This window comes from Rhinolophus sinicus, linkage group LG07 (genome assembly GCF_036562045.2).
Source record: "Rhinolophus sinicus isolate RSC01 linkage group LG07, ASM3656204v1, whole genome shotgun sequence".
NCBI lineage: Eukaryota > Metazoa > Chordata > Mammalia > Chiroptera > Rhinolophidae > Rhinolophus > Rhinolophus sinicus.
Genome location: NC_133757.1, coordinates 66,812,753 through 66,956,931, shown reverse-complemented (window position 1 = coordinate 66,956,931; position 144,179 = coordinate 66,812,753). Strand labels below are relative to the sequence as shown.

The window sequence follows — 144,179 nt, the reverse complement described above, 5'->3', positions numbered from 1 at the left end:
GTCCATCCTGCAAAGCAACTTTGGAACTCTTTTTCTGGAATGGCCATAAGAACTGTCGCCATATTACCTTTGATGTCCTAAATGTTATCAAAATGTATTCCTTTCAATATTTCCTTTATCTTTGGGTAAAGAAAGAAGTCATTGGGGGCCAGATAAGGTGAGTAGGGAGGGTGTTCCAATACAGTTATCTGTTTACTGGCTAAAAACTCCCTCACAGACAGTGCCATGTGAGCTGGTGCATTGTAGTGATGCAGGAGCCATGAATTGTTGGCGAAAAGTCAGGTTGTCTAACTTTTTCATGCAGCCTTTTCAGCACTTCCAAATAGTAAACTTGGTTAACTGTTTGTCCAGTTGGCGCAAATTCATAATGAATAATCCCTCTGATATCAAAAAAGGTTGGCAACATCGGTGCAACAAGTTCACGAACTTAATTGTCAGATCTTCATATATGAGATCCACTCCTGTGCCTGAGGCAGGCCAGCCTCTGGGAAGCGCCTTTTTTTTTGCATGAATTGCCTGACCAACATCTCCTTTCCTTTGTTCTGCCTCTGCTTGCGTGCCTATAAAACCTTTTGGCGGTATTAAGAGCAGGAAGGCAGTCTTTGTGACAAGGAGTCCACTGTCTTCCCTTAATGCTGGCATTTTGGAATAAACCTGCTTTTCTTTCCACCAACCTCAGCTCTTGAGTTTTGGCTTTTGTGCAGCGAGCAGCCAGACCTTTTGCATGGTAACACTATGACTATTTCTAATGTGTTATTTGACCTTGAGCATACTAACATGTATTTGTCAGGTTACTTCTTAACGACTTTGTTTACAGACACCAGGCGTGTAGATGCGATGCTGTCTGAGGTCAGAATTTGTTTCTTGCAAGGGCAGTGAGCCACGCAGACCGCCCAGGGAAGGGGACCATGGGGCAGGGCCCTCTCACTCAGGGGCAAGCATAGTGGAAAGAATGACCTGCAAGAGCAGAGCCGTGAATGTAGGAATAAGCATGGTTGTCCAAGAAATGTTCGAAGGGGGCACAGCAGGAAGCAATACCAGACAGATGGATGAAGCCAGCCCCAGAAGGGCCTGGACCACTGCAGGGGCTCCCAGTCCAGCACTGTACTGGGGTCACAAGCCATGAATATGATACCCCAGTGAAAGCTGTCTGAGCACAGTTTCGAGGTGGTGATTACATTACTGTCCTTTCAGGCTCTTCCCAGCAGGCACAGCAGCTCTGAGCCTTCCTCCCTGGGGTCCACTGTGAGCAGACGCCATGGAAAGCTTCTTGGGGTGGGGTAGGGATGGGGAATGCAGGCCCCAGAAAGGCAGCCCCAGTTCCAATCACCACTGCTGCTCTGACATGCAAACATGGAAGCGCTCTATCAGGATAAAGCAGATCTGACCATTAACTTCTTTGAATCCAGAAAGTATCATGGGTTGTGGAGAGTGTGTCGTGATGCTGGGTCCCTGGAACTTACTGAGTGCTCATTAGAAGCCAAGAGCACAGCTCTTTACAACTCTTGTGGTGACACACCCCTAGCCCTCGCCCCTGAGACTGGAGTGGGCCAGCCAGGGACTAGCATCAGGCAGAAACTCCAGGTGTCTGTGCCATGTGGCTGTGAAAAAAGACGAGCTGGCAGGCAAGGAGACCAGGAGGTGACATCCCGGAATACTTGCAGTGCCCACATTGCTCATGCAGGAGCACTCTTGACGTCATTGGCCTGGACCCTGCGTCTCCTGACCCCAGGACCCTTCCTCCCAAGGCAGACGGGAGGAAGAAGGAGGCACCCAACCCTGGAAAGGGGGCCAGTGCTGGGGACCCAACCGATGGCTCTCACTCATTCTTCTAATCACTCAAATATGAGGTCATCCTGCCTTCATGGACAAAGGAAAAAAGTCGAAATAATGGTACTCCCAGTCTTTTCCCCTCTCCCTGCCTGTCCTGGGTTCTTTCTTTGCTTCTGGGTCTTTGGTAGGCTGAAAGGTACATGGATTTCCCTGGTGAGTTGTCCTGGTCTCCTGGTGTTCACTCCCGTAGCATGTGGTTGTGAGGGATAAACCAGGTGATGATAGAAAGCAGCCAGTCCCTGCCTGGTGAATTCTAAGCACTTGACAAGTGTGTGCTGTCAGTTTTATAGCTCTGGGATAAACCTAACTTCTCAACCAGCCCAGAACAGGAGGGGCATGTGGAGAGCTACATGGAGCTTTGAGCTGGCCTGGGTTGGGTTCTGGAGTCAGATGATGGTGGGAGTAGATAGGTCTGTCCTCTGGCTGGGCCAGAGCCACCAGGTCCCCAGGAAGCTTCCTGGATGAGAGTGAGCTGGACACCAGAGAAACTACCCAGAGGCCAGAGCTGGGCCCAAAGTGAGGGCCTGCACAGCCTGAATGAGCAGTGACAGGACTCTAACCCAGAGCTCCCGTGGGTGCTGTCCTCCAGGGGCCTCTGTGGGCTCAGACCCTGTCGTGGGTAAGTTCATGGTGTGAGTGTCTGAGGTCTGGGCTGGCTGGGGGCCTACACTATTCTTGGAGTATCGGTAACCCCCTTGGTTTTCGCTTGTGTTTTTTTTTTCTTTTTCCTGCTTAAAGTTTTAAAACTATAGAAAAGTACAAAAAATAACAGACACCAGTGTAGGATTTTATAAATGTTGAGACCTGGTCATGTTTACTTCAGAAATTTAAATTCATGTAAAAGCAATAAAACATTGCAGGTGACCTTCCCTCCTGACTCAAGGTATGTGCCCTCCCCACTGGGAGCAGAGGCGGCTCAGCAGCAGGGGCCTCTTTGCAGTCCACATTCCCATATTCTCAAGATGTACTGACACACATGTGCACGTGCTCATGGGCACCTGGGTCCACGGGCACATGTGGGTGCTGAAGGCCCACATGTGCCTCAAACTACAGAACTCACCACACTGATGCACATATATGTGACACATTTATTTTGCTTCTCCTTGAGGGTTCTAGCTCATAAATGTCTCATTTGTTTATCTACTTCCCTGATGACTTAAGTTATTGCCAATTTTGTGCTGTAACCAACTATACCATCCTTATTCAGCCTCTCAGTTGTACCCAAGTATATTAACCCAGAGTGGACTTTCGGCACATTCAGGAATGCACTTTTTCAAATTCACGTTTTCCACTCTCTGCTCCTCTGAGTGGTTGGACTAAGTTACACCCCTTGCATGTAGGTGAAACTTCCTAGTGCTCATTTTACCCACTCGGGATTATCAGACTCAATTTTTTCTAACACTTTATGAAATGATATTTTTTAAGTTTGTATTTTCTTGATAATTAGTGATGTTGAACGTTTGATTTCATATTTCAATTGGCCATTCATGTTTGCTCTTCAGTGAATTATTCTTTTTGACCCTTTCGCCACTTTTCTTATAGGTTGTTGGTAGTTTTTCTTATTGATTTTTAAGTTGTTATTCCTCAGTTTACTATACGCAGCAAACATCTTCTCTCCTCTGGCTGCTTTTCTCCTTAAATGGTTTTTGAAGTGTAACGCCACACAGTGAGTGCCCGTCCCCTGCATGTGCAGCCCCATGAATTTTCCACAGTGCAGATGTCCATGTGGCCCCCTGGCCAAAGTACTGCCACCCAGAGCCCCTCACGCCTCTCGAGTCACTGCCCACCATCTGACCCATTAGTTAGGGGACCCTACTAACATCTTTCCTAACACCGCACACCCTTACTCACCAGAGGGCCACCCTCCTGGTTGTGGGCTATTATTCTCTTAATGTTTGGCTATTGGTTAATAAAAGATTTTTGCATCTGTCTTCATAGAGGAGAATGGTTGGTGGTCTGGAGTTCTCCATGTTTTGCTATTTATCAAGTCCTGGTATTCATGATGGGCTGGCTCTACAATAACTGTTGTTCAAATATGAATTTATTATCATCCTGGAAGGTGTTAGGGGTAACAGAAAGCAGCAAAGAAATGAGGTTCAGTGAGGGTTTACTGGTGGCCCTGAGCCTGAGGCTGGGAACAAGGAGGGGCTATGAAGGGTCTCGCTGGTCTCCCAGGACAGGTGGGTGTGCTCCCCAGGCAGGGCATGGGCTCCCCTAGACTCATAACACCCTAACACCCTCTGCCCAGTGCTGCCCAAAGGGATCTCCAGGAGGGCTTTGGGTGTATTAATAGGTGTGGTATCGCTCTCTGGCTGTATATTAGTTAGGGTTCTCTAAGGAAACAAAACTAATAGGATATGTACACAGGAAGATAGTTATTATAAGGAATTGACTCACGCAAGTATGGAGGCTGAGCAGTGCCACAGTCTGCCATCTGAGAGCTGGAGACCCAGGAGGGCGAGTGGTGTACTTCGGTCAACCCCAAAGGCCCGAAAGCCAGGGGAGCTAAGAGCAGGAAAAGAGCTAAAGTCCCAGCTCAAGCAGTCAGGCAGGAAGGAAAAGGGCTATTCCTTCTTCCTCCACCTTTTCTTCTATTCAGGCCCTCAGCAGACTGGATATGCGCCCCCCCCCTTCCCCACCCCCCACACACAGACACTCTGGAGGGTAATCTGCTGAGTCTACAACTCAAACGCCAGTATCACCGGGAAACATCCTCAGGGACACACTGAGATAATGTTTATTCTAGGCACCTCTTGGCCCAGTCAAGTTGACACATAAAATTAACCATCACACTCACCAGGTCTTAGGGATCCTCGGTGTTTGCGACATTCTGGGTTCTTTAAAGCTGCACAAGCTTTTGCTCCTATGTGTGGTTTTCATCTCATGGCTTCTCAGAACTTCTTATATGAATCTCCAAGAGTGGCCCAGGCAATGACACTCCCAGGTGTCTTGAGGCACAGGCCTCTGCTTTCCATGGGACACACAGGACCGTGGCCTGGAGTCAGCTGGATACCTTCTCTACAACTATTGCTCTCCTGTCTCGAAGCTCCACCTTCCCCATTGGAGCCACTCACTGCCCTCCCCCAGTTCCTCAGAAAAGATTGTCCTGGCCCACCTAACACTGGGCACAGAGTGAAGGGTCTGTCCCATCAACCACAACCTGCCATCAGCTGAGCTCCAGAGCAAGCTGGGATGGGAGCTCAGGGACCTGGGACTATCCACATGGTGCCCACCAATGGGTTCCTGAGCTGATTGTCCAGGATGCCCAAGGCGGGGACCAGGAGCTTGGCCTAGTGGTGGAATCTATGATGCTGACCTTATCATCATGTCTGTGGCCCACCAGCCCAGACTGGCAGGACTTTGGAGAGGACAGAAACCTGATACCAAGCACTCAGTCAGTCAACCTGCCAGCATGGGCCTGGGACGGGGCAGGTTGGGGAAGAACAGTTGGGAGACACAGAGAAGCAGGCAGCTGGCCCGGTCCCTGCACAGCATTCACAGGAGGTTTCACAGAGGAGGAATACCTGGGGGCACAGGCAGGATATGCAACCTCAGCAGAGGGCACAGCACAGACAAGGCATAAACCCCGGATAAAAGCTGAGAAACTGAGGTGCCTCAGGATTGCAGTGGGAGGGGCCTAGGCCATGGCTGGCCAGGGCGGGGGCTTCGTGTGGGTGAGGGGATGCTGATCCTCCACCTCTGAAGGGGCTGGGGTGACTTCTCCAGCATCTGCCTCCTGCCTGTGGGGACAGCCCTCTGTGCAGAAGCTCTGGGGCTCAGAGCTATGGTAGGGGGCACAGGGCACCAAAACAGTGGTGTTGGATAGGAGATTAGAGGAGGTGCCCCATCTTCTGTCTTACCCTCTGGGAGTCCCACACAGTAGAGGGCATGGCCAGGTAACACAGATTGTCAGCTGAGCTGTCTCCTGCTCTGGGATGTGCCCAGTTCACAAGAAATATGGGGCCAGAGGTGCCATATTCTCCATCTCCTGTGTTCTAATAGGGTGCAGGCATTTAGAGAGCTGGAACAATCCATGTCATGCCTCAAGGCAAGCCAGCTTGGAAGGACCCTGGGAACTCAGGAAAAACATTGCCCAATTCGGAACAGAAGAGAGAGAGCCAAGGCTATTCGATGCCAGGGCCTTACCTCACAGAGGTAGAAACCAAGGGAGAGAGGGAAGGGCTCACCCACAGTCCACATGCATAAGGTGGGGGCTGCCTGCCAGGCACAGACTGTGGAGCCCCAGGCTGAGGGTCTGGTCAGCCATACACAGGGGAGTAAATTGTTCCAACATCTTACCATGCAGGAGGCATTCGGCTAAGCCCAGAGCCAGAACACGGGCACAGGGGGCACAACGATAACCTGAGCTGACTCGTTTTTGTTACTTCTGTTCTTTTACACAACACCGCCACGTGGACCTCAGGCAGCCCTGGGTGCAGGTAGGGCGGGCAGGCAGTACTTCCATGAGACAGCTGAGGCCTGGGAGGCATAGGCAGATGCCCCTATTGTTTTCAATCCTTCCCACATGCCCAGCCTGGCTGCTGGGGGAGGTGAGGGAGCATCTGGGGAGCGCCATGGGCCCCGAATTCCCTTGGCAGATGCACTAAGCAGGCGTCCCTGGAGGAGGCGGCAGCAGGTGAACTGGTGTCCTGCATGGCGAGGACTGAGGGGTTGGTGTGTGACACCAGCTCCCACCCCCAGGGAGCCCCAGAAAACCCCTCAGCACGGCTGCAGGGGCTCAGTCACTCTCTTCCTGCAGCATGGCAGGTTCTGAAGCCTCTGGCTTCTCTCCATCTTCCAGAGAACCCTTCAGGACTCCTGAGGATTGGTGTTCCCCATCTTCCCCCCTCAGGACCCCTGAGGGCTGGTGCCCCCCACCTTCCCAACCTGGAAAATCTAAGGAGGCTTCAGAAGAAAGGGCAGGCCCCTCAGCGTCTGGCCCCAGGCTGGGCTTCTCAGGCACATGTCGAATCACAGGACCTTCACAACTGCCTCCCAGGGTAGCCGGGAAAGAGGAGGTCACTTCTGAGGTTACCAGCCTGCCTGTGTTCTTTCATTCAGTGGGTCCCCCTCCTGCTTCCACCCCAGTCCGCTCAGCACAAGCCATTCACTGCTCAGCAATAGCACTTTCCAGCACCTTCTCTGGGCAGGTGTAGCCCGCAGCACTTGTCATGCCTTTTAATCCTCACAGAGAGCCTGATGGTAAGGTAGAATTGTTACCCCATTTTATGGATGAACAAACTGAGACATGAGAGAGGTAGTGTCACTGGTTAGGTTCTTGCACCAGGAAATGGGCCTCTGAGTTTCCAAACTGCTTCAGCAGCCCCTGACACTGTCTCTTTAAAGAGCAGATCAGACTCTGCTGTCTCTGTTCCAGACCCCTCAGTCCCAGAGGAGCAGCCCCACATGCGTGCACGTGCACACCTGCAGGGGAACCCACCCTCTGCCCACCACCCACAGGGCCATTCTCCAGGCTCCAGGGAGCTAATTACATCACAGGACATCTCGATCCCCCACCATCAGGATGTCCCCAGCGGAGGTCCAAGGCAGAGTGCCTCAGGCCCAGCTGCAGCAGATGTCCTCCACAGCAGGAGGGCAGCCAGGCACTGGGCCATTTGCAGCGAGCCCAGGGCAGGACCTCACCAGGGCACACAGGGCACTCAGCACAGGCCTCCAGCCAGCACTGGCTCCACGACTTCCCCGCTTCAAGCCCCCACTAGCACACAGGCTTCCCTGTCTGAGGCAGTGTTCCTTGTCTGTACAAGGGGATAATATCCACATTATGACCCTCAGTGAGCTGAGCCACATGTGTGAAGTCATCACAGAGACACAAGGGAATGGCATCCGTGACAAGAGGACACGCAGTCTCCGGCCTCACCCAGCTGACAACCTGCAGACAAGGGAAAGCTAATGCCAAAGTAATGACCACAGTGCATGTGCCAGACAAGTGTGTCCCTACCTCTTTTAGGACAAAGGCAGCCAACAAGTCAACAAAGAAGATGCCAGCCGACTGTGATGAGCTGGCACAGTGAAGGGGACCAAAGGCAAAGTTCCTTAGGGAGGTGGTATTCCCACAGGATGGCAGGGAGTGCTCAGGGAAGGCCTCTGGAAATTGGATAGCTCAGCTGAGGCTTAAGGGAGAGAACAAGCCAGACAGGTGAGAAAAAAGGGGACCTAGGTAGCAGAAAGAAAAGTTCAGGGTCCCCAGGTGGCAAAGGGCAGGGAAGATGGGTGGGCAGTTCATCCCAATGAAGTAAGAAGCTAAAGAAGGAACAGGGGCAGCAGAATGAATGTGGGACTTATTTACTAGCAGCAGGAAGCAACTGGGAATTTGCATGAAGGAGTGTTAGGGTCTGACTGTCATTTTGGAAAGCTCACTCTGTCCCGTGTGTGTGAATTAAGTAAGGGAAGGGGGTGTTGTGGGGCCAGGAGGGAGCAAGGAGGCCAGGGACAGACTTTTGCTCTGGCCAGGATTGAGATGGTAGTGAGCAGGAGGGATAGAGGTGGTGATGGTGGAGAGAAGTGAGGGGTCCGAGGGAGAGGTTGCGGGAAGCCAGCAGGGCCTTCTGGGCTGACTGGGGAGGAGAAAAGCTGACAGAACAGTGGTGGGGAGGTGCCATCCACGCAAGAGTGAGGAGTCGGCAAGCTTAGGAACGGGAGTTGAGAAGGGAGAGGAAAGGAAGAGGAGTTCAGGGGTAGGATCGGAATCAGAGGATCTCAAGAAGTTCAGTGGAGAAGGGCCCTGTGGTTTTCAATCTCCTAAAGTGAGATTAGAACCCAGAACGGCCCCCAACCTCCCATAAACTACATTCCATCCCTCTGTAAGCTCTGAAGCACCTCCTGAGAACCCTTGGGAAACATGGAACATATTTTGAGAACCTTGGAGTAGGCCAGCTCTGTTGGTTTGGAGTTCATCCAGTTGGTGTCCAGAGAGGGCATGCAGGTAGCCCAGAACACACAGTGAGTTAGAGGTAGGGCAAGGGCAATTCAAGGACACCAGAGACCAGCCCAGGGCTTACTTACCTACTAGGATTTACTCCCACCCGAGGCCTCCCTCACCTGGTACCCAGCCTGAAGTCTCTCCCTCCCTAAAGTCTCTGGCTTTGTCACCAGCTACAGTGGCTCCTCCCCCATCCTCCTGAGGATACTAGGTCAGGGAGGTGGAGGACTGGTGGGGAGGCGGCCTCTGGATTTTCCCAGGTAGGAAGCAGCCATAGAAGAGTGTGTTAGGGGTGGGGGAGCAGGCCTACCATTTGAGAGGCTACAACCAAATGACTTCTCACCCTGGATCAGCCCAGCTTGTCCCGCCACCTCCCAGCTTCTGAAGCTCCTCTCAGCATCTCAGCCACAAGATCCCAAGAGCTGGTGCAACCTCCCCAAGCTCAAAGCAGGCAGGGGCAAGGCCAGGATTTGCTGCCACCTGATGACCACAGGAGGCAGACAGCTGGCTTCTGCCCCGCTGCTGGCTGCTGCATCTGAAAAGCTCATTCCAAACTGGATTCCCAACAGAATTCCCCATATGAGTATTCTTGAGCCCAATGTCAGCCTGGCCTGGAGATCACACCACCCGAAACTCTCTAAGGTTACACCAAGGGCTCTACCTTCTTTCCCTGGTCCTGCACCCATTTCTGTTGGGGAACCCCAAGATTTGCTCTTAGTAATCTGAGCAACCCTGGTCTGTGCATGCATCTGGAGGGGATCTGGGCCTCACTGGAGATGGAGTAGGGGCACAAACAGGGCAACTCTTGTGGGTTCCCTGGTACCGGCCCCAGACCTGAAGCATGGAGACCCATTTCAGGACTGAGACCACACTGTGGGAGTCAGCAGTGTCAGGGCAGCAGCTTCCAGGTATCTGATCCTGCCTCCTCCCTTCAGTTGCTCCATGTCCATGGTGCCCTGACGGGCTAGCCTGGGTGCTGTGAGGGCCTCAGCACTGTCCCAGGAGACACCTCAGGCACCCTGCGGGCCACCCTTGATAACAATTGCACCCCCAATGGGGACATCGGTATTTAGAAATGAAATCTCTGTCCCACCAGCACTCACCTTCCAGATTCTAAGATCCTTGCCAAGACCTCAGTTTCCATTCACTGGCCAGAAGCGAAATGTGTCTTAGTCCCTGGCCCATGGAGTGGGGTGGGAGGTGCTCAGTGCCTCCAGGAAGCCCTGTCTACACAAAGCCCTCCAACCCCCAGCTAGATGTGTCTTTGTTCCCCCTGCTCTGGGTCCTGGTTCTGCTCCAGGATATGCCCAGAACCATCCACGTCTCTCTCCTCACAGGCCCAGGACCTGCCATGTCAGGTGGGATACCTCCATTTGGTAAATGCCTTCCCATTGTCCTCCCTCCTGGACCTTGGCCATTCTACAATAGCGAGGTCCCAGATCTTACCCAGGAGGCTGAGAGCCATAAGCAAGAGGCCGTTGACTACCTGGGCTGTGTGGGGATGTCCAAACAGATTCCACATGGGAACTCTAGCATCTGGAGAGGCACATATGACCCCCTCCAGACCCCTACGGGCCTCTTCCCTGTCCCAGGGACTCTGATGGTTCTTTAGCTCCCATGTGGAAAGAGAGCCCTGGGAGGGAAAAGCCGGGTGAACGTGGGCCTGTGAGACTTCATTGTCTTTGTGTGCTAAGAAACACTCCATGCACTATCCAGGCAGATGCTGTGCCCTTCTGCTTTTTCTCCCATTGCCCCTCCTTTCCCCTGTCCCTGCTCCCTCCTCTCCTGTGAGGATGCCACAAGTTCTGTCCTGACCCCTCAGACAGCACTCAGCTGCAGGTGGAATCTGAACTGACTGTGGTTCACCAGGCGTCCTCACCCCACCCCACTGCTTAACCCAGGAGCATCCCCACCCCACTGCTCAGCCCAAGCCATCCCCACCCCATCCCACTGCTCAGCCTGGCCCAGGGCAGCCCCAATCCTGGCTCACTCTCAATAGGAGGCAGCTGTGCTCTCCTATTGGCAAACGCACAGCTCTCTCATATAGACTGAGGATGGCAATGACTAAATTCATCAGCAGTTGGTCTCAACTAGAGCCTTGGGTCAATTAAAATGGAAATGCCTCCCATGATTTGCAGGCGGGGCTGGAGTGAGGGTGTGGGGATGTTTACACAGACATGTAAAGATACTGCCTGAGAAAGTTCCCGGGAGTGAAAGTGAATCATCTCAGCAAGTCTAGGCCTTCGTGTGATTTAATTAATGCCAAATCAGTCACAGTCTCTGGTTGTGCTAACTGGGCATCACTGGATGGTGCTGCTGAATGGCCCTTCTTCCCTCTATTCCAGGACCATGAAGGTTGGAATGTCCCCTTGGAATGTGCCACGTTCCCTCTGTCTGCAGGCAGGACTCTAATACCTCACAGCTGGACTGCACTGCAGGCACAGTCGAGGAGATGGAGATCTCGCTGAGCTCCCTGGAGAGAGTGCAGCATGTGCAGCCAGTGCCCAGGGCTCTCCACACAGTGCCCATGCACACCCTGCAGCAGCCCAAGCCAGCAGCAAGCAGAGGGCTTGAGAGGCCACAGGCTGATAAATGGCAGAGCTGGGACCCTCACTCAGTTAGTGACTGTGACACTGTTGCCTACTGCTGAGGAGGAGACAGACCCAAGACTGGGAGAGGGCTGAGGGAGAATATTTCTCAGGCCTCAGGTGGGCCTGGCTGGGGGTTCCTCGGGGAGGATGTAGACTTTGAGATAGACGCTAAAGAATAATTGTGCTTTTTCAGCTGTTAGAAACAATCAACGAATACAGTAAAGTTGCTGGCTACAAAATCAACATACAAAAGTCCACAGCATTCCTCTATACTAACAATGAAATCTCAGAAAAAGAAATTTAAAAAATAATTCCTTTTGCAATTGCAGCAAAAAGAATAAAATACCTAGGAATAAACTTAACCGAGGATGTGAAAGACCTATATGCTGAAAACTATAAGATATTTTTAAAAGCAATTGAAGAAGACACAAAGAAATGGAAAGACATTCCGTGCTCATGGATTGGAAGAATCATCATAGTTAAAATGGCCATATTATCCAAAGCAATATACAGATTCAATGCAATCCCCATCAAAATCCCAATGGCATTTTTTAGAGAAATAGAACAAAAAATCATCAGATTTGTTTGGAACCACAAAAGACCCCGAATAGCCAAAGCAATCTTAAGAATAAAGAACAATACTGGAGGTATCACACTTCCTGACTTTGGCTTGTACTACAGGGCTACAATAATCAAAACAGCATGGTATTGGCAGAAAAACAGACACATAGACCAATGGAATAGAATTGAGAACCCAGAAATAAAACCACATAAATATGGACAGATAATTTTTGACAAAAAAGCAAAAACATACAATGGAGAAAAGACAGCCTCTTCAATAAATGGTGCTGGGATAATTGGATAGCCATGTGCAAAAGAATGAAATTGGACTGCTATCTGTCACCATGTACCAAATTAATTCAAAATGGATCAAAGACTTAAGCATAAAACCTGACACAATAAACTGCATAGAAGAAAACATAGGTACTAAACTTATGGACCTTGGGTTCAAAAAACATTTCATGAATTTGACTCCAAAGGCAAGGGAAGTAAAAGCTGAAATAAACGAATGGGACTACATGAAACTTAAAAGCTTCTGCACAGCAAAAGAAACCATCGACAAAATAAAGAGGCAACCAAGTGAATGGGAGAAGATTTTTGCAAACAGTGCCTCCGATAAGGGGCTAATATCCAAAATATACAAGGAACTCATGCAACTCAACAACAAAAAAACAAACAACCCAATTGAAAAATGGGCAGAGGACCTAAAGAGACATTTCTCCAAAGAGGACATACAAATGGCAAATAGACATATGAAAAAATGCTCAACATCACTAATCATCAGAGAAATGCAAATAAAAACCACAATGAGATATCACCTCACCCCAGTCAGAATGGCTATCATCAACAAGACAGATAGTAACAAGTGTTGGAGAGGCTGTGGAGAAAAAGGAACCCTCATACACTGTTGGTGGGAATGCAGACTGGTGCAGCCGTTATGGAAGGCAGTGTGGAGGTTCCTCAAAAAATTATGAATGGAATTGCCATATGACCCAGCAATCCCTCTCCTGGGTATCTACCCAAAAAATCTGAAAACATTTATACATAAAGACATGTGTGCTCCAATGTTCATTGCAGCTTTGTTTATGGTTCCAAGACATGGAAACAACCAAAATGTCCTTCGATAGATGAATGGATAAAGAAGTTGTGGTATATATACACAATGGAATACTATTCAGCAGTAAGAAAAGGTAAAATAGGATCATTTGTGACAGAATGAATGGATCTTGAGAGTATAATGCTAAGCGAAATAAGTCAGACAGAAAAAGCAGAGAACCATGTGATTTCACTGACATGTGGTATATAAACCAAAAACAACAAAAGAACAAGACAAACAAATGAGAAACAAAGACTCATAGACACACACAATAGTTTAATGGTTACCAGAGGGTAAGGGGGGTGGAAGGTAGGAGATGAGGGTAAGGGGGATCAAATATATGGTGATGGAAAGAGAACTGACTCTGGGTGGTGAACACAATGGGATTTATAGATGATGTAATACAGAATTGTACACCTGAAATCTACGTAATTTTACTAACAATTGTCACCCCAATAAATAAATAAAAAGAAAAATGATACCAAAAAAAAAGAAGAAGAAGAAGAAGAATCATGCTTTTTCGTTCAAAATGGTGCCCACCAGCAGCCACTCCACCCCTGGCAGATGGAGAGAAAAGGGCACAGTGCGCCAAAGCACAGACAGACTCTAACATAGGGCACGGCCAGTGGAGCTGCATGGAGACCTGTGTGGGCTCAGGAACTGCAGTCCCACTGAGGAGAAAAGCTGTGATCTCTCCTGGCCCTCCATCTATCCTGCCTCTCAGAACCCAGCTCAGGGCCAAGCAGAGACTGGAGGGATGGCAAGTCCCTGTGCCCGCCAAGGGGGCTACCTGCCACCCCTCCTTCTCAGGGAAGAAGGACAGGGAAGAGGTGGGCACCCCAGCCACCTCACCCGCCCACCTGCCCTCCAGTGGTATGCAGGCACATGTGCTGTGGGGCGCTGGGGCCAGAGGCAGAAGGCATAAGCTCTGTGCAAACATCCTGTCATCTCCCCAGGATATTTTCTTTAATAAAAGACCATGGAAATGTCAGCTAGTCTAAACAAATAGCCAAGGTTTACAGAGGAGAAGCACAAGTGCTTCCAGGGCCCGCTTTTTGAGGCTTTGGAAAATTGTGTGCCCGAAACGAAGCTTGGAATTCTTCCTGGTAGGGCAAGCATTAGGGTCATGATGACTGAGCCCAGAGGGGTAGGGCTTGCAGAGTCCCTTAGAGGAAGGCTCAGGTGGAGCCCGGGCTTGGTGCAGGGTGACTGACCTAGGTAGCCCTGAGTAGCCAGGCTCCCAACAGACAAGGGCTTCCTCCTGAAGACACAGAGGGGAGAGGTTGGGGTTGGGTAACAGCAGATTCCTCTCAGGACTGGAGTCCCTCCCTCCCCTCCCCTTGCAGGGGTCTACTTCCTGGAGCCCATCTTCCTTCTTGTCCATCATGCAGATTTCTGTGTTAAGGGAAGCATTCATGGGGCCTGCCAAGGTGAGGTGGGAAGTCCTCCAATTCTGGCTACACCCACTAGGTGGGGGGAAGGAGGGCCAGAGAGAGAGGGAACTTATAGTCAGTGCCTGACCAACATTGGCGGGGTCTGGGGAGCCACTGATGGCTCAGCCCCCAATAGCATCCAGGGAGCAGAATCCATTCAGAGTTCCGTGTCCCTGAGATCCTGCCTCTCAGAGCAGGCCATGGGCATCCACACTCCTTAAAGGGCAGGTCCAGCTGCAGCTACATGCAAGGCAAGGATGGGCAGGGCCCAGGCTGCTGCCACAATTCAGAAGGGTTTCCAGGGTGCTGGGCCCTGTGTGGGTTCAGACGGCCTCTGTGGGTTATGTCTAGGCAAGAGCCACGTGTGGGGAAACCAACATGTCAGTGCCACCTCAGGAGAGTAAGGCCTGGGCTCTGCAGGAAGGCTGGAGCTACTCAGAGAGCCAGTGGCCGCTTTTAGGATAGCAGGAAGGTAGCCCGCCTGGCCCTCACTGTGAGCACCCACACTTCCCTGTCACCGAAAAAGGAGGTTGGGCCCACCATAGGCAGGGCTACCAAAGCCAGTGGTCAGCTTCCCAGCAAAGGCAGGCCTCAGGGGCTATGGTATGGGGGGAGGGGTGTAGGCTCTGGAGTCCCAGGCGCCAGGCTTGAATCTCAGCTCTGCCTCTGATGCGCCACAGAAGGACACAGAGCCTCTGAGAGCCTCCATGCCCTCATCGTGAATCAGGAAATGACTTCCACCTCGCAAGCTGTTAGGAAGAGAAAACAGGATGATGTGCTTGTTTGCCAGGCATGTGGCAGGGCACTCAGTGGAGGTTCCCCCCCCACCCCCCCCACAGTCCTGCAGAAGCGGGTGCCAAGGCAGGCCCTTCTCACTGCTGAAGACACAATCCTTGGGCCTCTGAGAGACGGGGTCCAGTATGGCAGATGGTAATGTCCAAAAATGGCCACAAAAGCATTTCAAGTCCCACATACTCTCTCAGAACCTTGACATTCCCCCACCAAAAGGGAGTCTGTCTCCTCTTCCCTTGAGGAGGGATGGCAGGCGGCAGGTGCCTTAATGGTTGGTTAGATAAATAGAATTTGGCGTAAGTGACATCAAGTGAAATCAGAGACTAGGTCAGACAAGGTGATCTGTTTTCTACCTGGTTCTCTCTCGGGAGGTTCAACCTGGTAAGCTGGCTGCCATGTTGTGAGGAGTTCCAGGGTTCCCAAGGGACCATGTGGAGGTGTCCTGCCTGACAGCCCCAGCAGATGCCAGCAACAGCAACCGTGGCCAGACTGGGAGCAACGACTCTTCAAATGACTCCAGCCATCTCAGCTACTCCGAATGGGGCAAAGACAAACTGTCCCCACCACACCCTGGTCAACTTGAAGTTTTGTGAACTAAATCAACATTGTCCTTGAAGCCACTAAGGTGTGGGTTGGTTTGGCATGTATCAGGAAAAGAACAGCTCAGCAGCAGCATCCCGGAGCTGGGCCTCTCTTCCTGGACTCCTGAGTTGGGTGCTGAGAATGGTAGGCTGAGTGCCAACATCACTGGCCCCATTTCTCCTCAGACGAAGCTGGGAGACCCCTGTCTCAGGAAAGAGGCCCCCAGTAACCATTCTCCCAGCCTGAGACCCTGGGACATGGCTAGACTTGGAATCCAGAATTTCTTGGCCCACAAGAATATGGCCCCACCTGTCACGATCCAGAGCCTGAGACCCTCACTGTTCAAACTCTGTCTCATTTAATCCATAAGAGAGCCCTGTACAGTCAGGACTGTTATTTTTCACATGAGAAAACAGGCTTGAGGGCCAGCCATGTCCCTTGTCTAATGTGTCCTGGAATGACCTTGCAAGAGGCACACTAGGGAGTGATTTAAAAGCCCCTCCCCTAGGTCACCATGCCAGCCACTGCCCCACATTGCTCAGCTCTCAGCCACAGGCAACCCGTGAACCAATATTTTTAATTACTTACATGATTGACTAATAAAATTCTCCACCAACTAATTGATTCTTTGATCAAGACAGAGCCTCTGTTTTTATTAAAAACCTACTTAGATGAATTTTTTTTTTTCACTGAAATCAGAGGTTGTATTTCTTTTGGTCATTTTAGAAGAATAAAAATGGAAAGGGGCAAAAATGGGGGAGAATGGGAGACGATTACAGGAGCAAACCAAGAGGCCCTGCAGTAAATGAATAGGCAACCCCTTTCACCACCTGCCCTGCCAACACCCAGAAGCTCCAGCAGTGGGTCAGGCTGTAGCCAGAGGGACCCCTGGGACTAGGCAGGTAGCCCTGGGAACATATTCTAAACCACCCAGGCTGAGCCAGAGCTGCTTCCATTGTCTTTAAAAGTAAACTGTAATGTTTTTGGTTTTTGCTTTACCATATTGGTATCTAGCTGGTTTGGCAAGCTCCTGCGATTTGCATTGACCTTTAAAGCTGTGTTTGTCGGTGGCTCCTGGACACATGTCCTGTGGAGGAGGCACTGCTTGTGACCTGTCCATGTGGCATACATCAAGGTCATCTTCCCCCAGCAATGCCAGTTGTCCATAGGGACAAGGGCTTGTCATGGATAATTAGGGTGAGGGAACATGGGTCACTAGGTAAGGGGGGGAGGGAACAGAGAGAGGGCCTGAGCCTGGCAGAAAGGTACCCACAGTGGCATGGGCCACGCCTTCCCTCTCCGGCCTCAGACTCCTCCCCCAGACCTCGATGTTTCTGCAAGGGGTTTCCAGGACCACTCCCAATTCTCAGCCATGGGGAAGCACAGTGGATGTCGGATGCAACACAAGCTCAGCTCCGGGGCCCAGGCCCACCTTTGCCCTTCACATCCACAGTCACAGCCATCCCACTGGTCCTGCTTCCACTCTGACCTCATCTTCAGTTAACTGCTACCTACCCAGCATCCAGAACAAAGGGTGGTACCTGCTGGGTACTCAGTGACTACGTGACAGGTGAATACTGCATAAATCCATGTTGACCGTGAACACTTATAATGGCTGCCAACCAGTCTTTCTGAGCTAGTCCTGGAGGTGAGACAATGAGCTGGATGCCTTCCCCGGTCACAAAGGCCACTGCAGGTGCACAAAATGATGGTGGTGGCACCCTTTCCACCTCACACCAGCCTGTGCACAGAGACTGCTATGACGTCCTTGTGGACAGAGGTCAGAACGGCTACAGAGGGGCCAAGAGAGTCCCTGAGGCCACACGGCCCACCTGAAACAGGTGTTTGCTTCTCTGCAGGGGATGCTTCTCAGGATCACCGGGAGGCCCAGCCCCACAAACCAGTGCACAGGTGACCTGCCCTCAGCGGGGTGTGGAGCCCCCGGATCTGCTCGGGGCCAGGAGGCCATCATAAGCCCATCACCGAGCTTTGGGGATCCACATCTCTCATAACTAACTCTGCTATTAAATAAAATAAACTTCAGTGGGTTCTTTTTTCTGCTACAAAAATAACATCTGTTCAAAGCAGAAAACCAAGAAATAGAAAACCATAAAGAAAAAGAGTCTCTTGTCCTCCCCTGAGTGCTAATGACATGGGAAGGAAAAGTGGGGACATTCAGAGATGGGAAGGCCCAGAGGGCAGGTCCCACTCCTCTCTGCCTCTCAGTGCATCTGGGGGAGTGTCTGCACTGCTGACTGCCCCGAGGCTGTGAGTCAGTTTCCTCTCTGGTTGGGACCAGCCGAGGAGTCGTGGTGCATGGGAGTTCCAAACCACGTTCCCCAGATGTTTTGGTCTCCCCTCACCTACCCCTGACCCCTGCCCCTGGCTCCTGGTCAGTTCCGCCAGTTCATCTGTACGTGTGGCCTTTGGAATGTCCCAGGATCCTCAGCCCCTTGTCCTCTTCTCTCTCCACACTCCCTCCTCGGTGATCTCATCCAGGCTGAGGCTTTCGTGCATCTGTGTGCTGATTCCATCCACAAAAAGTTACCTCCAGGGTAACTTGTACTAACTCCTGATCCATCCCCAAGACTCACACCACCACCTCCAGACCTTCTCCCCAGAGGAGGCAACCTAGTCCTTCCAGGTGCTCAGTTCAAAACCCTGGGAGCTAATTCCACTGTGGTCCCCCACCCTCAATCAGCAAACCTTCCAATCCTACATGGGGGACCCCAACCATGCTGGCCTCAACTAGACCCCTACACTTCCTTCTGTCAGTCTCCCCCCACACTTGGCCCCTGCCAGTGATTTTCAGTTCAGTGTCCTGAGGAAGCAGAAGGTGACCGTGAACTCCTGGCCACCATCCTCCCATACTCCTGTCTCTATCCCTCTCAGGAACACCCATCACCTTTGTCACGGCCTCCAGTGCCCATAGCACCGATCCCGCCACCTCATCGACCTCATCTCCCAAACCCTTGCTGCTCTCCATGCTGCAGGCACTGTGGCCTCCTGGGGCTGCTGGAGCCCACCAAACAGGCTGCCTTGGTTCCCCTAAAGCAGGGCCTGAGACAAGGACTTGGGGGCAAGTAGTTGATTTAGGAGGCCATGCCAGGACACAGGAGAGAGAGGAGAAAAATCAGTAAAGTGGTGTGTCATGCTTGGGGACTGGGGACCTCTGGAACCCCCTGAGAAACTTCCAGAATCATCTACTGGGAGGACGTGCAGCTGAGCATTACCCATGCTCCCACCTCACTGCCTAAGGGTTGTTGCAGCTTTACCTCCCTGCACCCCCAGTCTGCCTTAGGATGGCCCGGAGGCAGAAAAGGGGAAGACCCAGGGCATAGCCCGAGGGGGAACTAGAGTGGAGAGGAGCCTGAGCCTGTGGAACTGTCCCCACAGCTGTGAATGAAGACAAGAGGCCATAGCAGCTCACACCTCAGGCCTTTGCTGTTTGAACCTTGTCTCAGGACCTGGCCTGGAATGTCCTGCCTCCCCTAGTGGCATGCTCCTCACCTGCTTCCTTCAGACCCTGCTTGAAAGTCCCCTATCCAGAGCTGTCCCTGAGTCCCTATTTATGGAGAAGGCCCCTCACCACACCCTCCATCCTCCTGATTCGGCATTAGTGGGGACGTAAGAGCAGCTCTTATCACCACCTGATGGATGTCACACGTTTTTACCAGTTTAGTCGCCTGCCTCACCCACTAGAACACAAGCTCCCGAGAGCGAGACTGGCTCTGTTTGGTCAATGCCCCAGTACCTAGAGCAGAACTCCACACAGGAGACACTCAATACATCTCTCTTCATTGAACAAGTGAGTGACTTCCAGCAAAATGAAAAATGGATCTAAAGGAAAAACGTAGAATAAGAGAAAAAGCAGTGGTCACAGTTTCGGAGAAAACTAACACATAGAAAATAAACAGAATATTACAATAAATCCCCATGTACCATCACTTAGCTTCAACAATTGTCAAACTTTGGTCATTCTTGTGTTACTATACCTCCATCAATTCCTCCCACTACTCCATTACTATTTTACGGATAAATTTTACAGCCATCGTGTAGAAATAAAGACCACTCAGATGAGAAAAGCAAAGGTTATTTATTGTGAACTGGCCTTATTTTAGCAAGATAGTTGGCCATGGTCACTTGCTTTTGACAGATTCAAAGGCAGGCAGAAGAATGAGAAAACTCCATAGTGGAAAAAAGAGACCTCAGGTGTGTCTTGGCTGGAGGCCTTTGTCCTGGGGAAGCTGTAGGTAGGCTAACTAGAGGTGGGGCATCCTGTGTGATTGGTTAGGGTTGCTCATTTGGCTCTTTCTGGTTGGTCCCACGTTGAAAGTGGGGACCAAAACTAGGGAAGCTGCCAGGGCCTGGCCATTTGGGGGCCAATTGTTACAGAAGTTACTGTTTAGCCTCTTGGATTGTCACTGGAGACAGCAGTCTGGCTTTCTGCAAGCCTGATTTCCAGCAGGCTGGCTTCCTGGGCTGCTTACTGTGAAGAAGGGGTTGGTTTCCTGGGCAGGTTGTTGCAGGTTGTGGGTCAGAGTTCTATTTTTATATATGGTCTGGCCATTGTCCATTTGTCTCCTAAATATTAGCTATACAATTTTGATAAATAGGTACATTCATGTCACACATGTGTAGATCATTTAAATTGTTTAAAAAAAAGTTTGAAGCTTAGTAGATGTTCAATAAATTTTGACTGAATGAAAAGAGAATGACTGAAATTAAAATCCCAGATCATTGCAACATGGGATGTTGAGAGAGGGAAAAGAGGAAAAGTAGATACATACTACAATCTTTATTTCTAGAGGAAATATAACTGCTGCTTAAATCTAGACTTGATAGGAATTATAAAAACTTAAATATTTGTATTAATTTAAGAGTAACTATTAGAAAAATAAAAATAGAATGGGGCTTTTAGTAAAGGAAACGTTAAAACAGAGAAAACAATTTTTTGAAAGTTTAGTATGCCCCAGGCATTATTCTTGGTGTGGGAAATACAACAGTAAACAAACAGACAAAATTCTCTGCTTACATCCTTGTGAAACAAACAGAAAATAATCCAGCATATTAGCTGGTGATCAATGCTATGGAAACAAATCTGGAAAAGGGATCAGGAATTTCCAGAGGCAGTTTGCAGTTTTAAACAGATCAGTCAGGAGAGGCCTCCATATGAGTAGAGACCTGGAGGGAAGTTAGCAAATCCTGTAAATCAGAGAGAAGAGAATCCCAGGCAGAGGGAACAAGAAGCACAAAACCTTTGGTTTAGAGGGGATGGGGAGAGCCTAACTGGTGCAGCAAAAAGGCCAATGTGGCTGAAATAGAGTGAGAGAGGTGCGTAGTGGAGAACATGAGGTCTGAACAGAGGTGGCAGGGTTTCCTGACAGATTGGGTGAGGGTCATATGGTAGGCAGCTCTGATGGCCTCAGGATGCCCATGTCCTGGTCATCACACTTGTATAATCCCTACCCTCTGCATGCAGGCTGGACTTAGCGACTTGCTTCTAGAGAATAGCAAACGGCAGAAGTAATGATATGTACCTTCCAAGATTAGGCTATGAAGAGACTGTGGCTTCTGCCTTGGCTGCTCTCACTTCCAATCAATTGTCTAGGAAAAGCGGCCATCACACCATCAGAACATTCAGGCAGCTGATGGAGAGGCCCAAGTGGTGAGGAACTGAAGTCTGGCCAGCAGCCAGCAAGGAGCTGCGTTGTGTCACATGAGGGAGCTTGGAAGGGGATCCTCCTGCAGTTGAGCCTTTGGGTGAGACTGCAGCCCCAGCCAGCAGCTCAACCACATTCTCCTGAGAGACCTTGAGTCAGAACCTCCCAGTTAAGCCACCCCGACCCACAGAAATGATGACATATAGATGTTTGTTATTTTAAGCTGCTAAATTTGGGGGTAACTTGTTACATAGCAAAAAAAATTTAATATAAGCTGTGTGTGTGAACAACTGGACCAATGGAGTTTCTATTTACTGAAATGGGGAAGAATGTGGAAGAAACAGATTTGGGGAAAAAGACTGAGAATTAAACTTTGAATATGCTATGCTTGTGATGGCTTCAGATATTATAAGTCAGTAACACTGGGATTGTGGGAGAAGTCTGAGCTAGAAATACATATTTGGGGATCATTCGTGTAGAGTCTGTATTCAAAGGCCTAAGACTGGATGAAATCACAAAGAGAGGTAGTGTAGATGGAAAAGAGAAGATTGCCATACCAAAAATGTGGAGAACTAGCAAAAAAAATCGGAATGAACAACGAGTGAGGTAGGAAGAAAATCAAGTGAAAAGAGGGAATGTCAAATGCTGCTGAGAGGTCACAAAAGATAAGGACTGAGCATTGACCACTGCGTCTCAAAGATGGAGGCCACTGGCAATCCTGACTAGAGCAATTTTAATGGCTTGGGGGATTAAAGCCAATGTGACTGTTTTGAATAATCTTGCTCTACAGGGAAGAAAAGAAGTTGGATAGCAGCTAGAAGGCTAAGAGAGGTGAAGAAAGAGGTTGTTTTTAAGATGTGAGAAATAATTGTCTGTTTTGTATGGTTTTGTTTTTTTAGGATATATTGAATAGGAAGGGAAAAATTGAGATTAACTGGAGAAACATCCTGGAGTAGGCATTACATTTTGGAATCTAGTGCACAAGGGATCTTACTAGGATCAAAGACAGTTTATCCATAGAAGCAAATATGGAGGATATTTGAAGCAGACACAGGCAGGTGGATAGATGTGAGTGGACCTTATAGACATACCTTCATAAGTGTTTCTGTTTTCTTTGTGAAATATTAATAGGATACGGCAAAGCCCCCTCACTATAAAAATTTTAAGTCTCCTTTTCAATAGTTTCTTAGATCCTTAGCCCCTTGTTTTAATTACTCTTCTGATCAGTTTCTGAATCCTAGACTAAAGAGGAGCACCTAGCCTGAATCACAGAATGTCTCTCATCCCTGCCTCAGATAACTACGTAAAAGCCTATGACTTCCCAACATCCCCCAAGCCATTCCGGACCTAACTCTTGTATAACTCCATTCCAGAGACCAAATAGGCTTTAACATTCCCCCAGGCCTGTATACTTGTTAATTGTAATCATTAAAGCCTAATGTTTTTCCAACACATTCTGGACCCAGCTCCTGGACAATTGATGCCACCTGAATGACTGACTGGTCGAATGGCCACAGGCTCTATAGAGCTAATGGATTTATTAATTAAAATCTGTTTTTCCTCATTCAGGGGCCTTGGGGATACAGAGGATACCTCAGCAAGATTGCCAGTCACAACCAAAAAAACCAACACGGTCTTCCAGGCGCATCTTGAGACCCCTTCCTCTCATCTAAGATTCAGATAGGGCAAGAGTTCTGTGAATCCCCCAATACATAGGGATAGTTCTATGTCCCTGCCCAGCAAGAAGCAGATACAGAAGAAAAGATCTCCTGTCCCTCAACTTCCCAAAGAGATTTTACGGGGATCACGTCTCTCAAGGAAAAAACAATGCAGGAAGTTAGAGACAGACATTGGGTTTCTGCGTTCCTGCATGTCCAACACAACCCACAGGATGCCACCGCCAAGAAGACCTCCCCTTTCTGTGCAAAACTTCCCCTTTTCATTGTAATTATCTCACTCACACCTGTGCAGTAAAGGCCATAATGACTTTCATTTCACCTGGGCCTCATTATAGCATCATTATATATACTCCCGGAAGTTCATTATAACAGACTTAATTCTGGGAAAGAACATGCACAGTCTAAAAAGATGAGGTAATAGCCTTTTGTCAATCACAGGTGTCAATCAAGTGGTCCCATACCTGGAAAGGAACAGCCCATTCTAGAGAAAAAAGGATAAAAACTCCAAGTCCTCACCTGTCAGGCCCTTTTGAGCCTCTTGAGCTTTGCCTTTGCTCAGGGCCCGCTCCAAACCTTTTGGAGTGTACTTTTTCTCCTAATAATGCCACCTTAATATAAGTTTGATAAAATATGTGATAAAATTATACCAAAAATCAGAAAATTTGTATTTTTTTCATGTAAAAGTATCATACATTAAGTTTCAAAGAAACTTCCAATGAATTTGAAAAAAAATCAATGTTCCTGAGACTACTTGTAGCAATTGATAGCATACTATATGTAGCAATGAAATGAAATTAGAAATTCAGCAATGAAGAAATAAGCTTCAAAGTCTATCTACTTCAAAAATTTTTAAAAAGCTTTCTAAGTAACTTTTGAATTATGTAATAATACAAAATGATGTAATTTATATTTAAATCACCTCAAGACAATGCCACACATGTTCTGTGAGTACGTACACATGTTCTCAATGAGCAGAGAGTGTGCCATTGCTCCTCCTGCTAAGCACAATTCAAAGTCCTGGACATTATATATAAAACAAACATAAGAAGACCCAAAAAAGGTGGTGTAAGCAAGGCAATTTGGCGAGGGACTCAGGAACCAAGGAATGACACAGTGGTGGGTTCCTTGAATTTTCTTTTTGCCTCATAGGTGCCAGACTCGGACCTCAAGAGTTAGCAACCCAGAAAGCCCAATGAGAACAGACCAGAAAAGCTCTGACAAAAGCCAGCTCTGTCTAGCCAAAGGACCAGAAAGGGGCAGCCTAGGAAGAAAGAAAGTTTTAGACAATAATTAGTTTACTCCAACCAAGCATCATAGAAAAAACTATGGCCCCAACCACTTCGATGGCAGCAAAGTCCTAAATTTCCACTTCTGTGAGGCTGTGAAGAAGAGCCACACACCCTTGCCAGAGTCATGTCAGAGAAGGCCAAGTGTGGAGCTGGGACTTTCATCCCCACTAGCTGTGTAAGTGAAAACCACACAGAAGCTGGAACTCCCACCCCACCAGCAATAGTGAGAATACCCCATCTCCACCTTAGGCGTCAACAGAGGCTGAGTGAGGAACATGAACTTCTTATTCTACCTGGTTGTAAGGAAGCGTTGCCCCTACTTTCCCTGTTAGAAAAACCCAGCAGAAGGTTTAAATAAGACCCAGAGCCTCACAACATAATATGAAAATGTCCAGGTTTCTGAAGAGAATTACTAGTCATACCAAGAACCTGGGGAATGTCAAATGAAAATGGATGTTCAATAGATGCTGACATTGAGATGACAGAGGTGTTAGAATTATCCGGCAAAAAATTTTAAAGCCATAATAAAAATGACTCTACAAGCAATTACAAATATGCTTGAAACAAAGGGAAAAATGAATGTTTCAGCAAAGAAACAGAAGTTATAATGAAGAACCAAAATGAAATTTTAGAACTGAAAAATACAATAACTGAAATAAGTGGATGGGCTCAACAGAATGAAGGAGACAGAGCAAAAAATCACTGAACTGGAATATAAAATAGAAATTACCTAACTTGAATAACAGAGAGAAAATAGAAGGAACGAAAAATTGAACAGAGCCTCAGGGACCTGAAAAACTGTAAGAAAAAGCTCTAGCATTCGTGTCATTCAGTCCTGGAAGGAAAAGAAAATGAGGGTGGGCTGAAAAAGTGGTCAAAGAAATAAGAGCTGAAAACTCCCCAAATTTGGCAAGAGACATAAACCTGCAGGTATAAGAAACTGAATAATAAAACCAGAGAAATCCATGCCAAGATACATGATAATTAAAATTTTAAAACATAAAGGCAAAGAAAACAATCATGGATGCTGCTAGAGAGAAATGACCCGTTCAAATGACAGTGGATTTTTTTTTTATTAACATTTTTTTAATGTTCATTTTGGGTGTCTTGCTGGCAACATAATTAAGAAACACTGACAAGTGTTCATGTGAAGGCAGTATGCTTACTCTCAGCATGATACAAAGTGATTTTCAGGCGAATAACTCCCTTTTCAATTCACATGTAATGCCACACGATATGCATGTACTGAAATTGATCTCTGTGCACTCAGATGTTTCTTAGATTTTGAAAAAAATTAGAGACAGTGGATTTTTCATCAGAACCATGAAGGTTAGCAGGAAGTGGCATGGTGTTTTTCAAATGTTAAAAGAAAAAAGCTGTCAAGCTAGACTCCTCCAGTGAAAATATCATTCTCTTTCTCATTCACAGATGAAGGAAAACTGAGAAAATTTGTCAGTAGCAGACCTACCCTAAAAATTTGCTAAAGGAATTTCTCTAAACAGAAAATAAGTAACAAATAAGAAAACTTAGAACATCAAGAAGGAAGAAAGAATGTAAGTTTTCTAAATGATGTATGATGGTTGAAACAAAATTATAGCACTGTCTGATCTGGTTCTAAATGTATGAAGAGGAAATATTTAAGACAATTATGTTATATGAGAGATAGGATAAAAGACAGAAACAAGGGTAAAAATTTCTATACTCCACTCAAACTGGCAAAACGATGACACCAATAAACTGTGATAAGTTATTTATATATAATGTAATACCTAGAACAACCACTAAAAATATATATAAAACAAAAAAGGTATACAAGTGGACACTTTGATCAACGTTTATCAAGCAGTAGTTTGCCAAAATTAGAAATGTCTAGACGCTGATGAGAACCACTTTGAGCACCTATTGTAATTGCAGAAGTCAAACTTGACTTATATTCATCTTTTGTTAATTGATATATATTGAGTATTACAATTTTAATATTTTTTTCCTTTCTTAAAATGCGAATACATTTTTTGGCTATATATATATATATATATATATATATATATATATATATATATATATATATTTATCTAGGTATATATACCTAGGTATTTATATACATATATACACATACATATATATGTATGTATATATATAAATACCTAGAGCAACCACTAAAAAAAAAGCTACACAAAGAGATATACTCAAAAACACTAGGAATGAATCAAAATGGAATTCTAAAAAATGTTCAAGGGGCCGGCCCCGTGGCTCAGGCGGTTGGAGCTCCGTGCTCCTGACACCAAAGGCTGCTGGTTCGATTCTCACATGGGCCAGTGGGCTCTCAACCACAAGGTTGCTGATTGGACTCCTTGACTCCCACAAGGGATAGTGGGCTCCGCCCCCTGCAACTAAGATTGAACACAGCACCACACCTTGAGCTGAGCTGCCACTGAGCTACTGGATGGCTCAGTCAGTTGGAGCACAGGTTCTCAACCACAAGGTTGCCGGTTTGACTCCTTGACTCCCACAAAGGATAGCAGGCTGCACTCCCTGCAACTAACAACAGCAACTGGACCTGGAGGTGAGCTGCGCCCTCTACAACTAAGATTGAACAAGTAAGATTGAAAGGACAACAACTTGACTTGGAAAAAGTCCTGGAAGTACACACTGTTCCCCAATAAAGTCTTGTTCACCCTCCCCAATAAAATCTTTAAAAAAAAAAAAGTTCAAGTAACACAAGGAAGGCAGAAAATATAAAACAGAAAATTTTTTTTATTTTATTTAAAGTTTATTGGGATGACAATTGTTAGTAAAGTTACATAGATTTCAGGTGTACAATTCTGTATTACATCATCTATAAAACTCCTTGTGTGTTCACCACCCAGATTCAGTTCTCCTTCCATCATCGTATATTTGATCCCCTTTACCCTCACCTATCAACCCCCACCCCCGTTACCCTCTGGTAACCACTAAACTGTTGTCTGTGTCTATGAGTTTTTGTTTCTCATTTGTTTGTCATGTTCTTTTGTTGCTTTTGGTTCTTATACCACATGTCAGTGAAATCCTATGGTTCTCTTCTTTTTCTGTCTGACTTATTTCACTTAGCATTATTTTTTTTTAAATTTATTGGGGTGACAATTGTTAGTGAAATTACATAGATTTCAGGTGTACAATTCTGTATTACATCATCTATAAATCCCATTGTGTGTTCACCACCCAGAGTCAGTTCTCCTTCCATCACCATACATTTGATCCCCCTTACCCTCATCTCCCACCCCCCACCCCCCTTACCTCTCGTAACCACTAAACTGTTGTCTGTGTCTATGAGGTTTTGTTTCTCATTTGTTTGTCTTGTTCTTTTGTTGTTTTTGGTTTATATGCCACATATCAGTGAAATCATATGGTTCTCTGCTTTTTCTGTCTGGCTTATTTCGCTTAGTATCATACTTTCAAGATCCATCCATGTTGTCACAAATGTTCCTATATCATCATTTCTTACCGGTGAATAGCATTCCATTATATATATATATATATATATATATATATATATATATATATATATATATATATATGACAACTTCTTTATCCATTCATCTATCAAAGGACATATTGGTTGTTTCCATGTCTTGGCCACCATAAACAAAGCTGCAATGAACATTGGAGCACACGTGTTTTTATGTATAAATGTTTTCAGACTTTTTGGGTAGATACCCAGGAGAGGGATTGCTGGGTCATGCGGTAATTTTATTCGTAATTTTTTCTCCACAGCCTCTATTTGTCTTCTTGATGATAGCCATTTTGACTGGGGTGAGGTGATACCTCATTGTGGTTTTTATTTGCATTTCTCTGATGATTAGTGATGTTGAGCATTTTTTCATATGTCTATTTGCCATTTGTATGTCCTCTTGGAGAAATGTCTCTCCAGGTCCTCTGCCCATTTTTCAATTGGTTGTTTGCTTTTTGTTGTTGAGTTGCATGAGTTCCTTGTATATTCTGGATACTAGCCCCTTATCGGAGGCACTGTTTGCAAAAATCTTCTCCCATTCACTTGGTTGCCTCTTTGTTTTGTCAATGGTTTCTTTTGCTGTGCAGAAGCTTTTAAGTTTGATATAGTCCCATTCGTTTATTTTAGCTTTTACTTCCATTGCCATTGGAGTCAAATTCATAAAATGCTCTTTGAACCCAAGGTCCAGAAGTTTAGTATCTGGACATCATAGGAATGGCGGCAGCAGGGCGCACGTTTTGAGTTCTCCTCCGGATCTTATCACAAACGGGACATCTATAACTATCAAAGGATGCCCTGCTCATCACGCAGAACAGCTAAGAGACTCGTACAAGGATTACTTGAAGGTGGGCAAATTGGGCGAGCAGGGGAAGAGGAAGGGGAGCGGAGTGGAAACACAGCTGGCATCTGCGGCTGTGGAAACGCAGTCCACACCTATGGCTGTGGAGACGCGGCCGGCATCTGCAGCTGCAGAGACACAGGGGATCCCAGGACGGAACAGAGAACACAAAAGACAGGAGGTGGGCTCTTTCCCTGCCTCCCACAGTTGATCTCTCCTGCCGAGGGGGAAGCATATCCAGCATTTGAGGCAATAACCTCAGTGAGACCTCCAGTTGGGCCCAAGGCTGGACAAAGGACACAAACTCCATACCTGGGCCCCTCCCCCCACTCTTCCAATCCTACCCCCACCCTTCCAGAGACTTAAACTGGCCCCTGAACTGAGGAGTAGTGTCAGATTACAGAGGAGCCTTAGTGCTCAGGCTCTGGGAAGACTGGCGTGCAGCTCTGACCCAGGGAAGAGGCTGGGAAGAGTGTGATTTTTGTTGGGCTGGGAAAGAGAAGACCCCTCCACCCCCAGGCCCCACCCTTTCTGGCCTGCCTAGGGTAGGGCAATTACAAATGCGGAGGCATTCCCAGGGATTAGCAGTAAGCGGCAGACATAGCTCCTGGCTTTCCGCAGCTCAGAAATCGTCTGCCCACCACACACACACACAGAAGATGTGCCCTAAGACTCAGGAGAACTGGACACAGGGCTGGTGGTGCTATGCACAGTGCGCATATGTGCATGCAAGAGGAGAAACTGCACTGACTTTGTAGAAACTACCATCCAGACCCCTCAGCCTCACGCATCTAAATCTGCAGTTCCAACGTCAATCTGGGCACCAGGTGACCAGCTCTGCCTGCACAATATGCAGAGGACTCTAGTACAGCAGAGGACAACCTGGAGGTTACTTGGTGGGCTTAAGCCAAGAATGGCGCTACTTTTGGTTTTGTTTTCTTTTGTTTTGTTTTGTTTTGTCTGTATATCTTTGATATCTTTGACTGTCTTGAGTGTGGGGTTGTCGGTCGTTTTTACATGTGAAGGTATTTGATTTTTTCTTTGTTGTTGTTGTTGTTGTGCTTGGTGATTTGTTTTGTTCTGAAATTGCCCTACCAGGGCCCAGCTTAAGAGGCACAAGATTCAACACACCCAGAAGCCAACTCCAGACCAAACCAGAGTACTACCAGGATTGACCTAAAAGTGACACACCCAGAGGGAATTCTCTACAGGCACAAGAGCCCACAGAGGCCAAACCATATTTAAGTGGTCAACCCTCATGCAGCAGAACACCCTGCGGTGGGCAGAGCCAAGTCTCACAACTAGTCAGCCTAGGAGTTAACCCAACCTACTCACAAGCGAAAAGCAATTAAAGACCTTCTTTAACAGGACAATATACACAACACAAGAGTCACCTTTGGAGCACACGCAGAGGAGAAGAACGAAGTGGTACAAGTCAAATATAAAGGACACATACTATAAAAGAAAACCCAGCAAGAACTAAGAACTCTAGGGGATCTACCTAATACATCGAAGCAAACACAGAGTCAGCCAGAATGCGGAAACAAAGAAACATGTCCCAAACAAAAGAACAGAAGAAACCTCCAGAAGTGGAACCAAATGAAACAGAGGTAACCAACCTATCAGAGACAGAGTTCAGAACATTGATGAGAAGAATGTTTAAGGAGCTTAGAGATGACATAAAGAAGGATAGAGAAATCATAATGAACAACCAGTTAGAAATAAAGAACACAATTACTGAAATAAAGAACTCACTTGAAGGAATTAACAGCAGGTTAGATGAAGCAGAGGATTGAATCAGCGACTTAGAAGACAAGTTAGCAAAGATCACCCAAACAGAACAACAGAAAGAAAAAAGAATAAAAAGCAATGAAGATGGTTTAAGAGACCTCTGGGATAACATCAAGCGCAACAACATGTGCATTATAGGAATACCAGAAGGTGAAGAGAGGAAGCAAGGGATTGAGAACATATTTGAAGTAATAATGTCTGAAAACTTCCCTAACCTGATGAAGGAAACCAACATACAAGCCCAGGAAGTGCAGAGAGTTCCAACCAGGATAAACCCAAACAGGTCCACACCAAGACACATTATAGTTAAAATGGCAAAGGTTAAAGACAAAGAGAGAATCCTAAAAGCAGCAAGAGAAAGACAGAGGGTTACATACAAGGGAACTCCCATAAGACTATCAAATGACTTTTCTACAGAAACATTGAAGGCCAGGAGGGAGTGGCAGGAGATACTCAAAGTGATGGAAAACAAAGGCCTACAACCTAGATTGCTTTATCCAGCAAGGCTATCATTTTAAAGTTGATGGAGAGATAAAGAGCTTCCCAGAAAAGAATAAGCTAAAGGAATTTATTACCACCAAGCCAGCATTGCAAGAAATACTAAAAGGACTTCTGTAAATAGAAGAAAGATGAAAACAATCTAACTACAAATTTAAAAATGGCAATAACTATGTACCTATCAATAATCACTTTAAATGTAAATGGATTAAATGCTCCAATCAAGAGACATAGGGTGGCTGAGTGGATAAGAAAGCAAGACCCTTGTATATGCTGTATACAAGAGACTCACCTCAGATCAAAAGACACACACAGGCTGAAAGTGAAGGGTTGGAGTAAGATATTTCATGAAAGTGGAAATAAGGAAAAAGCTGGAGTTGCAATACTTATATCTGACAAAATAAACTTTTAAATAAAGAACATATTAAAAGACAAAGATGGGCACTATATAATAATAAAGGGATCGATCCAATAAGAGGACATAACCCTAGTAAACATCTATGCACCCAACATAGGAGCACCTAAATATATAAAACAGATATTGACTGACATAAAGACAGAGATCAACAGTAACACTATCATAGTAGGGGACTTCAACACACCTCTGACAACAAGGGACAGGTCTTCCAGACAGAAAATCAATATGGAAACAACAGCCTTAAATGACACATTGGACCACTTGGATTTAATCGATATTTTCAGAGCATTTCACCCCAATGCTGCAGAATACACATTCGTCTCAAGCGCACATGGAACATTTTCCAAGATAGACCACATGTTAGGCCACAAAACAATTCTTGATAAATTTAAGAAAATTGAAATCATACCAATTGTCTTCTTTGACCACAGTGCTATGAAATTAGAAATGAACTACAGGAAAAAAACTAGAAGACACACAAATTCATGGAGGCTGAATAACATGTTACTAAATAATGAATGGGTCAACTAGGATATCAAGGAATAAATTAAAAGATATCTCAAGAAAAACGAAAATGAAAGCACCATGACCTGAAATCTATGGGATGCCACGAAAGCAGTCCTAAGAGGGAAATTCATAGCATTGCAGGCCTACCTAACGAAACAAGAAACATCACTAATCAACAGTTAATCTTCACATGTAAGGGATATGGAAAAAGAACAGCAAAATAAGCCCAAAGGGAGTACAAGGAAGGAGATAATAAAGATCAGAGCGGAAATAAATGAAATAGAAACCAGAAAAACAATACAAAAGATCAATGATTCCAAGAGTTGGTTCTTAGAGAAGATAAACAAAATTGACAAACCTTTAGCCAAACTCATTTAAAAAGAGAGAGAGAGAGGACACAAATTAATAAAATCAGAAATGAAAGAGGAGAAGTGACAACAGACAGTGCAGAAATACAAAAAAATTTAAGAAATTACTATGAGCAACTAATAATTACTATATGCCAACAAATGTGACAATCTGGAAGAAATGGACAATTTTGTAGAGGCATACAACCTTCCAAGGCTAACTCAAGAAGAAAAAGAAAACCTGAATAGACTGATTACCACCAGGGAAATTGAATCAGTAATCAACAATCTCCCAACAAACAAAAGCCCTGGACCAGATGGCTTTACAGGTGAATTTTACAAAACGTTCAAAACTGAATTATCACCTATTCTCCTCAAGCTCTTCCAAAAAATCCAGAAGGAGGGAAGACTCCCAAACACTTTTTATGAAGCCACTATCACCCTGATCCCCAAATCAGCCAAAGACACCACAAAAAAAGAAAACTACAGGCCGATATCGCTAATGAACATAGATGCAAAAATCCTCAACAAAATATTAGCGAACAGAATTCAGCAATACATTAAAAAGATCATACACCATGATCAAGTGGGATTCATCCCTGGTATGCAAGGGTGGTTCAACATCTGCAAATCAATTAATGTGATACACCACATTAACAAAATGAAAAATAAAAATCACATGATCATATCAATAGATGCAGGAAAAGCATTTGATAAAATCCAGCAGCCATTTATGATAAAAACCCTTAAGAAAGTGGGAATAGAGGGATCATATCTCAACATAATAAAGGCCATATATGATAAACCCACAGCTAACATCATACTCAATGGGGAAAAGCTAAAACCATTCCCCTTAAGATCAGGAACAAGGCAAGGTTGCCCACTTTCTCCACTTCTATTCAACATAGTGCTGGAAGTTCTAGCCAGAGCAATCAGACAAGAAAAAGAAATAAAAGGCATCCAAATCTGTATGGAGGAAGTAAAATTGTCATTATGTGCTGATGACATGATACTATATAGAGAGGACCCTAAAGACTCCACCAAGAAACTATTAGAGCTGACAGATGAATTTAGTAAAGTAGCAGGATACAAAATTAATATTCGGAAATCAATTGCATTTTTATATACCAACAATAGAACATCAGAAGGAGAAATTAAAAAAAAATCCCATTTACAATTGCTCCAAAGACTATAAAACACCTGGGAATAAATTTAACCAAAGAAGTAAAACATCTGTACTCAGAAAATTATAAGACACTGAAGAAAGAAATGAAAGAAGATACAAATGGATGGAAACACATACCATGTTCATGGATAGGAAGAATTAATATAGTTAAAATGTCCATACTACCTAAGGCAATATACATATTCAACGCAATTCCTATGAAACTACCAACGACGTTTTTCACAGAAATAGAACATATAATCCTAAAATTTATATGGGACCATAAAATTTATATGGGACCGGATAGCCTCAGCAATCTTGAGAAATAAGAACAAAGTGGGAGGTATAACGATACCTGACATCAAATTATACTACAAGGCTACAGTAATCAAAACAGCATGGTACTGGCATAAAAACAGACACATAGATCAATGGAACAGAATAGAGAGTCCAGAAATAAATCCATGCCTATATGGCCATTTAATCTACGACAATGGAAGCAAGAATGTATGGTGGGGTAAAGACAGTCTATTCAATAAATGGTGCTGGGAAACCTGGACAGACACATGCAAAAAAATGAAGCTGGACCACCTCCTTACACCATATACAAAAATAAATTCAAAATGGCTTAAAGACTTAAATGTAAGACCTGAAACCATAAAATTCCTAGAAGAAAATATAGGAAGAAACTTCACAGACATTACCCAGAGTAAGATTTTTACTGATATATCCCCTCGTGTGAGAGAAGTAAGAGAAAAAATAAATGTGTGGGATTACATCAAACTAAAAAGCTTTTTCACAGCAAAGGAAATCATCAATAAAACAAAAAGGGAATGGGAAAATTTTACTGAATGGGAAAAGATATTTGCCAATGATATATCGGATAAGGGGTTAATATCACAAATTTATAAAAATAAAAAAAACTCACTCAACTCCAAAAAAACAAACAATCCAATTAAAAAATGGGTACAGGACATGTAGAGACATTTTTCTAAAAAGGACATACAGATGGCAAACAGACACATGAAGAAATGCTCAAACTCACTAACCATCAGAGAAATGCAAATAAAAACCACAATGAGATACCACCTCACCCCAGTCAAAATGGCTATCATCAATAAATCAACAAACAACAAGTACTGGTGAAGAGGTGGAGAAAAGGGATCCCTCATGCACTGCTGGTGGGATTGCAGATTGGTGCAGCCACTATGGAAAACACTATAGAGGTACCTCAAAAACCTGAAAATGGAACTACCTTATGATCCAGCAATCCCACTCCTAGGTATCTATCCAGAGAAATCCAAAACTCTAATTCAAAAATCTTTATGCATCCTATGTTTATTGCAGCACTATTGACAATAGCCAAGACATGGAAACAACCGAAATGCCCATCGGTAGATGACTGGATTAAGAAACTGCAGTACATTTATACAATGGAGTATTATGCAGCCATAAAGAAGAAAGAAATCTTACCATTTGCAACAACATGGATGGACCTAGAGAACACTATGTTAAGTGAAATAAGTCAGACAGAGAAAGACAAATACCATATGATCTCACTTATATGTGGAATCTAAAGAAAAGTATAAGTGAATGAACTAATCAGAAACAGTTTTGGAGACATAGAGGAAAAATTGAGGGTTGCTAGATGGGCGGGGGAGTGGGGATAAAGGGGAAGGTGAGGGGATTAGAAAACAGTCGGTAACCACAAGATGTCCGTGGGGTTTTGAAATTAATTTGGGGAATGTAATCATTAATGTTGTAAAGATTTTGTAGGGTATCCGATGGACACTGTCCCATTTGAGAGACCACCTCAGGGATGATGTAGATGCCTGATCACTGCATCACTGCACTGTACACCTGAAGCTGAACAATAATGAATGCCTACTATAATTTTATATATATATATATATATATATATATATATATATATATATATATACATATATATGTATCTATATGTATGTATATACTTACGAGAAGTGGAGTACAGCATTAGGAATAGAGACAGTGGAAATGTAATTGCTCTGTGTGATGTCAGAGGGATAGTGTATGGTGGAGGAGGGTTCACACAGTGTGAGGGATATAAATGATAAACGTCTAAGTATTACTTTGTCTTGTGTATCTGAAACTAATAAAAAAAGAAGTTTAGTATCTGTGTTTTCTTCTATGCAGTTTATTGTTTCAGGTCTTATGTTTCAGTCTTTGATGCATTTTGAATTAATTTTGGTACATGGTGACAGCAGTCCAGTTTCATTCTTTTGCACGTGGTTGTCCAATTCTCCCAGCACCATTTATTGGAGGCTGTCTTTCCTCCATTGTATGTTTTTAGCTTCTTTGTCAAAAATTATCTGTCTATATTTATGTGGTTTTAATTCTGAGTTCTCAATTCAATTCTATTGGTCTGTGTGTCTGTTTTTCTGCCAATACCACGCTGTTTTGATTATTGTAGCCGTGTAGTACAAGCCAAAGTCAGGGAGCATGATACCTCCAGCATTGTTCTTTTTTCTTAAGATTGCTTTGGCTATTCGGGGTCTTTTGTGGTTCCAAACAAATCTGATGATTTTTTCTTTTATTTCTTTAAAAATGCCATTGGGATTTTGATGGGGATTGCATTAAATCTGTATATTGCTTTGGGTAATATGGCCATTTTAACTATGTTGATTCTTCCAATCCATGAGCACGGAATGTCTTTCCATTTCTTTGCGTCTTCTTCAGTTTCTTTAAAAAATGTCTTATGGTTTTCAGCATATGGGTCTTTCACATCCTTGGTTAAGTTTATTCCTAGGTATTTTATTCTTTTTCTGCAATTGCAAAAGGAGTTGTTTTCTTAATTTCTTTTTCTGAGATTCATTTTTAGTGTATAGGAATGCAATGGACTTTTGTACGTTGATTTTGTAGCCGACAACTTTAGTGTATTCGTTGATTGTTTCTAATAGTTTTTTGGTGGAGTCTTTAGGGTTTTCTATATATAGCATCATGTCATCTAAAACAGAAAAATTTTAAACAGAAAACAAGAAATTAAATGGAAGATTTAAGCCCTAACAGATCAATAATTATGTAAATGTAAGTAGTAGGAATATAGCAATCAAAAGACAGAAACTGGCAGAGTGGATTTTGAAATATAACCCAATTATGTCATGTTTGCGAAGGTCATTTCAAAGATAATGATATAAGCAGTATGAAAGTTAAAAAATGACAAAGGTTATATCATGCAAGCATTAATCAAAAAAAGTAGGAATGTCTATATTAATATTAACCAAAGTACACTTCAGAGCAAAGAAAATTACCAAAGACAGAGAGAGACGTTATGTAATGACAGAGATAATGCACCAAGAAGAGATAGCAACCCTAGATGTAAACACACCAAACAACAGACTTACAAAATATGTGAAGCAGAATATAATAGAACTGAAAGGAGAAATAGACAAACCCACAGTTATAGTTGGAGACTTCAACCCTCCTCTTTCAACAATTCATAGAACTACTGACGGAATATTAGCATGAATATAGAAGAACTCAACACCGTCAACTAACAAAATCATACCAGCATTTATAGAACACACATATACAACAACAACACAATACATATTTTTTCAAGTTCCTACAGAAAAATATCAAACACATCATATCCTGAACCATAAAACAAGTCTCAATTAATTTAAAAGAATTGAAATCACACAGCATTTTCTTTGACCACGATGAAATGAAACCATAAATCAAGACAACAGGAAAATCTTTAAACATTTGGAAACACAGCATAGTTCTAAATAATCCATGGATCAAGAAAGAAGTCTCAAGGAAAGTAAAAAAAGTACATTGAAGTAAATGAAAATAAAAATGTAACCTATGAAAATTTGTGGGACGCAGTTATAGCAGTGATGAGAGGGAAATATAGAGCATCTAATGCATATAATAGAAAAGAGCTCTAAAATCCCCCATGTGTTAGTCTACTAGGGATGCCATAACAAATACCACAGGCTTCAACAACATAAATTTATTTGCTCACAGTTCTGGATGCTAAAAGTCCAAGATCAAGGTGGAAGCAGGTTTGGTTTCTTCTGGGGCCTCTTCCTTGGCTTCTACATGGCTGCCGTCTCGCTGTGTCTCTCTGTCTGTGTGTGTCTGTGTCCTACTCTCCTCTTCTTATATGCATAGTAGTCATATTGGATTATGACCCATCCATAAAACCTCATTTTGCCTTACTTCTTCAAAGGCCCTATCTCCAAATACAGTCACATTCTGAGGTACTCAGGTTTAGGACTTCAACATATGAATTTGAGGGGAACATGATTCAGCCCATAAAACTCCTCAAGAACCTACAAAAAGGAGAGCGAGATAATTGCAAAGCAAACAGAATGAAAGAAATAATAAAAAAATAGGAACAGAAGTCAATGAAATTGAAAACAAAAACAATAGAGAAAATCAATGAAACAAAGAGTTGGTCCTTTAAGAAGATCAATAAAGCTGACAAACTTCTAATAAGACTGACAAAGGAAAATAGAGAGAATTCACAAATTACCAATATTAGCAATGAAACAGGGGCAATTACTACAGATCCTGCAGACATCAAAAGGATAATAAGGGAATATTCTGAACAACTCTAGACATATAAATTTGACAACTTAGACAAAATGGACAATTCTTTGCAAAACACAAACTGTCATAACTCAGCCAAATAAAACAGATAGTTTGAATAGGCCTATAACTATCAAGTATATTAAATTTTTAACTTTAAAAACTCCCCAAAAGAAATTGCCAGGCCCTTATAGTTTCATTGGAGAATTCTACTAAAAGTTTAAAGAAGAATTAATCTCTTCCAAAAAATAGAAGAGGAAGGAACTATTCCCAATTCATTTTATAAAGCTAGTATTACCCTGATGCCAAAACTAGACAAAGACAGTACAAAAAAAAGAAAGAAAACTATGGACCAATATATTTCATAAATATAGATGTAAAAATTCTTAACAAAATAATAACAAAGAGAATGCCATGATACAGAAAAAGAATTTTATACTAAGACCAAGTGGGGTTTATTCCAGGAATGTAAGGCTGATTCAATATTTGAAATCAATCAGTGTAATCCTCTGTATTAACAGAAGAAAAATCACATGATCATATCAAATGATAAGGAAAATGCATTTGATAAAACGAGGCATAGGATGTGCAAGGCAGTTCTTCTGGCATGGCAGTTTTGGCTCCATTTTAAAGTTGTTTGTTTATTTACTTATTTACTTATTTATTTATTTATTTTGACATTGGGCACTGAAATTTTTAAAATCATACCATTTACAATCATTTAAAAAATTAAATACTTAAGTGTTAATCTAACAAAACTCATTAAGGTGCAAACTATACAATACTGATGAAAAAGATCAAGAAATTCTAAATAAATGGAGAGACATACCATATTCATGAAATAGAAGACTCAATATACTAAAGACATCAATTTCACCTAAATTGGTATATATGTCTAACACAATTCCTGTAAAAATTTCAGCATGGTTTTTGTAGATATATATCTATATATAAGATTATTCTAAAACTCATAGAGAGGTGAAAGAAATACAATAATTAAAATAATTCAAAAAAGAATAACAAAGTGAAGAAATCAATCTACCCAATTTCAAGATGTATTATGTTGCTACAATAATCAACACTGTGTGATATTGGCAAAGGGAGAGGCACGTAGACCTATGGAACAGAACAGAGAACGCATAAATAGACCTACAAAAGATATGCCCAACTAATTTTTGACAAAGGTACAAAAGGAATTCAGTGAAGGAAAGATGACCATTTCAATAAATGGTACTGTAGTAATTGAATACCCATAGTCATAAAACTGAGCCATATATCTTTTTAAAAACCAATTTAAAATGGGTCACAGAGTTAAATGTAAAACTGAAAACTAAAATTTATAAAAAATATAGGAGAAAATCTTAGAGATCTAGGGCAGGGCAAAGAGTTCCTAGACTTGATATCAAAAGCATGAGCCTTAAAAGGAAAATCTAGTAAGTTGAGTTTCATCAAAATTTAAACCTTTTGCTTTGCAAAAGACCCTGCTATGAACATAAAATGCAAATTACAGAGTAGGAGAATATTTGTAAACCACATATCCAACAAAAGGCTGGTCTCTAGAATATATCATTTTGTGCCATTTTGTAGAACATTTTTGTAATTAAAGAACTCTCAAAACTCAGCAAGTAAAAAAAAAATTCAATTAGAAAATGGGCAAAAGACATGAACAGACATTTCACTAAAGATGATACGTAGTTGGTTTAAAAAAGCATTAGAAAATATATTCAACATCTTAAGTTATTAGAGAAATGCAAATTAAAACCACAAAGACATTGAAGGAGATCCTAGATGGCAGAATAGATAAAAGCTATGCTTGCATCCTCCCATGACCACATTAAAATTACAACTAAATTACAGAACCTGGAGAATGATCTGCAGACTAGCTGAACAGAAGTCCTCTAACTAAGGATTTTTAAAAAATAAAAAAAAAAGCCATGTAGAGACTGGTAGGGGTGGTGTGGATGCAGAACAGGCCAGCCCAACACCTGTGAGTGGAGGTTAAGAATCAGGAGCGATATCTTGGCCACTGAGGTCCACTCTGCAGAAGTGAGGAAACCCAGTCCCCTACATCAGGCTCCCAGCCCAGAGTGCCAGTGCCAGGAAGAGGAACCCCCACAACATCTGGCTGTGAAAAACAGTGGGGATTCCGACTGCAGTGGGGATTCCTGGTGAGAAAGAATGCTGCAGGAATTCCAGTCTTCCTTTTAAAGGGTCCATGAACAGACTCACTCACTCACAGGCACTAATGCTGGGCTCTGGTGGAGGGATAGTGACTCAGAAAGCATCAGAGACATACAGGGAGACTGCCTTGTATGGTTCAGGGTGAAAACTAAAGTGACAGTCACCATTTTCCCTGTGTAGCATATTCCTCCTAGGCAGTTGGCAGAAAGGCACCATCTTTCCTGTGTTAAGCCCTCCCCCACACGGCCAAATCTGAATCTACACTGGCCTGATGAGTTCTGTTTGCTCCACCCCAGTAACTCCCTGGGAACCCACCCCACCCAACTCACCTAATGCTGAAGGCACTTTCTCAGTGAGCAGCCAGTCCTGCCTGCGTGGCAATCTTCCTTGGAGAACTCTCAGGGGTCCACAGTACCCAGGCAGTTGGTGTGCTCTGAGATTTTTGCTGAGTAGCTCCAGGCTCAGCACTGGCACCAAACCAGAATTTATATTAACCTAGTGTACACAACTCTTCCCACTCCAGTTACTTCATGAGACCCTGCCTCACCAACTCATATACTGTAAGTGGCTCTATTGAAGCTGAGCTTCATGGAAGCCAGTAGGTGGCAGCAGGCCTCAGGGTAACTTAGGCTTTCTGTGGAGCTACCCCAGGCCCAGTACTGGTGGCTGCTATCCTTAGTTCATAGCATGGCCTCACCAACATGCCTCCAAGTCCAGACAGGCAGTGACCAAGCACAGATCACTTTGTGCCTTCTACATGGTAGTCCCCAGCCAGGGACAGAGAGTAGCTGACTTGGGCCTGCACTGGAGACCCTCTCAAGAGGCACCAGAACCAACATACCTAGAGGTCAGCTTCAGCTCACAGCAGATCATCACCCATTAAACCTACAAGTGGCATACCCAAAGGGCAGTCTCAGCAGGCACCAGAGCCTACTGGGCAATTCCAGCTCCACAAGGTAAGCCCCCCACATAGCAGCCTGTAAGCTGTGGACATGGCTAAACTTCACAGCCAGTCAGCCTGAGGGTCAATCCCACACACTGATGTGCCAATAGCAATCAAGACTCAACTATAACAGGGGCACATACAACCCACACAAAGGATACTCCTGGAGCACCCGGCTCAGGTCACCAGGAATACTGTCCCAGGGTTCCCCAGGGCACCTACTACATAAGGCCATCTGGCCAAGACTGGAAGATGTAGCAGATCTACCTAATACATAGGAACAAACACAGACAGGCAGTCAAAAGGAGGAAACAAAGAAATATGTCCCAAATGAAAGAACAGGAGAACACTCTAGAAAAAGAACTAAACAAAATTAAGGCAAGCAACTTACCAGATTCAAAGTTTAAAATAATGGTTATAAGGATGCTCAAGAAACTTAGTGAGAACTTCGACAAAGATTACTTCAACAAGTATTTAAAAAGCAACAACATAGAAACCAGAGAGAGAGAGAGAGAGAGAGAGAGAGAGAGAGAGAGAGAGAGAAAGAACCAGTCAGAAGTGAAGAATATAATAACTGAAATGAAGAATGCATTAGAAGGAATCACTAGCAGACTAGATGAGGCAGAGGATCAAATCAGCGACTTGGGAGACCAGGTAGCAGAAAACAGTCAATTAGAACAGCAAAAACAAAAAAAGAATTTAAAAAAATGAGGGTAGGTTATGAGACCTCTGGGACAACGTCAAGTGTAACGACATTTGCTTCGTAGGGGTGCCAGAAAGAGACAAGAGAGCACAAGGGATTGAAAACCTATTTGAAGAAATAATGACTAAAAACTTTCCTAACCTGGTGAAGGAAATAGACATACAAGCCCAGGAAGCACAGAGTCCTAAACAAGATGAACTCAAAGACGCCTACACCAAGACACATTAAAATTAAAATGCCAAAGGTTAAAAAAGAGAGAATCCTAAAAGCAGCAAGAGAAAGGCAACTAGTTACTTACAAGGGAGCTCTCAGATGATTTTTCAACAAAAATTTGTAGGCAAGAAGGGATTGGCATGAAATATTCAAAATGATGAAAAACAAGGACCTACAACCAAACGGAAGAAGAGATCAAGAGCTTCCCAGACAAGAAAAAGCTAAAGGAGTTTATCACCACCAAACTAGTATTACAATAAATGTTAAAGGGGCTTCTTTAAGAACTGGAAAAAATATAAGGACATAAATATGAATAATAAAATGGCAATAACTATGTATCAATAATTACTCTCAATGCAAATGGATTAAATGCTCCAATCAAATGACATAGAGTAGCTGAATGGATAAGAAAACAATGCCTATATGTGTACTGTCTAAAAGAGACACACCTCAGCTCGAAAGACACACACAGAGACTGAAAGTAAAGGGATGGAAAAAGATATTTCATGAGAATGGAAACCAAAAAAAAAAAAAAGCTGGCATACCAATACTTATATCAGACGAAATAGACTTTAAAACAAGGCTATCATAAGAGACAAAGAGGGACATTATGTAATGATAACGGGATCAATCCAATAAGAGGATATAACCTTTGTAAACATTGATGCACCCAACATAGGAGCACCTAAATATATAAAGCAAATATTGACTGACATAAAGGGAGAAATCAACAGTAATACAATCATAGTAGGAAACTTTAACACCCCATCGAAAAATCTACCTAACAGAAAATCAACAATGAAACAGCAACCTTAAATGACACAGTAGACCACACAGATTTAATTGGTATTTTTAGAGCATTTCACCCCAAAGAAGCAGAATATGCATTTTTTCAAGTATGCATGAAACATCTTCCAAGAGAGTTCATATTAGTCCACAAAACAAGTCTCCATTAATTGAAGAAGATTAACATCATATCAAGCATCTTCTCTGATCATAGTGGTATGAAACTAGAAATCAATTACACAGACTTCCGGAAAAATGGCGGCGTGAGGTGAGCCTCTGTAAAGCTCCCCTGGAATTTACAAAGAATCGAACAACAAAAACTCCACAAAGGACTCCCTGCACAGCAGACAGGCAAGACGAAGAGGCCCACTACCGACTGAAATCACCTACAGGTGGGAGATCCGCGCGAGTGGAGGGAGGAGGAAAGGGAGAAGTGCGCAGAGACAGAGCCCCGCGGGCGCAGGACGCAGATCTAGCTCAGAGCTCCGAGCTCGCTGCTTCCCGGAACCACCGCAGCTGCGGGAGATCGGACTGCTAGGGCTCCGCCAGGGCTCCACAGGGCTGAGGGGACAGCATATAACACGGCTGAACGCAACGCTCACGGCAGAGACCTCGGAGAAAAGACTGAGGGAAAAAGGCTGTAAACGGTGGTTTAAGCCCGCACTGCCGAGCAGAGAATGGAGCCTTAGGCACTGAGACTAGCCTCCCCCTCCCTCCCCTCCCAGAGCTTGCCCCGCCCCAACCTGCCCGGTGCTAGAAGCGAAACAGTAGCAGTGTCAGATCAAAACAACAGAAAATTTGCTGTTTTGAAAACTGTGGACCGCAAACACAAATTCACAGCCCAACTAGTTCCGGCAAAGGGGAGAGAGCTGTAGAAGCAGGACCGGCTGTGGTGGTGGTTGCTGCCATTGCTCTGGGCCACCTCTCACAGCTCACCCTGCCCCTGACCCCACCTATCTGGGCGGATCCCTGCAGGAGTAAACACAACTGCTAAAACATACGGGCTCTGAATCAGGAACTGGAAGAGCTTTGGAATATCAAAAGCTCTCCGCATACCCACCGGGACACTGCGCCCTGTGACCTAGACGAACTATTAACAGAGGAGAAGCCCATCTCCCAGGGAATCCCCCCATTGTGTGAGAAGTTGGAATAGTGCAGAGAAAACATAGCACTACCGTGTGGGAGAAGAAAAATAAGTTGCAGTTGGAGAAATAATAAAACATTCTACCAACAAGTACTGGCAAACAAAAGAAACACCGCTTTCTATCAACCTGTTGCAGAAGTCACTCCTGTAGATGTCTAGGAAGAGAAATAGTAAACCAGTAATCGCCATGAATAACCAAGGCAACAAGACAGCTCAGAAAGAAAGTGAAAAATCTCCAGAGAAGGCACTTAAAGATACAGAAATATGTGACTTAAATGACAGAGAATTTAAGATTGCAGTTCTGAAAAACTCAACGAGATACAAGAAAACACAGATAGGCAGTTAAATGAACTCAGAAACTCAATCAAAGAACAGCATGAGCATTTTACGAAAGAGATTGAAATCTTAAAAAAGAACCAAATAGAATTTCTGGAGATTAAGAACTCAATAGAAGAAATTAAGAATGAAATAACCAGCTTAGGTAGTAGAGTTGACCAGATGGAGGAAAGAATCAGTGACATCGAAGATAGAAACCTGGAAATGACACAAATAGAAGAAGAAAGAGACTTGAGACTTAAAAGAAATGAAAGAACTCTACAAGAACTTTCTGACTCCATCAGAAAGAGCAATATAAGAATAATGGGCATACCAGAAGGAGAAGAAAGAGAGAAGGGAACAGAGAATATATTCAAACAAATTGTCGATGAGAACTTCCCAAATTTGTGGACAGAACTGGACCCTCGAATCCAAGAAGCAAATAGAACACCTAGTTACCTCAATCCCAACAGGCCTTCTCCAAGGCACATTGTATTGAAGCTGTCTAAAATCAACGACAAAGAAAGAATCCTCAAGGCAGCCAGGGAAAAGAAGACGGTAACTTACAAAGGAAAGCCCATTAGATTATCATCAGATTTTTCAGCAGAAACTCTACAAGCCAGGAGGAGTGGAACCAAATATTCAAACTATTGAAAGAGAGAAACCATGAGCCAAGAATAATATATCCAGCAAAGATATCCTTTAGATATGAAGGAGGAATAAAGACCTTTCCAGACATACAGAAGCTGAGGGAATTTTCTAATACACGACCTGCACTACAAGAAATACTAAAGGAGGCTATTCGACCACCATCAACAGGGACAATTTGTGGCAACCAAAACTCAAAAAGGGGCAGAGTAAAGGCCTGAACCGCAATATGGGAATGGAGAAAGTAAGCGTGCTGAAGAAAATGGAATACTCTAAATATCAAACTTTCTTTTACATAAACTTAAGGGTAACCACTCAAAATAAATCCAGAATTGAAATATATACTGAAATAAAAGAAGAAACAGAGGGAAACATCATAGAATACCACCACACAGAAATAATAGACAACAACAAAAGGCAAAGAAACAATGGAGACACAGCCTTACCAGAAAACTAAAGATAGAATGACAGGAAATCCTCACATATCAATAATCACCCTAAATGTAAATGGACTGAACTCACCAATAAAAAGGCACAGAGTAGCAGATTGGATCAAAAAACTAAACCCAACCATATGCTGTCTCCAAGAGACACATCTCAGCTACAAGGACAAGCATAGACTCAAAGTGAAAGGGTGGAAATTGACACTCCAAGCAAATGGTACCCAGAGAAAATCAGGTGTAGCCATAATGATATCAGATGAAACAGACTTCAAGGTGAAAAAGATAACAAGAGACAAAGATGGACATTTCATAATGGTGAAGGGGACTGTACAACAAGAAGACATAACAGTCATCAATATTTATGCCCCCAATCAGGGAGCACCAAATACACCAAGCAACTACTAACAGAACTAAAGGGAGAAATTGACCAAAACACAATTATACTAGGGGACTTAAATACATCATTGACAGCTATGGATAGATCATCCAAACAGAAAATAAATAACGAAATAGTAGCCCTAAATGACACATTAGATGAAATGGACATAATTGACATTTATAGAGCACTTCATCCTAAAACATCAGACTATACATTCTTTTCTAGTGTACATGGAACATTCTCAAGGATAGACCATATATTGGGACATAAAATCAGTCTCAACAAATTTAAGAAGATTGAAATCATACCATGCATATTCTCTGATCACAAGGCTTTGAAATTGGATATCAACTGTAAAAAGAAAGGGGGAAAACACAAATACATGGAGATTAAACAACATACTTTTAAAGAAGGACTGGGTCAAAGAAGAAATTAGAGGAGAGATCAAAAGATACATAGAAACAAATGACAATGAAAATACATCCTACCAAAATTTTTGGGATGCAGCGAAAGCAGTTTTAAGAGGGAAATTTATCTCATTACAGGCCTATCTCAAGAAACAAGAAAACTCCCAAATAAATAACCTCATGTTACACCTTAAAGAACTAGAAAAAGAAGAACAAGTAAAACCCAAGGTCAGCAGAAGAAAGGAAATAACAAAAATTAGAGCAGAACTAAATGAAATAGAGAACAAAAAGACAATAGAAAAATTAATGTGACAAAGAGCTGGTTCTTTGAAAAGATTAACAAAATTGACAAACCCTTGGCTAGACTTACTAAGATAAAAGAGAGAAGACACTGATTAACAAAATCAGAAACGTAAAAGGGGAAGTTATCACGGACACCACAGAAATACAAAGGATCATCCAAGAATACTATGAAGGACTATATGCCACCAAATTCAACAACCTAGAAGAAATGGACAAGTTCTTAGAAACATATAGCCTTCCAAGGCTGAACCATGAAGAACTGGAAAATCTAAACAGACCGATCACCAGTAACGAAATTGAATCAGTCATCCAAAACCTTCCCAAAAGCAAAAGTCCGGGACCAGATGGCTTCACTAGTGAATTCTACCAAACCTTCAAAGAGGATCTAATACCAATCCTGTTCAAACTCTTCCAAAAAATTGAAGAAGAGACAGTACTCCCTAACTCATTTTATGAGGCCAACATTACCCTGATACCAAAACCTGGTAAGGACAGCACAAAAAAAGAAAACTACAGACCAATATCTCTAATGAATACCGATGCAAAAATCCTAAATAAAATTCTAGCAAATCGAATACAACAATGCATTAAAAAGATTATCCATCAGGAGCAAGTGGGGTTCATCCCCGGGGCACAAGGATGGTTCAACATACGCAAATCCATCAATGTGATACATCACATAAACAAAATAAAGGACAAAAATCATATGATTATATCAATTGATGCAGAAAAAGCATTTGACAAGATACAACATCCATTTATGATTAAAACACTTAATAAAATGGGTATAGAAGGAAAATACCTTAACATAATAAAGGCCATATATGACAAGCCCTCTGCTAATCTCATAATTAATGGAGAAAACCTGAAGCCCTTTGCTCTACGTTCAGGAACACGACAGGGCTGTCCTCTATCACCTCTGCTTTTCAACATAGTGTTAAAGTCCTTGCCAGAGCAATCAGGCAAGAGAAAGAAATAAAAGGCATCCAAATTGGGAATGAAGAAGTTAAATTATCACTCTTTGCAGATGACATGATGCTATATATAGAAAACCCTAAAGACTCCACCAAAAAGCTATTAGAAACAATCAACTAATACAGTAAAGTTGCCGGCTACAAAATCAACGCACAAAAGTCCATTGCCTTCCTATATACTAACAATGAAATCTCAGAAAAAGAAATACAAAAAACAATTCCTTTTGCAATTGCAGCAAAAAGAATAAAATACCTAGGAATAAACTTAACCAAGGATGTGAAAGACCTATATGCTGAAAACTATAAGACATTTTTGAAAGAAATTGAAGAAGACACAAAGAAATGGAAAGACATTCCGTGCTCATGGATTGGAAGAATCAACATAGTTAAAATGGCCATATTACCCAAAGCAATATACAGATTCAATGCAATCCCCATCAAAATCCCAATGGCATATTTTAAAGAAATAGAACAAAAATCATCAGATTTGTTTGGAACCACAAAAGACCCCGAATAGCCAAAGCAATCTTAAGGAAAAAGAACAATAATGGAGGTATCACACTTCCTGACTTTGGCTTGTACTACAGGGCTACAATAATCAAAACAGCATGGTATTGGCAGAAAAACAGACACATAGACCAATGGAATAGAATTGAGAACCCAGAAATAAAACCACATAAATATGGACAGATAATTTTTGACAAAGAAGCTAAAAACATACAATGGAGCAAAGACAGCCTCTTCAATAAATGGTGCTGGGAGAATTGGATAGCCACGTGCAAAAGAATGAAACTGGACTGCTATTTGTCACCATGTACCAAAGTTAATTCAAAATGGATCAAAGACTTAAGCATAAGACCTGACACAATAAACTGCATAGAAGAAAACATAGGTACTAAACTTATGGACCTTGGGTTCAAAGAGCATTTTATGAACTTGACTCCAAAGGCAATGGAAGTAAAAGCTAAAATAAACGAATGGGACTATATGAAACTTAAAAGCTTCTGCACAGCAAAAGAAACCATTGACAAAATAAAGAGGCCACCAACTGAATGGGAGAAGATTTTTGCAAACAGTGCCTCCGATAAGGGCTAGTATCCAGAATATACAAGGAACTCATGCAACTCAACAACAAAAAACAAACAACCCAATTGAAAAATGGGCAGAGGACTTGAAGAGACATTTCTCCAAAGAGGACATACAAATGGCAAATAGACATATGAAAAAATGCTCAACATCACTAATCATCAGAGAAATGCAAATCAAAACCACAATGAGATATCACCTCACCCCAGTCAGAATGGCTATCATCAACAAGACAAATAGTAACAAATGTTGGAGAGGCTGTGGAGAAAAGGAACCCTCATACACTGTTGGTGGGAATGCAGACTGGTGCAGCCGTTATGGAAGGCAGTGTGGAGGTTCCTCAAAGAATTACGAATAGAATTGCCATATGACCCAGCAATCCCTCTCCTGGGTATCTACCCAAAAATCTGAAAACATTTAGAGATAAAGACACGTGTGCTCCAATGTTCATTGCAGCTTTGTTTATGGTGGCCAAGACATGGAAACAACCAAAATGTCCTTCGATAGATGAATGGATAAAGAAGTTGTGGTATATATACACAATGGAATACTATTCGCAGTAAGAAAAGATGATATAGGAACATTTGTGACAACATGGATGGATCTTGAGAGAGTAATGCTGAGCGAAACAAGTCAGACAGAAAAAGCAGAGAACCATGTGATTTCACTGATATGTGGTATATAAACCAAAAACAACAAAAGAACAAGACAAACAAATGAGAAACAGAAACTCATAGACACAGACAATAGTTTAGTGGTTGCCAGAGGGTAAGGGGGGTGGGGGGTGGGGGGTGGGAGATGAGGGTAAGGGGGTCGAATATATGGTGATGGAAGGAGAACTGATCTGGGTGATGAACACACAATGGGATTTATAGATGATGTAATACAGAATTGTACACCTGAAATCTATGTAATTTTACTAACAATTGTCACCCAATAAATTTAATGAAATAAATTTTAAAAAATTAAAAAAAAAAAGAAATCAATTACAAGAAAAAAAACTGAAAAACACTCAAACACATGGAAGCTAAATAATATGCTACTGAATAATGAATGACTCAACAATGAGATCAAGGAGGAAATCAAAACATACCTTGAGACAAATGAAAATGAAAACACAATGAAGCAAAATCTATGGGACAGAGCAAAAGCAGTCCTAAGAGGGAAATTCATAGCAATACAGGCCTACCTCAAGAAAGAAGAAAAATGTCAAATAAACAATTTAACCTTATACTTAAAGAAACTAGAAAAAGGACAGCAAACAAAACCCAAAGTGAGTAGAAGGAAGGAAATAATAAAAATCTAAATGGAAATAAATAAAATAGAGTCTTAAAGGAAAAAAAAAAAACAATACAAAATATCAGTGAAACCAAGAGCTGGTTCTTTAAAAAGATAAACAAAGTTGATAAACCTTTAACCAGACTCATCAAGAAAAAAAGAGAGCGGACCCAATAAAAATCAGAAATAAAAGGAGTGAAGTGACAACTGACACCACAGAAATAAGAAGCATTATAAGAAAATATCATGAATATTTATATGCCAACAAATTGGACACTGAAAGAAATGAATAAATTCCTAGAAACATGCAGTCTTCCAAGACTGAATCAAGAAGAAATAGAAAATATGAACCAACTAATTACTACTAACTAAATCGAATCAGTAATAATAATAAAAAAAAACTCTCCCAAAGCAAAAGCCCTGGACTCATGGCTTCACAGGTGAATTTTACCATTCAAAGAATTAACACCTATCCTTCTCAAACTATTCCAAAAAGTTCAAGACATGGGAAAGCTCCCAAGCTGATTTTATGAGGCCACCATTACCCTCACTTCAAAACCAGAGAAAAACATTACAAAAAAAGAAAATTATAGGCTCATATCCCTGATGAAAATAGATACAAAAATCCTCAACAACATATTAACAAACTGAATTCAGTAATACATTAAAAATATCATATAGAATGATCAAGTGGGATTTATTCCTGGAATGCAAGTTTAGTTCAATATCTGCAAATCAATTAGTAACATGATACACAACATAAACAAAACAAAAAATAAAATGCAGAAAAAGCATTTGACAAAATCCAGCATTCATTTCTGATAAACACTCTTAGCAAAGTGGGAATAGAGGCCATATATAATATAATATAATATAATATAATATAATATAATATAATATAAGCCATAAATGACAAAACCACAGCTAATGTTGTACTCAACAGTAAAAGTTAAAAGCATTCTTCTTAAGTTCAGAAATGAGACAAGATGTTCACTTTTTCCAGTTTTATTTAACATATTACTGGAAGTATTAGCCACAGCAGAGAAGAATAAATAAATAAGTACATCCAAATTGGAAAGGAAGAAGTAAAACTGTCATTATTTGCAGATGTCATGACACCATATACATAGAGAAACACAAAGATTTCACCAAAAAGCGATTAGAATTGATAAATGAATTCAGTAAAGTAGCAGGATACAAAATTAATATTTAGAAATCAGTTGCATTTGTATATACCAATAATGAAGTGTCAGAAGGAGAAATTAAGAAAACAATCCCATTTAGAATTGCATCAAAAAAAATTAAAATACCTAAGAATAAATTTAAGCAAGGAGGAAAAAGACCTGTACTTGGAAAACTATAAGACAGAAAGCAATTGAAAATGATACAAATAAATGGAAACATATACTGTGCTCATGAAGAGGAAGAACTAACACGATTAAAGTGACCATACTACCCAAAGCGATCTATAGATTCAGTGAAATCCGTATCAAAATATCAATGGCATTTTTCACAGAACTACAACAAATCATCTTAAAATTTTATATGGAACCAAAAAAGACCCCTAATAGCCACAGCAATCTTCAGTAAGAAGAACAAAATTGGAGGTATCATGCTACCTGATATCAAACTATACTACAAGGCTATAGTAATCAAAACAGCATGGTATTGGCATAAAAACAGACACATAGATCAATGGAAGAGAATAGAGAGCCCAGAAATAATCCCATGCCTATGTGGTCATTTAATCTATGACTAAGACAAGAATATACAGTGGGGTAAAGATAGTCTATTCAATAAACGGTGCTGGGAAAACTGGACAGATACATGCAAAAAAATGAAACTGGACCACCTTCTGACACCATACACAAGAATAAACTCAAAATAGATTAAAGACTTAAATGTAAGCCCCCAAACTATAAAACTCCTAGGAGAAAACATAGGCAGTAAACTCTCAGACATTGTTCTTAGTAATATTTTTTCTGATCTATCTCCTTGGGCAAGGGAAATAAAAGAAAAAATAAACAAATGAGATTACATCAAATGAAAAAGTTTTGCACAGCAAAAAAAACCATCCACAAAACAAAAAGACAGCCTACTGAGTGGGAGATGATATTTACCAATGATTCATCTGATAAGAGGTTGATATACAAAAGTTGTAAAGAACTCATACAACTCAACACCAAAAAAAAAAAAAAAAAAAAAAAAAATCCAATTAATGAGTGGGCAGAGGACCTGAATAGACATTTCTCCAAAGAGGACATACAGATGGCCGATAGACATATGAAAAGATGCTCAACGTCACTAACCAGAGAAATGTAATTTAAAACCACAATGAGATACCACCTCACTCCTGTCAGAACGGCCATCATCAATAAATCAACAGACAGCAAGTGTTGGCGAGGATGTGGGGAAAAAGGAACCTCTGTGCACTGTTGGTGGGATTGCAAATTGGTACAGTCACTATGAAAAACAGTATGGAGGTCCCTCAAAAAATTAAAAATAGAACTTTCTTATGACCCAGCAATTCCATTTCTGGGTATTTATTCAAAGAAATCCAAAATGCTAATTCGAAAAGATATATGAACCCCTATGATTATTGCAGTGCTATTTACAATAATCAAGATATGGAAGCAACCCAAATGATCACCAACAGGCAATTTGATAAAGATGTGGTACATTGAAACAATGGAGTATTACTCTGCCATAAAAAGAATGAAATCTTACCATTTGTGACATGTATGGACCTAGAGGGTATTATGCTAAGTGAAATAAGTCAGACTGAAAAGACAAATACCATATGATCTCACTTATATGCGAATTGTAAAGAACAAAATAAATGAACACAGAGAAAAGAAACATTCATTGATACGGGGAAGAACCTGATGGTTTCCAGATAGGAGGGGTACTGGGGAGCTGGGTGAACAAGGTGAAGGATTTCAGAAGTACAAATTAGTAGTTACAAAATAGTCACAGGGATGTAAAGTGCAGCATGAGGAATATAGTCAATAATGTTGCAACAACTACGTATAGTGCCAGTTGGGTACTCGGCTTATTGGGGGGATCACTGCATAAATTATGTAAATGTCTAACCACTTTTCTGTACATCTGAAACTAATACAAAATAAAATTGAATGTCAATTGTAAATAATAATAATAATAATAAAACCACAATGGCATATCATTATCAGAAAGTCTAAAATAAAAAATGTGACAACATGAAATGCTTCTAAGGATGTGGAGAAATTGAATTACTCATATATGACTTTTATAGTTGGTGGGGATGTAAAATGGTACAGCCACTCTGCAGAATAGTTTGACAGTTTCTTAAAAACAAAAACAAAAACTAAGCATGCAATAAATACCATACAACTCAACAACTGCACTCCTGGGTTTTATCCCGGAAAAACGAAGACTTGTGTTAACACAAAAGCCTGTACACAAAAATTTATAGCACCTTTATTTATAATAGCCAAAATCTCAAATGAACCCAAATGTCTTTTAATGGGTGAATGGTTAAGCCATCATCCGGACATTGATACAGAGATAAAAACAACAAAATATTGATACAGGCAACAACCTGAATGAATGTCCAGAGAATTATGCTGAGTGATAAAAACCAATCCCAAAAGGTTACACACTATATGATTTCATTTATATAACATTCTGGAAGTGACAAAATTATAGACATGGAGAACACATGGGTGGTTGCCAGGGGTTAAGGAGGGATATGGGTGGGAGGGAAGTGGGTATGTCTGTGAAGGACGACACGAGGGCTCCTTGCGATGGGCTGGATGTGCCCTGACTGCCTCAATGTCAGTTTCCTAGTGGTGATGCTGCACTAGAGTTGTGAAGCTGTCAGCACTGGGGAAACTGGGTGAAGGGTGTATGGGTCACTCTGTTATTTCTTACAACTGTGTGGGAGTCTACAATGATCTCAAAATAAAAACTTTTAATTAAAAGAATTATTAAATTAGAAGCAGACTTGAGCCCTAGCTATACTGTTTAATTGCTCAAGGTTATATGTATTTTATACTCTTACAGGTGTGCCAAAAAAGATGATATATTTGATTAGTTATACATGTAAACCATCTGCACAGACTGAAGACACTACAAACATCAAAAGACAAATGACAAAACAGGAGAAGTAGTCACCAGGTACAAAATAGAAATGAACTTTAATACAGATTTAGAAAGCCTTCTATTTAGTGAAACAAAAGCAATCTAATAGAAAAAATGAGCGAAGATTATAGACGTAATTCACAAATAACTAGAAAAGGCTAATATGTGAACATATGCTCAGCATTGCCAGTGATGAGGTGAACGCAAATTCATGTATCTGGGAGGTACTATTTTGTACCTAACACATTGGCAAAATAATTTTTCCTCAAAATTTTATTTGGAAACAACTCCAAACTCAGTGCAAAGAACTCCTTTTTACCACTGAAACAGATTCACCAACTGTTCATATCTAACCACATTTCTTTTCTTTTCTCTACCTCACTCTCTCTCTGTCTCATATACATGCGTACATGTATCTATATGTATGGATGTATATGTAATTTCTTTTCTGAATCATTTGGCAATAAGGTTCATACATCCATGTCTCCTTATCGCTAAATATTTAAACCTTTATCTTCTACAAACAAGGGCACTTTCCTACTTGACCATGATGCTTTTATCAAATGCAGGAAAGTTAACACTGATACAATTGTTCTCTATTAGTCACACATTAATATATTATCTGAGGTCACTTTAATTTCATCAGCTGTCCTGATAGTGTCCTTAAAAGCAATTTTTTCCAGTCCAGGATCAGGTACTGCATCTGATTGTCACCACCCAGGAGTCTCCTGGAACTTGGAACAGCCTCCACTTTCCTGGCTTGCACGACTATGACATCTGTGAAGGGAACTGTCTGGTTATGTTGTGAATTGGTCTCAGTTGGGCTCTGCATGATGTTTCCCCAGGATCAGGTTCAGATCAGGCATTTCAGCAGGACGTCACAGGAGTGCTGCCATGCCCCCGCCAGCCTGTCATATCATCATGGATGCAGAAGTTTGTTCCATCACTGACTTTAACTTTGATTATTTTGTTAAACTTTCTCAATGTAAAGTTGCTATTTTTCCTGTTATAATAAGCCAGGACTTTTGTGGGAAGACACTTTGAGACTATGATCCCACTATACCTGTTCAGACTTTTCACCACAAATTTAGCATCTGCTGATGATTCTTGTCTGGATCCATTATTATAATTGTTGCCAAAAAATGATTTTTTAAAAATTTCATCTACATTTATTAGCTAACATTCTACTACAAAGACAAGCTTTTCCTTTATTATTTTTATTTATTTAGTATCATTATAAGCCCATAAAGTTTTCATTTCAACGGTTATAATTCATTACTATAATTATTTATTTTGATGCTCAAAATGTTCCAGTTTGGTTAATGGGAGCCCCTTCAAGCTGGCTCCTGCATCCCTTTGATGTGTCCATATCTTTCTTTGAGTACTTCCTCACTTTCTGTCACAGCAAACTCTTCTAAGCTTATTTTCTTTTGTTTCCTGCCCCTGCCCTGGAGCAAGTCATTTCTCCAAGAAGCACTGGTTTCTGGTTCCTTTTAGTTGAGACAATATTTAGAAACCAAGATTTAGGCACTAGATGCTGTTACTGAGATGTCTGCAAATTTTTCAGTATTGAAAGTGTGCAGGATTAAGGAAGGCATGGGGAAAGGGCACGCTTTTTCTCAGTAAGGGACAGAGTAGAAGGTGCAGCAGCTGATGAATGACATTTAGCCACACCTGTCAAGCACTGATACGTGCACATGTGGACACAGCCAGGCCACCTGGAGGAGTCTCTTCAACCCAAACTGCCACACAAGTACACAAAAGCAACACATTGGAGACAACCATAGTGTCCATTGGCACAAGTGAGCTAAAGAAATCATAGTACTTTCTTTCTAAGGAACACTAAGCATATACTGAAAACAATGAGCCAGAATTTTTCAAGTCTATGAATTATTATTGGGAGGAAGCAATTTACGGAATGCCATAGGCTGACTTTTATTTCAAATAAGATGTGTCCATCTCACATCGGTGAGTGTGTTTGTGTAGGAGCGCTCCAATCTCCTAGGCAATGTTACTCCTCTAAGTTGTGGGGGGAGGGGAGTGGCGTTTGAAAATATGGGAGCAGAAAATTATCGTTTTACTTCACATATTTCTGAACTATTTGTAGACTTTATAGCAGTTGTATTTCTTCTGTAATTAAAGAAAAGCATTAAGGGCTAACAGGTGAAAGGGAGACAGCCAGCTCCCTAGCCTACAAGACATGCCAGTATTGTTGAACACCAGAGTAGCTTTAAAAAGAAGGAAAAGGATGTTCATGAGAAGCAGGGTTTTAATCAACTTTGGAAACAGGAAGAAGTGAGGGAGGAGAAAATCTTGGCAGTGTTCACTCATCGTGCCCTGGAGCAGACGAGGGCCGTGGCCCAAGGTCGTGGCTCTCTGTGAAGTGGCCGCACAGCCTGTCCTAGCCTGAGGCGACTCCCCGGCCCTGATCCTGGCTCACCATCATCCTCTGGGAGGTAACTGGCTTCCTAGGAGTGGTGCGTGGGGAAGAAAATGTGGCCATGAGACTCGGGATGGGAGGCCTCAGACCTGGGCTGTGCTGCTCTGTCCACGTCCTGAGCTTATAGACAGATGGAGACTACTGCATGACATCATGAGGATAAATCCTGCAGCCAAACTTGACGAATTCACATCCTGGCTGACTGCATACCAACTTGAGCGAGTTCCCTCCACCTCTCTGTGTCTTACTTTTCGACCTGTAAAATGTCCCCCATGGGGTTGCTGGACGATCAAATGAGTAAATATGTCAAGTGCTGAGGATAGGAGCGGACGTGTAATGAGCACTCAAGAAACGTTATTTGTGTTATTATCAATCCTACAGGTTACCGTGGCTCACCCTTGTCTTTCTTCAGAAGGGAAGGTCCCTCAGCTTTCACTGTTACATGTGATCCTGGCAGACAGTTCAGCATGGTGGTGTTCACTAGCTAGGAAGGCTTTCAACTGCAGGAATTCCAAACACAGCAGCTTAAAGAAATTAGGTTTTGTTTTGTCTCCGTTTACAAGAAGCCTGCAAGTAGACAGGCTCAGGAGCTCATCCATGTCAGGGCCTTGTCTCAGCAAATGCTTAGCCTCTCTTTCATGCCTCAGTGTTACAGCATGGCCTCCCCAGCTCCTGGCATTACGTCCACCTTCCAGGTAGGAAGAAGAAGGGAAATAGAGAGAAAACTGGAAATACCTGCCATATTTGGCTCTTTGAGAAAAAAAGCCTTCCCAGAATCCCTCAGCTGACTGCCAATCATGTCTCATTTACCAGAACTGTGTAATTTGACCACATTTAGTTCAAGCCAGGCTGGGAATATACTGTAGTTAGCTTTTCAGCCTCAATAGTGCAGGTCACAAGGGAAAGGAGGTTGAGAATGACCTTGTGAAGGATGCTGCTATTCTCTTTATCTCACTAAAGAAAAATCTGTGTGACCATGTTTTAGTGAATTGGGGGTGGGTGGTGGAATTCACCAACTATTTTCTCAGCAGTGGGACCATTGTAGTGTTTCTATCCCTCTCCTGCTCTTGGGGTCCATCCACATAGATGTCCACCCGTTGTGAAACAGGAGGGGATCCTCCAGCTGTGGAGGCCAGCTGGGAGCTCACATGCTCCTGGGGACTCAGCAAGGCTGAGAGCTATGCAGACCAGCCTTCCAAAGCCACCAAATCCAACTTCCCAACTCAGCCACCTCTGACAGGACAGCCCTTGCTTCCAGCTCCAGGCCTATGGAGGGAGCTACAAGTAGTCAGGTTTCTGGACCCAGCCCTGGGCAGCGAGGTCTCCTCTGCTCATTTCCTCCTGAACTGTTCATTTGTTTGCCATCTTCTGGGTCCTTGGAAGCACGCGCCAGGCTGGCCAGGGACTGGGTGGCTCCCATGTGTGACACCCACAGCCTCCCTCATGTCCGCGGGGCAGGCCAGGCTGATGGTATCCAGTTCCTGAGACCCCGCAGTGAACTCAGACCCCACACGCGCTCTCCTGATAATAGTTTCAACTTTTTCATGTCTTTTAACAAATACCGACTTCTGGCTGAAACCCAAACTCCTGGCTGAATACCAACTCCTGGCTGGAAACTGTTTGCTGCTTCCCAGAAACGAGACTGCTCTGCAATGGACAGTGGAGGAGGAGAGCCAGGCTAGGGGCCGAGGCCTCGCTGGTGCCCCAGGCAACCGCGTGTCTTCTCACCAGCCAGGGAAGGGGCAGATCAGCTCCCTGGGCTGCTCTACTCTGTCCAGCCGCTGGTGGGTTGCTCTGCTCGCCCGTCATGGCGCCTGGGCAGTGCACCAGAGCCAGGGCTGGCTCTGTGGCCAGTCATGGGCCACCTTTGGAAGGAGGGCCATGGCCACAGTCCCAGCCCTTGGAGGAAAGGCGGTTCATTATTTCTGAGTTTGTGGGAAGTGCACTTTGAACACATTTGCATCAATGAAGGAAATAATGTCTCTCCCAAGAGGCCAGAAAAGAAGGAAAATTCAATTTGCTGAGATATCCAGCCCTCAGGTCCTGTTCTCACTACCTGCATTCTCGGCCATTAAAAGGCACCAAATCCTCCTGGGTCCAGATGAAGAGCAAAGGAAACAGATGCTGCATCAAACAAGGGGTTTTTCCTCGATTCAGTAGCAAGTTTACACATTCATAGTGATTCTGGCCCCACACGGAACAATGCTTTGACTATTCAGGCATCTCCTATCCTGTGACTGCCACTGTGGTCCCTCTCTGGATGCAAAGACTCATCTGTGCAAAACTATGGCCGCCATGGGTCTCCCTCCTGCCCCCTCACAGCCTGTGAGGCTGGGCTCTCGTTCACTCCATTTTCCAGATAAAGAAACAGAGGCTTGGGAAGGCCATGCCTTGCCTGAAGCCAGCAGGAGCCTGGACCTGAGGCTAGTCTGACAGCCACCCAGCCACACACTCAGCGGTGACAAACAGCTGCACCCCAGTCTCTGTCCTGCCCCCAGTACCTCAGAGGATCAGTCAAGGGTTTCCTGGGTTGGCCTCTCCCCTCTGTGAAGCTTATCAGCCCTTTGTTTTCCAGCTTCTCACAAACCACATGAAACAAGGCTATAGATGGAACATGAGATTAAAAGCTGAACCTCATCCAGGTCAGGAAATTCCGAGTGCAGTCTCCCAGCTCGGCTCCAGGTCCCTCTCACGGTTACCCCCCGGGTCACTTACTGGCCAGCGTGGCAGGATGTCAGAAGCTCAGCATGTCTGCAGGGGCTCCTGCATCCTTTGGAATTTCCTGAGGACCAGATGCTGATTTCCCCACTGGCTCCAGGGTCACTTTCCTCTCCCTCACTGATCCGTCCACTGCTCTCTCTGCTTCTACATCCTGGTGTCCCCAGTTCTAGCCAGACGGCCCTGTTGGGTCCACATCTATGACACCGCTCTGTTGGACTCACTTTGCCCTTCAGCTGCTGCCCTATTTGTCCCTCTTGACAGTAAAGCTGGTTCCCATTGCATCCCTGTGTCTGCTGTGCCCTGTCGGCGGTGCCTCAGCACCTGCTCCTCACACTGTCTTCATCTGCATCCAGACTCCCTGTCCCAGCTCCTCTGGCCCCAGCCCTCTCCTCACCTTGCTCCACACTCACTCCTTCCTCAGGATTCTACAGACTCTACTGCTGCCCAGCCTGACCCTCCAGGACACACAGGTGTCTAGGGCTTAACCTGTGAACTCTGACCTTCAAGTCTCCCCAGACCTGCCCACCACCTCCTGTCCTTTGAAGCAAGAACAGCACAGCACAGGGAATAGAGTCAGCGGAATTGTAACCGCTACATACGATATCAGAGGGGAAATAGATTGGGGGAGGGGTCGTATCACTTTGCAAAGGGTGAAATGTCCAACTATTACATTGTTTTGTACACCTGAAACTAATAATAAAAATAAATAAATACATAAAATAAAAACAAAACAAAGCAACAACAACAAACAAACAGCTCCCGTCAGTCCCTGCTGGTCACCCCCTGCTACCTTGACCTGCCCAGACACTCTTAGTGCCCACCTGGGCCCTGTTCAAATATGCGACTTCTCAAAGTCTTAAAGGCCCCCTTTCCCCAAGTTCAAAGTCAAAGCCCAAATGTTAATGTAACACCCCACCCCTCTCTGCCCTCCTCCCACCTCTCACCCCTTTGCTTCATCCCAGCCACCCTGTCTCCTGAGCTCCCACAGGCTCATGTCTCCAAATCCAGCTCTGCCCCTGGGATCCTACGGCTCTCCCTTCTTCCAGTCTTTTCTCAAATAACTCCTTCCCTGCCACCTTGTTTTAAACTTCACCCCTACCTTGGCTCTCTCTGTTCCCCTTTGTTTTCGTTAGCTACTGATGAGTAAAAAGTTAACCCAAAATTTGATGGCTGAATACAACAACATTTGTACATTTGTTACCTCAAAGTTTCTGTGGGTTGGAATACAGGTGTGGATTAGCTGTTCCTTTGGCCCAGGGCCTCCCACGGGCTTCGGTCAAGGAGTCAGCTAGGCTGTGGTCATCTCCAGGATGGATCTGCTCGGGTGTCCCTACAAGGCTGCAGGCAGGAATCAGCTCTTGGGGGCTGTTGGCAGAGGCACTGGCACCTGGGCCTACTGCAGTGCGGCTTGAAACACCATGGTACACAAGGCAGCAAGAGGGAGAGGGTGCCAAGGACGGACTCACAGCCCCGTGTAACCTAATCCTGAGGTGACCTCTGCCATTAGAAGCAAGTCATGGGTCCAGCCCCCACTCAAAGGAAGGGGACTGCACAAGAGGTGGAGCATCTAAGCCACTTCTGGAACTGGTACCACACTGTTCCTGCCAGTGTTCTCATGGCATTTCTCCCTATCTAACATACGATTTGCTCAATGAACATATTCTGTTCATTGTCTGTCTCCCCAGGTAGAATGCAAGCTCCTGGGGACAGGGCTTTTCTGTGCTACTCAGACTGCATCCTCATCACCCACAGGAGCATCCCATAGCCCATGGCAGGTGCTGACTAAGTGCTTGTTGGGTTGGGGCAGGTGACCGTCAGGAAGTTCTTTACAATGCAGGGTGAATAAGAGCCATCTACCCTCGGTGACTGTTATTTCCCTGTGTTACAAAGTGATCTCATGACGGGTAGTGCAGGTGATTTCTGTACAAGTGAGAAAGGCTAGGTGTAAGGCTCCAATGCTGGGGCCATCCTGGTTACCACGGCCACAGTGGTCAAGAAATTAGTCCCACATCCTCTCCAGTCTCCAAAGGGAGTGGCGCTAATTTCACTCTTTTAAATGTGTGTTTTTAAATATTTTAAAAATCGTAATTTGTTTAAAATATTCTTGGGGGACAGGTTGGCACTATTCACCAAAGCTTTAAATGTACATACTCCTTGACCCAGTAAGTCCAGAGCCTGGAATTACTGATTTTTCACCATATTCAAAGATAGTGTACAAAGATAATATGCAACGCAATTTTGTTTATAGTAGCAAAAGAATCGAAAAGCTAAATGCCCCCCCAGTAAGAGGACAGTAAATGAAACTTTGGCATATCCACACCGTTGAGTACTACACAGCTGCTGGGAAGACCAAGGTCAACCATATGTCCTGACGTGGGTACGTTGCCATCTTACTAATTAATTTGATCAACAAATATTTGTTGAGCATCTACTATGTTCCAAGTGTTGTTCTATGCAATAGGGGTCACAGAGAAGCAAACTCGCTGCCCCTAGAAGCTTACATTGTAGTGTAGGACCACACACACACACACACACACACACACACACACACACGCAAATAATAATGCAAACAAATACAGTAATGCAAATATAATGGAGTTCTAAGGAGAGCAATGCAGGCAGGGATAGCATGGAGGAACTGCTTTATATAGCATGGCCTGGGGAAGCCTACTAAGGAGCGGACTCCTGGACAAAGAGGGAGAGGGACCATACACATCTGGGGCTAGCACCTTCCAGACAGAGGGGACAGATGATGCACAGGCCCTAAGTGCAAATGGCCTTGATGTATTCAAGTAAGAGTATAGCAGGCCAGAGGGGCCCAAGCGGAGTGAGGAGGAGGGGGAGGTAAAGCCAGGGAGGTGGGGAGGATGCATGCACAGGCACCCAGCCATCAAAGCAGGCTCCCAGCCACTCGTCCTGCAGGCTGGCCTTTGGGTCACACTGGTGTACTGGTTAGGAATCAGCCCCCGCAGGGTTGGGGCCACTGCCTCCTCTGTGGATTGGGGCCTGGTTATTTTCCAGCATCACTCTGGGCTGTGTGGAGACAGAGTAGAAGGGGAAGAGGGAGAGGGCAGGAGCACTAGAGGAGGCCTCTGCAATCCACCTGGAGAGGGTGGTATCTTGGACTAAGGTGGCCCTGACCAAGGAGAGTGGGTGGGATTCTAAATATATTCTGAAGAGAGAATCAGCAGAATATTCTATTGGGTCAGATTTGGGGTATGAAAGAAAGGAGTCATGGGCGACTCTTTGTTTTTTGTTCTGAGAAACTGAGTAAGATGGGAAAAACTGAGAGAGAAGCAAGATTTGGGGGGTGAGAAGAGTGGAAATCAAGAGTTTATTTAGGGTGGGATACATTAAACCTGAGATGGCTGCTGAGTGTCCATGTGGAGAGGCCATGGAGCCCTAAGTGGGCTTCAGGGGGAGGAAAGGAACTGGGGAGGCTGGACTTGCTGGGAGCGGTTGGCAGGGTTCAAAGCCCTGGGCCTGGATGAGGTGGCTGAGGAGTGACGGTGGGGTCAGCGGGTGGCCCAGGATGGGGCGCCTTTGCAGATACTTCTGTATTTAGAATGGAGACCAGGAAGGCACATGGATGAGAAAAAGGAGACCTGGGGGAGTCTGGGAATCCAAGTGAGAAGAGGCCCAGGGGGCAGGTGAGGGCAGGTCCAGTGCTGCCAGGGGCTGTGGTGTGGACAGAGCAGGGTCACCAGACCCCAGTGTTTGGAGACCTTTGGCCTGCATGCTTAGGCAAAGCCAGAATCAGAAGAGGGTGGAGACCCAGAGCTGGGAAAGGAGGCAGTTAATGGAGATAACAGATAACATTGTTGAGGCATTATTTTCTGTCAAGGGAGTGGGAAATAAGAGAGAGGCATGAGGTTTTGGAGTTTGGGTTTCAGGATGAGGAGACTATTTGTATATTCTGGTCCAGTAGGCTCATGGGGTGCTCTCAAGCTACAGCAAGAGGATGTGCAAGATGGACAGGGTGGGTTCAGGAGCTGTGGCTGAGTGTGTGATGCACAGCTGCAAATGCCAGTGGACAGGTAATGAGTGGGAAAGGCTGGGTGTTTCCCTAAAAGAGAGAGGGAAGTCTGGGGAGGGAAGTGTAGGGGCAGGGAGGGCACAGTCACCAGGGACGGAGTGCCCAATGTGGGCAAAGCCTGGGGGTGTCCTGAACACAAGCAGCCTGGCTGCTTCTCCTGCAGCCTGGTGTCAACAAGGGTAAGGCAGAGGGTAGCTGGGCCCATCCAGAGTCTGGGTTGTGCCAGGTGACAGGAGTGTGTACTATTTTATTTGGGGATGACGGGGAGGAGATAGATGTAAATGGAATGTCCTTGTCCCAGTCACTTCCCAGAGCCCTTGCCCTGTTCTGGGTGGCTGGCTGCACTGCCACCCTAGGGTGGGCACTGGGTTGAACCCATTTTGCAGCTGAGTACATGATGTTTGCTGCTGAGTTACGGGAATTGGGTGCTCAGATGATGCAGCTGAGGAAGGGTTCAGTAAATGGGGAGATGCCCTGTGAGGGGACACAGGGGTTGTGACCTGGAAGAACATGGGGGATGCATCAGGGGTGGGAGATTCTCCAAGGAGTCCAGGACCCACACATCCTGAGACACTCCACACACAGTGGGCTTCAGAAAATGTTTATTGGGAATTTCCAGTCAGGATGGCAGGAAATTGCCATCTGAATGACAATTCAGGTGTATAACACTGTTCATTCACCCAGCTCTGGTAATTCCCTGAGAACCTAATTTCCAGTCAGGGTAGGTAAACACTGTGTTTGCCTCCTCTCATGACTGCATCCAAATTACAATTAAATTACAGAACAACCATAATTGAGAATCACCTGAAGTCTAGCTGAACCCAAGTCCTACCTATAAGGACATACAGAAGAATCCATCTACAGACTATAGGAGGGGCAGAGATGCAGAACAGGCTGGTCCTGCACCCGTGTGTGGTGGTTAAAAATCTGGAGGGATATCTCAGCTGAGGAGATCCCCCCAGGAAGTGCAAGGAGTCCCAGCCCCAACCAGACTCCCCAGCCCAGTGTTCCAGTGCTGAGAAGAGAAATTTCCATAGCTTCTGGCTGTGAAAACCAGTGGAGATTGTGGCTGAGTGAGATGGAGGGTGGTTGCAGGCCCAGGTGCTCCTCTTAAAGAGCCTGCACGTAGACTTAATTGCTGGTGGACTCACTCGCTCTGAGCACCAGCGCTGGGGCAGTAGCTCAAAAGGTGCCAGGGACTAAGGGGAGAAACTGAATTATGTGGCTTCAGAGCAACTAGAGGGGCAACTTTCTCCCATATAGAAGTGCTGGTAGGATCCATGGTTTCTTTGTTGAGCCCTCCCCACTCCTGGCATGAAGACCCAGGTGGCTGCCATATCAAAGTCTCTATCAACCTGGCTAACACTGTTTATTCACCCAGCTCTGGTGATTCCCTGAGAACCTGCCCAACCCAATGTGCTGGCCCACCCAAGCCATTTCCAGTAGTTTTTCCATTCAAACTGCTTGTCTTGTCTCATGCTGCAGACTTTCCTAATATCCCTTAAAGGTTCACAAAACACAAACAGCCTCAAGCCTGGCAGTAATGGCAATTGGCCTTGGTTCATAGTTAGGCCTCTCGAGCCACCTGCAAGACTAGCAGGGGTGGCAGCCATCTGTGAATGGCTTTGTGGCTCATGCCAGGTAACCCTGGGCAGGGTACACTTTGTGACTGAACTTGGTCAGCAACAAGGCCCCACTCAGGAGGCTCTGGGGCTGGCACACACAGTGGCCCGCTTGAGATTGAGCCAGAGCATCATCTGGCTGCCTCTGAGAATGACACACCCAAAAGGCAGATTTTGCAGGTACCAGATTCCTGCTGAAGCAAATCCTGCTCCGTAGGGTCAGCCCCTGCACAATAACTCCTCCACTGCAGTCACAGACAGTCCTCACAACCAATCAGCCTGAAGGCCAATCCCTCAACTACAACAGGAGGGCACACGCAACCCACACAAAAGAAACACCTGCAGAATCTGGCTCAGGTGACCAGGTAGACTGTTCCATGGGGCCCCTCAGGGCACCTACTATATAAGGCTACTCTTCTAAGATGGGGAGACATAGCATCCCTACCTAATACATAGAAACAAAACACAGGGAGGCAGCCAAAATGGGGAGACAAAGAAACATGTCCCCAATAAAAGAACAAAACAAAACTCCAGAAAAGAGAACCAAACAAAATGAAAACAAGCAATCTATCAGATGCACAATTCAAAGCAGTAATTATAACAATGCTCAATGATCTCAGAGAGAACTTCAACACAGAGATAGGACCAATAAAAATTGAGATAGAAAACATCAAAAAGAGCCAGTCAAAAATGAATACAATAACTGAAATGAATACATTAGAGGGAATCAACAGTAGACTAGATGAAGCAGAGGATAGAATCAGTGGTTTAGAAGACAGGGTAGCAGAAAACACACAATCAGAACAGCAAAAAGAATCCAAATAACTAGAATAAGAATAATAAGAAGAGTTTAAGGGCCTCTGGGACAACATCAAGCATAACAACATTTACACCATAGGGGTACCAGAAGGAGAAGACAGAAAGCAAGGGATTGAAAACCTATTTGAAAATAGAATGACAAAAAACTTCCCTAACCCTGTGAAGGAAATAGACATACAAGCCCAGGAAGCACAGAGAGTCTCAAACAAGATGAACTCAAAGAGGCCCACACTAAGACACACCATAATTAAAATGCCGAAGGTTAAAGACAAAGAATATTAAAAGCAGCAAGAGAAAGGCAATTAGTTATGTACAAGAGAGTGTCTATAAAACTGTCAGCTGATTGCTCAACAGAAATTTTGCAGGTCAGAAGGGATTGACAAAAAATATTTAAAGTGATGAAAATCAAGGACCTATAACCAAGATTACTCTACCCAGCAAGGCTATCATTTAGAATTGAAGGAGAGAGAAAAAGCTTCCCACATAAGAAAAAGATAAAGGAGTTCATCACCACAAAGCCATATTACAAGGAATCTTAGAGGGACTTCTTTAAGACAGAAAGAACAAAATCAAAAATATAAATAATAAAATGGCAATGACTACATATTACTTTAGATGTAAATTGATTAAATTATCCAATCAAAAGATAGGGTGGCAGAATGGATAAGAATAAAAAAACCTACATATACTGCCTACAAGAGCCCCACTTCGTATCAAAAGACACACACAGATGGAAAGTAAAGGGATGGAAAAATTTTTTCATAAAAATGGAAATGAAAAAAAAAAAGCTGGAGTAGCAATACTTATATGAGACAAACTAGACTTTAAAACAAAGGCTATAACCAGAGATAAAGAAGGACCCAGTAATCCCACTCCTGGATATTTATCTGAAGAAATCCAAAATGCTTCTTTGAGGGGACATGTGCATCCATATGTTCATTGCTGCATTATTTACAATGGCCAAGATGTGGAGGCAGCCTGGGTGTCCCTCAGTGGATGAATGGATAAAGAGGAGGTGTACATATATACAATGAAATATTTCTCAGTCATGGAAGAGAATGAGTTCTTGACATCTGTGGTGGCATGGATGGAGATGGAGGGTGTTGTGCTAATTGGAGTAAGTCAGACAGAGAAAGACTGATGCAATTTTGCTTATATGTGTAATCTAAAGAGCAAAATAAACTAACAACAAAATAGAAACAAACTCACAGATACAGAGAACATTTTGATGGTTGCCAAGTGGGAGGGGTGTTAGGAGTGTGGGTGAAAAAAAGGGAAGGGATTAAGAAGTACAAATTGGTTGTTACACAGTAGTAATGAGGATTAGGGTACAGCATAAGGAATATAGTCAATAATATCGTAATAACTATATATGGTGTCAGATGGGTACCAGGTTTATCAGGATGATAGATGGGAGGGGGTTGGGAGCAGAGTGAAAAAGGTAAAGGAATTAAAGTACAAATTGGTATTTACAAAATAGTCATGTGGATATAAAGTAAAGCATAGGGAATATAGTCAATAATATGGTAATAATTATGTATGGTATCAGGTGGGTGCTAGACGAGTCAGGGAGATCACTTCTTAAATTATATAAATGTCTAACCACTTGCTATACACCCAAAATTAATATAAAATAATATTGAATGTCAACTGTAGTTGAAAAATTAAAAAGAGGAGAAAAGGTGAAGGAAAATAAGAGTTTTAAATTTCTAAGTATAAAACAAATAAGTCATAAGGATGTGATACACAGCATAAGGAATATAGTCAATAATATTGTGATAACATGGTACAGTGCCAGATGGTTGCTGGACTTATCATGGTGATCCTCAGGTATGTAAATGTTGAATAACTATGGTGTAGGTACACCTGAAACTAATATAATATGTATATTAGCTTTACTTTAATAAGAATCTTTAAAACAAAAAAAGAAAAGAAAATGCTTGTCAGGTGAATGAGTAGTGGAGTCCCCCTGTTCCTGTTACAGACCTTGGAGATTGCCCAAGTCTCTTCCAAGGCTCAAATCCCACGGTCCTGATCCAGAATGTGGACATTCGAAGGGAACTCCAACCAGATGCAGGAATGCAGCCCTGCTCTCCCTGTCCCCTCTGGGGTCCTTGCAGTGGTCCTGCCGAGGACTGTTGCCATAGCCAAGCCAAGCCCATCTCAGAGACCCCGAGGTTCCAGGTCCTCCCAGGGTCCTGGCCAGCCCTAACTTGTGGCCACTGGTCACTCCATTCTGAGAATAACCAGGAGACAAAAGAGGTCGCAGGTCCTGTGGCCCAAGGTGCTCCCCTAGGACTGCGTGTGTGCCCAGCACTCTGTTAGACCTCATGCGGAGAGCAAGAGAAGGAGGACAGGGCGCCACTGTGCCCTTGGTACCCTGTACTCCTGGGCCTGAGCCCTTTGACGCATACTGCTTCAGGGTGGGTACCACCTAAGCGACCCATAAGGAGGGAGACCCCAGAATGACCCGTGACCATTGTCTCACACCAGGCAGTGGAAAAGAAGAGTGTGGGCCTGGGTCCTTATGTGCTGAACAGCTGTCACTGCATCCTCCTCCCTCTTATTGGGGCCCAGGAGAGCCCAGCTCAGGGTTTAGTCACTTGCACGACTGTCACAAGTAGAGATGTGCAAGCTTGATGAGTGTGCAGACCCCACCCCACCCCAGACAAACATTGTGGCTGGGAGGGGCTGACCACCCAGGATCCTCTCTGGGGCAGGTGGGCTCTGAGGGGCCCCGACTGGGGAGGCGGTGGCCCAAGCCACAGGTCACAGGTCCCTGCAACATCACCATGCTGGCTGCACTGTTACTAATGGAATCACAGCTTGGCAGATTTATAAAACAAGATCATTTTATAAAGATTTATAAAATTCCCCAGGCATGACAAATCCTCCCTTTGTGAGGGTGATTTCCTGAAGAAGATTCCATTGGCGGCTCTTTTCACAAATTAGAGTGTGGTGGCATCCCACACGGCTGGAGCTGGGGAGTCCTGACACGTGATCACGGCTGGTGTCTGTGCTCAGACCCAGGGGCTGGAGGGGACCACAGACGGTCCTTGTGGAGGACTGACCCATCAGACTCACTTCAGCAGCAGGGGGAGGCACTTGGCCTGTGTCCCTAACTCCTGCTGGTGAATCATAGCTGGGACTTGCCCCTTGATCCAGACTCCCTGGTGTGACCTCCAGCAGGCAGTGTGGCAGACTGCATTTCCCCAAAATGACCACAGCAATATTCTTGCCCTACATGCTGTTTCAGAATCTTGCCACTCCCATTAAGAGATGGATTCTATTATTTCCCCTCACTTTAAAATTGGGCAGGCCTTTTGGACTGACACAAGGAACAGAACACAGCAAGGATGCAGGGTGACTTCTGAGGCTGGGTGACAGTGACAGGCGATATGACTTGACTACCATGTTGTAAGGAAGCGCCAGATCCTTACAACATGAGCGGTGTGTGTGTGCCCTGGCTGGCACCCCAGGGACGACCACAGGTCTGGGCTGACAGCCAGCACCAACCATAACCACATAAGGGAGTCCTTGGATGACTCCAGCCCTGTCTGCATGCCACCCTAAGCTAAGGCAGAGTGGAGCCGAGACAAGCTGCCCCAGACCAAATGGTAGATCGTGAGCAAAGGAAACGATGGCATTGGGGATAGTTTGTTATTCAGCAGTAGACGAGAACAGCACCCTAGCCGATCCCTCAGCCTTCCCTGGGCTTTCTCTGTCCCAGTGATGCAGCACCCACATGACTGACTAAGGACCCTGGGTGGGCACAGGGCTCCTTGTCCGAGGGAGCTCCCATTGGCCTGCATGTGCCACGCGTGGGAGGGGAAGGGTCTCATGCCTGAAAGCCCTGTCTTAGGTTTCCAATGTAATGGGAAATGTTTTCATTGCAGCAAAATGGTAGGCATTAGCTTTCAGAATTAAATATTTGGTCTTTTTCACTACGTTTGTGAGGTGTCTGAATCCCTCCTGTGAACTTGCAACAAGCTGAGTTCTGGCCTGTGGAGAAATCGCTTTTTTTAAGCCTCCACTGAACAGCAGTAGTAACAGGGCTGCTGTGAGCGCAGAAACTGGCCCTGAGCAGGGGGCCAGTGGGGCCATTAAACATGCTGCAATTCTCTGGAATACGTTTCACCGAAAGTGATTTTATTTAAAACACATAATGCATGATTACGCTTACACCCGCAATGCCCAGGAAATGCTTTCTGTTAAAATACCACTGGCATGTGCTCACTTTGGCAGTACATATACTAAAATACCACTGGCCTGTTGTGTAAAAGGACTAGCAAGCACTGGGGATCCCACTCCTCCATTTTGGACTGGATGGAGGTGCCCTAGTTGGGGCACCAAGGGGTTCCTGATCAATGTCACTGTCATCAACAGGGATGGAAAACATCACCAAGACAGCAGGAGATGTGGGCTGTGGCCACTTCATTGGCTCTGTGCCTCCAATGGCCCACACATCCATCAAACATCTGACCTCCATCCCAGGATCCCCCTCCCGTAAGGGCCATCGCCCCTAGAATGCACCAGCCAGCCTTCCCCATCAGCATCTCCTTCTAAACCTCTGGTGTTAATCAATACATTCCAATGTGTGGATCCATAAAAACCAAAACTGAAAAATTAAAAGCACAAATACATATCTGAAACACCAACCCTCCCCCCTAACTTTTTTTAAGTGAACAAAAACTAGCAGCGCTCTTAAGTTCATTATCATGAACTTTAATACAGTCTATATTCGTTTCCTGTGGCTGCCACAACTAAATATTGCATGTTGGTGGCTTAAACAACAGAAATTTATTACTCACAGATTTGGAGTCCAGAGGCCCAAAATCAGGGTTGGTTCCTTCCGAGGGCCGAGAGGGAGGGTCTGTTGAATGCTTCTCTCCTTGGCTTGGGCCTCTTCATCTTCCCGCTGTGCATGTCTCTGCTTCCAAACTCCCCCTTTTTATAAAGACACCAGTCATATTAGATTAGGGCCCAACCAATGACCTCACTGTAACTTGATTACATCTATAAAGACCCTATCTCCAACTGAGGTCACATTCTGAAGTCCCGGGAGTTAGGATTTCAACATACGGATTTGGGGGAACACTGTTTAGCCCATAAAACAATACAAAGAATAAGGTCTGGGTTTATGTTTATCTTCTCAGTAAGATTCTGTGATGCCCAGACCAGCGTCATGGGCAACTGCAGCGAGGTCTCGCCCGCAGAGGGCGGAGGGCAATGACCTGGGGGCCAGGAGGGCTGCTTTGCTCTGTGGCTTTGGCTAATTTCTCTGTGGCCTCAGTTTCTCCATCTGTATGATGAGGCTTAGATTGGGTGGTCTCTCAGAGCCTTTCTATCTAGCCCTGAGATTGCTCAGGGTCACTTGTCCCTGGCTTTAGGCCACATGAGGTATGGGGGCCTGCCCTGGGCTGGCCCAGTGTGGGCATGGGTAGCAAAGTCAGCATCACACAGGCTGCTCTCATTGGCTGCTCAGGGCAGGACATGCAAAGATGGCATCAATAGGCTTCCCTGGAACGGCCAGTTTCTCATGTCATCAAGAACAGGGAACCGATCCTTCCCTGACGGTTTCCTCACTACTAATCCCTGCAGGGATTTTCCTTGGGGGCTGTGTGGTCAGAGCCCAGCAGAAGCAGAGGGCACATCCAAAGGGCACTGACTAGGGTTTAAAGTAAATCCAGAGGGCTGGGCAGAAATTGGGGAGATGCTAGCACAGTGGGAAACTGGTATCCCCTCCCCCTGTGATTTCCAGAACTCCAGGCCTGGCAGGAAGAATGGCTGAGGGAGAGGGACCCCCAAGGGGAGGTGGGGCTTGGCACGGAGAGGCTGTGGGATAAACACTCTGTCCTCATTGCATTGGTCTCCTCCAGGTCCTTCATATAGAGGGACAGATGGCAATGTGTTCCTCACGCAGGAACAGGTCGGAGGAGGGTGGAGAGCAGGGAGCCAACTGGAGGGCAGATACCTCCACAGGAGGCAGGGGCAGGCTGGCCCTGACTCTGCCTGTCCACCCACTGTCCACCCTGCCAGGTACAGCACATGCACGAAAATGGCGAGGGGGCTGGGGGTCAGAATGAGCAAGCACGGAGGAGTGTGGGTACCTCACCCCTCACCTGGCTCACCTGGTACAGCAGGAAGGCCAGACCTGCAGCAGCACGAGGCCTGCCTCCCACTATGCACAAGCCCCAGCTTGAAGCTTCCTGCAGAGAAGCACTCAGGGACTGGCCAGCAAGGGCTTGGACTTACATCTCCCTGAAGGAAAGTGGACCTCAAATTAGGAATGGTGGGACTACAGGCTTGCGTAGGCAAGTTTCATCTACACTGGGAGTTTGGAGCAGTAGTTGTCACAGAGCAAAGATGGGGGTGTGTGTGATTGACTACCATCAGGAACCCAGCCCTGGGCCGGGGTGGGGGTCTCACTGCTCTGGTCTCAGGCAGCATCTGGCCCAGCCTGCCCTGCCCTCTTTTCTTCTAGCCACCTCCTGCAGCCCCTGGAGGATGGGGGACAGGGGTGAAGCCTGCAGAGACAGTGCCATGGCCCAGGCCTCTGGGAACTTGTCAGCCAATGGCCTGGAGCTCACCAGGGAGGGAGAAGAAGGGGAAGAAAGGAGGCTGGTGGGTTCAAGTGGACGCCTGCTCCCAGCAGCCTCTAGGGCAGCCCATGTGGTCCCCTCAGCTACCTCCCTCCCCATGAGCAGGCACAGCCAGGTGTTTCCATTCTTATCCCTGTCGATTATGCCAGCAGAGCCCTGCAGCACAGAATGTAAACCATTGCCCCAAGGTATTTAATCCAGGGGGAGTTAGATGAAGGTGGCATCCTTTAGAAGTCTACATCTGATGTTTTTATATTAATCTCTATAGTTGCCAGATTAATTTTTATTCAACTGAATAGGAAACATTTCTGAGCAGTGCATATCTCGTTGAGTATCAGTCATTTAGTGGCGTGTTTCCTCTGGCTGCAAGGTTTTCATTAAAGAATGAAAATTCCTTTCCTCAAAGCCTCAGTCTTTGGAAATAACAACGTACAGGCCAGCCAGAATCACTGCCGCCACCGCCACCTGTGCATGCTGTCTAGGAACCCCCAGCTAAGGGCACAGGGTTCCCTGGCCTCCCATGGCTTCCCCTCTTCACTCGGCTTCCTCAGGCCCCACTGGCCATACACAGGTCCTGAGTCAGCCTTTTCCAAGTGACCATGGCTTGGCAGAGGTCAGGTCCCCAGAGCTGAGCACGTGGTCATCAGGAGGATGGCGACAGCTGCCTTGCTCTGCAGATCAGGGAAATGTGTTTGCTGCAGATTTCCTGAAGCTCAGTACTGGACAAGGGTCAGTCACAGATCCTGGGTTGAATCGAGCCCAGTCACAGAAATGACCACCCCTTGTGCCTGCACAGTAGGGGTGCTGGACCCCTCTGGGGGGTCTGAACCTCACACAAGGGGCCCAGCCAAAGAAATGAGTGTTAGAAGGAGACTGAAAACTGTCTGCACATGCAGGTGGGTCCCTGCAGAGAAGTGCAGAAGGGGAGCTCTGGGTGGGCTCCCAGCAAAGCCAGGGCCATGGGCATAAGTCAGGGGCGGACAGAGGCTGGGAGCAGGGAGCAGGTGGGGCACAAGGAGAGATTCACTGGGGATGAGGCATGCTGGCTGGAGGGTGAAGTGGGTGGGCACCTTCCACCCTGAGACCCTCACCCACCTCTCTCCCATCCCACTGTGCTCTGGAGCAATGAACCCCACAGTACGGGCCTGGAAGCAGCAGCATCAGCAGCCCCTGAGAACTTGTTCCAAGTGGAGTCTCTCACCCCAACCCACACCCACAGTCAGCACCTGGGCAAGTCTAACTTGTGTTTGACCAGCCCTCCACTAGAGTGGGATGGAGCCAGGGCTCCAGTGAAAGACAAGGGGGCTCGGCTCGCACCTCAGTGACCTCACCTGTAAAATGGGACACTGCTACCACCTGAGCAGGTAGTGGGATTCTGAATAATTAGAGGCTCCAGCCCAGGGCTGCCCACAAGCAGGTTCTCCATAGCCAACAGCCATGAGCTGTTCTCACTAGCACCCACCTTCCCCGAACCTGCCTCAGTTTTCAGGACAGATGATTCAGGCCTGCAGATGATTCGCCCCTTCGCCTTCAAGAGCGACCTCATTTGGTCTTTCTTCCAAGGGTCAGACATGGGTACTTAAACCCCAAATCTTTTGGATTTGGAGAATGCCAATAAATTACTCCCCCCAGTCTGGGTATCAGTCTGGGAAATAAAACAGGGTCATTCCCTCTTGCCCCCCACACAGGAAAGACCACAAAAGCCCCCACAGCTGGTTCATAGCTGTTTTCAGTTTGTGGGCAGCTGCTCTCAAGACATACTGAAAAAAGAAAAAGTTTTGTTGTGAAAGGTACTAAGAAATCAGCTGCACCCGTATCTGGATCCTGCAAGGGAATGAAGCATGAAGCAGGGGCAAAGTTTCAGAGGATCGTGGGTGCTTCATCCAAACTGCTGTCATTCATCCATTATGTGGACTCCTGATGAGGGTCTTGGCAAGTCCCAGGGGCTGAACAGGGGTGAAGGGGAGTACACTTAGGGTGGGAAGGGGCACCCAGGTCCAGGCCTCTCAGCAAGTAACTCCTCATCTACTCACTGCCTGAGGCAGCAGGGATAAAATGACCCGACCACTGACCACACGTGACCCTGTTCACATGCAACCTCCTGTTCAGGAAGACGTGAGATCTTCACAAGTCGGGGCTGGGGCAAGATCTGAGCTGAGCCCTGAAGGGCAGGGCTAAGGGTGCAAGATGGAGGGGTAGTGTGTGAGGGTGGAATAGCCACAAAAATGGAAAAACCAAGGCCAAGTTTCTTGGTTACAGCAGCTGGAGTTGTTATAAAAAGTTCCAGGTGTCCACAGAAGTTACCTGGGTAAAATGTGAGGCCCCTACCGGCAATGAACATTGAGTCTTAGTGTATTGCTTGATTAGACATTTCTGCTGCCCTCAGGAGGGGTCCTGCCTGGGGTCCTTTCTCTCCAGATCTCCACCACCCCCAGGGCTGATCACAGCTGTGGTACGAGGCGGCCTGACTGTGCCCTCGGACCTCACACCACTGCAAAGCACGTGAGGATTTCCTCTCAGTCCCTCCTGTGTGTTTTCTGCAAGCCAGATCCGGGGTCTCCAAAGTGGCCCTTCCTGCTCTTGCCTGGGCTCTGTGTGCCACCTCCCCACCCACACCCACGTGTGCTGTGAAGACAAGTTTGAGGTCAACTCCACTGGCAGGGGACCCCACATGGCCCAGAGCCACAGCCACATTACCTGGGCTACTGTTCTTCATTCTTCAGTGCCGGCCTCATTCGAGGATGGGTTGCAATGCAAAGGGGACATCTCCCCCCTCACAACAAAGGCCCTGGCCTGAGGGCGCAGGTGGCGGGTGAGAGAAGAACAGCACACAGGACTAGTGGGACCAGCCCCAAGTGGCTGCTTGGTGTCCAGCCAGAGCTGGTCAGAGGGAGGCTGTAGGAATCAGGGCTCCCTGGAGGTCCTGGGGCAGACAGAACCCAGGATGGGCAGGTGGGGGCCTGTCTCTGAGCTGGAAGGAAGAAGCTTCCAGACATGATTGCATCTGACCTTTTCCTCGTGTCTCCTCTCTTTGGCGTAGGTCCCACAGTGAGCTCAGCTCCTGTGCACTCCTGGACTTCAGCGTGGGGACTTTGTAAAGTTTCCAGTCCACAGGAAATTTCCAGCTCTGGAAGGACCCACATCCTCCACACAGAGCCATTCTCATCCCTGAGGACCAGCCATCCAGACTCCTCTTGGGGTGGGATGAGGCGATTGGGGCAGGGAGGGCGAACTGTTCTGAGTGAGGACACTTTAAGCTTCCGAATCATCTTCCTGAGAGACCTTCCTATCAGCCATCCCTGCTGGCCTGGAGCACTGAGGTCTCCAGAACCTTCCAGAGCATTCCTCATTTGAGCAATCCCAGCCCAGGGCAACTCCCCAAGGAACCTAAAGAAAGTGAATGCTCCCCTCACTGAGGATCCTGTATCCTTTTGTTTAAAGGGCCAGAGGGAAAAGAAGGGGTCTGAACTTTTAAGGGAAAATCTCTCAACAAAACACTTCCTGATGCTTGTCTAACACTAAAAACCTAGTAAAGTCTAAACTTCTTTAGTGAAACACTTCTCAAAAAGGTATTTATCTGAAAGGCATCTGTGTTTGGTCTCAAACTCAAATCCTCCAAATGTCAGGCCTCAAGTGATTTATTTGGGGCATCTTGTTCTCTCCCTGCGAGTTCTCTCCCAGCTCACGCCCCTGGCCATGTCGTTCTTACACTGGTTTGTATAGGTGGCTTCTATTACCATGGCACGAGGCAGCCCAGGAGGGTATGTGAGCTGCACAAGGGAGCCAGTGGGGATGAGCTGTCTTGGCAGCAGGCCTCGAACCACCCCACCTGTGGTCCTGAGCACACCTTGCCTTGGCCCAGGTTGTCCTCTCTCCCTGGAGGTCCATTTCTCACTGCAGGACATTGGCCAGCACTCTGAATCCTCCCTAGTCCCCATTCAAAGACCCTGGAGATAAATGCAGTGCAGTTAAACCAGGAGGCACCCTGAGCCTCTTTCGGAGTGTCTTCATGAAGTGTTTGAGCGTGGATTGGGAGCCAAGATTTCTAAGTGATGAGTTAAAGATGAACAACAGAAAGAGCTAGGAGGAAGCAGGAAAAGCTTTCCAGGCAGAAGGAACAGCTGGAAGGGGCCCGTGTCCAGGAGCACCTGGGGAGTCTGGGGCCATTGGCAGGTCAGGACTCAGGAGCAGAGGGACGAGGGTTATGGAGAGGGGCCAGGTCCTTGGGTCGCAGGCTGCACAAAGTCCCCTGACAGCCCTTCATCCTACATCTTAATTTGCACTCGCTCATCAGCTCCTTTCCAAAGAGGCCCCTGAGAGCATGGCCCTGCCTCTGCTGAGCTGGCTCACTCTGCCTGCAGGGGGGCAGGATTGCAGGAGGCATAGTCAGGCCTAGAGCTGGGCTTAGAGAGAAACAGATTTCCCAGGGCAAGGGGATGTCCAGGGTGTACCCCAGCAATGCCACCCTTCTCCTTGGGGCTGTGGTTCTTTAAACCACAGGAAGTCAAGAAACACAATGAAACCTTCTGAATCCGAATGGAATGCCCATGGGGGCCACACAGCACCCACGTGGCCCAGGGCTGGGCAATTCAGCAGGCTCTGGCTTCTCCACTCTCACTTCACTGTGGGTGGTTTGTGCTAGGAGACTGCCCCACCCACAGGAGCTCCAGGGAGAGGCTGGGAGCTGTTTTAGACTTCAATGACCAGTAAGAACCCTAGCCACGTGACTATTAATTTTACATTATTATAAATCCAGTAAAATTAAAAATCCAGTTCCTCAGTAGCACAAAGCCACATTTCAAGTGTCCAATGGCCACACGTGGCCATGGCCATCACATGGGACAGCACAGTGTGGACTGTTTCCAACACTGGAAACGTTCCATAGGACAGCACTCTCGTAAGGGATAAAGGCCAGGCTGGCCTTCTCAGCAGGCAGCGAGGGAGCCCCATGTGGCCTCTGTGAGGGGTCTATAGCTAGGGTGGGAGCCCTGGGTGGGCCTAGGCTCAGGCAGCAACTTCCGGGAAGTACTGGAGAGGACGCACTGAGGGCACCTGTGATCTACCTGAGATCAGCTCCCTGTGGCTTCTGGGCAAGGTGTGCAGGGGCTAACGGCACTGGGGACAAATGAGTGCCGTGCTCCTAGGCCCATCTGCAAGCACAGGGGTCTGGCGGAGCCCCCAGCCTGTACCCCACACTCTGTACTCGCCTGCAGGCGGGCTGTGGGTCCCTCTCCCCACTCTGCCAACTCCCAGTACACCACCTCAGCACCCAAAGGCCTGAGATGGATCTGGAAGTAGTACACTGTGCCTGGAGCTGCAGCCCACAGCATCCTGGGCAAGGAGCCTTCAGAAGCCATGACAAGCATTAAGTCAGTGGACTTCCTATTTGTCAGCATTCCAATAACACGGCAGGTTTTTCAGGCTCCAAAAGACCACCCAGGCCAAAGTATTTGTTTTGCAAGTCCTGCAGGCTGTAATCTTTCAGGCCAGAGCTGCCGCTTCTAGAGGGGCAAGGGTAGGCTGCTGAGATGTTCCCTGGGAAGAGAGACCTGAACATGGCTCCTTCCCGCTGGGGCAGCTGGGGTCTCCAGGGTCCACCCTGACTCCTTCCCACCTCTGACATCTCCAGGGAGGGCAGTGCTGTTCTCACAGATCCATCCTCTATGCCCAAGTTAGCCCCAGGGCACCCTGCGTTGAGGACACACTGCCCATGTCCCTCACCATCTGCATCACGTGTGCTTGGTGTGCTGGTAACTGTCTGAGAAGCACCACAATGGAGGCTCTTGGTTTTGTTCACTGTAGTATCTCCATTTCTAGAAACAGCACCTGGAATACAGACAATGCCCAGCAAATGTTTGTTAAATAAATGAACTCTTCAAGAAGGGCAAGTACATGGGAAATGTGCAGATTGGGTGAAATACAGACTCACATATGAGTTTTTGAGCAAAAGTAAGTCTCACCTTTATGCTAGTTAATCATTTTTGTTCCATAACTGGGGAGGGGAAACAAAAACACTAGGGACACTGGGGGGGCCAGGTGGTATTTGAGCCACTTCTCCCCTTTGCCTCAGCATCCTTCCCACAAAGCAGGCTTCCCTGCAGGCCTCTAGCTCAAACCTCCTGCTACCTTGTTAATAATTTTTTTTCCTCCCACTGTGGGCTATATACCAAGGAGAAACATCAACCATCTTACCTGAAGGTTTTGCCATTTTAGTCTGAAACTAGAGAAGCCCTAAATAGGTTTTGCGATGGTAAAGGTGAGCTAATTTTTCGTTCACCTCCAGCTAATAGGCGGTCCTCCTCCACTTACAGAAGTGAAAGGGCTTCCTAGTGACAGGACATTTGTCAGAAAGTTATGAGTAAGTACAAGCAGGGCTGTATAGGAAGTGCGTATTGAATGATATGACACACTGGCTTCTAATTGCTGCTGCATTTCTGATCAATAATACATGTTTTCAAAAAGCCTTCTGTTTGCATTTACGCAATGGACTGTAACTACTGCAAAGGATCCATTAAGACCTATTTTAAAAAGTGCATTCGTAAAAACTTGTCTAAATCTGCAGTACAGGGCAGATTATGAAACTGCCTGGGGAGATGTTTTTTCTAAAAAGCATTCGAGCCATATTTGCTGGACTTGCCAATCCGAGCTCCCTGAGATCTGTATGGCTTCTTGTGAGCCTGGACTGGCCTTCTCCTGGGCCCAGGTGATGCAAAAGGCTGGCACTGCCAGGCCTGAGGCCCCGCCAAGCTCCAGTGGCCTTGGGCCAGCAGTGCCCTCGGGCTGGAGACTCTGTGGGGACACAGTGGATTCAGTGTGGGCAAAGCCCTGAGGAGCCAGGTGGGGCTCCCAAGTGTGTAATGACATGATGAGATAAGGACTGCTGCGGCAAAGAAGACTCTCAGCTTCCAGGGCTCTCTCCTTCCACTGAGAAGGCTGCAGGTCATGTAGGAGGGTGAAGGAAAAGTGTTAGCTCAGGCAGGCCAGTCTCAGTTGGGCTGCCTTGTCTAGACAGGTGTACACTATTACCTGTGCAGTTGCAGAGCCAGCACGAGGGAAGCAGTCATTTGGATTCAGGGACCACCTGCTTTCTGTGCTAACTCAGCAATGTCCACTGACCTCTGTGGCCTCTTGGCCTCAACTCCTACAGCTGATGGGAATCAGTAGTGACAACTCATTGGCTGTCTGGGGATTCACTTGTCATTGGGCACCTGGGGGAAGGGGACTCTACTTTCCCATTGAGGCCCAGGGACATTCCAGGTCACACAGACAAGAGACAAAGCCAGGACACAGCTCAGAGCCCACCTGCAGCCGTCACACCTCCCGGCCAGACAGCGCTGGACTTCAGAGGAGGCTGAAAGAAGAGGGAGGAAAAGGCCTCCTGAGCAGGAGCTGTGCAGATCGTGCTGGTGCTTCATTTGGGCGTGGCCTCACAACGCTGTAAGGCCTCACAACACTGCGAGGCACTAACCGTGTGACACTCCCAGCTTACAGATGAGGAGCCTAAGTCCCAGGGAGGCAGTTAGCCTGGTTCTGGGGCTAGGGGAAAGGAATGGAGCTGAGATTCCTCCTCGAGAAGAGGGAAGGGGAGGAGGCATGAAAGGAGAAGGGCAGAAAAGCAGAGAAGGGGAGGGAAAAGAGAGGGGAAAGAAATTCAGAGGAGACAAGTCTGTTGTGGGGTCCATGGAAGGGTGAGTTGGGGCAAAGAGTTGAGGTCAGGCCTTCCAGGTGGAGGTGGGCCCTGTCTGAGCCTCAGGGTCTCTGCCAGTATGCAGGACACAGTTGCTCCTGCTCTGGCGCCCTGGGCTGCCTGGACAAGGTAGCCCAACTGAGATTGGCCTGCCTGAGCTAACACCCAGCTCCTGGTCAGGCCCGAGGAGAGTCCTCTCATTGGCCAGGCTGAGGTCCTGTCTGCAAATACCAGCTGTGGGTGAGAGGAAGGCAGGCAGGGCCTCCATAGTCAGGGGAAGGATGTTCCTGAGTCACACCTTGGAGCCCCAGCCTGGTGTGTTGTGTGTTATGGGGACAGCATATTTGAAATGGAGGTAAGTGGATGGGGAGCCCCACGGTGTGCCCTCCCAGCGGGCTAGTGAGCACTGGCTCTCCTTGCAGCTGTACCTAGAGGACAGCAAACAGACCTGCCTGTACCTTAACACCCAGTGGAGTGACAGTGCAGCGGTTTATTACCTCTGCTTACAGAGGGTAAACTAAGTAACAAGCAACCAGCTACAGTACACACAGTCAGCTCCAAAGTCCCTATGCTTCCAGCCTCTCTGTCACATTGCCTGAGACCCCCTCCCATAACCCCTCTGACCACATCTGGCCCCAGGCAGGGGCCTAACAGGCCTCAGTCAGCAGTTCCTGGAATAATGTCTAGCCTTTTAATGCCTGCAGGACTGGGCTGTGCTCCTGGCTTTGTTTCCTCATCCCTGTAAGGTCCCCTGGGCCAGGATTTCCTTTTAGGAGTCTCCACTCCTAAAAGCAGACTTTCTCCCTGAGTTGCCACAGCCACCTGGGTCCATGATCACAGAGCACCCTACCCTCACCAGCAGCTCCTCCCCACCTGGACAAGCCGGCACCAGATGGGATCTCTGTCTGTGCTGGGCTTGACCTCCCTTCCCTGAGCTGTCTTTTGGGGCCAGACCCAAGGGGGTCCAGGTAGGCATCACCTGCTCAGAGGCAAGGAATGTTGCAGGAATAACCTGTGAGCTGCCCGCCCATGGAGCACCTTATCCTGTGCTGAGAGCAAGGCCTCACTAACACTATTTTAGTCACTCCTCCCAGCCATCCAGATGGGGGAGCACTATTTCATCCCCCATTTTAGAAATGGCAAAACCAGAGAGGTACAGTGATTTGTGCAATGTCACATGACTGTAAGTGGCAAAATTCAAACTGCACTGACTCACTCCAAAGCAGAATCCTGTATCAGAACCTCTTGCGGGACTCTTTTTTAAGATGCGGATTTTTATGGAGGTGGAGCCCAGGAATCTATGATAAAAGGAGGGCTGTGGGCTGGGTGCAGAGCACTGACAACACTGGGACGTACCCACTGCCCCCAGCTCCTAGAGAGCTTCTCAATGCCTATAGGAGCCCATGTCCCTCAACAGGGCAAGGATGGTAGAGCCAAGTCCCAAGCGTAGGCATGGCTATGATTTATGGAGCACTCACTTGTGCCTGGCACTGAGCTCCACCCTCACACATACTCCCTTTTCTATCCTCATCCGTTCTGATGGGGATGTTTATAGTTGGAAGCTGAGGCACAGAGAGAGATGACTAGGGGAAGCCAGGACAGAGAACAGGAACCTTCTGCAAACTCTCCCATGCAACTGTCCCAGGTGCCCCCAGGACAAAGTGCAGCAAAGGGAGGGGCTTCCTGGGGAATCAGACTGGCACCTTTGGATTCAGCTGCAGCTAAGGCTCTGACCTTGCCCTGTGGGACCTCAGGGAGGCTGCATTCATTTCCTCTTTGCTGGGAGAAGAAGCGCCTTCCTGCCATTCTGATATTCTTGATCTTAAGCCAATGTACAGTCCTAGGCAGAGCTGAGTCAGCCCCCGCCCGTAGTCCGAAGCCAGCAAGCCCAGGACTTCACTCCTGCCCCCTACTGGGTGCCCTCCAGACAAGTCCCTGGGCATGCACGTGGGGGAGGGTACGCACCCAAGTCCATACATGTTAGTACATACATATGCACATATGCACACATATGTACATGTATGTGCAATGGTACACATGTGGGCCCCCCCTGACATTGATCTAAAAGGAGGGCAATGCCCACACCATAGTGTCAGGTATCTATTCAAGACCCCCCAAAAAACAAACAAACAAACAAACAAACAACAACAAAAAACCCAAGGGTGGAGATGGAAAGAGAGTGGAAGGGGGAGGGGGACCCAGGCAGGAGCACAGCCTCAGATGGGACACACAGAGCCAGCTAGAATCCAGCCTGTTCAGTGTCAGCCAAGGCCAGGCCAGGGTACTTCCTGGGAGGTAGTAGGGTGGGGATGGTTGGAAGAATGGGTCAAGTCACCCCTCTTCCTTCTGCATTTTCCTGCCACAGGAGCCTGTTTGTAATAGTAAAGTCCCCCTCAGCCCCTCACTTTCTACTCAGGTTCCTTCCCTGGGCACAGTCCTGAGTGTCCAGCCTTGGTAGCCATTAGCACCAGAAATAAGGGTCTATCTACAAACAAGGGAGCCCCCTGTGGCCACGAGCCCCATAAATCCGAGGGTGTGGGGCTCTGGGCATGTGAGGCAGGCAACACAAGGTCTGATGGCTGAAGGGTGGCTCTCCTGAGCCGGGCATGCTGTGCCCTGGCCTCTTGCCACAGGCCAGCTCTGGCCATCCCAGCTGGCAGAACCCCCAGCCATCCTGTCTTGGCAGCTCCTCCTCCTGCCTGCAAGGCTGACTTCACTTTGACTTCATATCTGCAGTGATGTGCAGACCTCGTATTCAGCCCTGAGCTCAGCCAGGCAAGAGGGTGGAGCCCCAGCCTCTTGTGCACAGCAGGAAGAAGAGACCCTGAAGGGCGCCCCTAAGGCCAAGGTGCGCTGGACCCTCCCACCCCAAGGCTTCCATTCCTCTGGCCCTGGTGGAGGCCAGACCTCAAAAGGTAGCTAGGGGGTAGGAGGAGAACAGTGGGTTTTTCCCACAGAGGTCTAGAACCCGTCTCCAACCTCATCCCAGGAACTCCATGTTAGGGCTACTGAGTTCCCCCTTTCTGGGATTGTGTTGTGGGTATCCTTTCTTTGGGCGAACATTATATTATTTGAGGCTCCTGTCCCTCCCTGCTACTCGCTCTCCAACTCAGTTCGACATCCAAAGAGCTCTTCTTTTAGGGGTGGCTACTCTCCAAGCACCCCACTAGGCCGCCAGGACCAGGTCTGAGAAATGGCGGAGGAGGCGTTCCACGCCAAGAGCCTGGTCCTCAGGTCCGCTCGGGTTCTTCCCAGCCAGGCTGCCCAGACACCGCATTCCCGCGTGGTTTAATTGTCTCGTGTGGGAGGCGGGGAAGGTTGAAGGGTGGGTACAGCGAGGGCGCACAGGCTGAGAAAGAGTGGCTGTGAGTGCGGACGGCGCTGAGGTTGGCAGGCCAGCACCCGGCGCCCCACACCTCGCTCCTACTCCTGTTCCGCTTAGACCACGCCCGCACCGCACGTCCAGCACTGATCCGCCACCCGAGCCTCGCTGGGTCCGCACCAGGCGCTGCCGGGCGGGTATCCCGAGCCCCGCCCCTACCGCACCCCGCCGGCACCCTGGCCCCGCCCGGCCCGCCCCCCTGGCAGCGCCGCCCCGCCCCTGCCCGCTCCTCCAGCGCAGCCCGCGCCAGCTTTGCCTCAGTCCGGCGATCAGAACCCGGCCCAAGCAACGGAGAGCGCCCCGGTGTCGCGCTCCGACGCTCCGCGCCCGCAGTGTCCTCCGCGTCCGCCGCGTCCCGGGCGGGATGGAGCGGCCCGGCTGAGTACTACACCCGCCGCCTACACCCCGTTTCCGAGCCACCATCCTCTTGCCGCGGTCCCGGCGCACACGGGCGATGGCGAAGACGACGGCGGGGCTGCGGTGGCTGCTTCTGCTGCCTCTGCTCGGCGAAGGTAAGTCCTGCTGGCGGCCAGGGCCAAGTTGGAGTGGCGGAGTGGACGCAATCGAAAACGCCGTTCTGTTTGCCGCGGGCCGCAGGCAGCGCTTTTGCGGGCCGCAGGGGCGGGGCGGGGAACGAGGTGGTGCGGCGGGCAGGGCGCCTCAGGCCCCAAGCTGGGCGGGTCTCGGGCTGGAGAGGGACGCGGGCTGGGCCCGGTGGCCGAGGTCGGTGTTCACCGTGCGAGCCGCAGCCGCGCGTCGCAGTCTGGTCGCGCTTGGACCGAAGCGGACAGATACTGTCGCCCTTTCGTCGCAGGTAGCGCGGGACGGGTGAGGTAGCCCTAGAAAGCCAGCGACCGGTGCACGGAGTTCTGTTTCTGCAAAAGATCGCTGCGTCCTGGTTTCCTTTCCGCGCTCCACGTGGGTGCATTCCTCCTCCTGCCCTGATCCCCTGGCCCGCAGTGGGGTGAGGAGGGGATCTCCTCTTTTATAAAACGTTGCTTTTCCCTCGTGAGTTTTTTGCCGCCCAAGTCTTCTAAAAAATCTAAAAGCCTGTGGTTTCTGGGAAGCCTGCCCTCGATGGCCCACTCAGACTGGCCCAGCGCAGCCCACGGAGGGCCCACCGCGGTCGAGCCTCACCAGGCAGGCTTTTTTAGAGTCGCACGCCGCTGCCAGGCAGGGGCATCTGAAGGTGCGGCCTTTGGGACCATATGACGGCTCTGGGTCAACATTTCATAAGCACTTTTGACCATCTTGGAGTAGGGTGTAGGGCCGTATGCCACCAGTGTTGGTGCTGGGAGCATTAGATATGCTCTTGCAAAGGCTGGTCACCACCCCACCCCCAAACCCTGACAGGATGAACCCCAAGGCGGTAGATAGAATCTTTGACTCCCCTCGGCCATGCATTTTACTTCCGTTCAAACCATCCCTGACTGATCCCCTCCTGCTGTGCTTCTGAATGAAGTTTCCCTCAAAGAGGGCAAGAGTCCTGGCCACCTCCCTCACACTACTTACAAAGGGTTTTCTCTCCCTATGGCCTTTGGGGACAGAACAGGCGGTGGCACCCTGTCTCTAGCCCCAGGTCCTGCACAGATTCTGGGTTCACAGGCCTGCGCAAGGCTTCGTTTGTGTGACTGGATCCCTGTCTCAAGGAGCAGATACTGAAGCCAGAATCCTCTTCAGTGCATCATAGAGAGGGCAGGGGAGAAGCCCTTTCTTTGCCGTGGGGATGAATGTGGGAAGGGAGTCTGTTTCCAGTATTGGGACTCTGGGCTCAGTGCTGCTAGAGGAAGACAGCAGGAGGCTGTGAATACAGCCTGGGGGCAGCAGGGCAGAAGTAAACAGGAACAGGGTGTTATAGAGATCTCCTGTAACTCTTGGGTTGCAACTTTGTAATTGTGGGCTTGTGGTCAGGTGTGAGCCAGAAGCAGAGTGCTGAGTGCAGCCTTAGCAGCCTGCAGAGGCTTTCCCCATACCATTCCACAGCCTTGTGCTTAGCTGCTGTGCTCAGTGGAACTGTGGGGGGGCTGAACTGTGGGGGCTGGGCTGCAAGGGTGGGCCTGTGGCACTTGGCAGGAATAGGTGGCTTTTCTATCGCTGTGGCCCACAGAGTTGGGTGGCCAAAGACAGGCTTTCGAATCCAGTGAACCCCCAACTCTGCCCACCCTTCCCTTGGGATGACAAGAAACCACGATTGGTGGCACTGAGAGTGGAGCGGTGGCCCCACACCACACAAGAAGAGACCGCCGAGGCCTTGGAGAGGCCTGTGGGTGCCCTCTACCAGGAGCAGCAGCCCTGGAACTGCCGGAACCCGGGTCTCAGTGAGCCGCTCCCCGCTGCCACTAGCGTGCCTGCAGCTGCGCCTGGACCCGCCCAGGCTGGGAGCAGCTGGGCCTCTGGGCGCCCTCTTGTGGATGCAGTGCTCCAGTGCCTGACCTGTTGGGAGGAGGGGCTGGGTCTCCAGAGGATGCAGGTTATCCCCTGCTGGGCAAGATGCCTCCCCAAGACCGGAAGCTCCCTTCGGTGCTGGGGGACTGACAGGAAGTAGGTATGGGAGGTGACTCAGAAAGGGTCAGTGGCCATGAGCAGAGAGCAGGGAAGGAGCAGCGCTGCCTCCGGGCTGGCAGGGGTGGGCTGGAGGACCCAAGGAGACCCAGAGCGAGGCCATGGGAACATAGACAGACACACACCCCCCCCAGCCTGCCTCCCCCTACTCTTATTGTGTGTAGCCGCACACACCGTCAGAAAAGGTGCCAACGCAGACACAGACTACCAGAGCAGGGCAGGACTTGCCTTCTCACTTACACCCTGGTATTTGTGCTCACACCCACATACACACACTCCCACATCCATTCTTGCTCACACTCATAGTCATCACCAGGACACACTCCTGTCCTTTCTCAAGGAGACATGTTCATGATAACTGTGGACACACACACTCCCCTCCTTGCCACTCACACACACTGGGATCCCTCATGTGCACACAGGGACACTGGCCCTCACCCCCGCCCCCAACCATCAGCCCTGGCTACCTTTAAACCAGAGCTAGGGAACCTCCACCTAACAGTTGTTCTTAGAAGAGTTTCTGGCCCTTTGCTGCTCGGCTCAGGTCCAGCCATCCCTGAGGCATAGATGAGGAGTCAGAATCCCAGCTTCTGGGACTCCACCTGCACATGTCCCAGGCTGACCCCTTGTCCAGCACCATCTCCTTGACCGCCTGCCTGCAACTCCTCAGCAGGATCGCGTTTCTCATCTTCCTGGCCTGGCTCCTTAGCTCCCATTTTGCTCAGCCTTCTTGCTGCAAGGAAGGCCTGGGCAGGTGCTCCTGCCTGGACCAGCAGGTGTCTGAGTGGCCCCTGGTCAGGGAGGATGCCCCACTAGTCTTACTTTCTCTTTTGGCTCCTCCCTTCTCTTTGGCCAGGGGCTAATAGAAGGTGGATCCTGCTTCATCAGGCTCTCCTGGGCCCTATCCCCTTACCCCGACTCCCCGCTAAGCCCCTCTGGCCTCTGAGAGCTTGACCCACACTGGCTGCCCTAGACCCCAGCAGGGACCAACCTACCCACGGACAGAGACTGGGCCAGCTGGTGGGTTCCTTAGGGTGGAGCCTGAGAGCAGAGTTAACGGGAAAGTTTAGCAAGCCCATTGCTAAATTGTCTTTATTCTATGAAATTGCTTTAGGAATGGCTAACTAAATCAGTTTCCTTGGTGGTGTGAAGAAAATGGGACTCATTCACCTAATGGGGAGCTAATGGACTTTCAGGCAAGGGAGGAGAAAACTAATTAAAAATTATGGTATCTGTTAAAACCGAGCCTGAGGTACTAAGGGGAAGGAAGGGCCCGGAAGCTGCCACTCCCACTGAGGCCTTCCCCCACTCTGAGACCTGAGAGAGGACACCTCCCTCCCCTGGCCATCACTGGATACAGCATCAGCCACACCACAAGGGGCTCACAGCCTGCTGGTCTATGCTGAGCACACCTGTCTGCTAGCTCACTGTGTCCTCCCAAAACCCTGTTTTCCCACTTCACAGGTGAGGCAACTGAGGCTCCTGTAGCCTGTGAACTTGAGCCCAGAGAGAGCACTTAGTGACTCCCCACCCCTAGGTCTCTGACTTTCAGCAAGCGCATTCTCTAGGCCAGAGGTGGTGGGAATACGGTGGGGCTGAGGAGGGGTCCTGGGATGGGAACGTGGCCCTGAGCCTGCTCCCACACCAGTGACTCACCTGGTCCAGGGACCCTGGGGGCAGCCTGGCCCAGGTATGAGAGTGTAGTATAGCTCTGTGCTGAGTCTCCTGAAACAGGAGTCCCTCGGGGTCTCAGCTGGTTTCTCAGATGGGACCACTGCTTTAGCTGATTGCTGGGAGTCTTGTGGGTCTGGGGACTGCCACCAGGCATGGCTCTGTCATGGCCAGCCCCAGGGGAGGACGCTTGTGTGCTCTGGTATGGCAGGAAGAGGTCTGTGTGCTGGTAGTGCAGGCCAGAAGTGTGTCCCCTGCACCCACCTTCTTCCTGGGGACCCAGCACCTGACAGAAGCTACTGCACTGAAGAGAGAGGGGGTAGGGTGAGGGGCAAGGCTGGGCTTCAGGGGGCGTGGGTACAACTGTGTACCCTTGTCCAGGGCAGGACCCTCCACCCTAGGACTCCAGGACAGACTGGGAGAAGGAAGCGCCCAAGGCGACACCCAGAAAAAAAGGCAGTGTGGAAGAAGTGCCCCCTCCCCAAAGTGGCTCTTCCTTCAGTGCTGTGGTAGTAGCTACATTTCTACTGTGGAGCCCTTTCCCCCTTCCTCTGAGTGTGGGGGAGGACACTTCCTGGTGTGGGGGTCTTATGCAGTGACCTTGGTGGCCACTCAGTTCAGAGGCTGACCTCCCCCTCCTCCTCCTCATTTATGCAGTTGTTTTTCTGAGTGAATGACTTAATAGTAACAGTCCCAGTAATAGTGATTAGCCCACACACATTCTGCGAGCTACCACAGCTTCCCAGGGCTAGGGATGCACAGTGGGGGACAACAGAAGGGCCCTTTGACCTCATAGCTATTACTTTCAGGGAGAGACATGGGCAATAAAGGAAGCCGTCACTTATCTCAAGTGTGTGTATGATTTCAGATGGAGGCCAGGCAGGAGGCAGGCCATGGGGGAGGGTGGCAGGGGCCGGTGGGCAGCCACACTGTGAAGTGGCCATCCTGGCCATGGGTCGAGGGACGTGAGGGCAGTGAGGGGTCATCTGTCTCCCTGCCGCCTCCTTCCCATTCCTTCCTTCCTTCTCATTTGCCTTCCCTGTTCTGAGCTTTATGGGGTGGGGTGATTTGGCCCCTGGAAAGCTGGAGGGGTCAGTAAGACGTAGAGAGGTCAGGCCCAAGAAGTCTCTCTGGGGGCCTGGGGAGGGCACTCCTGGGGGGCTTGAAAGGGTCAGAAGGCTTAGGCCTCCGAGATCCCACCTGGCTTTCCCTTCCCCACCCCAGAGTGGCAGAGAGTGGCAGCCCAGGGGTGGCATTGGGGGTTTCAGGGAGGCTCCACCTTACTTTGAGGATCTTAGAAGACAGACCCTCTTTGGGTGTAGAGCCCCTGAGGACTTAGAGGCCCTGTGGACTGGGCCCTTCCCCTGTCCTCCCTCCCCACCTGGTCCTTCCACAGCTCATCTTCCCTGAGCTCTGGGACCAGATGAGGTCTGGGCTTCCATAGAGCTCTGGCCTCATAGCTGTGTAATTGTGGGAGCCTCTGGGACCCTCCCTCTTCCCCCAAGGCTGGAAGCTGTGAAGCCAGTGGACCCCCAAGCTGTCCACCCTGAGAACTCTGGGCAAGGTGGGGGTAAGGCAAGAGGTGGCGCATGGTGTCTCTGTACCCTTAGTTCCTCCCCTATTGGAGCTGATGGCCCTAGAAAGTGCCCCTGTGGAGTAATTGACGCCAGTGGACCTTGAGGGAGGCAGTCCAGGCACCACCTGGGCCCTCAAAGAGAGCAGATGGCCAGCCTCAAGCAAATACCTCTGTTTGCTTTTGCTTTGTGGGTGGCTCCACAAAGCATAGCAGACAGGGCACCACCACAGGAAGGTCACCTGTGCACCTGGATAGGTGTGTGCCCACCTGGTGCACCAGCCATTGCAGGCTCTCCATGACATCAGTGATATCCTTTGGGGCTGGGGCTGGGGCTCTTCAGACCTGCTCAGGGGTGGCACCTGTGTCCCTGAAGGTCCAGGTCCTGGGGGCCCCAATTCCCCCTGCCCGCCAGATGTGAGGGTCTTCGCTCCTCTGTGACAAGGGTGAAGATGTCTGGATTCTGCAGGACCAAGGGCTCCAGAGAGGTGCCTGAAGGAGAGTGTGGCGCGGGGGAAGGCAACGGGGCAGAGCTCCGAGCCTGCCTGGAGCTCCAGCCCTCATCTGGGCTCTGATTGGTGAGAAAGAGCTCTGTTGCTAAAACAATCAGAAAGCCTGTGCCAAGACAATGCTCATCAGAAATGGTTGGAATCCACTCCCCACCGTCCATGTGCCCGTGTGATTGCCAGAAAATTCAAATGATTCTTACTCTTTCAGAAAGGGAAAAATTAAAAACATAATTTCCTAAAATTTAACCAATGGCTAGAAAACACTGGGAAAGATATGCGCTCTGTGCCAGGACCTGGGGATGGGGTGAATGTGGGGCTGAGCTGGTGGCACAGTGTTGGTGGGCATCTGAGTGGAGGGAGAGAGTTTATTGAGTTTTTTCCTTGGACTTTTCTGGCCAGTGCAACAGGCAAAGACAGAAACAGTGAAACGGTGAAAGACACAAGCCAGGGCTGGCGCTGGACACGGGCTTTCTCCAGCCTGCTCTCCCATCCTGCCTGCTACACTGACCGTGGCGTCTCTTTTCTGGAGAGAAGAAGGGTGGAGTCAGGCACAGGGCACTGTGCTAGCAGCCACTTGCCGTGGAGTGGCGCAGCGCCCCCCTGTGGAAGCAAGGTGACCGTGCGCTTAGCACCACCGGGAGGGAGTGAGCCCGGTTGGGGAAATTGCGAGTGGTCCCTGCTGCAGTGGGACCACGGACATGACTCCATGGAACCCTGGGAGGTCCTGACTGAGGACCCCTTGGAATCTTCTTTGCTTCCCCAGATGCCCACCTGCCTGTCTCTGCGAGGAAAGGCAGGACTGCACTTGGTGACAGAAACCCCAACATAGTCCGTGTGTGTCCTGCTTGTGGCGCCTTTGTCACCCACTTCATGCACAGGGAGGGCACAGAACTCTGAGCAGCCGGCCTGGAGGGGCCCACAGCCAGCAGCCCGTGTTCCACAGGCTGGAACCCTGCCACAGGCTCCTGGGGGTCCCTCCTGGAACTTGTGCCCCTGTGCACTGGCTCTTCCAGGTGACATCTCCTAGTCAGCACAGCAGGGGCCTGTGTGAGGCCTAGCAACTAGGGGAAGAGAGGGAGGGGGTCACGGTGGCAAATGATTACAATTTCCTTTTTTTTTTTTTTTTTTTAGGTGAGAGTCATGTAACGTAAAGTTAACCATGTTCAAGTGAACAGCTCAGTGGCGTGGGGTCCAGTGTCGCGTAGGCATCACCTCTACATAGTTCCCAAGCATTGTCCTCACCCCAAAAGGAAACCCCATATCCGTTAGGCTTTGCTGCCTGTTTCCCCATCCCAGCCCCTGGTAACCGCCACTCCCGCTCTGTCTCTACGGATGTGTCCGCTTTGGATATTTCACATAAGTGGGCCTTTCACTCACCCTGATGCTTTCAAGCTGCATCCATGTTGTAGCATATGTCGGTACTTCATTCCTTTTCAGGGGTGAGTGATGTTCCGTGGCAGATACAACCACATTTCTTTATCCATTCATGTCTTGATGGACATTTGGGCTGTGTCCACCTTTTGGCCATTGTGAATAATGCTGCTATGAACATTCATCTGTTTGAATCCTTATTTTCAGTTCTCTTAGGTACCTGCCTAGGAGTGGAATTGCTGGGTCCCAATGGTAATTCTAAGTTTTATTTTTTGAAGAACTGCCAGACTCTTCCACAGTAATTGAACCATTTTACATCCCCACCAGTAATGTGTGAGGATGCTAGTTTCACCACAACATCACCAACTTATGTTTTGGTGGTTTGTTTGTTTTTTTCTGTTTGTTTGTTTGTTTTTAATTATAGCCATTCCAGTGGGTACAAATGGTATCTCATTGTGGTTTTGATTTGCATTTCCCTAATGATCAGTGATGTTGAGCATGTTTTCACGTGCTTCTTGGCCACTTGTATCTTCTTTGGAGAAACGTCTATTTAGGTCCTTTGCCAAGGTTTTAATTGGGTGAGTTGTCTTTTTGTTGTTGGGTTTACTTTGCTTTATCAAATCTCCAAGTATTTCTGAGAAGCACTTTCGTCCAGTGGCATATGTGTCAGTGTCTGAGCCCCAGGTCCCTTTGGGGGAAGACAAGAGTTCATCTGATGTCCTTCTCTGGGGGTTGAGTCACCATGACCCCACAGGGACCCTGAGGACATTCTCAGAAGACGTAGACCCTAAAGCCTCATTGAACTTAAACAACCCAGAAGCAATTGTGTCACAACTTGTGTGTGAGACACTGATGCCCGGGGACTGCACTGTGAAGGACAGGAAGGGAGGGGTGCCACGCACCAGTGACCCACCAGCCCACCTGCCAAGGCGCGGCTCAGCTGCAGGGGAACCCAGGGCTGCCCTGTCTTGCCTCAATGCAGAGTCTAAATATAACCAGGCAGAGAGGTAAGCTGATTACTGTAATTGCCACTGTGCAGTGTCATGCTGCCAGTCCTTTGACAGTGGTACTTACTGAGGCAGTGACCCCCCTCCCCACCTTGCACCCAGAAGATGCACAACTGCCGGAGCCCAGCGTGGGGCAGGTAGGCCTTGGCTGAGGGGTAGCAGGAAGCCTTTACAAGCATGGCAGGTCTGATTCCAGAGTTGGGGGTGGGGTGGGGAGAAAGGAGATCCAGCTTCTGTCTGCAGGTGTTCTCTACCTGGGCTGTCCCAGCAGCACTTTCAGGGAGTTCTCAGCTGGGGACAGACCCAGAGAGGCCACGTGCCCAGCCGGTTGCACAGCCAGGCAGTGAAGGAGCGTAGCCCGGTCTGCCCTCGACTTTCTGCTTCCTCCTGTCACACTGCAGTCTCTCCTTCAAATTTAGGCTCATTTCCTCTTGCCTTTTCAGGGGCCAAGGAGGACATGTGTGGTTCTAATCGTGTTCCAGCCCCATGTCCTTCACCTCACTGGGGCCACCTAAGCCAAAGCCCACCCTAGTTCCCATCGTGCCCACCATCCGACCTCTTGGCCCCGGTCAGGAAGTTCATTCTGTGACTGCTCCTGCACAGATGCCACATAGACTCATAAGGGAATCAGAATCTGATCTGAAAGGAGCCTCAGCATCAGGTGTAACCCTTTCATTTTACAGATGGGAAAGCTGAGGTCCAGAGGGAGCTGTGAGCTGTCACCTGGGGAGGCATCAGTTGAGGACTTGGTTACCATGACCTGTTTTCCATACAGCCACACCAGCCCTGGAGTTGGGTTCCTTTTCACAATTGAAGCTGAGAGTCTTTGAGCTCTGTCGCCCCCAGGGGGCTAGATGACAGCGTCTAAACACAGGTAGTGTGTGCCCAGCACTGGTCTGCTGGGCATGTAGTGGGCCTTCTGGACTCGTTGACTGGTCTGGCCCAGGTCTACACTGCTGCTACCTGCCTCTCTTGGAGGCTTCCCAAATTTCTGCCCTCCACTCTCCCAGCAGAGCATACCCTGAGGCCTTCCTTGTTCCCCCCCCCGCCCCCCCCCCGCCTGAGGAAGAGACCAGCTTCTGTTCCAGAGAGTGGTGGCCCTGCCTGGGGGTCCTGCCTGCAGCCCACCCTGGCTGTACATCCTGTGCTCACAGCAGGAGTTGGGGGAGGAGAGGATAGCAGGCCCGAAGCTACAGGGAGGGACTGAGGGGGGCTCCCAGAGGGAGCACTATGACATCCCAAGTCTTCCCCTCTTTTCACGAAGGAGGGAACGCATGCTGGAGCAGGAGGGTAGGCTGGCTTGGCAGAAGTCCACAAGCCCCCTAGAAGATGGGGCTCCCTTTCAGAGACCCGACTCCGCCCCCGCATTCCTCTCAGACATGACAAGGAGGAGCATCCAGACCTAGGATGGCCTCCCAGCTCCCCTTGGAGCTGCAGTGGTTCCAGCAAAGCCCAGCTCTAACAGGCTGCTGAGGGGTCATGGAGACACCTTTGTCCCAGTCACCCCATGTGGGTATCCTGTGTGGGTGCTGCTCTCCCAGGGTCTGCCCTGACCCCATCTCAGGTACAATCATGGGTCACCATCCAAGTACAGAAGCCAACTTGCTGGGTCTCCCTTCTCAGATGTTTGGTGGTGATGGGACCCAGCAGGGCCAGCTGGAAAGACCCTTCGTGGCTCACTTCTATGCCCAACAGTGCAGGGCATGCCAGGCCCCGAGCATCTGGGGGCCCTGGCAGGTGTGCCCTGCAGCAGCCATTCCCGTGTCTGTGCCTGTCAGGCGGGTGCCGCCTGAGCAGACTCCTGCCCTGTTACCCCTTCCCATGCCTTCCCCCTACTTCACTTATGTGTTAAACAGTGAATTTATGCAAGGGAACTTTTAGGGGCACCTGACTTTTAGAAGAGGGTGAAGGAGGCCAGATGGTTATTTATGGTAGCATTTTCCAGCTGGTCTGCAAGCAGGAGGGTGGGTGGCTCAGGGGCCCAGGTTAGGTGCCCTGACTTCTCTGTACGTGTGTGCCTGGCCACTGAGCACAGGGCCCTGTGGCCATGCTCACTGGCCTGGGAGGGGCCTGGGTGTAAGGCCTGATTCAGTCTCCATGGCCTTGGGCAAGGTACTTAGCCTCTCTCTGCCTCAGTTTCCCCCTCTGTAAGACAAGAATCATAATCGTCCCTACCTCTGGCAGTTGTATTAAGTAGGACAACGCACGCGAAGTACTCTGAATGGTGCCTGTCACAAAGAGTGCTCTGTAGGAGTCTTACAGGTTAATATTGAACGCAGGTGAGAAGGGTGCTGGGCCGGGAGGTGGGGGATGAGGTCGTGTGGGGGTGGGGTGGGGGTGGGAATGTGCAGGACCATCTCTGTTCTAGGAGCTTGAGATAGTGGGATGACAGATTTGTTTAAGGCGGAGGGACCAGGGTCAAATCCGGTGGTGTCCTAGCTTGTCACCCTCAGGCCAGGGCTGGTATACGCAGTCCGCCGGGGCTGTGGGGCACAAGAGCCTGGAGCCAAAGGGGCCTGGTGACCCGCACACCGCACACAGTTATCAGCAGGCCATTTGGGTGGCCAGTCTTTTTCCAGCCAGGCCTTGCCCTGGGTAAGAAATTAATTGTAACATAATTGGCAGTTTCCTTTGCATGGAAGCCGGAAGGAACTGCCGGCGAGGCTGGTGATTAACTCGGCAGCTGCGCAATCACATTTGGACAGAAGTGTCCATCATCTCAGTGAGGCCACTGCAGCTGGCCTGGGCAGGGGTTGACATGTAGGAGGTGGCCTCGGGTGCATGTCTGGGGTCCTGGCCCCTAGAAGCAGAAGGCCGGGGCCTACAGACAGAGGGTGAGTCTGGACTGCTGGCTCCCATGCTCCTGAGCTGTAGACCTCAGGCCTCGAAACCTCAGCTGAGTCCTGGCCCCTTCCCTACTCTGGGCAGAGGGCTATATGGATGACGGGTGGGGGATGTCAGGAGACCCTGGCCCTGGTTGCACCACCACCATTAGTGCAAGAGGTGAATTCTGAATTCTGGGCCTGTTTCCCAGTGCCGAATGAGGAAATGATGTCTCTGACCTACACTGAGAGCTCAGGCAAGGTATGTAAGAAAGAGCTTTTCACTAGTATGGCGTTCCTGCATGCCTCTGAGGCAAGAGCTGGCCCCCGGGTCTCTCCTCTTCCACCAGCTGCTCTGCCAGGTCTCCAGCATCCCTGCCCAGCCAAGGCCCAGGAGGACAGGGGTCTGGGAAGACACTGCTCCCCACATTTGGCCCCCTGCCCTCCTCCACCATGGACCACACCATGGGGGTTCAGGCTAGAGGAATGTAGGTGGGAAGGGCCTTGAGAGCTGTGCTCTGTGTGACGCTCCCAACCAGACAGGCCAACAGAAGCCCTGGGCTCTTCTGGGTGGAACTCTCAGGGGCATGGAGAGCCCCGAACTCATTCTAGGGAGCCTGGCAGCCCGCGTATGCCAGGGCAGTTGTTTGCTCCTTCCTGTGTGCTGGGCCAATCCAGCTTGCCCTTGCTGTGTGCCCAGCCTGGCCCAGGAAGGCCACTCAGCCTTGTGGCCACAGTGGCACAGTGCCCAGTGAGGGCTGCTGGTAGCATTTTGGGAAGAAGGAATTTAAGGGTGGGACTGAGGCTGCACTAAACTGACTAGTACGCCCTCTGGGTACCAGTGAACTAGCTGGCCCTGGCACTTGCTGTGTGCCCAGTGTATGCATGAAGCTGTCCATCTGTTGGGCACACCTACAGAGGCCAGGGTTTCTTCCTCAGAGGTTTTGCAAACAGGCTTAAATCCAAGGTATCAAGATTGGGACAAGCTGTCCGACTTCCCCTAAGGAAGCATTGGCTTGTGAGTGAGTACAGCTCAGGAAAGCCAGGGACCCATGAGCAGAGGCACATGGCTCTCAAAGTGAGGTGCCTGGGGACCCTCAAGTTACCAGAGCCTGCCCAGGCCTTCCCTCAACACCTGCTCTGTGCTGGGCATCTGACACAGTGAACAAGACAGGCCTAGTGCTAGCCCTGTCGGTCCTTAAACAGCCCAACTTTCCTCCCACAACGTGTGTGGGTCAAACCTGGCAAGGCCACTTTCATTGGGAAGCCTCAGGATGGCCAGCAAAGTAAGGATGGGTAGTGGTGGTGATGGGGGTTAGTGAGCATAATGATTGTGGAGGGTAAAATGAAGGTGGTGATGATGGTGTAGATGGTGGTGGGAAGGTGAAGGTGATGACGGTTGTGGTGATGATGGTTCCAATAACTGTGGTGGTTATGTAGTGGTGACAGTATAGGTGGTGCTGATGGGAGTGGGGAAATGGTGGTGCTGATGGTGGTGGTGGTGTAGCCACACACAGGCAGGCACTGAGAGTCCCGTCAGCCCCACCTATGCAGTGCCACAGTGGGGCCAGCCTGCAGGGCCCTTCCGTGCACTCACAGGCAGGGCTGCCGAGGAAGCAACCCTGCCAGCTACAGCTCGCACCTGAGGCCTGCTGCTCCTACCCACGCCATGGGGGGCCCAGCCAGGTCCATGAGCTCTCTGACCTCTCTGAGCTTCCTCACCTGAAATTGTGCTAATGAGAGTAGCCCCTGGGAGGGTGAGATAGTGCCATGAGGTGGAGCAGGCACTGTGCTGAGAGCAGGGCCTAGTATGTGGACATCAGCCTCTTCTTCTGTCAGCATCAGGTAGGAGCTCTGAGAGTTAAGAGAGCAAAGGCCAGTGTGGTCAGCGGCATGCTGAAAGGGCTGAGCTGCACAGGGTCTCGTCCAGGAGCGAGGATGGAGAGGACCATGCACCTGGGAGCCATGGACAAGGTTGGACAGGTGAGCTCAAGGCCCAGAGCCACGGTCTAATGGTGGGACATTCTAATGGTGGCTGCCGGCATCAGGCTGGACATGAGAGGCCCAGCAAAGGGATCAGAAAGACAGCTGGAGGGCCAGCCCGGTGGCTCAGGTGGTTGGAGCTCCGTGCTTCTAACGCCAAAGGCTGCTGGTTCAATTCCCACATGGGCCAGTGGGCTCTCAACCATAAGGTTGCCAGTTCGACTCCCGCAAGGGATGGTGGGCTGCGCCCCCTGCAAGTGACAACCTGCAACTGGACCTGGAGATGAGCTGCGCCCTCCACAACTAAGACTGAAAGGACAACAACTTGACTTGAAAAAGTCCCAGAAGTACACACTGTTCCCCAATAAAGTCCTGTTCCCCTTCCCCAATAAAATCTTTAAAAAAAAAAAAAGAAAAGAAAAGAAAGACAGCTGGAAACAGGTGTGTGTGGTGGCTGCCCAGGGTAGGTGGGAGCCCGGGAGGCCACTGAACTCCTGGGTACAGGGAAGGCAAGAAGGAACTGGGTCTATGAGGGAGGCTCCTGGCAGGGTGATGTGAGTGGTTGTACAGGGCCTGGGGTGGGCACCTTGGCATGTGTGGGGAGGACGCAGGGCCACAAAGGCAGAGGGAAGTATTCTGAGTCAAAGTCGGCAGGCCTGCTTCTGGGCTCTGCCTTTTCTGTAGGGACCAAGTGATTCTCTGGAGCAGGGCCACATCGTGACCACCGTGGGTCCAGGCCCTGTGACCTCCGTGGGCCCCTTTTCCCATAAGAAAGGTAATTGTGTTTTATGACTGTGTTGGTATAAAAACAAGTATAATCCACACCATTTTATTATTACATATTCTTATTTCTTCTTTTTGATTTTAAGGTAAATTAAAACTAGTTTGTGTGGGCCCCTGGCACTGCTCACTGTGCCTGCTGGGCCGTAGGTTCTGGGGGTAGCACGCAGCAGCAGTCACAATGGCGGTGCCTGTCGGGAATGGAGGCCCACTGGGCCAGTGCTGAGGGTCCGCCCGTGCGACTGGCCTCTATGTCCCTGCACACACCAGATGGCGAGCTCCTTAGTCATTCAGGTCTCTCCTGTAGCTGGGCGTTGTGGTCCAGTGAGTGACCAGCAGCCAACACAGGATCTGCAGCAGAAACCAGCCATGTCAGCTATTTACCTGGCCTGTGGCAGGTCACCAGGGCAGCTTTGGTGGGATGCCAGAGGGGGCCAAGAACTACCTGGTTCTGTTTGGCCCTGATTCTGGCTAAAGAGAGCACATCTTGAAAACTGAGACACCCCTCTATGACATCAAAAGCACAGGCAACAAAAGGAAAAGTAGATAAATTGTACTACATCAACACTTAAAACTATCCATCAAAGGACACACTCAATGAAATGAAAAAGCCACCTATGGAATGGGAGAAAGTATTTGCAAATCATATAGCTGATAAAGCAAGGGTTAATAGTCAGGACGTATAAAGAGCTCCTACAACTCAACAACAACAAAAACCCAATTCAAAAATGGGCAAAGGACTTGAACAGACATTTCTCCAAAGAGGCTATACAAATAGCCAATAAGCATGTGAAAAGATGCTCAACAGCACCAATCATCAAGGAAATGCAAATCAAAACCACAGTGCGGATACCACCTCACACACCAGGATGGCTACTATCAGAAACAGAAGTTTACAAGCATGAGTAAGGATGTGGAGAAATTGGAACCCTCCGCACTGTCACCTAGTAGGCATGTAAAAAATTGCAGCCACTATAGAAAACAGTATGAAATTCCTCAAAAAAATTTAAAAAATGATTACCATATGATCCAGAAATTCTATTTCTGGGTATAGTCAAAAGACTTGAAATGAGGAACTCAAAGAGGTACTTGTCCACTGACGTTCATAGCAGCACGATTCACAACAGCCAAAATGTAGAAGCAACCTGTGTTCTTTGATGGATGATTGGTAAACAAAATGTAGGTCTATCCATAAAACAGAATATTATTCAACCTTAAAAAGGAAGGAAATTCTGACACATGCCACAACAGGGATGAACCTTGATGACATACATTACCATAAGTGAAAGAAGCCAGTCACAAAAAGGCAAGTACCATGTGACTGCACTTGTAGAAGGCACGCAGAGTAGTCAGATTCAGAGACAGAAAATCGAATGGTGGTCGCCAGGGTGGGAGGGAGTGGGGAATGGGGAGTTGTTGTTTAATGGGGACAAAGTTTCAGCTTTACAAGATGACAAGACTTCTGGAGACGGATGGCGGTGATGGTTGCACAACATTGTGAATGTACTTAATGCCATTAAACTGTACACTTAGTTATTGAGATGGTAAATTTGATGTTATGTGTATTTTACCACAATTCATTTTAAAAACTGGGACCCCCTTTCATGCCCCTCCAAATTTGTTATTTGCCATAGAGCCTCCCCTGATCTGTGCTTTTTTTTAAAAGCAAAATTATATTACAGTCCTTTGTAAAAGCAGCCTCCAGCTGGGACAGAGTACAGTGGTTTCAGGGTATGTGAAGCCCACTGCAGGTGACCCTGCCTGTGCATGAACGTGTGTGTGCACGTGTGTGCACACATGTGTGTACACGCATGTGCAGGAGTGAGCACACATGTTCTGGCCAACATGTACAGGTGGCAGTGTCCCTCATCACCAGTAAGTCACCTCCTGAGCTGGGGTCAGTGATTGTGTCCTCAACCGGACACCTGTTTGCTGGCTTTGCAGGGCGGCTAGTGTGCCAGAGGGCACTGCATGCCCACATGCGCCTATGAGCCCAGGAGGACATGCCCATGGTTCTGTGCACGTCGTGCTGCTGTGGCCACTCTCCACCGTGTCTCCTGGCGTCGGTCAGCCCGCCAGAGTGTCTTAGCTGCATCCGATTTCACCCACCTCCTCTCCCAAATTCTGACAGTTCCCAAAAGTGCCCAGCCATTTCCCACCACTGTTCATGAATCCATTTATTCATTCGTTTGTTCTTCATTGATGCATTCATTGATTCATGACATGAGGTCATTCTTTCAGCTTGTATATAGTGAGTTGGCCAATGTGGCTAGAAGGTGGGCTCCTGGGAGAGTGGGGAGGAGGTGAGTTGGAGGTGGGGCAGATGGGGCCACCCCCCTGATGAGCAGCTATGTTTTACTCTGCAAGCAGTGGACAGTTAATGCTATGCCTTAGGCAGAGGGTGGTATGAGCCGACTGAGCCTGGCTATTCTGTGGCAAATGACCTGTGGGGTCAAGAGTGGGCTCAGGGAGACTGGCTGAGCACTGTGGTGCTCTCCAGGTAGGTGAGGGGAGGGGAGGAATGTGGCAGCTTGGCTAGGGCATGGCAGAGGGTAATCTGGGGGCTGGTGTAAGGGGTGGAAGAGGGAAGGGCTCAGGGTGAGTCTGAGGTGTTTGGCCTAAATGGGGAAGGGGGTGGGAACAGTAGGAGGAGCAGGGGGAGGCCAGGTCGTCCCCTGCATTAGACTGGGAAGTGGCCGTGGATGGGGCAGGTTAGTGGACATACGCGTCTGCACGTGGGCTAGAGGTCATATGTGAACTGACGAACCCTGCTGTGTCAGGAGAGGTGATAATTAGAGCCATGGGACTGGGTGCCATGTGCTGGAGGAAAATGTGGAAAGAACAGGAGCTCCTGTCACCTAGAGGAGATCAGCATGGAGGTGAGCGGGCTGGCTAATCGTGAAACTGGCAAACAGCAGACAGGAGGTCCTAAAAGCCACCGGCGAGCAGGGAGAACACCAAGGAGTGACCGTTCGAATGAGCCTGGAGTGCTCAGCAGCAGCAGAATCGTGCCTATAAAGGACTAAGAAAATAACTGTGCTGCAGAATTGTCTGCCCAGCTAAAGTGCCTTTCAAGAATGAGGTGACAGTATTTTTCACTTTAAAATTTTTTCAATTACAGTTGACTTACAGTATTATATTAGTTTTAGATGTATAGCATAACGATTAGGCAGTTATATGCCTTACAAAGCGATCACCCAGTAAGTCTAGAGTAGGTAAAAGTATTTTTGTTTAAAAAAAAGCAAGAGACACACAGACCCAGGTTGCTGTTTGCTGTGACTGGGTTGGAGTGGGTGGTAGGGCGTAGGGGCAGCAGTTTTGTGTAGTATCCAGTTAGGCTGCCCATGGGTTCCTGCAGTGTCTGCTTTCATCATAAATGTTCTGCCAAAATATATTCGTTCTATGTATCAAATACTCAAATAAAATAACGAGAAAACGTGAATAGAATATGGGAGGAGGGGCCATGGGTGGACAGGCCACGTCCTGAGAGGCTGATGGTGCCAAGTGCTGGTGTCGGGGCCCTGGGTTGGGGCTGGGAGGACCCCCCCACACAGGGACAGCTGGCCTGCCGGGGGAGGGGCTGCGGGGAGGAGCCTATGGGGTCTGTTTCCTTTCCCAGTGAAGATGATGGCATTAGGAAATCATCTGTTAGGGAGACTGCTGTGCCGTAATAAAACTGTCACCTGCACCATCTGGCACTCGGCAAGAGTGGGAGCCAGGCTGCCCGGTGTGTGGGTCTGTAGGAAGGGCGTGCCCTGTACACAGATGCTGGTGCTGCTGTGGACCACAGGTGCTGTTTGGATCATGCTGCTTGACAACTTGTTTCCTTTCTTGAGACCCCAAATCTGGCTTTCGTGTGGCAGTCCTAGGATATTTTCAGTTTTTTGGGGCTCTATGGGTTTCCTTGGCAGGGTGACCACCGTGGGTGTGACTCACTGATGATCAGAGTGACCTGGAGAGCAGGCTGAGCAGAGGGATGAGAGACCAAGGGCTTTTGGCCAGGAGGTGCCTGCGTGGTCGGATGGCAGTACATCCACTACGGAGGGCAGTGAGGAAGTCGCAGGAACTCAGGTGAGCTATGTGTGGCCCCTGGTGCCAGCACTGGCCAGGACCATGGAGAGCTGACAAAGGTGAGCCCATGGTCAGGCCTGGCTGGGCTCAGTGTGTCTACACTAAGTGAGAGTGGGGGTGGGGAGCGGGTGGGTGCAACAGTGTGAAAATATGTATGCATTGGTGAGAGTATACAACCATGGCCGTGTGTGTGTGTGTGAGAGAGAGAGAGAGAGAGAGAGAGAGAGAGAGAGAGACTGGGCTGAGGGGGAGGGTATGTGTATCATTCTGGGTCCAGTCAGGAGACAGCATCCACACAGCAACAGAAACTGGAGAAGTTCACATAAGTGTTATGAAGCTGAGATGCGAGAACAATAGCGAGGCAGCTAAGAGTTCTGTGGGCACCTCAGGCTGAGGGAGGTCACCCAGGGAAGGAGCCTCCTCCCCACGTGGTGTCGGAGCACACAGGAGGAGCTGGCAGCCCACTGCATGTGGAGAAGTTGGTGGGGTGGCCAGGGCCAAGGCTGGGCTGCAGTCATGAGGCCAGCAGGAGGTGACTCATCCCCCAGGACACGGGAACCGAGGCCATGGACGGGCACACAGAGGGGTCTGTGTCTGGGGGCTTTGGGAAGGTGATTGTCGGGCTCGGGCATGGGCTGTACAGGCACCGAGGTACTGCCTGGGCTAGGGCAGAGCACTCAGGATTTCCCCACACCCTGTGCAGCAGCAGCCAGGAAAAGCACGGTGTGGCGACCAGAAGCAGGAGTGAAGCCCTGTGTGCCTGCAGTTGACTTTGCACAGGAGGCCTAGCATCCTGCGCACTGCAGAGGAGGTGCCCAGCGAGTTCCGGGTACGTGTGTGCCCTTGTGAAGAGTTGAATAAACGAGAGGGAGGAGAGGACTCGGGCCTGGTTCCATCTGCATTAACTATGAATAAATGAAACACCCCAGCCAAGTTCACAGCACTGGAACCTGCCTTGCCAGGTTACAAAGAGGTAAAGGCAAAACCATGGCTGTGCGACAGAAGTCATCGGTGCCCAGCTGGCAGACCCGTGAGGACTTTGCTTGTAAAAGGAGGCCTTGCTGGGAGCAGGACGGCACTTCATCCCATTGAACATTAGTTCTGTGTCTTTTCCCTACAGGCTAGAGCAGAGTAGGAGCAGACGGGGTCTTGGGCCACTGCACCTCTGCCTGTTTCCGTTTCCTGTATATCCCATGCACAAACAAAACACATGCATCAGGCACATACACAAGCCTCGAAGGTTACTGGGTAACCTTTGGCAGGTGTCTCAGGACCCGCCATCTCCTCACCCCTCAGCATGGTGCCAGGCCCAGGGGCAACCTGAGTAATCAGAACCACGAGGATGGAGGATGAGGCCAGCCAACCCTGTCCAAGCAGGAATGTTAGGCTGGGTGTCAGGGGAAGGTTCTGTCCCCAAAGGGCCTTCAGAGGTAGAAGGCATGGGTGGGAAAGTGTTGCACGTCCTGCTGTTGACCTGCCCAAAGTACCAGAGGCAAGTCTGGGCCTCCGGCTAGCCATTCCTTCCTGGCAGAAAGGTGCCAGCGGTGAGGGGCGGTCAGCCAGCGGGGCCCTGGGCCCCCCGCAGTCTCAGCTCTGCCCTGATCTGGACTCCTGCGACCACTCTGTTAGCCGTTGTACTGAACCCCGAGATGGAGCCCCTCCAGCTGTTTGACTCGGGGGATGCGCCTCACTTCCTAGCCTGTGTTCTTAACTGAGGTGGGGCAGTGAGGAGATCTGCACATGGCAGTCGTGAACCTGAAGTGAGAGGTGTATAAGATACATACCTGTGCAAAGGTGAGGCCTAACTGCACCTACCCTGTCTGCTCCTCTCCAAGCATGCCCTCCTGTGGTTCAGGTGGAGAAACTGAGGCTCAGAGAAGACCAGTGTGCTGCAGAGGCTGCAGAACCCCGTGAAACTGATGCTAAGTGGCCTGACCCAGGCTCCCCTCATTCACCCACAAAGATTGGCTACATCATTTGTGGGGCCCAGTGTGGAAGAAAGATGTGTGCCCCTTGATCTAGAATGATAAAGAATTTCAAGACAGTGACAACAGAGCATTAAACCGAGCGGGCCCTTTGGGACTCCCCTGGCTACACCCTTGGGAGGCTGGCCCTGCACCCACCTCTTCCTTCCCCCACTTGGAGCATGTGTTTTTCCATCTAAAAGTGTTTGTGACAGGAGGAGCATTAAGGAAGCCATGCCCGGCTGCAGGGACTACCTGGGAGGCATCTTAAGTACATTTAAGTCTGTTTCTGCTCACGATCATTGGCCACAAATCCCTTTGGCAACAACAGACTGGGCCCCACATGGATTGTGCAGGGCTGGGCTCTGTGAGCCAGGAGCAGACATAGCCCATTCTGCCTTGCACATGTGGTCTGTGGGGGGCACGGGGGGGACTGGATCGACACAGAAGGGAGCGAAGGAGGGGCTCCCGGGAGCTCGGCCTGTCCCACCTCCTGGCTCCAGGAGCCATGGAAAGTCCATGCACTCAGGGAGACGCCCTAGACAAGGAGCCCCGTTCTGGATCGGCTCTTAACTACCTGGCAGGTAGGGCCCCTAATGAGACTCATCGGCAAGGCCCTCCCTGCAGGGTGGCTCCAAGGGCCTCTGGTTCTTACCCAGTGACCAGGGCCAAGGTATGTGTCCCAAGAGAACAAGCTGGCAGGAGCTGTATTGTCTGTCATGACATAAGCTCAGTTGTCACACAGTGTCCCCTTGCTGGTACTCTGGGCGAGAATGAAGACCCCAGCCCCATGGAGGTGTGAGGCATACCGAGATGAGCTGGTAGCCTGGTGGCCTCTAGGAGCCCAGCTGCCCTGGTCTGCGTGCTGTCATGGGTTCCTTGCAGCCTGCGAGTCGGGGCCCACTGGCAGCATGTCAGCTCGCTAGTGCTTGGTGTGTGCCCTTCTGCCAGCCATGGTCAGCATCTGCCTTCTTCATGCCTTTCCCAGCTCTACCCACTGCCCCTCAGTGACCAGTCTTTTAGGCAAAATTTACATAGGTTGAAACGCACAAATAATGACGGTACATTGTTGACAAATGGATGTACCCACCTGACCCACCTCCTTATCAGGATATGGAACGTTTATGCTCCCCAGGATATTCCCAGTCTGTTGCACCCCACCCATAACAGGTAGCCAGTCTGATTTCTATCACCTAAAATCAGTCTAGAGTCATGCCAGGTGTATTCTTTTGTGCCTGGCTGCTTCTGCTTGGCCTGATGTCCGAGACCCATCCAGGTCGTGTGTGTCGATAGCGCATCCCTTTTCATTGCTGCATAGGGTGACAGGCTGTGATTAAGCACCATTGGCTTATCCATTTTCACCTGAAGGGCACTGGGGATGCTTCCAGTTCATGGCAGTGAATGGCCCTGCCATTTGTAAATAAGTCATCTGATGGACATATGTTTTCATTTCTCTTGAACAAATGGAGTGGAATTTCTGCATCATATGGTAGGAGTGTGTTTAGATAAAAATTTATTACTTTTTTATAAAGTACTTTGTTTTTGGCGACTCTTGGCTGCCCTGCTTGTCTGGCAGTCTTGTAGACTCGAAAACTCTGGCTCCAGGTGATCTGTTCAGAACCCTGAGTTCACTCCCCCTCTGTATGGTTCACGTGCGTATCAAGCTTGGGTAATTGAGAATGATTTCACAACTCTTGTATATCGCTCCTCTTCCTCCTTTTTCTGTTTTAAAGCAGTACATTTTCAGCTAATGTTCAGCTATACAAATAATTGTGTGGTGGTGTTCTTAGCACTACAGATGAGAAAGTCCTACTAAGATCAGAGTTTTTAATTAGTGAATTTTTTTTTTTTTTTGGTCCACGAGAATCTCTTACCAAGTGTGAAAAAAAGCTGCTGGGGAGCTGGCCTGCCTGTGAGGCCTGCTCCAGGCCCATAGTTATCCTCCTCATCCCTCACACGATTCCCTGCTCCCTGCAGCCCCGCTGGGACTTTACTTCTCCAGGGATGCTTACTGGGAGAAGCTGTATGTGGACCAGCCAGCCGGCATGCCCCTGCTCTATGTCCATGCCCTGCGTGACGCCCCCGAAGAGGTGCCCAGCTTCCGCCTGGGCCAGCACCTCTACGGTGCCTACCGCACGCGGCTGCACGAGAACGACTGGATCCGTATCCAGGAGGACACAGGCCTTCTCTACCTTAACTGGAGCCTGGACCACAGGTCCTGGGAGAAGCTCAGCATCCGCAGTAAGGAAGCAACCCTACCCTTGCCCCGTCTTCTCCTCCCACAGCCCATGGCATACCCCGCCAGGCTCAGGGTGGCCTCCCCAACTCCTGCAGTGTACAAGTGCAAGGGGCAAGGTGAGGCCGGCCTGCCTCTGTGTCCAGCCTGGAGAGGGAGCCAGGTTAAGTTTGGGAACAGCTGATGCTGCCTGAGATTTTGGAGGACTCGTGTGAAGCATGAGGGTGCTCTGTCCATGCTGGACCCAGATGCCTTTACCAGTTCGGTTAACAAGGGTTTAGGGCTGTGAGAGAGGGATTAAGAGGGGCGGGGGAAAAATCCCAAGGTTTTGATTTGGTAGATTCAGAACTTGCTGGAGAAGCAGCAGTTTGCACAGAAAGCCTGTCTTACTACCACCAGCAGCAAGCTGCCCTTGGCACTGATGGGGACTTGGGTCTGGTGTCAGGGAGGAAAGTAGAGAAGAAGGAAGACCCCCTCCTCAGAGCAGAGTCAGAGCTGAAGTGAAGGCTATGAGTGACCCTGGTCCTGGAGGGGCGTGGACCTGAGTTTTGCGTTGTGGGGCATAAATTGTTGATCGCACACCCAGGAGCTCCCCTGAGACATGACCTCACTTGACCCTCACACCAGCCCTGAGCTCACACCTGTGTGCGGGGAAGAGGCAGGCAGCGTGCCTGTGATAGCAGGGTGGGTAGTAGTGCCCAGCAGGGACAGAATGACTGCACCCACCTGCCACGTAAAACCAGGGTCCCCAAGTAAAGATGGTTCATGGGAGAGGTGGTATCTGAGATGGGTCTTGTTCCTGCACACACTTAGTTATCCCTGTGGGAACTTGAAATGCCAGGGTTCCTGGGGTGGGGGGCCAGAGTGGAATTTGCTGAGGGTACAGTTTCAGAGGAGGCATGTTCCGCTTGTGATTGGAGGGCAGCCTTGTGCACCTGTCAGGCCCAGTCAGGAGAGAAATCACGGGGAAAATTGTAGAGAATTAGTAACTACAATGGGGTTGGAGCAATGAAAACCAGGCTAGTAAGAAGCAGAGAACTAACGAATATGGGAAGAGCAGGTGTAAGGAGCAGCCACTACCCGGGTCCAAGAGGAGGCCCAGGAGGAGTTCCCCACCCCAGCTCAGGTCCAGACCTTCTCAGGAGGGGTGTCACTGAGGTGCCTCCATGATAGAACTTGCTGGAAATCCCACCTCTAGGTGCTGGGGAAGTCTGTCCATGGGGTATGTCTCTACAGAGGTGCTCCATGATGAAACTGCCTGGGGGAGGGTGTGAGGGGAGGCCCACGGTGTGGCAGCAGTGGCCCTAGGGAAGCAATCCACCTGGTGGGTTGAGACCCAAGGGCTGAGGGCACCCCTTGAAGGGGACGGTGTGTGATAGAGGCTGGTTGTGGGAGGTGGGAGGAATCAGACCCATCGCTTAGGGCACCTCCCTGCAGAGGGGTGTCGAGCTGAGACCTGAATGACGAGAGAGGCACCTCCAGATAGAAGGAGCAGGACCACAGGGCTCCGAGGCAGATAGCCCCCCCACAGCCCAGGGCATTGGGGAGCGAGAAGGTGACGGGCCCTGCAGAGGCCAGCAGAGCCCTGCGGACCACAGTGAGGACTGGGCTTTACACCGACCCTGGAGCTCCTGCCCCTCCCCACCTGCTCCCCACCACCTGGCAGGTGTGGCTGACACCGCACTGGGCCTGACTTCTCTCTCTACAGATGGTGGCTTCCCCCTGCTCACCGTCTACCTCCAGGTCTTCCTATCGCCCACATCCCTGCGTGAGGGTGACTGCCAGTGGCCAAGCTGTGCCCGCGTCTACTTCTCCGTCATGAACACCTCCTTCCCGGCGTGCGGCTCCCTCAAGCCCCGGGAGCTCTGCTTTCCTGAGACAGGCTTCTCCTTCCGCGTTCGGGAGAACAGGCCTCCTGGCACCTTCCACCAGCTCCGCCTGTTGCCCGTGCAGTTCCTCTGCCCCAACGTCAGCGTGGCCTACAGTCTCCTGGGAGGTGAGTGGGCTCCTGAGGCCATTCCTTGGTGCTGCTGGGGGCCGCCCACAGCACTGCAAGCCCTTGACAGGAGCCACACAGCTTTCTCTTCACCACCACACCACCCATCCATTTAATATTCCGTTGTGTGCCTCCTATGGGCCAGGCACTATTCTAGGGGTAAGGATGTGATGGTGAACAAAACTGCCTGCCTGGGGCTTCCATTTCTGTGGAATGGAGCCCACACATGTGCTAAAGAAACCAGGTAGCCTCTGCAGGGCTAGGTGGGAAGTACAGCAAGAGGGCATGGAGTGCTAGAGACTGCTGTCTAAATGGGGTGACCAGGGGGCACTGGGGCAAAGGCTGCAGGGCTAGCGCCTTGGAGAGTGCTAGGTTGGGACCCCTATGTACCGGATGTGGGCAGAGAAGTTGCTGGGGGCTGCACAGGGCTTCCCACTGAGGAAATGGGGAGTCAGGGAAGGCTTTTAATGGGGCATTGACAGGGCCTGACTTATATTTAAAGGATTTGTCTGGCTGCTGTGTTAGGGATGATTGGGGGAGGGGAGGTTTAGGGTGGAAGCAAGGAGACAATTAGAAGGCTGCAGGAGAACCCCTGAGCGAGAGGATGTAGACTGGGAGGAGGGTGGAAGCCACAGGGCAAAGAGAAGCAGGCAGGTTCTGGGCCATGTTTTGAAGGAGTTCAGCAGGATTTCCTAATGAGTTGAATGTGAGGTATTGAGGGAAAGAGGAGAGCAAACAAGATTCCAGGATACTGTCTGAGCAGCTACAAGGACAGCCGACTGGAGGTGGCCATGCCACAGGATGGTCCTGGGTGTGAGGGGGAAAGGGAGGAAGTTGGATCCCAGTGCAGATTAAGAAAGACAGTTGGGTGGTCATGCAGGAAACCATTCTAAAGTAACTGGGACTCAAAAAGGGTAGAGGCTGGATTCACACCCGGTTTATTGACACACCCAGTAATAGTGTTAAAGAAAACCTCAATAAAATAAAAGTAATCACTCACACTGCCCCAGCATCCTTGCATTACTTCCACTATGGCAGGGATAGACATCTTTGTGCAAGATTATTGAAAAGCATGTGGTTTAGCACGCTGCCCTTTCTGGCTAAAAATTACATAATGAAATTTTGTTGAGCATGTGTTTTGTAACCATTAACAACAGAGGGAAACATTGTAAGATAAGCATTTCCCACATGTGTAATCCACATGTAATGTGGGGCTCTGATGGGAGAGATGTGTGATTTCCTATCAAGTGGAGTTGATGTAACCCTCCTGTGGTTGATGCTAGAGGTGGTCAGTGCTGACCTTCAAGCCGTCAGCATGTCCCCTTTTCTGTTTTTTTTCTGGAGGATGCAATTACAGGACAGGTTTGGGTTGAAGAGTGTGTTGTTGCTACTGGTCCTCCCCTCACCACGTTGTGGGAAGATAGGTAATCACTGACTGTACCACAGTGCGTGGCAGAGAGCAGGCACGTTAGTCTCCTCGTCCCATCTTCTGGGGAGGAAACAGGCAGGGAGAAGCACACCGACCTGTCTCCTGCCACACAGCTAGGTGTAGAGCAGTGATGCAAACCTGGCAGTCAGAAACGTTCGTGTGTTAACATCAGATTATACACCCAATGTCCCTGTGTTTGTTTTCAAGTGATGGGGTCATGGCTTTATTTCTCACATTCTCCATCATTTAAAAAAATTCCTAACGTTTTCAAAAAGCATCAAATGCTGGCAGCTGGATCTCTGGGCCTGCAGCCTGGACGAGCTGGTGCCACCCGTCCCCACAGCTGAGGCCAGGTGGGCGAAAGGGTGCGTAGGGCCCTCCCTAGGTGATGCGGGTGAGCACCTGACGCAGGCCTCGGCCTCGTGGTCCCTGCCGTGCCTCATCAGCACAAGTGAAGGCTATCGCCACAGGAAAACTCATTGGCGCACAATCCTCATTGCAGATCGCTTGGAGCACTGTGCCCCCCTGCATAGCGTGCAGGAGAAGCCCAGGGCCCTCGACCTGTGTCCAGCCCTCAGAGCCCCTTCCCTGCCACCACTCCTGCTGGGCCCCTGAGGAAGGCAGCTCAGGCTTTCCCCAGGCCAGGATCACGCAGGGGTTCCTGGTCTGCTTGGTGCGCAGGTGAGAGTCAGCCCTTCCGCTGTGCGGCTGACAGCCTGGAGGTGAGCACCCGCTGGGCCCTGGACCGAGAGCACCGGGAGAAGTACGAGCTGGTGGCTGCGTGCACAGTGCGCGTGGGCGCGCGCGAGGAGGAGGTGATGGTGCCCTTCCCTGTGACCGTGTACGATGAGGACGACTCGGCGCCCACCTTCCTTGGGGGCGTCAACACCGCCAGCGCTGTGGTCGAGTTCAAGCGGAAGGAGGTGCCTGTCGGCCTGTGTGCTTGTCTGTTGTCTCGTCCATCTGTTCAGTGTGTCTCCATCCGCCATTTATTCGTCGGGCTAATCAGCAGTTCGCCCGGCCATCCAGCCTTGTGGCTGACCATCTCTCTAGTTATTTTCGTTTGTCCATCTGTCTGTCGGGACTTTCTGCCTGCCTCCGGCGTAGCTGAGGAGAGGAGGGGCCAGCCCCGGCGGCTCCCAGACGGCTCCTGACGGCGGGGTGGGGGGTGGGGGGGGGGGGGGGGTGGGGGGGTAGGGGTGGGCGCAGTGCGCGCCTGGGAGTGAGTGCATCTATACCCTGAGGAGGGGACAGGACAACAGCCGGGAGAGCACTGCCCTTCACGGGCGCTCAGCCCTCACTAAGCGGCCTTTGAGGCTCCTGGAGGGCAGCCCAGAAGCGGAGGAAAGCGGGGTTGGCAACTCTCGGCACCGCCCCGCCCATCCTGGCCCCGCATCTCCCAGTTTGGGCAGGTGGAGCGTGACTGCCACCTGCTGGGCCTGGAGCTGTCTTGCAGACGGCCGGCCGCGGGCGCAATGGGAGCCTGGGCGGTGGTTTGTTGTCTTTGCCTGCCTTTCTGGGCACCCCAGGAACAGGTTTGGTAAGTGGGCCGGCGGCAAGAAAGCATAGCTTGTGGGCCGCCTTGGGGTGACAGTAGGGAGCCTGGTTAGCAAAGAGAGAAGAGGTGCCCTGTGACTTTGCTTAGAACCTTCCTCTCAAGCCCTCCCGACTGGTGGAGAGAGGCTGGGAGAACATTCTTGTATACCTGGGCTTGGATTCCAGCTCTGCTGTGTATCGCTGTGTGACATTGAGCCAACCCCTCTACCCTGTGAGGCAGGTCTGCCTCTAGGGAGACTGGAGTGTTCACTCTGTTCTGTGGGGACTTGGACGACACCTGCCAGAGCACCAGGGCATCTGCTCTAAGCCATCCTTATGGAAGTCTGTAGATGCCTATCACACCTGTTGTACAGGTGAGGCATAGTGGCCCAGGGAGGGTGACTGGGCCAGGCTGACAAGTGGCCCTGTGGGGACTTGAACCCAGGTCAGTTTGTTCCTATAATCAGCTCTGTGCATAGCTGGTCTAGCTGTGGGGCACGTGCCCTCCCTCAGTCTCAGACTGCAGCAAACTGACTGGTACCTCCTGTTCTCTGCAGGGCACTGTGGTGGCCACACTTCATGTCTTCGATGCCGATGTGGTGCCAGCCTCCGGGGAGCTCGTGAGGCGGTACACAAGCACACTGCTCCCCAGGGATGCCTGGGCCCTCCAGACCTTCCGTGTGGAGCACTTGCCCAATGAGACCTTGATCCAGGCCAACGGCAGCTTCATACGGGCAACTGTGCATGACTACAGTAAGAGGGGCTGGGTGTGTCCTGGCTGGGCCCCCCGGGAACTGGCAGACACTTTTCCGGGGCAGGAAAGTACTCTGCACACATGGACACCTGCACCCATGGTCCTCTGATTCTCAGTCAGCTGCCACTTCCATGCTTCCACCCAGCCCTTCCTTGTCTCTGCTGGGCTCGCCTCACCCCCCTTGGTGGGTTTTCACAAGCTGTTCTCTCTCCCTGAACTGCCTCATGGCTGACTCTGGCAGGACCCCACACACCTCCCCATGCTGATCATGCTGGGGTTCACAGCCCACTGGAAACACGTATGTCATCACCTGAGGCATTTCTCTGAGCTTGGCACCTATTTTGCTGCTCCTCAGGTGCCTGAGTGCCTAGGGAACATTGCCCCCCTCCCAGCCAGCAGCTCAGTGCCCTTGAGCTCAAGGATCCTGAGATGACTGTCCTGTCACGTACCTGCAAGGCCAGGTGCCAGGTGCCAGTTGCCCGCAATGCTCATCTACAGAACGGGGCACCTTCATCATCTGCCAGCCTCCCTGCCTGCCTTCACAGCCCTCCTGCCCATGTTTTCTGGGACCACTTTCCAAATATCCCACTCAAACTTGGATCCTTGTTTTGGGGTCTGACTCCAGGGGAACCCAGGATCATTTCAACCCTTTGTTTTGTTTTGTTTTTAGTTTTTTATTTTGTTTTGTTTTTTTAATTTATTGGGGTGACAATTGTTAGTAAAATTACATAGATTTCTGGTGTACAATTCTGTATTACATCATCTATAAATCCCATTGTGTGTTCACCACCCAGAGTCAGTTCTCCTTCCATCACCATATATTTGATCCCCCTTACCCTCTTCTCCCACCCCCCACCCCCCTTACCCTCTGGTAACCACTAAACTATTGTCTGTGCCTATGAGTTTTTGTTTCTCATTTGTTTGTCTTGCTCTTTTGTTGTTTTTGGTTTATGTACCACATATCAGTGAAATCACATGGTTCTCTGCTTTTTCTGACTTATTTCGCTTAGCATTACACTCAAGATCCATCCATGTTGTCACAAATGTTCCTATATCATCTTTTCTTACCACCGAATAGTATTCCATTGTGTATATATACCACAACTTCTTTATCCATTCATCTATGGAAGGACATTTTGGTTGTTTCCATGTCTTGGCCACCGTAAACAAAGCTGCAATGAACATTGGAGCACACGTGTCTTTATGTATAAATGTTTTCGGATGTTTTGGGTAGATACCCAGGAGAGGGATTGCTGGGTCGTATGGTAATTCTATTCGTAATTTTTTGAGGAACCTCCACACTGCCTTCCATAACGGCTGCACCCGTCTGCATTCCCACCAACAGTGTATGAGGGTTCCTTTTTCTCCACAGCCTTTCCAACACTTGTTACTATTTGTCTTGTTGATGATAGCCATTCTAACTGGGGTGAGGTGATACCTCATTGTGGTTTTTATTTGCATTTCTCTGATGATTAGTGATGTTGAGCATTTTTTCATATGTCTATTTACCATTTGTATGTCTTCTTTGGAGAAATGTCTCTTCAACTCCTCTGCCCATTTTTCAATTGGGTTGTTTGTTTTTTTGTTGTTGAGTTTCATGAGTTCCTTGTATATTCTGGATATTAGCCCCTTATCGGAGGCACTGTTTGCAAAAACCTTCTCCCATTCAGTTGGTGGCCTCTTTATTTTGTCGGTGGTTTCTTTTGCTGTGAAGAAGCTTTGAAGTTTCATATAGTCCCATTCGTTTATTTTAGCTTTTACTTCCATTGCCTTTGAGTCAAATTCATAAAATGCTCTTTGAACCCAAGGTCCATAAGTTTAGTACCTATGTTTTCTTCTATGCAGTTTATTGTGTCAGGTCTTATGCTTAAGTCTTTGATCCATATTGAATTAATTTTGGTACATGGTGACAAATAGCCGTCCAGTTTCATTCTTTTGCACGTGGTTATCCAATTCTCCCAGCACCATTTATGGAAGAGGCTGTCTTTCCTCCATTGTACGTTTTTAGCTTCTTTGTCAAAAATTATCTGTCCATATTTATGTGGTTTTATTTCTGGGTTCTCAATTCTATTCCATTGGTCTATGTGTCTGTTTTTCTGCCAATACCATGCTGTTTTGATTATTGTGGCCCTGTAGTACAAGCCAAAGTCAGGAAGTGTGATACCTCCAGTATTGTTCTTTTTTCTTAAGATTGCCTTGGCTATTTGGGGTCTTTTGTGGTTCCAAACAAATCTGATGATTTTTTGTTCTATTTCTCTAAAAAATGCCATTGGGATTTTGATGGGGATTGCATTAAATCTGTATATTGCTTTGGGTAATATGGCCATTTTAACTATGTTGATTCTTCCAATCCATGAGCACGGAATGTCTTTCCATTTCTTTGTGTCTTCTTCAGTTTCTTTCAAAAATGTCTTATAGTTTTCAGCATATAGGTCCTTCACATCCTTGGTTAAGTTTATTCCTAGGTATTTTATTCTTTTTGCTGCAATTGCAAAAGGAATTGGTTTTTGTATTTCTTTTTCTGAGACTTCATTGTTAGTATATAGGAAAGCAATGGACTTTTGTACGTTGATGTTGTAGCCAGCAACTTTACTGTATTCGTTGATTGTTTCTAATAGCTTTTTGGTGGAGTCTTTAGGGTTTTCTATATATAGCATCATGTCATCTGCAAAGAGTGACAATTTAACTTCTTCATTCCCAATTTGGATGCCTTTTATTTCTTTCTCTTTCCTGATTGCTCTGGCAAGGACTTCCAACACTATGTTGAAAAGCAGAGGTGATAGGGGACAGCCCTGTCGTGTTCCTGAACATAGAGCAAAGGTCTTCAGTTTTTCACCATTAATTATGAGATTAGCAGAGGGCTTGTCATATATGGCCTTTATTATGTTAAGGTATTTTCCTTCTATACCTATATTATTAAGTGTTTTAATCATAAATGGATGTTGTATCTTGTCAAATGCGCTTGCTGCATCAATTGATATAATCATATGATTTTTGTCCTTTATTTTGTTTATGTGATGTATCACATTGATGGATTCTTGGATGTTGAACCATCCTGTGCTCCTGGGATGAACCCCACTTGGTCGTGATGAATAATCTTCTTAATGCATTGTTGTATTCGATTTGCTAGAATTTTATTTAGGATTTTTGCATCTGTATTCATCAGAGATATTGGTCTGTAGTTTTCTTTTTTTGTGCTGTCCTTACCAGGTTTTGGTATCAGGGTAATGTTGGCCTCATAAAATGAGTTAGGGAGTACTGTCTCTTCTTCAATTTTTTGGAAGAGTTTGAGCAGGATTGGTATTAGATCCTCTTTGAAGGTTTGGTAGAATTCACTAGTGAAGCCATCTGGTCCCGGACTTTTGCTTTTGGGAAGGTTTTGGATGACTGATTCAATTTCATTACTGGTGATCGGTCTGTTTAGATTTTCCAGTTCTTCATGGTTCAGCCTGGAAGGCTACATGTTTCTAAGAACTTGTCCATTTCTTCTAGGTTATTGAATTTGGTGGCATATAGTCCTTCATAGTATTCTTGGATGATCCTTTGTATTTCTGTGGTGTCCGTGATAACTTCCCCTTTTTCGTTTCTGATTTTGTTAATTAGTGTCTTCTCTCTTTTTATCTTAGTGAGTCTAGCCAAGGGTTTGTCAATTTTGTTAATCTTTTCAAAGAACCAGCTCTTTGTCACATTAATTTTTTCTATTGTCTTTTTGTTCTCTATTTCATTTAGTTCTGCTCTAATTTTGTTATTTCCTTTCTTCTGCTGACCTTGGGTTTTACTTGTTCTTCTTTTTCTAGTTCTTTAAGGTGTAACATGAGGTTATTTATTTGGGAGTTTTCTTGTTTCTTGAGATAGGCCTGTAATGAGATAAATTTCCCTCTTAAAACTGCTTTCGCTGCATCCCAAAAATTTTGGTAGGATGTATTTTCATTGTCATTTGTTTCTACGTATCTTTTGATCTCTCCTCTAATTTCTTCTTTGACCCAGTCCTTCTTTAAAAGTATGTTGTTTAATCTCCATGTATTTGTGTTTTTCCGCTTTCTTTTTACAGTTGATATCCAATTTCAAAGCCTTGTGATCAGAGAATATGCATGGTATGATTTCAATCTTCTTAAATTTGTTGAGACTGATTTTATGTCCCAATATATGGTCTATCCTTGAGAATGTTCCATGTACACTAGAAAAGAATGTATAGTCTGATGTTTTAGGATGAAGTGCTCTATAAATGTCAATTATGTCCATTTCATCTAATGTGTCATTTAGGGCTGCTATTTCGTTATTTATTTTCTGTTTGGATGATCTATCCATAGCTGTCAATGATGTATTTAAGTCCCCTAGTATAATTGTGTTTTGGTCAATTTCTCCCTTTAGTTCTGTTAGTAGTTGCTTGGTATATTTTGGTGCTCCCTGATTGGGGGCATAAATATTGATGACTGTTATGTCTTCTTGTTGTATAGTCCCCTTCACCATTATGAAATGTCCATCTTTGTCTCTTGTTATCTTTTTCACCCTGAAGTCTGTTTCATCTGATATCATTATGGCTACACCTGATTTTCTCTGGGTACCATTTGCTTGGAGTGTCAATTTCCACCCTTTCACTTTGAGTCTATGCTTGTCCTTGTAGCTGAGATGTGTCTCTTGGAGACAGCATATGGTTGGGTTTAGTTTTTTGATCCAATCTGCTACTCTGTGCCTTTTTATTGGTGATTCAGTCCATTTCCATTTAGGGTGATTATTGATATGTGAGGATTTCCTGTCATTCTATCTTTAGTTTACTGGTAAGGCTGTGTCTCCATTGTTTCTTTGCCTTTTTGTTGTTGTCTATTATTTCTGTGTGGTGGTATTCTATGATGTTTCCCTCTGTTTCTTCTTTTATTACAGTATGTATTTCAGTTCTGGATTGTTTTTGAGTGGTTACGCTTAAGTTTATGTAAAAGAAAGTTTGATATTTAGAGTATTCCATTTTCTTCAGCACGCTTATTTTCTCCATTCCCACAAAAATATGGAACGCTTCACGAATTTGCGTGTCATCCTTGCGCAGGGGCCATGCTAATCTTCGCTGTATCGTTCCAATTTTAGTATATGTGCTGCCGAAGTGAGCACCACTTCACCCCTTTGTGCATCGCTTGATTCTATTTACTTGGTATCCTCCCTTCCCCCACCAAGCCTTTGAAGGCCTCCTGCCCTGTGCAAGGGAAGCTTGTCGTCTAGGCCCTGGGCACTTGCTCTGTCCTCTGTGTGTAAGGGTCCCCACCCCCATCCTTCTGTCTCAGCTGAACTAATACCACAGCCTTGACATATGGCAGGTGCATAGAGGCCCTGGGGCCTGTGGGTTCCAGGGTCCACCAGAGGCCATTGCTGGTGAGTTCTCTGGGGGGCTAAGGGCCAGCACATTCTGCCCAGGGCCTTGGTGGTGGCAGGTCTTTCCCATATGTGCCCACACCCCGTACACACTCCTGACACACACACACCTCACACATACTCCATACTCACCACACATACACACCACACACACACACCACATACACCACACATACCACACACACCCCACACACACCACCCAAACCCCATACACATCATACACACACACACATACACACCTCCCAGCTGATAAAGATCCTCTGGGCTTCCAGCTCAGTCCCATAACTGACATTTAAGTGGTGGTTCTCGCTGCAGCTGTCAGGTTTGTTACCTACACTGTGTGAGGAAGCATGTGTTTGTATTGTCCATGTGGGCAGGGGTGTGTCTGGGAGGAGGTGTGCAGTGGTGTGGGCGTCATCACTGCCCCCACCTGCAGGGCTGGTTCTGAACCGCAGCCTTCCCATCTCTGAGAGCCGTGCGCTGCAGCTGGCCGTGCTGGTCAATGACTCTGACTTCCGAGGCCTGGGGGGCGGCGCCCTGCTCCTGCACTTCAATGTGTCGGTGCTGCCGGTCAGCTTGCGCCTGCCCAGCGCCTACTCCTTCACCGTGAGCAGACGGGCCCACCGCTTTGCCCAGGTGAGCTGGGGAGAGGTGGGTGTGGAGAGGCAGGGGTCCCCAGAATGGTGTGCTCTGTCTCCAGAATGCAAGCAGGACAGTAGGTGGGCGGGACCCGCTCCCTGGGCTCCAAGTCCACAGAGCGGCTCAGGGGGAGCCAGGGGCACAAGGCCGGGTGGCTGGGGCTGTAGGAGAGGAGGAGAGTCACGTGGACAGTGTTTGTGGGCTCTGGGCCCCTTTTTGTCCTCTCCCTTCTTGGTATTTTTTAAAACACGTTTTGTGCTCATGTAAGACCAAGGCCAGATAAGTCTACATATGCATACATGGAAAGGTGTTCCTGGTGGATTGTTAACTGAAAAAGTGGTTTGCAGAAATGTTGGGGTCACGTGGCTCCCTATGTTCAAAAACAAATCTTAGCTGCTGGGAATTTGCAAGCGTGTAAATACAGGCAGCACTTAGTGGGTGCTTTCTTCAGGGAAAGGTGGGGGAGCTTCCACTTCTGGAAGTTTATTTGCTGGAACTTACCTTGCATTTGTCATTGGAAAAGAATGATTGTAAATAGAAGAAAATAAAAATAATCAGTATTTATCAAAGAAGATGAGGGATAGAGAGGAGTGATCCCTTCTCCCCGTATCAACTGATGTTTAGCATTTTAGTGCAGTTCTTTCCAGAACATTTCTCGTAAACACTTCTTAAAGTTTACTTGGAATTACAGCAGGCATATGACCACGTACTGCTTCCTCCCAACGGAGCAGCTGTGGGTACATCCTCTTTAGAATGTCACGTTCAGGGCCATCTCTTGTTACTGTCTTAGTGGTTTTGTCAGTCTCTGTGGTTGGTTCCCATGCCCCCTTCACTCCTGGCATCCACCTGGATCCAGCACAGGAAGGCGAGGATGTCTTTTCCCTCCCTTGGACACATTCAAGCTCCCTGACCTGCCCACCTAGGTCTTCATGGAGGAGCCGGGGCGTGGGGTTCTAAGACGGTGGATGGTGACAAAGCACAGGGGCCTGAGAGGTCTCTAAGGGGGCCGAGTGGGCACAACCATTGCTGGAGTGGCTTCCTGTGCACCAGCAGCCTCAGGATGCCACAGGGCCTTGGTCCCAGTCCAGCCTCAGACTCACTGTGGTCTCTCCCCCCTCCCTAGCTTTTATGATTGTAAATTGGGGGTATGGTGACTTTGGGGACCTTTGAGGATCACTGAGCGAGTGGAAGTGAGCATGCTTTGTGTAGAGAAGAGCTGAGAGACCCAGGAGGTGGTTTTGTTGTGGTGTCAGGCGTGGGCGTAGAGAGCCTGGCTCTGCCCTGGATATGAGCACGGACCTGCTGTGTGGCTGCAGGCAGGGCCCCACCCTGGAACTTGACTAACTCAGAGCTCCTGGTTTTAAGCAACTGCAACCCTGACTCTAGAGTGGCTGAGGGGTAAAGGAGAGTTCTGCTGCCCAGCTCCAGGCCCCAGCAACGCGCTGCAAGCCTGGCAGCCCCTCTTTCCCAAGGGTTCCAGCCAAAGTGCCAGGAAAGGCCCTGGTGTCCTGCGCGACAGGCAACCACTCTGCATGATCATATGTGTGGGGGCTATGCTGACTGACCTGGCCAGGGACCTGGTGGGGGTGGTGAGGACGGGAAGTGGTGGTCCCCAGGCCAGAAGCACCTGGGAGGTGCATAGGAGGAGGCCAGTCTTCCTTTGTGCCTGAATGAGAACCAGTGAGGAGCGAGCCAGTGTAGCTGCCCTGCCTTGGAGTGCCAACCTCTAACCCAGACCTCAGTGCCCCGATCTTCCACCATCCAGGCCCCAGGAGCAGGATGGGTGGTGGTGTGATGGCTTGGGCAGGGCAGGGCCAGGCAGGTGGATGGGGCCATGGAAGGTGGGGATTCAGGATGTGCTGCCATTCCCAGGTGATCAGGGGACTGTCCTGGGACTCGGCCTGCCTGGGAGCTCCTCCAGCCACCATGGTAGGCTAGTCCAGCCGCCCAGCTAAGGTGTACCCTGTGCCCCACGCCTAGGTTGGGAAAGTTTGTGTGAAAAGCTGCCAGGAGTTCACCGGCATCCACATGCAGTACAGGCTGCAGCTTTCCAGTGCCAACTGTAGTGCCCTGGGTGTCGTCACCTCGGCTGAGGACAGCACAGGGACCCTGTTTGTGAATGACACAGAGGCCCTGCGGCGGCCTGAGTGTGCCCAGCTCCAGTACACAGTGGTGGCCGCTGACCGGCTGACCCGCAGGCAGGCCCAGGCCCCACTGCTCGTCACCATGGAGGGGACATGTGAGTGCCAGCGCCCCATGGAGGGGGGAGGATGGGACATGATACTGCATGGGCTTCTCCCAGACAGAAGGGTCCTGGTCCTGCTCCCCTCATGAATCTGCAGCGTCCCCAAGCCTGAGTCTTCCTCCCTGTAAAATGAGAGTAACTGCACACCCACACTGAGCAGGAAGGGTGACAGGACCCTGATTGCTGAGCCCAGAGAAGCTGCCTGGTAGATGCATCCCACACTTGCTTTGGGCTGCCAGGTAAAACAGTTTTTTGGTAGATGTTCCATGCAACCTCTGCACAGTCTATTGGAAGACAAATTTCTAGGTATGCCAATGAAATGTAGGACAGACTTGCGCAAAGCAGGTATTCACTGCTTATCTGAAATTCAGGTCTAGCTGGGCACACTGCGTGTCGCTGGCCGAGTCTGGCCCTCATATCCTCCTTCCGTACTGTCCCAGCACAGGAGCCCCCCCCTTTGTGACTTGCGGTGCTGCCCCAGGTCCCCATCACTCCCCTGCATCCGGTGCTGAGTTACCCCATCTCCTCTGGGTTCAACCCATGGGGCCAGCTTGGCCAGTGCTGCCTCCTGTCCTCCGGTGCTGGCTGGACACCAGGCCCAGGCTGGCCCCCTGTGACCTGTTGTCTTCCACCCCCAGACGTGGCTGAGGAGCCGGGTTGCCCCCTTTCTTGCGCAGTCAACAAGAGGCAGCCGGAGTGTGAGGAGTGTGGCGGCTTGGGCTCTCTGACGGGCAGGTGCAAGTGGAGACAGGGAGATGGTAAAGGTAAGCCCCACAGAGCCAGAGACCTGCAGCCAGGCAAGCAAGGGCTGGTGATGGCTGAGTACAGATGGGATCTTTGCTGTCCCTCCTCACTTCGCGTCTGCTCCCCAGAGCTTTATCCCATGTGGCTCCTGATGCTGGACATACGTGTAGGATGTAGGTGACATGAGGACAGTCAGGCTGTTTGTCTTTGGGAGACCACAGGAGCCCAGGGCTGCGCTCGTTTTGGGTTTGGGAAGGTCTGGGCCAAAGCTGGGGTGTGCAAGGGACAGAGAGGCTCTACCTGGAAGGTCCCAGGCCAGGAAGTGTGGCCATGAGCAGGAAAGGCCTAAGCTGGCTTGGGTGTGGACAGCACCAGACTCCGAGCCACACTCACCACTATGAAGGTCCCTGTCACAGTGCAGCCTTGAGAGGGGCCTGGCCTTGTCTGGCCTCTCCAGCCTCCTGGACTGCCCTGCCCCTCCATCCCTAGCCTCCCGGCTTCCCTTGTGCACTGAGGACTCCCGAGCGTCTCTGGGGGATGCCCCTCCTGGCGGGACTTCATGTGTGGTTTTTCTCTGCTCAGGCCTTGGAGGGGCAGGGTTGGCCTGGGAGGCCCTGGTAGTCTGACCAGGGTGGTACTCCGACGTGGCAGTCACCACGCTGTGTGTTATAGGGATCTCCAGGAACTTCTCCACCTGCTCCCCCAGCATCAAGACCTGCCCTGATGGCCACTGTGACGCTGTAGAGAACAAAAATCCCAACATCTGCCCCCAGGACTGCCTGCGTAAGCAGCCCACTGGGCCTGCCCGGTCACCCTGAGCCTGGATAGGGCCTGGTGGGTGGGGTAGTGAGCGGGAGAGGCTTGGGCTCCCACCTGCACTTCAGCCAGACCAGCCAGCTGTGTTCCTGGGTGTATGTGCCCAACTTTTCTCTGACATTTCATTTGAATAAAGGGCTCTGTGCCCTCCCGCCCACTCGCTTCTCCCTCCCCTGTAAAAAACATTGGAGACTGGTACCCTGATCCACACAGCCCAATGTCACTCTGCCATCTCATGGGGGTACAGTACCCTGCCCCCCATTCTGCTGGCCATCCTTGCTTCCCCTTCTGTTTCTTAAAAGTAGCCATATGTGGACCGTGGCAAGGGCCCTGGGCAGCCTGTGGGTTCCTTCTCCTACCCACTCTGGCTGGGGAACAGACTTGGGGACAGGTCATGCTGAGACTCCTGCCCAGACTACCGGAACTGCTGAGCTCACTTCCACCCCCCATTTCCCTCCCCCCCCCACCCCGCCCTCGGCAGCTGACATCAGGCCAGGAAAGGCCTCTCACACTCCCATCTGGGTGGTCCTGGCTTATCAGGTCACCCAGGAGGCTGAGTGGGCTTCATCTGTCACCAGGGGGCGGCAGCATCGTTGGTGGGCACGAGCCAGGGGAGCGCGGGGGGATTAGAGCCGGCTTTGGTACCTGCAGCTGCTTCCCTGAGGATAAGAAGTGCTTCTGTGAGCCAGAAGACAGCCAGGGTGAGCCGGTCCGGTCCGGTTGGGTCAGGTTGGGGCCAGTGCGGGCAGGGGTCCCCACACCTCCCTGCAAGTCAGGGAGGAAAGTGCAGGAAAGCAATTGAAATCCAGGAGATCCTTCTCTCTGAGCCTTGGTTCCCCCAGCTGTGCAGACAGGGAGCTGCGTCAGGGCCTCTGTAGAGTGCCTTCTGGCCAAAAGTTCTACGGCAAAGATTGGGCTGAAAAATGCGTTCTTCCCACCAAAAACTCAGTGTCTGCTCAACTGCCCCTGTGCCAGGCCGTAGCTGGGACCCCACCCTCCAGCCAAAGCCTGCAGGTGCTGCTGGGACAGTGGGTGCAGTGGGCAGCGGGGTCCCACTGAGCACACGGGGAGCTTTCTTGCCTGAGGCCAGGGACACTTTTCTGGTATTTGAGTTTTTACAGCATGGCCCTAGGTCCTGAGCCATTTTCCTTCCCTCCCCACTTTTTATAAAAAAAAACACATAAAAGACATTGGGGACACAGAGGAAGAACTTGACTTCCCTGCAGCACTCAGGGCTGACTCGCTTCAGTGCACCATCCCACAGCTGGTACAGTGGGTGCACTGCCTGTGCTTTTGGCCTCAGGCAGGCTGCTTACACTCTCCGTGCCTGTTCCTTCTGTAAGGGGGTGGGAACAGTCTCCAGGTAGGGGAAACGTCCCTACAACACCTGCCCTGCAGTCAGTGCTGTTGCAGTGCTTGCAGGTACTATTACACTTCATGCCAGCTGCACTTGCCAGGCCGCCTCACAGTTTGTCACAGCAGCCGCCTCCCGGCTGCCGTGGGTGTGGCAAGCTGGAGCCATGCTGGCTCCTGTTGGCACTGGAGGGGCCTGTCCTGGAGCGGTGTCGCTCACGGCTGCCCTGCCCACAGACCCCCTGTGCGATGAGCTGTGCCGCACAGTGATCGCAGCGGCCGTGCTCTTCTCTTTCATCACCTCTGTGCTGCTGTCCACCTTCTGTATTCACCGCTACCACAAGAACGCTCACAAGCCACCCATCGCCTCTGCCGAGATGACCTTCCGCCGACCAGCCCAGGCCTTCCCCATCAGCTACTCCTCGTCCAGTGCCCGCCGGCCCTCTCTGGACTCCATGGAGAACCAGGTCTCTGTGGATGCCTTCAAGATCCCGGTGAGGATCCTCACGGGGCCTCGGGCTGGGGGCAGCCCCTGCAGGTGGCCCTGCAGGTGGCAGTGGCCTCTGGCGTGCAGCTATCGGGAGCTGCAGAGGGGAGGTGGGCATGCAGGGCTGTCCAACCCACACACAGCCAGTGTGTGTGTTCCAGCACCACCATCCTACCACACCTTCACCGAGCTGCTTGCCAAGGCCTGTGGGGCCAGGAGCGTGGAGGCAGTTTAGCAAGTGGAAACTAATGGGTGCTGGTTTAGATGCACTGAGATTTGGGCCCTGAGGTTACGTGGAGGGCAGGCCATGCCATGCCATGCCATGCCATACCTAACAGGGAACTCCTGAAGATGTCCCAAGGGCTGAGGGGCCCTGAGGAGTGTGGATTTATTCTCAGAGGTTTGGATCCCTGGGGGTTGGAGGCTGAGTAAAGGAGGCCTGTGTTCTGCCTTCATTTCTGCAGGATGCTCTGTTGGGGAGTCTATAGGGTGAGTGCAGAAGTGGGAGCCTGTCCTGAGACACTGTCTCCATCCAGGAGAGAGATGGCAGCAGGGAGGGGCTTGGCTGGGGTGGCAGCAGTGGGGAAGGGAGTCTATCTGCAGCATGGAGGGAGGGGCCACCTGGTGGTGGGGCCAGGGTCCTTGGCTCTGTGACCGGCCAGCTGACAGAGTGCCTACCAGAACCAGCAGGTTTTCGAGGCCCCCTCACAGTGGGAGGACCTAGGTCTGTGGTCAGCATATGCTTCTCAGGGCCCCCATCCTGGCCCGGCCTCCCCTTGGCCTGGCCTGCCCCTTCAACATCCTTGCTGGGAAGTGTTTGAGGTGCTGGAAGCCAGGCTCTGGGAGGGACTGAGGAAAGTGCTAAGAGTGGAGGGTACATGGGAACAGAAGTCCCACCATGAGGCTGGGAAGTGAGAGTGCAGCATGAGCACCTCCAGGCAGGAAGTTCAGCTGCGGGGGCCATGGGGCCCTGGCAGTCCCCAGCCCTGGTTCGTAGGTGGTGCCACCCAAAGGGTGCTTGCCCCTTGGTGAGGTCCTGGGCCCTGGAGGCTATAGCGAGCTGCAGCAGCCACTGTAGCCTCCCTCCTAGCCTTCCTAGTTCCAATCACTGAGCAGGTGGGGTCTGCAACCCCAGCCCAGTAGCATCTCAGCTGCCTCTGGGATGAGCCATATGATTCCTTTATGTGCCCGGTAGTTGGTGGTGAGGTGTGCTGGACGAGCGGGGCTGGTGGGTGCTCACGTAGTGGACACACACCACCATGGCCCACATCATCTTCAGTCTAGACTGCAGAGTGACCAGAGCTCAGCCTGAGGCCCAAGGGCCACAGTGAACAGCTCTGAGGTCTCAGAAGTGTTAATTGGTCTCAGTTTGCTCTTATATAAAGTAGGGAAATGATATTTAACATTTTTAAAAGGACAAAATAGATGATAGCCACACATGCTCAGTGTGGTCTCTGTGTGCTATAAACAGTTCTCCAGGGCGGTTTGGAGGTGAAGACACCAGGGCAGTGATGACAATGATGTGAGCTCTGGCCCTGAGTGGGTTCCTGAGGAACCTAAGACACCAGGACATCCAGGGGCTGGCTGGAAGGTGGCCCTGATTATGGTGCTGAGCGGAGGCTGCCTCTGCACCCAGACATCAGGAAGCATGGCTCTGCTCATCCAGAGCCAACGCGTCCCTAGTGCTGTTATCTCTGTGGTCTGGGCAACCCATCACGAGGGGCACCCAGAAGCCACACCCACGACCAGCTGCAGAAAGGTCTGGGGAGATGGACGCTCAGTGCCTGCACAGGATGGGAGGTTCCAGACAGGCTTTGTCGTCCCCAGTTAGAGTTCAAGTCACAGGCTGAGTGTCTGGGAAGGCCTTCCAAAGTCATCTGAGGGGGCCCGATGTGGACAAGACCTCAGTAGGGAAGCAGGGTGTGTGGACGGGAGTGTGGTGAGCAGCTCTGTGCAGGTTTGGGGCAGTGGCCAGCCCCCGGGAGGAACAGCCTCTTCAACACAGTGGGTGACAGTTCCCCAGGACTAGTGGTACCTGTCCAGGTGCTCCCATGCAGGATGCTGCCCAGGACATTTCCTAGTAGCTGGGAGTCCTAGGCTGGGAGGCGACTGGTATGCTGATTCGGTCATCTTGGGGATGCTGTGCCTCTCTGGAGAGGGCACATGAGGGCCTGGGCTGCAGCCCAGTCGGTGCCTCGTGGGCCTGGTGTCCAAAGCAAGGCAGTGAGGCCATGCTCCAACGTGAGCACCTGTGGGACTGAGGAAGCCCTGACCCCCTCACTTGAGAAACGAGGACACAGGCCAGGGTGGCCCAGGGTGTGTTCAATAAACCAGAGACCAGTGGAGTTCAGGCCTCCAGAGTCAAGCAGGCACCCTATCATGGAACGGCACCTCAGGGCCCAACCATGGGTCCTGCCCTTGTGGACATGGGTGACCTTCACCTACTGATTCAGATGAAGGTCAATGCACACTGGAGCTTGTCCACCAGGTGCTTGTTTGTGGGTCTTGCCTTATTCTTTTCCTCTTACCTTCACCATCTTTCTCCCCTTTCCTTTTCTCTCCCTTCCCTTAACCCCAATGTAGGAGGATCCAAAGTGGGAATTCCCTCGGAAGAACTTGGTTCTTGGAAAAACTCTGGGAGAAGGCGAATTTGGAAAAGTGGTTGAAGCAACAGCCTTCAGGCTAAAAGGGAAAGCAGGGTACACAACCGTGGCTGTGAAGATGTTGAAAGGTACCTGTCCAGACAGCACACATGGGTGGCCCTGCCATGCACACCTGCAGGCGCACCAAGGCATAGATGAGGCCACCCACCAGCCAGGGTACTGGCGCATCCCTGCAGCCCCTCATGAGCCCCTTGTGGCTGTTCCTGAGTGTCCGCAGCCTGGGGACCCCCGCCATGAACGACCTGGGCCAGGGTGGTCCCTGAAGAAGCAGGGTGAGGATGTTCCTCCCTTGGAAAGTTCTAGAGTGGTATTGCTTCTATACAAACATTGGGTGAAGATCCAAGTTTTTAAAAAATTAAAAGCCCTTTGGTTTTGAACTAAGAGCTCTTCCCACCTTCATCTGCTCCATTCATTCCTCTCAGCCTACTGTCCCCGGGGACCTGGTGAAGCAACCTCTGTGAGGACTGCACTGCCTCAGTCTTGCCACAAGTGATCAGTTGTACTACAAGCTTGGCTCTGTGTAGGCACACGCACACACACACATGCACACACATTTATGTTTCTTAGCAGGTTGGGTGGATGGCCCTCTGCCATGCAATGAACAGGCTCTGGCCCAAGTGGACTGACCGAGTCCTGGGGGCAGTGCAGGGTGTGAGTCGGCTGATGCACACACAGGTTCCAGTGCAGCAGTCGAGGGGCCACACCGTGCAGTGCTTCCAGATGCTTCCCCAGCCCTCAGACTAGGGTTACCCCTTGCCCAAGAGACCCCATGCCCTAAGGAGGCACAGTGAGGCCACCCTGGGTCCCCACACATGGTACAGGACGTCCCAGTGCCCTGTCTCCTCTGGAAGCTGTCCCTCTGTGTCCAGACAGGTTTGAAACCAGAGGCAGCAGTGTGGCATAGCTGGGCAGTGGGCCACGTGGCGCTGACCAGGACTCTTTAGCCATAGCTTCTGACTCAAAATGCCTCCACACCAGGCTCTTGGTGGAGACCCAAACCCAGCTCCACCCATTCTCGGGTCCCACCTCATGGCAACGGGATTCTGTGAGGTCTTGTGCTCTTATCTCCCCCAGCGCCTTGCCCCAGCTGTTGAGTGCTTGGTTATCTTGTGAGGGGACAGGGAGTCCCCTCACCTTTCCAGAAAGATTAATGAGGGGTATCTGTGTACCACTTTCTTTGGAAGATGGTGATTGTGGGAAAATAATGCCACTTACACACAGTCTAGCCCTGGGAGGCTGTCCCTGGAGAGATCTGCTGTGCATGGTGGCTTCTGGGGGTTCTTATTCCCCAGAGGCAGAGGAGGCCATTGTCAACCACCTCACAGGCTGACAGTAGCCCCGAGTTATGAGATCCTTGGTTAGGGTGTCTGAGGAGATAATGGGGTCTGTGCAGACCCCTGGTATGGGTCCATATGAAGGGGCTTCCAGAAGAGATGGGTTGGCAACCTGCTCTGTTTACGTGCATTTCAGAGAACGCATCCCCAAATGAGCTGCGGGACCTGCTGTCAGAATTCAACCTCCTGAAGCAGGTCAACCACCCTAATGTCATCAAGCTGTACGGGGCCTGCAGCCAGGATGGTGAGACCAGCCACGGGACAGCAGCTGCCAGGCTCAGACCAGGGACTCTAAGCTGCTCTGCTCTTCCTCCTCCCCCTTCCTGTCCTTTCCTCCTCTGGCCCCTGTTCTCTGTCCACCTGAAAACATGGTTTCTGTTTCTGGCCCTGCCCGGAGCCTCCTGTGTCAGAGAGGGCTGGGAGGAGCTGCTGCTGCTCTGGGAGGTCTCTCTTGACATCCTAGTTGTCAGCACCCTGCTGCAGGCAGAGCCCCAGGGCAGGGAGCTCTAGAAATGGATGATGCCTCCTAGGCACCTACTGGGGATTAGGCATGCCGTAACCTCCAGGTGACCCTGACTCCAGCCCTGCATGACAAGGCATTGTTGTCATTTTTCACATAAGGACACAGGAGACCAGCCTGGTCTGTTGGTTTCGCAAACCCACTGTGCTGCCAGGGACCTCTCACTGTTTGTGCATGTGTATGTGTGTGCATGTGTGTTTTGGGAGTGTGAGGGAATGGAGCCAATAAGGAGAGAACAGCAGGGCTGGTGGTCAGTGCCAGTAGGACTCAGGGCCGGGCCTGAGCACTGCAGCCCAAGAGCTGCTGAGAGCAGGCAGGAGCAGGGAGCAGGTGGCCACATGTGATCCGGAACCTCTGCCCCTGTCAGCCATCCCCAGGCCATACTATGCACGACCGGGGAGGCATGAAGGCTTGGCATCCCAGCGGCAGAGGTGTATACCCCCAGGCAGCATTGAGTGTGAGGGGCCACCTGCCGTGGGCACCCCGGGAGAAGGTCATGCTCAGCCACCCAGGCATTGGCTTCAGCACAGTCCTCAAAGGGTGGAGAGGAAGTGATGTGCGAATGAGCTGGGGCTCAAGTCCTGGAGCTGCCTGGAGCCTGGGCACTGGCCACCGATAGCATGCTCTGTCTGTCTGCCCACTTCTGGGTGGGGTGCAGAGTGCCCTGGCATGCGTCCCCCCACCCGTGCTCTGTGAGGCGCCCCTGACTGACTGGGAGCTGGCCTGACTTCTGCCTGCTGAGGTCCCACAGCCCCTTGTGCCCCCAGGCCCGCTCCTGCTCATCGTGGAGTATGCCAAGTACGGCTCCCTGCGGTGTTTCCTGCGGGACAGCCGCAAGGCGGGGCCCGGCTATGTGGGCAGCGGGGGCAGCCGTGGCTCCAGCTACCTGGACAACCCAGACGAGCGGGCCCTGACCATGGGCGACCTCATCTCCTTCGCCTGGCAGATCTCACGGGGCATGCGGTACCTGGCCGAGATGAAGGTGTGTGCTGCCCCAGCCCAGTGCCCAGCTGCCTGAGCCGGCCTGGGCCTCAGAGGTTCCTGCTGTTGTCTTCCTTGCAGCTCGTCCATCGGGACCTAGCTGCGAGAAACGTCCTGGTGGCCGAGGGGCGGAAGATGAAGATTTCGGATTTTGGCCTGTCCCGAGATGTGTACGAAGAGGATTCCTACGTAAAGAGGAGCAAGGTATTGGGTCCTGGGGTGTACTACCCGAGGCCCCAGGCTGGGTGGGAACAGAGGTCAGTGTGGGTCACTGACCTCAGAGGGTGGGGTCAGACCCCTTAGCAGGCCTGGAGAGGATAAAGCAGACTTTTAGAGTATAAACTTGTAGGCCTCATCCCCAAATCCTCCCCTAATCCTGGGTCTCCGGAGACCCAGTCCAGGACTCATCTCTGAGCCTGTTCCTTCTCTTCCTGAGGACTACACCCACCCTTCCAGAGCTAGCTGCTGGGGAGCTGAGCCCTGCAGCTTCTCTTGCTTTTAATCACTATCACTTTTGAAAGTCACCTAATGCTGTGGAAATAACTACCCTTTTCTCCACAGTGTTCCTCTTCCTTCTATAGAATAAAGGTCATTGTTTCCTTTTTGTGTAATTTAGCTCTTGGCACAGAGGAAAATTAAGTGAAATAAACCTAAGCGTGGTGGTCATTCTTTGCAGAAAGGAATAAACCACTTTACAGGTGGATGTTCCCCTGGGCACCCCTGGCTGGGTGAGTTTGGAGGACACAAGGAGGACCCTAGAGACCAGGGCCAGAGACTCAGCATAGGGTTCTCAGAAACTTTCTCCAAATCTCTGTGAAATAGGTGGTCGGGGCCCCTCTGGGGAAATCTGGTTCCCTGGCATTGTCCAGTTTCCTGTGGCATCTGTCTTGGCCCTCTTTGTTCTGTTGCTCTCTTAGCTCCTCTCATGCAGCCACCTCCAATAGACCAGACAGAGTCAGCTCACAGGCCATTCAAGAGTCATGGTTAACCCAGTATTCAGAAGAGACACTGCTCAAAAAAAAGTAACACAAAAAGCAACCACATACACTTCAGCTTTGCTCCAAAGGGTAAGGAGAAGCCCTTGTGTTGCCACAGTCAGTGAGGATGAGGTTTCGTTACTTCTGGGGTTTCTGTTGAGACAGCCTATCTCAGTATTGCCAGAGGGGAAGTGGAGAGGGGCTGCTCCCTACCCCATAGAGAGGTGTGGACAAAACCTTCCTGTTGTCACACTGGTCCTCCAAGAAGGCACTGTGCCACGGAGCCGAGAAACACAGGCATCCCAACATAGGGCCCCTGAGAATACAGGCTGCAGTCAGTGTTGTTACAAACATGTGCCCCAGAAATAGTCACACTTCATTAATGAATCCTAAAGAATGCTTTAAACAGTAATTACAGTAAATGCTGCATTAAAATCCATTCTTAATTGATTTGTGCCTTAAGACTTACCTACTGAAAAGCTGTTCATCAGCTTGCATTGGGGACACTTCCGGACAACATGGTGGAGTAGGTAAATGCTGTGCTCACTTTCTTCCATGATCAAATCAAAATGGCAACTACACTACAGAACAACCACCCTGGATAACCACCTGAAGACTCACTGAACAGAAGTTCTATAACTAAGGATACAAGAAGACGCCGCATTAACACTGGTAGGACAGGGCAGAGACACAAAACGGGCTGATTAAGAATCAGGAAGGATATCTCAGTTGCAGGGATCCCCCCTGAAGAGCGAGGGACCCCAGCTCCACACCAGGCTTCCCAGCCTGGAGCACCAGTGCCCGGAAGAGGAGTCCCCACAACATCTGGCTGTGAAAATCATAAGGGATTCCATCCAGCTGAGACAAGACTGCTGGAGTCCCAGGCATCATCTTATAGGGCCCACACACAGACTCACAAATACTTGCTCTAAGCTCCAGCAAAGGGACAGCAGTTCAAAAGGCAGCAGGGCCATACAGGGACAAATTGAATTCTGAATTGTCTGGCTTCAGTACAAGGGATCGAGGGGCAGCTCTTTCTGAAACCAAAATACCTGCAGACACCATTTGTGGGTTGTATATGTTCCTTTGTTGAGCGCAGCCCTCACTCAGCCCTCAACCAGCCTGCAGGGGCAGGCGGGCACCAACTCTGACACTCCATTGACCAGGATAACACCACTCTTGCCCCACCCTGGTGATTCTCTGAGACCCAGCCCAGCCCGAACCTCTTTTGGAGGCTAATCCACACAAGCTGCTGGCCTGGGCCCATACTGTGGACTTTCCTAAAATCTCTGAAAGGTCCACAAACCCAAAACAAGCAGTGACTGACCACAGGGTGTCCTAAGTAGTGTGCTAAGCAGCCCTAAGCAAGGCACTAGTAGCAACTAGCCTCAGTTCACAGTATAACCACTCCCAGGCTCCTCAAAGCCTAGTACAGGTACCCACCAACTGCAGATCACTTTGTAGCTCCTACCAGGTGGCCCTGGGACAGACATGGGCAATGGCTGACTTTGGCCTGCATCATAGCCCCGCCCAAGAGGCCCCAGAACCAACATACGTGGTGACCAGCTTCAGATCACACCAGAGCACCACCCAATTAGTGCCACAAACAACAAACCTAAAGTGTGGACTCGGCAGGCACCAGTGCCCCCCTGGGGCAAATTCCACTCTGTGGGGTCAGCACCCACACAACATCTTGTCCACTGTAGTCACAGCCAGTCAGCCTGAGGGTCGGCTCCAAGTGCCAACAGCAATCAAGGCTCAATGAAAACAGTAGGGCACACACAGCCCACACAAGGGACACTGGAGACCATCTGGCTCAGGTGACCTGGGAGACTGTGCCACTGGGCCCCACAGGGCACATACTACATAAGGCCACCCTGCCAAGACTGGGAGGCATAGCAGATCTACCTAATACACAAACAAACACAGGGAGACAGCCAAAGTGGGGAGACAAAAATGTCCCAAATGAAAGAACAGGACAAAACTCCAGAAAAAGAACTAAACAAATTGGAGGCAAGCAACCTACCAGATACAGAGTTCAAAACATTGATGCTCAATGAACTTAGGGGAAGAATAGGTGATCTCAGAACTTCAACAAAGAGATAATAAACATACACAAAAAAGACATAGAAAAGAACCAGTCAGAGATGAAGAATACAATAACTGAGATGAAGAACACATCAGAGGGAACCAACAGTAGATTAGATGAAACAGGATCGGATCAGCGAGTTGGAAGACAAGGTAATGGAAAACACCCAATTAGAGCAGAACAATAACAAAAAAATGAGTGATGTGTTGTGTGACAGGGGACCTCTGGGACAACATCAGCATAACAACATTTTCATCATAGGGGTAACAGAAGGAGAATGGCGAGAGCAAGGGATTGAAACTGTATTTCAAGAAATAATGACAGAAAACTTCCCTAACCTGGCAAAGGAAATAGATACACAAGCCCAGGAAGCTCAGTGTTCCAAACAAGGCAAACCCAAAGAGGCCCAACACCAAGACACATCATATTTGAAGTGCCAAAGGTTAAAGTCAAAGAAAGAATCTTAAAAGCAGCAAGACAAAAGCAGTTGCTTATGTACAAGGGAGATCCCATAAGACTGTCAGCTGATTTCCCAGTAGAGATTTTGCAGGCCGAAAGGAGTGGCAGGAAATATACAAAGTGATAGAAAGGAAGGACCTACAACCAAGATTACTCTACCCAGCAAACTATCTAAAATTGAAGGAAAGATAAAGAGATTCCCAGACCAGAAAAAGCTAAGAGTTCATTACCACCAATTCAGTATTACAAGAAACATTACAGGGACTTCTTTAAAAAAAAGAAGGAAAAAAATCAAAAGTATGAATAAGAAAATAATGCAAAAAAAAAAATTCTCACGGACAAAGGCAAACTCATAATATAAGCAGTAGCTCAACACTAAAATAAGTACAAAGGTTAAAAGGCAAAAGCAGGAAGATCATGTGTAATTACAACAATAAATTAAGGGATATATATGAACATGCACACACACACAAGAAGTAAAAAATAATGACAAAAACATAAATGTGGAGGGGGTGAGTAAAAATGGTAGTGATTATGGAACATGTTTGAACTTAAGGGAGCATCAACTTAAAATAGACTGCTGGATGCATAGTTTGCAATATATGAAGCACATGATAACCACAAACCAAAAATCTGCAAGACATATACAAGAGGTAAAGAGAAATGACTTTATGCACAATGCAGAAAGTCGTCAACATACAAGAGGAGAGTAAGAGAATCAGAAAGGAATGGAGAACTACGAAAACAATCAGAAAACAATAAAATGGCAATAACAATACCTATCAATAATTACTTTAAATATAAATGGATTAAGTGCTTGAATTCAAAGATGAATGAATAAAGAAGTTGTACATATGTAAAATGGAATATAACTTGGCCATTAAAAAAGAATGAAGTCTTACCACTTGGGACAACATGGATGGACCTAGAGAGTATTGAGCTAAGTGAAATAGGTTGGACAGAGGAAGACAAATACCATATGATCTCACTTATATGTGAAATCCGAAAAAACAATATAAATGAACAAGCAAGACAGAAACAAACTCATAGATACAGAGAACAAACTGAGGGTTGCCAGACGGGAGAGAGTTGGGGGACTGGGTGGAAAAGGTGAGAAGATTAAGAAGTACAAATTAACAATTACAAAATAGTCACAGATGTAAGGTACAGCTAGGGGAATACAGTCAATAATATTGTAATAACTGTACATGGTGTCATGTGGGTGCAAGATTCATGAGGGGAATCATCGTATAAGTTATATAAACGTCTAACCACTATGCTTTACTCCTGAAAGTAATATAATATTGAATATCAACTGTAATTTTAAAATAAAAAAATAAAAGCTGGGTTGGAAAGCATTTGGTAGGTGAACCCCCTCTACAGTTGGAGGAGGGGGCACTCTTACAGAGGATACTCAAAGGCCCCTGGCATAAAATAAGGGGAAAATGAATCTCAAGGCACATAAACAGATTTTTTCCCTCAGAGCTTCTTGGAAGAGTCTTTAGTGTGTTAGTTGGCGTCCAAAGTCTCCAAGACAGAAACGCTAGATATTGGTTTCCCAAACTCGGTTGCCCTCAGACATCCGGGCAGATGGTACTGGATGGTGCTCTTGGCACGCCCATTGGGCAGCACCACCCAGGGTGCCTCAGAGCTCCCCAGATGTGGCCATAGGGGACCTGACTTGGGTTTGGTATCAGTTTCTTGGTTTCTTCTCCAGAGGGATGTGGTGTGTGACAAGCACACCCTATAGCTGTGGGCAGGCCAGCTGACTGTCCCCAGCATCTCAGCCATGCCTGGGAGGGCCAGGCTGGAGCTCAGGCCCCTCCAAAGCTGTGCTGGCAGTTCTGTACCCAGCAGCATTCTGGGTGTCGTTACTCAGCTTCCCACCAGAGTTGGAAGTGCCTGGGACAGGGCCCTACCTTCCTCCACACTCCTCCTCCAGTTCCCAGGGTGTCAGAGCAATATTAATGCCCTTCTTTTACTCCTTCCTTAGGGTCGGATTCCAGTAAAATGGATGGCAATTGAGTCCCTTTTCGATCATATCTATACCACCCAAAGTGATGTGTAAGTGTGGATGCTGCCTTCGACGGATGGAGGTTACAGGTGAAGGGGGCCATGACACCAGTCTCGGCAGCTCAGCTGGGGAACAGCACTGGCCCTGACTGCCTGCCAGCTCATGCCAACCATCCACATGGACCCCTGAGAGGGTTTCATGTGTTTATTTAGCAGACAACCAGGGCCCAGCAGTAGTTCTGAAAGCCGCAGTGGCATTCTGAGGGCAGTGAGCAAATCCTCCTTGCCTCCCCTTTTTTCCTTCCCCTGCCTCTCCCCTCCTTCTCTGGGGGTCTCAGTGATACACTGGCCCAGCCAAACAGCCCCCTTCCATGGCCCAGGGCAGGAGTGGCCTGGAGTGACTTCGAGCTTATGCCCCACACTATTCAGACAGGAACCCAAATTCAAGTCTCCCAGGTCAAAATGCAGACTTGATAATTTTCAAAAACATAACAGACTTGTTTTTAAATGTTCTACCATCAATAGATGTGCATATCTTGAATAATGTGGCCTGTGAAAAGGCAGTTCTTATAGTTCTAAACAACCGTTTTCTGATTATGGAAGCTGATTGTAAGACAATTGAAAAATGTAGAGAAAAGCGTGATGAAGAGACAAAGTGACTTGGATCCCACCACCCCTACTGCAGTAACTACTGCTGGCCTTCGCAGGGATGGCCTTCTAGTGTTTTCCGTGGTGTGAAGATATATGCTTTTTATCGCTGTAAGTGGGCTCGTGATAATGCTGTTTTGTGATGTGATTTTTCTCCCACTTCACAGTCAATTTTCTCTCACAGTTAAGTGTTTTTCAACAGCAATGCTTTTTTTCTTCTAAGACTTTATGAAAATTCCAAGCACACAGAAAAGGTGAAGGAAGTGTGCCAGGAGCCCTGACCCCTTGCCTAGGTCCCACCTGCCTTTTGCTGCACTTGCTGGGTTGCTCTGGGCCATCTCTGATGCTCCAGCAGTCAGTCACCTTGGCCTGCCTACCGATGCCCCTTTGTGGGTGTGGGGCTGAACTGGGAAGCATCGCAGTGGTGGGGAGCAGGGCAGGCAAGACAGCTGTCCCCACCTCTGTCCCCATCTGTCTGAGCAGTGGGGCCCAGGCTGACACCCACTCGCTGGATGGGGAGGAGAGGCTGGGCTGAGGGGTCCACAGCTGCAGGGGGAATAGATGTCTGCTGCAGGCTGGTAGGGCCACTCACCGGTTGTTATGCTCCCTGTAGGTGGTCCTTCGGTGTCCTGCTATGGGAGATTGTGACCCTGGGGGGAAACCCCTACCCTGGGATTCCTCCTGAGCGGCTCTTCAACCTTCTGAAGACAGGCTACCGGATGGAGAGGCCTGACAACTGCAGCGAGGAGATGTGAGCAGGCTTTCCTTTGGCCCCGCGTCTCTCCTATACAGACGCCCGGGTTTGGGAGGGTAGAGCCACATGCACTCATTCCATCCCCCTCCTGAGCAGCTCTGGGTGCCAGCCTGGGGTCAGCTGAGTTGGGGGGTAGTGACAGGGCAGTGCATGACAGGCAGAAGTTGTAGAACCACCCTTAAGCAAGACAGCAGCTGCTGGAGACCCCAACTCCACTGGGCTGGGCGGGCTTCCTGAGGAGACTAACGAGAATGGGGGTGCAGAGCCCAGGACAAAGTGGTGGGAAGGATAAGAGGACACTTCAGACTGAGAGAGCAACTGAGCCCGGGTCATTTGGGGAGGGCAGGTAATTCAGAATGGCTCATGGGGCACAGATTGGGGAGTACCCAAGTGAAGGTGCAAAGGCAGGCCATGGGTAGATAGAGTGCCCAGCCTTCAGCCCCAAGGCCCCTGCCTTCACACACTGAGGTTTTGCTCGATGACTCTCGAGGACAGGTGGTGGGGGACACGTGAGAAGGGGGTTGCCTGCATGCAGAGACGTGCTGGTCTGTTCTTCCCACAAAGTCGGTGTGCGCCTGCCATGGGCACCGCTCAGGGCTTAAAGGGTGAGTGGCACTACCCTCTGGCAGCCAGCTAGCCAGCGTACGACACACAGTGGCCCTGGAGGCCCCGCAACCACGCCGGGGTCCCACAGAGGTGAAGCGGTGATAAAAGTACAAGAAAGAGGTGTGATTGGCACAAATTTGTTTCCTCACCTAATTCATCCTTCATAAGAGTTTTAAGAACTGGCATTTCCCTCTCAGCCACCATAGTGGACACGGCATCTTGTGTCCCTGAAAGGAATATGAAAACAAATCTCTCTCAAGGAAAGGGAAGCTCACAGGATGCTGGGCCACTGTGCCTGGCACCCTGAGCCCTCAGTGACCACTCAGACCCTGGCCCAGCTCAGAGAAGGATGTCAGTAGTGCAGACACTGCTTTGGGTTTGGGAACACAGCCCCCCCGCTCTGGGTACTGTGCTGGGTGGGGGTTGTGACAGGGCATTTCCTGCTGGGTCGCAACTGCCAATCTGCATTTCACACCAGGTACAGCCTGATGCTGCAGTGCTGGAAGCAGGAGCCAGACAAGAGGCCAGTGTTCGCCGACATCAGCAAAGACCTGGAGAAGATGATGGTTAAGAGAAGAGTGAGTACCTGAGCAGATTCCCAGTGTGGGCCACATACAGGTGAACGTGTCATTGGGGGTGGGGGCGGTTCTGGCCCCAACCCAGGTCCACGGAGGTCCCTGTGTAGGGAAGATGGTCATGCTGACCCTGGAGGGCACCAGGCCCCTTGGGCTTCTTTTCAAATCATAAAGAAACCAAGATCTTAGCTTGACACTTAGGAAGAGCTCTCAACAGACAGGTGTGTGAGGGAAATATTCCCAAGCTGAACAGAATCATTTCCAGTAACTGAACAGGAGAAAGTAGAGTTGACATCAGGGTCCTAAATTCAGATGCTGTGAGGGGTCCCCCTGGGGTGGGAAGTGACTAGTGAGTGGCACACCAGCCCTCTAAGGAACCTCTTCCTGTGGCCACATGTGACCTATAGGAATATGAATGCCATCATACCAGGTCTTCTGAGTTTTAAGGGATATTTATGTTGTTTCCCAGTTTTTAATGTTAGCAACTCATTTAAATTTCTGAAAGTCCAGTGTGGGCGAAACAAAACACATCTGGGAGGCTAGGTTCAGCCAGTGCGTCTACTGTTTGCAATTCTGTAGGAAACGGGCAAGTCAACAAGTTTCAGCTAATAGTTATTGAGCAGTTGCATCTGTCTTTGGTCCTGCTCTCCTGGTGTACACATGGACACTTCATCCTCACATCACATATTTACCAGAAGCTGAAATTTCTTCAAACAGGAAAGTCTAGGCCATTGTAATGAAACACCAGTGCATAACTTGGACGAAACCTCACAATGCTGTGCATGTAGGCTCACCCTGAATAATTGAGAGCTGAGCCGGGAGACGCCCTTCTTAGAACAGGGTTGAGAAGCATCCAGGAAAACGCTGGGACTGCCCTTCACACATTTAACCAGGGCAGCGGAAGTCACAGGCCCTGCAGAGTGTCAGGTTTCTGAACTGAAGCCTATGCAGTGTCCTGTGCAAAACCCACATCAGTGACTGCAAATTTCGGAGTCCTGGTGTGGTGTTCTAGGTGGCAGGCGTCCTTGGAGGAAAGCTGGAAAGTGTCCCGCAGGTGGGGAACACATCTTGGCACCCCCACCTGCGTAACAGGGTTGCGGCGAGCTCCCAGAGCCTCCGCGCCTGTCAACAGGCCGGCACCCAGTGCTGCAGAGTAGGGCCAGGACAGTGAGGAGCACATTTCTGCCCCCAAGAGGTGACTCTCTAGAGGCAGCTATGAGGACCAGGGACCGGGCCAGGTGGGGGTTGGGGGAATGCAGTGCTGGCATTCTGCTGCTGGGCTCAGGTCTCTGGGAGGAGCCAGCAGGCTGCAGTGGGACATGGCCAGGGCGTCCGCCCTTGGGTGGGAGGGGCATGTCCAGTAGTGGCACACTTGGAGGGCGTGGGCGTTGACTGGCCATTCCTCTCTTCCAGGACTACTTGGATCTGGCCGCGTCCACCCCATCCGACTCCCTGCTTTACGATGATGGCCTCTCAGAGGAGGAGACACCCCTGGTGGACTGTAATAATGCTCCCCTCCCTCGCACCCTCCCCTCCACGTGGATTGAAAACAAACTCTATGGTAGAATTTCACATGCATTTACTAGATTCTAGCCACACTGTCTTCCCTGCACTGTCCTTACTCTCTGTAACGCTTAAGAGTCCTCCTGGTCTGAATGAGAGTCCTGCTCTGAGCCTTTTAGTTTGTGAAGGCCTGGTGTTGCATCAGTTTACATTCAGGCATTTTTCAACTATGTTTTTTCTTAAAGGATGTGAAAAGAAGTGTAATTACCACTCTGCCCCACAATTTAAGATTATCATCTTAAATTGAGAAAAAAAGAGCAGGGCAAGCTCTTGGGATATTGAGAAAATGATGAATAAGTCATTTCCGGAGTGGGTATCAAGTCATAGTACTTCTAATTTAACTACTGGGATAAATGTACCCACTTTGGGAGGCATTTAATTTAGAAAGGAGCCAGCACCAACGTGCCTGCACTGGGAGCACAGCCAGTGGTCCCTTCAGGCGCCGTGGGGACAAGCAGGCAGCTCTTGGAGGCCACACGGTGCTGGGTGTCCGGCCATGTGCCCACCGTCAGGCAGGACGCATGCAGGCTGCCGTTTTCACATCCTTTGCATTACACACTGTCATGACCGCTGTCACTTAGAAGTCGGTACTAAAAGCTGGAGCAAATGCTTTTTGAAAGAACGTAGTCTGTGGTGCTGTCGTCTTGCAATGGACAGTAAATACGGTTCTTGCCAAAACTCCTTCTTTTGTCTTCAATTAAATACTTGAAATTTTTTTTGTTTTCTAACTTCATCATTGATTGTTTTTGAAATCTACAAGTTTGAAGCATTTCTCAGCTGAGAGTGTTCCTTTTGCATGCCTCCCGGGTCACTTGATTCCTTGCTGGCTTTGGGTGTAGTGCTAAATGCCATTTGTCCCGTCGCCGCTGTGGGTCTCGGCTGTGTGTGCCCTTGGTCTGGAAGATCCTCTAATCTGGGGTGGACTTGGCTTCTTTACATCCAAGAACTTTTGATAAAGCTGCCTGCTGCAGTGAGCAATTTGGCACAGCCGAGTGCTGAGGACGCCTTATGCTGCCTTAGAAAAGGAATTAAACATGTCAACAAATATGTATCAGATGTGAGTTTGAAGCTTATGAAAGTCAAATTGGTGGTTTCTGTTGAGTTACAGTTACCAAGAAAGCACGTGCTATTTCCCCTAAACGTGTGTTCTGGAGACCTGGAGCACAAACCATTCATGTAATTGGCACAGAACCAGAACTTTGGTGTGAACCTCAAAGGGAGTTTTGCCAAGGCCTTACTGTCTGCACAAGAAGTTTTGGTCCTTCAGTGCAGAACAAATTATCTGTTTTCATTTTTAGGCATGTCAGACCCGAACTGGCCTGAAGAGAGTCCTGTACCACTCACGAGAGCCGATGGCACTAACACTGGGTGTCCAAGATATGCAAATGATAGTGTATATGCTAACTGGATGGTTTCACCCTCAGCGGCACAATTAACGGACTCGTTTGATAGTTAACATTTCTTTGTGAAAGGTAATGGACTCACGATAGGCGAGAACTCGCCGAGACTGCCCCCAGCCCCTCATTGTGCCCTTCCTGCTGGCTGGTGATTTTCCCTCCTAGCAGACGGAGTGCACTGGACAGGAGCTCTGAGACCAGAGTTTAGGTCCTTCCTTCCTCTTCAGCCCTCAGCAAGGCCAGTGTTGGTCTGTGTTCATCAGAGATCACCATCCTCTGTGCTCGCACGTGTGGGTCCCTCACTAACTACCTGAACTGTTTGATTTTTCTGTTTGCCACCAAACAAGGCAACAAGATTTAAATGCAAAGTTTTTCTCTCTCTTTCTCTCTCTCTTTCTCTCTCTCTCTCTCTCTCCCTTCTCCCCCCCCCCCCCATATACACACACACACACAGCAAGGAAGAAACTGGCCCAAACAACCTGTCCTTGTTGAGAATGGGAGCCTGGCAAGGCCTCGTGGTCATAACCCTGCCAGAGCTTGAGTAGGAAAGGGGACCTTGGAACAGGTCTCCAGTCACTATTCAAGATGCTGAGAATGGCTTTTTAAAATTAAAAGAAACCTTTTCCTAACATTTAATTTATTTTATTGTGGTTAAAATGATTCTTAGATTTAGCACAATGGAGAGATTTGATGCCATATTTGCTGTGTAGACAGGTGGCGTGAGAGAAGAGGGCTCACAAACACATTTGCCCCATCATTGAGTGGTCACTAACTCCCGACAAGAACAGTATGAAGAAAAGGGGCATTTGAGTGGAGTGACCTCCCATTTAGGGACTGCTGACAGCAGAGCCATGGCTGCCGTGAGCACACCCACCAGCCTCAGCACACTGCACGTCCAACCTCCTCTCACACATTAGGAGTAGGTATGGGGTTTGACTACTGATATAAATTGACAATTGTGATGTGGATAAAAGACAATGTTTTGGCTCTTGTAGAGCTTCTACACAAAGGTACCTGTGTCCACTCTTCCTGTGTTTGTAACTTAATGCTGCTATAGCAAGACATTTTTGTTTCTTAGATTCTGACCATGACTCATAAGCTTCTTGTCATTCTTTACTGCTTGTCTGTGGTCACAGACACTCTGCACTCCTCTGTCTTGTGGGGGTGGCTTTCGGAAAGTCGTGGCGGCAATTCTGTCTAGAGCTGTGACTTTCCAGGAGAGGACTGGTTACCAAAACACGCCTGGTCTTCAGACAGAAAGCACTGTGACAGAACTTATAGGAGTCTCGTTACAATGTTGAGTTTTACAGGCATTTCACAAAAGAAGTAGAATGACAGCATTTTTGTGGCCAACAAGGCTTGGCTGAGGATGTGTGGGAGTCTCATGCTGTGTATGTGCATATGTACACACACCCAAAGAAAGAGCTGGAAAAACACTCACTGGATTGTAACATGGCTGTGGTTGGGGCTGTTTTTCAGATACACTATGATTCGTTCTTTTACAACTATCTAGTTGTGGTAAACCTTTGGTTTTCAGGTGTGCTTAATGCTTATCTTACTAAATAAGGATAAACTCTCTCAAATTATTAAAAATGCCTACTCAGCTGGTGTATTCTCAGCCGGGTGAGAACTCCAGGTCTAAGGGGTTGACCCAGCGATGGGGAATTAACCCTTGACTAATAATAGAGTTGTCTAGTCCTGAGTAATCAAAGTACTCGTACTTATTAGTCCCATCAGACAATTTTAATATGCGTATATGCATAAGTTACTAAGTATTAAGTATTCCTGAGTATTAAGTAGCAATCTGTCAGTTACTAAAGTTTGTAAAATCTATTTGTGATAGGTTATTAAATCATGCCGTGTTAATTTGCTTTTGTAAATCAAGGTGACTAAGAAACTAATTTCAGTTATGTAAATAAAATCATGTATCATAACATGTGTAAACTTCTTTTCTATGTTTAACTTCTTAGTTGGAACCATGAGGTTTTTGACTCTGAAATTTCAGTGCAAGGATTAAACTGTCACAAGGTAATCTGCTTGGATGACCACTGGGGGACTAATGGTGATTGAAGGACTAGGTGGTCCTTGGGGATGTTATCAGCTGCACAATATGTGTGTGAATAGGCACGTTTTTAGTGACTTAAAAACTCAACTAGTTCTGCCATTCAAGGAATCCCTTCAGGTTTTCGTCCTGGGAATAGAGCAGCAGCCAATGTCAGGTTCAGTGTTTGCAGTTCCCTGGCAATTTGCTTATTTCTTAAAGCTGGAGTTGGACAGTTGTGGGAGAGAAGTTGTAAAATGCAGTCATGACTGAAAGTCTATTGGAAGTTGGAGGAAAAAAATATGCCCTGAACCACTATTAAGCTTAAAATACTAAATGCTTCTGTTTCTGTCCTCCTGTTGGACTGTGTAGGAATTGCATGAGCTCCTCCTCAGGTGCCTGGCGAGGCCAGCGGGCCAGTCAGCAAACACGGGATGGTACCAACAGGAACCTGATTCGTGGTTGCACTGTGCATAAGATGGCAAGGGTCCATGTCACTTCCTGGGTGCACACGTACACACGTAGGCACATGTGTGCCTCACCCAGGGGCTGCCCAGGCCTGAAGTGCTGGCCCTCTGCTCTCAGCTTCCTGTTTTAATCTGGACCACAGGCACTGGAAATCCATCTCCTCATGTCTCAGCATGAAGACACATGTGGAGTTAGCCTCTACTCATGCTCCATACATCCAGAAAACACCCTTTCCACTGAGGCTGCCTGCTCTGGCCCCATCCCTTCTCTACTAGGGTACCAACTCATGTAGCAGCCTTGATGCCTTGTTAGATAGAACTTTTTAGAACCTCCCACCTCTTTAGGAAGCTAGGACTCGCAGGAAGGATTATCTTAGCTGAGATGATAAGAAACCAGAACATGAAGGTAGAGAAGTTTCCAATTTGGGGCACATTGCCATGTGAGACAAGGCTGGATGGGTAGCTGCCTGACAGCTGGGAGGATAAGCTTCACCTGTCAAGTTAAAGAAGGTTTTGGGTTCACCCAAAAGAAATTGCACTTAGTCCTTGCAAGGTTTTGATTACTGTGTCAAGTGATGAGATATTTTTGCAGATATTTCTGGGATGTGCTAAATCATAGAACCTAGCCAACTGAGATCTCAGCAGGAGCCCAGGCAGGAGAGCAGTGACAGGGAGGCCATCTGACTGTGGTGGCTGCAGGGACATCGTCACAGGAAACTGGACCAGGCGTGTGGAGGGAGCCCTGTCCTGAGACCACCCCAACCACTATGACCTCAGAAGTTCTGTCCCACACCAGGAAAGACCATAATCTTGCATTCTTTCAGATGACACTGAGCAACTCAAGTTCAAAATTAATGTGGGCAAGCAAGGTAAGGAAAGTGCATTCTAAACCTGAAAAAAAAATCATTATTTTTTGAAAAGGAAGTCAGTTTGGATTTCATACAGACAATATTTACCATGCAAACTGTCAAGTTCTTGAATAAAAGTGCAAAGTCCATTTTAAATGCACGTTTTTATTTATTTTTGTCAATTTTGTAAACAGTACCAAAGTAAACCATATCCTTTTTGGCTGCTACCGTTTCTTACTTGCACTCGTCCTTTTCTTCACTTGTCATTTCCCCCACAGAGGAAAGTCAGTCATTCCCATGGGTTGGGAAGGGAATAACCCAGGGGAAGGAAGAACTAATGCTGTCTCTTGCTACCTGAGGCAAGGGGCTTTGTCCAGAGGACTGCAGGGAGCCCACGTGGTGCCTGTGTCACAGCCCCTGTGCTGCGAGGCTCTTCTCACCAAAGTCATGTGACTTGTTCCATACTTTGTGCCTTTCTTCTGAGAGTCTATGGCAACACCCTGAGAGTCCAAGAGCACCCCAAGGTTTTGGGATACTTCATGAGCATTTGGGAAACAAAAAGGAAGATTATAGGAAATTATTTTTAAGAATAGGAATGATACAGAGGAGGGAGGAATTCTGGTCTCACTCAAGACAGTCGTTGAAAGAAGTAAAACAAGTTTTGTGGTAGAAAATTGTATTTTTTAAGAGAGGTCCAATTACCTATAACTCTTTAGCTTTGTAGAAATAAAGACCACCCAAGTGAGAAAAAGCAGAAGTGATATTTATTCTGAACTTGCTTTAGCAAGGGATGCGCCACTATCATTGTTTTTGGCCGACTCAAAGGCAGGCAGAAGAGTGGGAAAGTTTGATGATGGGGGAGAAAGGACATGGGGAGGTTTCAGGAGTGATGTGATCAGAGATGGTGGCATGGGGAAGCTGGAAATGGTATCTGATGTGTTCATTTGGGGACCGTTTTGCTTTCAGGCTGGTTCTGAATTGGAAATGGAGCAAAAACATAGGGAAGCTGATAG

General features: G+C 48.5%; 2 protein-coding genes and 1 non-coding gene across 4 annotated transcripts; 1 reads left to right on the top strand and 2 right to left on the bottom strand.

The window, feature by feature from the left end:
- Positions 1-32,184: 32,184 nt before the first annotated feature.
- Positions 32,185-58,262, bottom strand: LOC141572847 (KANTR integral membrane protein-like). The gene is given in 4 exon segments (XM_074338699.1): positions 32,185-32,249; positions 32,252-32,356; positions 37,987-38,070; positions 58,223-58,262. Coding segments are annotated over 4 exon segments (294 nt in total).
- A 25,285-nt stretch (positions 58,263-83,547) lies between these two features.
- RET (ret proto-oncogene) lies at positions 83,548-140,013 on the top strand. Of its 2 annotated transcripts, XM_019719108.2 has the most exons (20): positions 83,636-83,834; positions 105,613-105,876; positions 107,580-107,867; positions 109,978-110,219; positions 111,390-111,585; positions 117,384-117,583; positions 119,567-119,825; positions 120,470-120,595; positions 121,248-121,358; positions 121,970-122,092; positions 122,982-123,238; positions 125,815-125,962; positions 127,365-127,472; positions 128,516-128,730; positions 128,811-128,933; positions 134,248-134,318; positions 135,529-135,666; positions 136,754-136,853; positions 138,264-138,411; positions 139,712-140,013. In XM_019719108.2, the coding sequence occupies exons 1-20, from the start codon at positions 83,777-83,779 to the stop codon at positions 139,867-139,869; spliced, it is 3,333 nt and encodes a 1,110-aa protein (XP_019574667.2). In that variant the 5' UTR covers positions 83,636-83,776; the 3' UTR covers positions 139,870-140,013. The 2 variants fall into 2 exon arrangements, with proteins under 2 accessions (XP_074193425.1, XP_019574667.2); XM_074337324.1 differs by lacking the exon at positions 139,712-140,013 and having other exon boundaries at positions 83,548-83,834; positions 138,264-139,094.
- On the bottom strand, positions 116,583-116,689 carry LOC141573007 (U6 spliceosomal RNA). Its single transcript, XR_012498592.1, has one exon. It is a non-coding gene; the product is annotated as a U6 spliceosomal RNA (small nuclear RNA).
- Positions 140,014-144,179: the final 4,166 nt, after the last annotated feature.

What these genes read in the sequence shown, in the direction of transcription:
- RET (XM_019719108.2), top strand. Translation starts at nt 83,777, where the DNA reads ATGGCGAAGACGACGGCGGGGCTGCGGTGGCTGCTTCTGCTGCCTCTG. An exon ending in TCGAGTTCAAGCGGAAGGAG is followed by an intron (nt 110,220 to 111,389) that starts GTGCCTGTCGGC and finishes TGTTCTCTGCAG; the next exon opens with GGCACTGTGGTGGCCACACT. An exon ending in CGTCACCATGGAGGGGACAT is followed by an intron (nt 119,826 to 120,469) that starts GTGAGTGCCAGC and finishes TTCCACCCCCAG; the next exon opens with ACGTGGCTGAGGAGCCGGGT.